Source organism: Actinia tenebrosa, unplaced genomic scaffold (assembly GCF_029948245.1).
Source record: "Actinia tenebrosa isolate PJP-AT-01 unplaced genomic scaffold, QUT_ActTen_1.0 PGA_scaffold3__52_contigs__length_22856419, whole genome shotgun sequence".
Taxonomy (NCBI): domain Eukaryota; kingdom Metazoa; phylum Cnidaria; class Anthozoa; order Actiniaria; family Actiniidae; genus Actinia; species Actinia tenebrosa.
In genome coordinates, this window is record NW_028292580.1 from 22,193,327 (window position 1) to 22,308,640 (window position 115,314).

General features: G+C 35.8%; 6 protein-coding genes and 1 long non-coding RNA gene across 14 annotated transcripts; 5 read left to right on the forward strand and 2 right to left on the reverse strand.

The window, feature by feature from the left end:
* Positions 1-1,001: 1,001 nt before the first annotated feature.
* Positions 1,002-50,349, forward strand: LOC116286540 (histamine H2 receptor-like). 4 transcript variants are annotated; one of them, XM_031693092.2, is made up of 4 exons: positions 1,002-1,177; positions 21,056-21,129; positions 37,404-37,466; positions 47,968-50,349. In XM_031693092.2, exon 4 carries the CDS (start codon positions 48,480-48,482, stop codon positions 49,479-49,481), a length of 1,002 nt encoding a protein of 333 aa, XP_031548952.1. In that variant the 5' UTR covers positions 1,002-1,177; positions 21,056-21,129; positions 37,404-37,466; positions 47,968-48,479; the 3' UTR covers positions 49,482-50,349. The 4 variants fall into 4 exon arrangements, with proteins under 4 accessions (XP_031548952.1, XP_031548953.1, XP_031548956.1 ...); XM_031693093.2 differs by lacking the exon at positions 1,002-1,177 and adding an exon at positions 14,873-14,993; XM_031693096.2 differs by lacking the exons at positions 1,002-1,177; positions 21,056-21,129 and adding an exon at positions 22,687-22,792.
* An 8,238-nt stretch (positions 50,350-58,587) lies between these two features.
* Positions 58,588-60,099, forward strand: LOC116286538 (uncharacterized). Its single transcript, XM_089035489.1, has 3 exons — positions 58,588-58,698; positions 59,169-59,385; positions 59,856-60,099. Exons 1-3 carry the CDS (start codon positions 58,612-58,614, stop codon positions 59,972-59,974), a joined length of 423 nt encoding a protein of 140 aa, XP_088891615.1. The 5' UTR covers positions 58,588-58,611; the 3' UTR covers positions 59,975-60,099.
* A 2,402-nt stretch (positions 60,100-62,501) lies between these two features.
* Positions 62,502-64,946, forward strand: LOC116286539 (uncharacterized). The gene is made up of 3 exons (XM_031693091.1): positions 62,502-62,676; positions 63,467-63,695; positions 64,167-64,946. Exons 2-3 carry the CDS (start codon positions 63,467-63,469, stop codon positions 64,289-64,291), a joined length of 354 nt encoding a protein of 117 aa, XP_031548951.1. The 5' UTR covers positions 62,502-62,676; the 3' UTR covers positions 64,292-64,946.
* Positions 64,947-66,196: 1,250 nt separating this feature from the next.
* LOC116286537 (uncharacterized) lies at positions 66,197-74,387 on the reverse strand. Its single transcript, XM_031693089.2, has 10 exons — positions 74,203-74,387; positions 72,270-72,379; positions 70,799-70,976; positions 70,043-70,227; positions 69,518-69,608; positions 69,046-69,091; positions 68,868-68,925; positions 68,253-68,396; positions 67,639-67,827; positions 66,197-66,895 (listed from the first exon to the last, which is right to left on the reverse strand). Exons 2-10 carry the CDS (start codon positions 72,340-72,342, stop codon positions 66,576-66,578), a joined length of 1,284 nt encoding a protein of 427 aa, XP_031548949.1. The 5' UTR covers positions 72,343-72,379; positions 74,203-74,387; the 3' UTR covers positions 66,197-66,575.
* Positions 74,388-75,337: 950 nt separating this feature from the next.
* Positions 75,338-83,290, forward strand: LOC116286528 (protein SHQ1 homolog). 2 transcript variants are annotated; one of them, XM_031693066.2, is made up of 17 exons: positions 75,338-75,601; positions 76,042-76,109; positions 76,426-76,490; positions 76,938-77,066; positions 77,194-77,279; positions 77,649-77,738; positions 78,019-78,131; positions 78,412-78,505; positions 79,072-79,118; positions 79,203-79,246; positions 79,346-79,399; positions 79,688-79,788; positions 80,116-80,169; positions 80,716-80,839; positions 81,469-81,589; positions 82,502-82,541; positions 82,832-83,290. In XM_031693066.2, exons 1-17 carry the CDS (start codon positions 75,527-75,529, stop codon positions 83,198-83,200), a joined length of 1,674 nt encoding a protein of 557 aa, XP_031548926.2. In that variant the 5' UTR covers positions 75,338-75,526; the 3' UTR covers positions 83,201-83,290. The 2 variants fall into 2 exon arrangements, with proteins under 2 accessions (XP_031548926.2, XP_088891111.1); XM_089034985.1 differs by lacking the exon at positions 82,502-82,541 and having other exon boundaries at positions 82,832-82,963.
* Positions 83,291-84,137: 847 nt separating this feature from the next.
* Positions 84,138-107,954, forward strand: LOC116286544 (fibronectin type III domain-containing protein). 4 transcript variants are annotated; one of them, XM_031693102.2, is made up of 20 exons: positions 84,138-84,218; positions 91,368-91,445; positions 92,134-92,439; positions 93,206-93,550; positions 93,640-93,745; positions 94,483-94,706; positions 95,363-95,510; positions 95,986-96,119; positions 96,597-96,866; positions 97,604-97,900; positions 98,195-98,500; positions 98,662-98,732; positions 99,679-100,029; positions 101,152-101,377; positions 101,919-102,224; positions 102,805-102,930; positions 103,363-103,536; positions 103,761-103,895; positions 104,391-104,463; positions 105,811-107,954. In XM_031693102.2, exons 2-20 carry the CDS (start codon positions 91,391-91,393, stop codon positions 106,007-106,009), a joined length of 3,852 nt encoding a protein of 1,283 aa, XP_031548962.2. In that variant the 5' UTR covers positions 84,138-84,218; positions 91,368-91,390; the 3' UTR covers positions 106,010-107,954. The 4 variants fall into 4 exon arrangements, with proteins under 4 accessions (XP_031548962.2, XP_088891110.1, XP_031548961.2 ...); XM_089034984.1 differs by lacking the exon at positions 84,138-84,218 and adding an exon at positions 86,625-86,732; XM_031693101.2 differs by lacking the exon at positions 84,138-84,218 and adding an exon at positions 88,408-88,541.
* LOC148908904 (uncharacterized) lies at positions 85,346-86,934 on the reverse strand. The gene is made up of 2 exons (XR_016120678.1): positions 86,688-86,934; positions 85,346-85,608 (listed from the first exon to the last, which is right to left on the reverse strand). It is a non-coding gene; the product is annotated as an uncharacterized LOC148908904 (long non-coding RNA).
* Positions 107,955-115,314: the final 7,360 nt, after the last annotated feature.

The window sequence follows — 115,314 nt, forward strand, 5'->3', positions numbered from 1 at the left end:
TCTGTAACTCTAATACTTTTCAGGCCTCATATTTTAATAGCATCGTTAAACTTTGGAATTCCATTTGTAAATCTTCTCCTTCTACATGTTTTTCTAGTATAGCTATTTTCAAAAACCACATTTCACTACGTTACTTTTCTTTACTTGATTCTGTTTTTGATATTGACAGGTCTTGTACCTGGTCTGCTTCTCGAGAATGTCCCTGTCATAGAGGTTAACCTCATAAAGTACACTAGGTTTATCTTAATGAAGTTATTTTTCCATTCTTATTTTTATTTTTACGTACAATGTTATATTTTTTGCATATATTTTTATGTTTAATTATTTCAACAATTCATGAGGTGGTCACCTTGCATGGGTCTCGTGTCCCGTTCGTGACTTTCCTTTTTGGGTAACTATTAGCTTTTTTTTCCTTCTATTCAATACATTGTAATATTAGTTTTCCCAAATCAAGCTGTGAAAACAAAACAAAAAAAAAAAAAAAAAAAAGAGAAAAAAAAAAATGCGAATGACGTCATCACGACGAGCTCGCGCACAAACAAACATGCGTAGAAAGGCTGCGTGCGAACTATGCCTGCGAACGTCCTTATTAATATTTTTCACGAATATTTCATATTTCCCAAAGGAAAAAAAAAAAATATTTCGCGTCACAACACGGCTGTACGTCATGAGACTCCTACATCACGTGATTGTTGCTAATTTTATCCCTTCAAGAATTTTTTAAAAAATAGATTATTTTCATAAACAGAATTCCTCGGCTCTCTGCGGATGTGCTTCTCACCACATTTTTCCCATCATATTATCTAAAATCTCACTCGTTAAGACTTGATGAATTAAAAATGCCCCGGGCGGAATGACAAGTTATTGCAGGTTACTATTCACAGTTGTTTTAAGCCCCCAGGGATCTGAGTTGAATTAAGTGTGCTATCTGGGCTTGCCTGTGGCTTGAAAAGGCTTCATTAGAGCTGTGAATTGGTGACTCACAGCTGCGTAGTTTGACTCAAGCTGGGGAGCAGTTGAAGTTAGATAAAACTATTGATATTTTACAATAGGAGGTCGAAATACACATTTTATAAAGTGGTTGCCATTTGAGGCACTATCAATCGAAACTATAGCTGTTAGAGCGCAGTGGAATCATTAAGACAAACTCTACGGATTTGGGAATATCTTACGAGAGGTAGGTTTTTTTCTTCTACGTGTATTGTAGATAGCTTAGTGCAAAGAAAACCATGCTGTCATCAAGGCTGTTTAAGTAAAAATTGTCGGTTATTTTGTTAAGTTGAATAGCGCGCTCTTTCGATAGAAGCAAGAGTAAAATCATATTTAACAGAAGTTCGTAGCTTGAGTACTTAAACAAGGATATTCGTTCGACCATAGAATTATTTGTCCGACCACAAAACCATAGTAACGTAACGTAAGATGCAGAGCTACATAGTTTTTATTACAAAATAATTAATAATCTTTATCGTTTATTTTATTTGGTTTCTTCGACGTTGAGTTTCATTGTAATCAAAAATAAAAATCATTGTTGCCCAAGAATTTAGCATTCATCCAGCTGTGAAAAACCTGGAATAATGCAGCTTACTATCTGTCACGTGACATTTTTGAGTTGATTAGGGGGTAATCAACATACAACTAAAAATAAGTTATCGAAGTATTCTATATGACTATCTATTCCTACGATATATTCTATATATAGCTTCCAAATTCTAATTCATAATTCCAACTCCCCTTAGTTACCGTTACTATGTCAGACAACTTCAACAAATTATTTGGAATACCTCAGAATTTGAAACTCTAATTGCGAAAAATTGATTATAAATTGTTTCTATTGTTTACTGTTCTGTGAGAATAAATGAAATTTGTCTCGTAATCCTTATAGTACTCTTCAAAACAGATATTGTGTAGTTGTTTGTGGGACAAGATTTTAATTCCAATCAGGAAAATAAATATTACTGCAACTAATTACTTTATTTCACACCAAGTTTGCTAGGTTACAAAATATTATGATATACATCAAGATACAGTGCAACGGTGCATGGTGATTGGCCTTGCTATTAGGGACTTTAAGATTTGCAAAATCTGTGACGGCGACGTCTACCGGAAGTGTAAACAACTTCACTTTGGAATTTCGCGCCTTCAAATTTTGTCTTTCCTGTGAATGAGTTGACCTTACTGACAACAATGTTTACAAAGGAAATCTCCAATGAAAAGATCCCCAAATAGAAAATATTTACACTTCCGGTTGACGTCGCCGTCGTAGATTTTGCAAATCTTAAAGTCCCTATTGCCTGAGTCGGAAACATGAATTTCCCTCATTCAAAACACAGATATTAGCCGTAGTAGTGACGTCTATTGATAGTAACCTTAAAGATTACATCTTCGAACAACGAAATCAGTCCTCAGAACGAGTTATATCATTAGAAAATTAAATAAAAGCTATATAAAATGTAAGAGATTTGAAAAGTAAAGCCAGAGAATGTCGTAAAATTACTGTACTGTAAATTTTATTGAATTGTTTTATGTAAACTAGCTCCATAGAACCCATAGGATATGAAATAAATATGACAATTCTCCAGTTTTCGAGTTATCTATGCAGACACGGGGTTGGCCTCCTTTTGGTATGGAAATACTTTGAATATTCAGTGTATTTCAGTGAAGGTCCGTGGAATTTCAAAGTGTTTGTATTGTTGAAGTTGTGCATTCTTTACTTTGCCGGTGATATTTGGGAATATTTAGACACTGAAATGAGGTGAACCCTTTTTAAACGAGTCCGTGATCGAGGTGCACAGCGGTATTTAAATGTTTCGAAAATTGTCTATTAAGGGTTGTATTACCAGAAGAAAAAAAATAAAAATAAAAGCGGAAAACATAAGTATATTCTTAAGACATGTATCTAGGGGTGACAAAAGGATTCACTGACTTTTTTCGAAGACTATTAGACGTTAATGGGTTTTTATAATGCCACTAAAGAACAGGTTAAACTCCTTTTAAGCCTACAGTTAATCCATGTATAATTTAGCAAAATCATCTAAGGCTAATTTTAGAATTTCGTGAGCACTGCAAAACGACACACAAGACAAGACAAGTCGATCGTTTGTTGTGTGAGATCGCGGTGATTGTTTGTTTTTGTTCGTTTTATTAGTTTACACTTGCAGAAACATATACGCTAAAAGTAGATGCACTATAACTAGACCTTCATGAGTCAAACCCTTCCTAAATAGGTTTTTTTTTAAATTTTCTATATAGCACTTCACAGTCGAATCAAAATAAATGATATGCGGGTTTTTGCCGTAATTTGAATTTCGCCACAGCGCAGGTGTCAAATACTGATAACTACCTGTAAAAAGCCCCGAAGGATTATAAACAAGTGTTTGTACTCTGATATTGAATATCAAAAAGTAGACGTCGGTTTATCAGAGAAAGAGTGCAAAACATAAGATATCAAGAGGATATAAATAGCGCTTTAAAAGGGATATTGTACGTTTTTGTGCTGCGTCACCATTACCACAAACTAGTTAACCATGAAAGTGGAACTTGTTTCATGAAGAGGCATGTTCAAAGCGAGATCAAATACGACTTCGACTTTGAGTTCAATTACTTGGTCACATAAATAATGTTCTATTATTACCAGCTTTATTGTTGTTTCTCTTCTCTTCTCTTCTCTTCTCTTCTCTTCTCTTCTCTTCTCTTCTCTTCTCTTCTCTTCTCTTCTCTTCTCTTCTCTTCTCTAATACTACTACGACTGCGATATGCTACGACAACAACAAACATGCGCACGCTCTATACACAACACACACGTACAGTTGAATCGAATTATCATCCAGTAGCTAGTTCACCCTTAAACACACTAGGAATTTCTGCGCCCACACAGCCACGTAGTGTGCTACGGTAATGCTGACAGAAACTTGAGAAGACAAGTATTAGAAAAGTGTAGCAGATTTCCCGACTTCACAGGGGAAGCCTCTTTTATGGTATATTTAAATATATCTATTTTTATAGAACGTTAATCTGGCATTGTGCTCGTAAACATCTTACCACAAGATGTGACATTAAACCTGTGTTCTAGATAAGTGGCCCTTATCAAAATCTGTCGTATTCTTGGACGGGTTTCTTTGTAATGCGGAATATCGTATAGCTTCAGCTGTTGTTTTTATTGAACTACGTCGTCGTCTGTGCTCTGTCACATGAAATGAGAGCCACATGAGTCCGCAATCAAAATACACAGCGGTATTTCTCAAAGTTGCATGTATCATATTCACCATTATGAGATTTGTTGATTTCGGCAATTGCCTCGAAGTTCTGAATTACTCAAGCCGCTCGTGCACTAGAAACTCGTTTCTAAAGTAACCATTTTATATCATTATTATTATTAATATTAATATTATTATTATTATTATTTATTTCTAATAATATTGATAATTATTTATTTCTTATTGTGTCTGTTCCTTAAAATGATTACAAGCGCATTGCAATATTTGAAAAATATATATAAATGAATAGAATAAAATAAAATCCAGTAAGTACTACTTTTAAAAATTATTAATATATAACTATTTTAAAGATTATGAAATTAAGCACGTTATTTTTTTTCCGAGTCTTTATTCCTTACATTTTCTTAAGCCACAAATAAGAAGTTGGTAAGCTTATTTATTTAATTCTGGACCCCTTTCTAATAGAGAGAGTAGGGAAGGTAAAGAAAGAAGGAGGGAAGGAAAGGAGGAGGGTGGATGTGTGACTGATCGAGAGAGACTTGGAAATCGCAACCTCGCTTCATTTATGAAAACCTATTCATGGACCTCCCCACTCCCCCTCTTTTTCCCCTTGTCAATTGCATGGTGTTGATTTTTGTTTCCCCCCCCCTCCCCTCCCCCATTGATTAAAAGGACGGTGCTTCAAATCATGACAAAGCCTTGTTTATCAATTGAGCTCAAGAGGTATATCAAGACTATGTGTCAAGAGGAAGAGGGGGAGGATGTGATCGACGTATGCATTCGTTGTCCAGTGAATCACAGCACGAAAACTTGAATGTTTTTCAATGTTTTCACTCTATTCCCTGACCGCTTGTTTACAGAACCTAAAACGATCGTAATTACGTGTTCATGATAGTCTATGAACTCGATCACTTCTGATTCTGTTGCAGCGAAAATAAAGTAAAAAAAAAAAAAAGATACAAGAAAATACAACTGTAAAATAATACAAAAAATAAAGTACACTATAAAAAACAAAAAACAAAAAATGAATAGTACAACAACGATTTTCTTTGGTTCTCCCTCTCTCATTTCTTTTTTTTAAATCCTCTTTTTTGGTTTCCTCAGCTATAACTGCGTATTATTTGAAGGGGGAAAATAGGAACGAAGATCAAAAATTTAAAAAGGACCGAAAAAGAACGTTTCAAAAAGCAGGGAAAATAGAAATTTTATGAAAATGATCGAAATAAAAGAAAAATTGAAGTAGAACAGTTTTTTTTAAAAAAAACGTCTGGGGATAATGGCGCATCACTTGGCCTAAGGGAAAATTTTACAAACGGAAATTTTTATCAAGGCTTCAAGAAATTTAGGCCTCAATCTCACATGCATTTTGCATTTTCAAGAAAGAACGAAGTATTCAATAGATAAAGTGAACTATACATCGAAATAGTAATTGCCCCTTAGGAAAAACATCGAGATTGAATTCGTAGCCGTCTCAGTACGTGCGCTAACCTAAACATTAAGACTAAGGATGGCCTGAATTGTATCGAAATAGATAAATATCGGGATGTCAAATTTAATTAAATTGATTTACTTTGTAAATAAACTATAAATAACCTGTGTTTTAGAATCGAGAGAAATAGTATGAAAACTGGATTGAACTGAATTGTTGTATAGAGTGCAAAGCATATATCCGTAAAAAAGTTAAACTAACAAAATTGTAAAATATAGTGCTAAGGTTTGTAGGCATACGGTTTACTGAGGTCTACTGAACTTACTAATTTGTGCAATTTCTTACAAGGCTTTTCACAGATTTATGGTATGCAGTCTACCAGAACAGACCATCATGGAATTGTGCTAATAATGTAACTGTATTTCATTTCAATATAACGTCATGATGTACTTTTTCTACCACAAATATGAAAACTACTGCAAAAGTCTCATTTATTTTTTATGTTTCTATAATAATAATAATATTATTAAAAATGAATGATAATGCTAATGATAATGATAATGATGATGATGATGATGACGATGTTGACGACGATGTTGACGACGATGATGAAGGTGGTGGAGGTGGTGATGATGGTGAGAATGATGATGATGATGATGATTATGACGATGGTGATATATGGTCATAGTACCATAGTAGTCATTTACTTGAAATGTAACAATAATGATAATAATAAATAATAACTGAGCAATAATAATAATAATAATGGCAAATTAATTATAACTGAACAATGATAAAATAAACAATAATTATCATAATTATCATAATTGATTATATTCACCTCGAGACTTCGGCTCATTGCACATATCGAGTAGAAATCGTAATTACAAATATGCATCAGTCTAAGAAATGAGGGGAAAGCAGCTTAAAGTAGCCTCAAATCACGTGCACGCAACGTGTACTAGACTCAATGAAAGTTATCACTTGTTGGTTATACCCTGTTAATTTATTCAGCATCCAAAAAAACTTCAACTGATAACTGAACTTGCCTTGGGGTACTGAGTGAGTGAAAGGATTTCAAACATGTTTTCAGTGGTTTTGAAATAAATTTGATTATTTAATGCCGAAAACAAAGGCTCAAGTAACAAATGCTGATGAGATATGGAAAAAACATTCATCTAAACAGTTCTTTTTTAATTTCTTCTTGTTTATTTCTCTCTCTCTCTCTCGATTGCTCGCGTCCCAAATACCGAGTTCTATAAAGCGTCATTTTTATATGTAGGTGCGAAAAAATGGAAGTCCCTACCTCATAATTTAAAGTCATCAACCTCAAAAAAGATTTTTAAAAAGTTATTATTAGGAAAGCCGACTGTTAAATAAGTAGCTTCTTTAGCTTTCTTAATTTTAATTTCTTATATCGTATTTTGATTATATTTATTGTATATGTTATATATATTCTTTCCACGCGGCTTCCATGCAAAAAAGTGTTTATGAGAGGAACCACCGTCTGTATAAATAAAATCTCATATACTTGGTGTCTCATATACTTTACTCGTCTTCGTTCTTCTCCTTCTTACTTTACCATTTTCTCTTTCTTTCTTCCTTTCTCTTTTTTGAATTGGCATTTAGTATTCGCATATTATAAGCGCTTTGAGCATAGGATAAGTGCGCTATAGAAATAAGCACTCTCTCATTCACTCTAATAAGCACTCTCTCATTCACTCTAGTAGAATGCAAACAGAGAATCCCCATGGTAATAATACGAAATACATTCAGCATCATTAGAAACTTTGTTGACTCACGAGAAAAATTCCACGTTGAATTTCTCGACAAAGTAAAACGATATCGCACGAATCGCAAAGCGATGCCGATTTTTAAGACTTACGTTCGCAACAGAATAACAAACAACCAGGTAATACCCCATTCACAAAGGCTTAAACATGTTTTAAAGTGGTTTAACTAAACAGGTTTGGAAAACTATCTACAAACACTGCACAATTTTTGGTGAAATAATGCATGTAAACTATCCTTTGTCTTGCTCTGATAATATTTTAGAAAGTTTTATTATATTGTAGGTTTCTAGTTTCTCAATTTTTTTCCTAATGAAAACATAGCTTAACTAAACACGTTTAGGTGTGAATGGGGTATAAGACTTCTTTTATTTCATGCGATTCAAGCTTTTGATCAAGTCGCATCGATTCTATATCTTTTTCTGCACACATGTATGTCCCATATTTTAGTAAGTAGATTTTCTTTTTACTTTCCTTCTTTCTTTTTAAGCAATGGTTTCGTGTGTATCTGGTGATTCGATGGAAGAGAATGAAAAACTATTAATATCTAAATAATACAAAATTAAACGCGGGTTGTCTTTTTTATACACGATTCTATAATTTTAAAAAACTGTTAACTAATTTTAAAATGGCGTCGTTCAAAACTGACCCTATTTTATAAATTAGGGAGTTTTTATAATCGAAAACTAAACCAACCGGAAGGAAGAGCGTTTCAAATGAAGTAATAATAACGATGATTTCAATTCAATTTTCCAAATGTTTTCAGATAGCAACTCTTTGATAGATAACATAATGAAATATTTCAAATAGTATCTCTTTGTTGGTATAAAGTTTATTTTTAATTGAGATGTTTTGGTTTGTTTCTCTTTTAGTTAATTAAATTTTTTTTTTTTCGTTTTGTTTGGTTTCTTTCTTAGTAATTATATTGCAGTATTTTTGTCGAGCAGCGAATGCGTACGTGTCTGGAAACCTGTTGTCTGTATCCCTCAGCTTATGTTTTCTCTAGTTTGTGATGCAATTTGTTTCCTAATTTTAAGTTTAATATAAATTGTGTAACCATCCCTCCTGTGTTAGTTTTGTCCCATTCACAACCCATGCCATAGTTTATTATAAATACTGTCTTTTGAGTCATTGAATTGTATTTTGACCATGCTAGATATCTAAGAATGCGTCTTAAAAATAGCCTACACTAAAAAAGACTACACTACAAAAGCCTTTCATCGCTCGCAGTAGTGTTTTACTTTGTCTTTAAAGCAGGGCCTAGAATATGCTTAATTCAAATATTCAAATCGTTTCCATTAAGCTAAGTTACATATCTCAAACGAACCAACGAATGTCCTGAGGTAGTTACAATCAGATCAGTAAAAAGTCTTCCGTCCTTGTCCCAAAGTTTCACGCCTAAAATTCCAAGCTTTCGAACATATTTGCAATTTGGTCATACGAATGATAAATATGGTTTACTAAAAATCAGTTTCCTTAGCAATATATATCTCAAAGGCACTCCTTGCCACATACTCTTGTTTGTCTCTGCATGAACTGACATAAAAACTCAGTCGGAATTCACTACACGCGTCAAATATAATGACGTCATTATCAAGCTCGAAGTAGTATATATAGTCGATGACCACGCTATCCATCATTTAGATGAAAAAGGACACGAGCAAAAGCTTCCGGAGAGCAAGAGAAGAAAGCTCAAAGATTTATTATTATGTAAGTAGACAACTATTTAAAATAGACCGAGTGGTGTTCATGTTGCTGGAAATGAGGTAATCAAATGTTCAAAGCGATTTACTGCAAAACGATTTCTACTTTCGTACGATTTTTCTTCGTTCGTTTTTGATTGTTTTGATCGAAACTTAGCAGCCCGTGTTAATCTAATGCATTTTCAATTTTCTCTTTTAAGCCGGAAGCCCAGGGCGAAATGAATAGCATTTTGGGGTCATTATCAAATGAAAGCTCTAACTAAGTTTTAGTCAGAAAGCATCGAACAGAATTGATTCTGCCGCCTAAAAAAGATAAGAGAAAATAGAAAAAGTCAAGAACAAAAAGAAAACGATTGGCGAAGGAAAAATTAAAGCGTCCCGAAAAATCTTGCAAATCCAATTTTTCTCTTCCTTTGAAAGATTTTTTTAGCGATAAAAGATAAGCTTCGGTTACTAAGCCGATAAGATTGCAGTTCCAAAAAATTTATCGACTCTTTATGGTACAAATTGACAGATTTATCTCTTAATATCGCTTTTACTTCACTGAAGCGTAACAAAACATTCTTCCCAGACATAATGAACTTAATTACTGCAAGCTATCATCATATGATTATTGATTATTACCGATGATAATTATTCATAGATATTTACTGTCCATCTAACACGCAACTTTTCAATATTCTCATAATTTTTTCACACATCGAAATAAAGTTAAGGCTATTAGAAACTAAAGTGATTGTGAAACAAGATTTTAAGTTACATTAATTTAAGGTGTCTTGTTCTTCCTATATCTTAGTGTTAAACACAGAGCCCTTGCAATAACTCCAGAGTCATTGTCAGATCGAGATATCGATGCCACTACAGCCTCTAATATCATTTTTGATCAAGTAAACAAAATGTAAAAAGTATAAATACTAAGGCGTGATTTTTTCCTCGTAATAAATTAATATTATTACTAGTTCTTTTTTGCATAATAACTTTTATTTGTCAATGGCAGCACAAATTTAAATTTTTTGTTTGGTTTTTATTTTTGTCTGTTTGATTTTTTGTTTGTTTGTTTGTTGTTGTTGTTGTTGTTTATCCTTGCATTTTCTTTATTCTTCATTTTTTTCCTTCACTATAAGTGTGCGGCTTATTTCAATCAGTTTGTTAAAACTTACTAACTTATTAACTTATATTCTTAATATATTTTACCTGCGAAATAACCTTCCTTTTTTGATTTTGTTTTAGATAACTCTTTCTTGTCCTTTTTTATTTTATTCCATCTGTTTTCTTTGTTTTGAATCCCGTCTGTATTCCTATCACTTTAATTTACTTCCGAAATCGTCTTACTACCTTTCGTTTGTTTGTCTTTCTTTTTTCTTTCTTTCTTCCTTTTTTTTTTTCCTCTCTCTTTCTTATCTTCCATTCCTTCCTCCTTAAGAAATTATTTCTACTCAGAACATTCAATATCGAAAAAAAAAAAAAAAAGTTTTCTCTTAACACACCATGCTATTTCCTCTAACTGGTTTATTTACTCAATTTTCAAGGCCGCGCCGACAAAATCTTATTCCGCTCCTTATTAATTTTAGTATTTTGTTGTTGTTGTTGTTATTCCTCTTATAATCATGCTATTCTATTCACTACTGACCACGCATGAGGGTCTGGAATTCGAATAAGTGACGTCCTTATTAGTCAAACTGATCTTTTCAATCTTTTTCCATTTTTCGATATTATTTACAATTAAGCACCAAAATGAGCTGGTGAGATGTATGGTAAATTAAGCGCCCCTTGGAGTCAATTCCCGGTCTTTTCAGTACGTTTTCTATAGCACTTAAAATATATGAACTGTCTTGATATCTTGCTCATAGGTTCAGATAATAAAAATATTTACTGAGGAAGACGGGATTGCTGAATAAGGAATGTTCTAACCTTCAATAACCAAAAACAACAAAAGCAACCAAAGAAAATTGGAGACTTTCATCTCGCAGTTGGAGAGTTTGTTTTCTTTTTTCGGCCGTTTTTCTCAGCTTCGTTGATGAATTTTTTATTACTGTAGACTTTCACGCTATGTTGGGACTGATTAATTTACTATTAAATTAAACCGAAAGATTCGGTGAGTCATGCTATGAATTATTCAATAAAAATTTCTTGATATGAAGTTAACAAGAGGCACGTACTTGATCGTGGCTAGTGTGAAGAAAAGCACCTGATTGCTAAAAGAGCCGTCGGGTTACTCCCATTAAGTTTTCCGGTTCCATGCTGTGGGAAATGGACTTTGTACATATTCACACTCAAGTAGGTTATAAGAGCAATATTTTAAAAAACTGCATCTTATGAACGCGCACAGCAGCATTGAAAAATCTAGCCATTAAAAAGGCTTTCTTTGGATTGCATTACCGTAAAAGCAAACGCCGCGAGACTCTCATTTTCAATATCTATTTTGGGATAGTTTAGCCAAAACATTGTGGATTCTTTTTTTTTCTGGTGTTGTTTCATCAGTACAGCCTGGAGTGATTTGCAGTAAAGGAAAATTGTTTTTCTTTTCTTTCTTTTTCTTTATTGTCTTTCTAATTTCTTTGTCTCTTATTCCTTTTATATTCTTTCATTTTGCTTTGCTTTGCTTTGCTTTGCTTTGCTTTGCTTTGCTTTGCTTTGCTTTGCTTTGCTTTGCTTTGCTTTGCTTTGCTTTGCTTTGCTTTGCTTTGCTTTGCTTTGCTTTGCTTTGCTTTGCTTTGCTTTGCTTTGCTTTGCTTTGCTTTGCTTTGCTTTGCTTTGCTTTGCTTTGCTTTGCTTTGCTTTGCTTTGCTTTGCTTTGCTTTGCTTTTATTCATTCCATTCCCTTCTCTAGCATATTATCTCCAAATAAGGTTATTCAATAATGACGTAGTATCATGATACAAGATATTGTTTTTTTATAACAATTCATATATTTAAAAAATATTTTTGTTCTACATTAGAGACTATTACTGTAATTTATACTGTGACACCTCGTTGTATCAAAGAATAATTGCAGTATTTTTCAAAACAAACTCTTTATTGTGGCAATATTCAAATACATCTATTAGTTAAATGTACTTTTTAAAACGATTTTTTTTTTTCTGTAGTGCATTTACGTCTACGTATTCTATTTTTGTTACTTTTTGTGGTCTGTCACGTGAACAATGCCAGCAAACTCGACTCGTATATCCAGCAGGCTTAAATTGGTGGGCGTTTATATGAATGTAGTTCATCATGTCGAGGTAAACAAAATGTTCGTGTATTTGATCAGTTTATGTACTGAATGTGTGGTCCTATAGATCACCTGACAGGTACTGTACTATCTCATACTTTCTAACTAAACAAAGCTACATGCAATAAGACTACACAGTATCCAAACTAGACGCTTATTAAGACATAGCACAGATTTAGCTTCTCGCACATCAGGGACTTAATTCTTGATGCAGCAAAGTAATCAAAGCTAGAACGTTAAATATTCGTTCGTCAACATATCTGGTGTCGCCATTTTTCGTCAGCTTTTTACTCTTTAATATCAATACACATAACCAAAAAAATATTCTCCTTGGCTGCCAATTGCTCTTCCAACAGTCTCTAGATTCAAAAGTGTTTTCCAAGATCTATTATTCAATGTTTGATAAATGTAGCTGACGGATTATAATAAGTGGAAGCCATTACGAACACGCGCATATACGAGCGGAAGCTCTCAGCTTGGGTCAACACATTATAGCACTTTGTACCGGACCGACAATCAAAAACAAAAGGAAAAATGAATCTGAATACGTTTTTCATTCTAAGTTAATGACGTAAGATAGGAAAGAATTTCAGTAAATTTATTTTTTTGCAACTTATTTGTCGACAACGACAACGACGACGACGACGTGGAAGACGACGATTTCAGTAAATTTATTTTTTTGCAACTTATTTGTCGACAACGACAACGACGACGACGACGTGGAAGACGACGATGACGATGACGACGATGATGATGATGATGATGATGATCCGTCATAGGAAAGCATAAGACGAATATTGAGACAAAAATTATGAAGTCTAGATGGCGATTTTTGAGTAATAACAATCTGGTAAAAAACACCTCAAAACTTAAAAACTCTAGGTCTTTGATGTGTCTATCGTCAAAGTGCCGGGCGGCCATCTTGGATGTTAACAGTACCGGTAACATAAAAGATCCATAGTTTTCCTTTTTGGTTGCCGATTCGTACTTTATTCTCCATTAACCTAAATAGCTTCATTCAGCTTTTTTTTTTTTTTTTTGATATGATCAGTTTTTAACCCATGAAATCGTTCTATATCCATGGCGGAAGGGTATCCACGGACTGACTATGTGCTTAAGTTAGAATTACGTAGGATTCTAAAAAGGTCTTTATAAAAAGGGCTTTACATACACCTACTTGCAAGAACATTGTCATACGAAAATAGAACATTAGTGATGTAGTGGGATAGGAATTATATTAAAAAACAAAAGAAGATCACTGAAGCTGAACTTTTTCTTTTGTCTTTTAATGTATTCCTTTTTCTCACTAAATTACTAATGTTCTAATATCGCAAGACAACGTGCTTTCAAGTAGGTGTTTATATTTGCTTTTACTTTTGCTTGTTTGGTAGTTTTATTTCTCTATTTGATTAATGGATTTTTTTTTTTTTTTTTTTTTTTTTTTTTTTTTTTTTTTTTTTTTTTTTTTTTTTTTTTTTCATAGAAGGTTTTTCTGTTCTAGATTTTCTTGTTTCTTTATCGTTATTTTCTGTGTCTTGTTTTCATTGTTTTATTTTTTTGTTTTTTAATTATTGTTTTTCCCTCTTAGTTTTGATATGGTATATCTAGATAGTTCAAGCGTTTCGCGCTATAGGTCATTTTATCATATGTTAATTTTCAGTAATTCAATTCTCTACTTTCACATCCCCATAATGGTTTGCGTCTTTGGGAGGTAACCAATCAAAAAACTGTCCCAAATTGAAAGGTTTCTTAATTTAATTTATACTATACCTGCTTTTATCTGTACAATAATGATTATCAGTTTATTCCAAGTTATTTTTGCGTGTACAGATCATCAAGAGTTTTGGTCTTACAGAAAATGTATTGACTTACGAAAAAATGTTTAAAATTTACCTTAAACGTCTTAAGGCTTCTATCTTTTTCTGTTTTTTTACTTCTTCATTTTATTTTTGGATACCAAACAAGGTATTGTCAACATTGTCTAATCAGCCTTCAGCAAAATAAGTGGGTTTTTACCCTCTGATTACCCCTCAAAGACGCAAAGTATTATGGGGATGTGAAAGTGAAGAATGAGCCAAATCTACGAAGGCATAAAATTTTCCTATTTCAGACCACATATCATTCCCTAGAGTATCATTTCTTTGTTTAACTGCTGCGCATGAGAAGACACATGAAGATATTTACAGCTCAGTCAAAGAAAGAATCTTATTCTTGAGAGAATGGGAAAACAGTACGTCAAAGTGGATTCGGTCCATGCTATATCCAATATAAAACTCGCCTCCCTACAGTCAGCTTCCATAATTAGTTACCAAAATGTTTAGGTTAATTCTAGGCTAAATTTAGGTAATTTTTTTATTGATCCAATACTATGTCTTATTTAGCTAAACTCCCTACGGCATCCTTCGTTTAGGCATGTAAAGTACAGGCCAATATATCTCGAGGGCTTTGCCACTGGGCTGACCTCCGGCACTTAGCGTGATACACATGATTGTAATTTTGTGTTGTGGTCGATATGATAAGAAACCGCCGAAAAACCATTAAGAATCAGTCCATCGACAATTAACACATTCAATGGAGTTCATCCATCCTTTATCCTCCTTTGAAGACGACAACAGTGATGTTCAGTGATGGTGGTGGTACATGGAGGTATTGGCATTAGAATATTGAGATCGTAGTGCCTAGGATAAAATATTTAACAATACTAAAATAACAAACTACGCTGCGTGAATTATACACCGTGAAAAGATGAAAAAACTTACTGACGTTTCGGACGCTAGTCCTTCGTCGGAGTGAACGAGAAAGAGGTGGTAGAAAGGAGTGTTTATATAATAGAATAAGACAAAAGAAACCAATGAGAAAAAGGTAATGATAAAAAGGTAAATTATACACCATCTTTTCACGGTGTATGATTTACCTTTTTATCATTACTGTTTCATTAGAAACACTGACGCAGCTCACACTAGTTTTTAGCTAGTTATCTCTTCTTACGCTTCCTAAACTGAGGTTTATACTAAACATGTTCCGGCAAAACGTTTGCCATCTTCAGAAGTGCTAAGAGACTTGAATAACGACATTTTATAGTAACTGTTATATTTGAAAGAGAAGCTCAACAGCCATTTCTAATTTTTTTTTTCAAATTCATGTGTGCAACCAAATTAAGCGAATATCTCGTCCAGATCTGCAGACTTCAAGAAATCTCAAGTCCCTAAATAACTATTGTCATCAATATACAAGGCCAAACAACAAACTGCGCTCTTGAAAACGCGCGCCCATCTGGCGATAATGGATTTTGGCTGGCCGCAAATACGTTTGCAGGTCGCCAAAGATTCAACTCCAAAAACCTCGTACGGCAACTTTGAAACATTTGCTTAATTTGGCCAAGTACATTGATGATAATGATAAAAACATGACTTTGGTTGAGCATATTGTTCATTTGTGGCCCTTGCAGCAACACTTGCATTCTCGCTACGCTCAGCCGCAAATGATTCGACTCGGGCCACAAATATAAATAAACAATATGATCTCCAAAAGTCATGTTATTGTCCTAATACGAAGCACTTTAAGAGAGTCGTCAGCGTTATGGTGGACATACAGATTTAATTGCCTCTTACCTACCAGAGTGAAGCTAGCGTCGGATTGGCAGCGTCGGATTGATATTCATTGAGATTCAGAATCATTTCCGGGGGAGGTCAAACAGGTCATTCTACTAAAATCCTCTTTTTCCCCTAACGGTGGCAAAATCACAAACGAATTCCGATTAAACTTTCTTCTCTGATTTCTATTCATGATATTCTACGCTCTTAGTAGAACACACTGCCTATTCTCGACGAATTTACTGATTTTACTCTCAGCCTCGGATTGGACTCGTATTACAAGTCACGTTCAAAACATTCAACTGACAACAACAGACTGACGATTTAATTTTTATCAAACATTCAATTTATTCACTTCTAACCTTCATATAGTGAACTCGATTTTACTTTTAACCTTCGTATCGGAATCTACATTTCATGATACTGATTTTGCTCTCAGCCTCGGCCTCGGATTGGACTCCTATTACATCTCAGCCTCGGATTGGGATCGTATTACATCTCAGCCTCAGATTGGGATCGTATTACATCTCAGCCTCGGATTGGGATCGTATTACATATCTCAGCCTCGGATTGGGATCGTATTACATATCTCAGCCTCGGATTGGGATCGTATTACATATCTCAGCCTCGGATTGGGATCGTATTACATATCTCAGCCTCGGATTGGGATCGTATTACATCTCAGCCTCGGATTGGGATCGTATTACATCTCAGCCTCGGATTGATCATGTTTTTATATTAAATTTAAAAAATATGATTCAACATTTTAAAGACCTTTTCCCTTCCCCGCGGGTTACATTGTTCCATGCAATGGAACTGAATTTAGATGTGAAACACGAGCCGTGTGGATTGATAAAGATCACTGGCATTAAGGTATCTTTCTTGACAAGATATGGAGAAACACATTTAACTGAATAAACAATGCAGACATGAAATCAAGGTGGTGTGAGGCTCATAGAATTATACTTCATAACACCTTGCCATTTGTTGAAACTATTTAATCAAGAAGTTTTAATATTCAAGCTCGAGGAAATTAGCTAAAAATTTGTATACGTGGGTGCAAATTAGTAAGTACTTGTACAAATTAGTAAGTTTGCATTATCGCCGCCTGCAGTTGTCATCGCGATGGCATTAGATATGGCAAATTTGTTGATTCGTGGTTAATTTGATTGATAAAAGTATTTAAAAAAATATTTAAATAGCAGTTGTAAACATCTCTTTAAATCGAAGTTCAAAACTTATTAAGCTTCGTATTATTGGACACGGATTCTAAAGCTATAGTTTCTTGCCGGGCTATTGATTACCCTGACTATCACGCTTTCCAAGAACAAGTTTATAAAGTTAACATTCCTTATATATCAGTTAATAAAACAACTTTGAATCGAAAACGATCCCAATCCGAGGCTGAGATGTAATACGATCCCAATCTGAGGCTGAGATGTAATACGATCCCAATCCGAGGCTGAGATGTAATAGGAGTCCAATCCGAGGCCGAGGCTGAGAGCAAAATCAGTATCATGAAATGTAGATTCCGATACGAAGGTTAAAAGTAAAATCGAGTTCACTATATGAAGGTTAGAAGTGAATAAATTGAATGTTTGATAAAAATTAAATCGTCAGTCTGTTGTTGTCAGTTGAATGTTTTGAACGTGACTTGTAATACGAGTCCAATCCGAGGCTGAGAGTAAAATCAGTAAATTCGTCGAGAATAGGCAGTGTGTTCTACTAAGAGCGTAGAATATCATGAATAGAAATCAGAGAAGAAAGTTTAATCGGAATTCGTTTGTGATTTTGCCACCGTTAGGGGAAAAAGAGGATTTTAGTAGAATGACCTGTTTGACCTCCCCCGGAAATGATTCTGAATCTCAATGAATATCAATCCGACGCTGCCAATCCGACGCTAGCTTCACTTTGGTAAAATTCTTGATATCTAAAAACATCCGGAAACGGACAAAGAACTAAGTGCTTTGGCATGCTCGTATTTTGTAAGCAAAACAACAATTTCTTGAAGCTATGATCGTAAAAAATTCGAAATTTCGTGATTTCAAACTTTCCGAACTGAAACTCAAGAAGCCAAACGGTCAGTTTTTGAAACTTAAGAGAAATTCTTTTTTATAGTTATTATACTATTATTATAGTATAGTAGTAATAAATTATACGTTCGGTGTGTATATAATGAAGTAGAGAGCATAAGAGAAAAATATCAAATGCCCTTGGCAGGATTTGAACCCACGTCTTCGGTATTCTAGTCCGATGTGTTAACCACTACACTACAAGGACCAACCACGCTGGTAACGCAGCCAGAATATGAAATGTAGGGTATTCGTGAGGATCCCAGAGCGATATTTTTTCTCTATAGATAAGTTGAACACCGTAAATATGTACGCAAAGAAAGGGCATAGTGGGTTCAAATCCTGCCAAGGGCATTTGATATTTTTCTCTTATGCTCTCTACTATTATTATAGTATTATTATAGTTATCTCGGTCTCGCAAAGATTTATATAGCTCCAAAAAGATTCCGTAGAGTCTTTACTTGGAGAAAATGAAATTTTTCGTTAAACGTGCTAAAATGCACGCATGCGTATACGTGACTATGCCTCAAATAGAACACAATTATATTCCATAATATGCTTAAAATGTCGGCAGTTTCATTGAAGCAGTAAAAGGAATTAATATCGGGAATAAAAGAACCGAAGTAATGTTGTCTCTAACTTAATGAAACGCATCTGTAGGAAAATAATCACGTCTGTTCAAGTCATAATAAAGAGTTAATTGCTAGCCTTTTTGGTGCGTAAAATGTATTTTTGAAAACCTACTAGTCTCAGTACGTGTCTTGGATCAAAGAATATAAACATAAGTAAAATGCATACAGGATTCAGGAGAGCGCTCGCCTCTCGTTAATGCAACCATGCGTGTTAGTTCGATTTATACCGGACTCTATGTTTTATATAAATAGAGTTTAAAGTAGTTCTATCCTCTGCTGCAGGGTTTTTTTTCCCGGGTTTTTTGGTCATCCGGTTTTCCTCCTTGCACAAAAATCATGCTATTAAGTGCTACCCTCGTAAAGCAAGGACTATTTATTTCATTTAACGCACTGATACAAGTCTCTTGTTGAAACGATTAAATTCCTTTAATTCAAAAGTCGTAAGTCAAAGGCTTACATTTCTAAGTGTAGTAGTATATTTCTAGGACGATAAATGAATGAATTTTCCTCAAGAATGCGGTTTCTAGATAAATTACTGATCTAAAAATGTTACCTAGCATCGTCAATAACTGATCATTTCTAGCTGCTTTTCCTAAAGCGCAAATAAAAAAATGGGATGACTCGAAGAAAGGTGTGGAAATGCCACGTTCTAAACAAAAAAATAAATACACAATAGAAATGCACTGTTTTTGCCAGTTTAAATCTGCGCTAAGAAGCTACGAATAATATTTTCTTGCGTCAAAGTTAAAAGAATATTCTTCAAGTTGGATTACGACCAGCAGCATTATTTTGTTAGAGGTAAATATATATTCGTTTTTTCTGAATGCTTTCTTGATGTTAAATGCGTATTTTTGGAGATTTTGAAGGTTTCTAAAAATGTAGAAAAAAAGAACTATATGTCTCTATCGGTCTTAATGGCTATTATTTTGCTCGCTTGTTTCGAGACATCGTCTGATTACGAATTGAATAGGTATACACAGTCTAACAGCCGACTGTTAAAGTGCACTTAGCTCATAAATTAGTGTTGCAGTTATTTTGGTGGATTTAAACGAAGTTTGTAGTCGAAATGGTTAAATAATGCTGCCCTTTTCAGCTGCGCCTTTGAATTCCATTCTTTAATTCCAAAATTTATTTTATTTTATTTTTTTTTTTTTTCTTCTTTTCTTTTCTTTTTCTTTTTCTTTTTTTCATTTTATTTTATTTTATTTAAATCGATATTTATATAGGCACATCTAGTTTAGCAAGGCTAGTTTAGATATCCTGATATTTCGTCCTGATAGTCTTTAAATATTTAAATCTAGCACAAAAGGTGGTTTTCCTAACATTCTGAGAGGTCTGCCTACAATCAACTATTAGAAACCACCATAAAATACAAACATTACTTTATAAAGTTTTATTTGTCCTTGAAATATTTTGGCGATATTTCGACAAGCCAAGAAAAAAACTATTGGCAATCAACCTTAATCTTAAACTTGTCTGAATTGGGTCGAAGGAAGTTTATTGTTCGTCGGCTCAAGTGCTATCAAGTGCTAATGAATTTTTGGCCCTCCATGCCATTTTGTTGTGACGAATTCCTTATCTAGATTGAAGATGCTTTTTCTCAATATCTCCGAGTAAAGACGTAATTTCATTTAGATGTTGCGCCAGGTCTAATGCATTTCTTTTTTCTTTCTTCCTTTTTTTCTTTTCTTTTTCTTAATGCGTTCTCCATCAAAAGTTAAACCGAGAACAAGACCGCCAATAAACATACTTTAGCGATCTGAAAGATTCTTCGAGCAAAAACATTAATTTCCGTGGTCTTTATTACATTATTAAGGACTTTATACCTAACTGTAAAGAAAGCTATTCACAAAGCACTTTCTAGGAATGCTTAGATGACGTATTTATCGATAGTTGTAAGAAAGGGCAAGTGTTGTGCGTTCCTCAGTAGCGCCGCCACTAACCCATGCGCCTAGGGTTCGATTCTTATGCTTGGTGTCGTATGTGAGTAGACTTGCTATCTCCTGAACTTCGAGGGTTTCTCTCCGAGTTCTCTGGTATTTCCATCCTCCTTTACAAATCAACTACAGCTAAATTTGATATATTGGCTGCCTTCAGGTAAAACCATGCCTCAGTTACGCTTTACGCCGTCCACCCTGGTAAATCCCCGGCTCTAGATTTTAGAATAGTTGGAATTTCGAAGTAGTATAAGATATACAATGTAGTATACCAGTGCATGGAGCCAACTTCTTTTGCCTTCTTGTTCTGTTCTCCCTCCCGATTCCAACTCCAAATTCCTTCTAGACGTGGCTTACCGTTAAGTTTGTACTGTGGTATTCTACACGGACTGGTGTTTGGCCCCCTTTCAAATTCGGGTACTATAATCTTTAGCGATTTTTATTTCTTATTTTTCCTTTTCTTTGTCATTTTAGTTAAATTACTAGAAGAACTGCAACCATTGACTGACCGACTGACTAGCTGAGCAAGAAGATTTCCGCTACTTAAGGTAAGAATTACGAATATATATATTGCACTCTTATTTAGCAATTGACTTTATTTATGATGATGACAGCTTTGCTCATTTCAGAAATTGCTCAGTAAATCGAGCCCTGCACAACGAGTGAATCGTTCTCGATTAATTTCAGAATCAAAGTTTTAATCAATTATTTCCGTGCTCTACGTAAACGTTGTCTGTATTGTTGGTCGAAATTGTGCATTTTTTTACTTTAACGACTTTAGTATTCAGTAAATATTTTGACGCTGATATGGCGCTAGCTAACCTAGCATGAATGTAATCAAGGAACACATCACATCAGTACGTATTTGACTATTCGAAAACGATCTTTTGCACTGCTTCGTTTTGCGTTACTTTGACTATTATACACTGGTTTCAAGGCCAAGTGACACTCGTGAGCTAATTTCAATATTTTACTACCGATTACATATGACAAGATAGGCAATCTTATCTCATAGTGTTGTGTAGATAATATTATCAAATATTAGGTAATGATGCTAAAGTTTATCAATGGTACCACTGAGGACCAGCAATATTCTAATCATAGGTTAATACATCAAAGTTTACTGTGCTACTCGCCGTACCGTGAACACTTCCACAAGTTTTTGATTTCTTTTTGACATCTTTTTGACATTTTTTATATGTCCACTTTAACGCTAAACAATAGAGCTGTTGAGTGTGTCGTAATAACGTAATATTTATTCATTCATTCATTCATTCATTCATTCATTCATTCATTCATTCATCCATCCATCCATCCATCCATCAATCCATTCATTCATTCATTCATTCATTCATTCATTTATTCATTTATTCATCCATTCATTAATTCATTCATTCATTCATTCATTTATTCATTTATTTATTCATTTATTTTTTAATTAATTAATTAATTAATTTTTTAATTTCTTAATAGAAAATTTTTTTTCCATATATTCATTTGTTGAAGGTAGAGAATAAAGCCTGGGAATAAGTTGTGGCAAGATTTTAGCGATCTTTTTGTGTGATTGGACCCGGAAACACGTCACAACTTAAAAGTCTATATAGACCCCTTGCATGTGACGTCAAAGCAACTTAATTTGGAGGACAAAACAAAGTTAAATCTCATGAGAATTGAAAACCTTTTGCGAAGTCCTTCATATTGAGCTGCATTCCGAAGTGCAGCAAGGGCTTTATTTAACAATTCGCTCATAGATTTCCGTTGACTGACCTCTCATTGATCATAGATGACGTCTTAAATGTTCAAAACTCAAGTGGAACCGAGCGCAGCTATGTTTCTGTCCACTTATTGATCATAGTTGTTAGCCAATTAGATTCTGAGAATGCCCTCTGTTATTATGAAAAGGTACTTGGTGCTTCACTTTGATATCTTTAAATCGATGTACGAACTCCGCCTTTTTGAAACATCAAAGTCAAGCGCCGATACATAATTGGTTAGCAGTAAAGAGCACAATTAAAATTGTCAAATAGCTATCAAAAAATTGCAGAAGTGTTCACGGTACGGCGGGTAGCACACTTGAATACCAATGGATATACGGAATCTTCAGTGATAACCACGCCAAAGACTCGAAATATGCTAGGTTACTCATTAGCAAGGATTTGTATAATCTACTCTTACAATATTTGGAGAAGCAAATCTGGTCGTCTCTGTGTGGTGGGTAGTAATCTTATTAGTATCCTATTACGACCACTTATTTTATAATGTATGAAGTTGTCAGTGTGTAATCAGTCGAATAGGCAGAAATAATGAGTATAGGTTAATATCTATTAATCTCTGTTTGTCTAGCACTATTACGCAGGTTGTTAAGTAAAATTACTTAACAATCCAACACTTCGCTTCTAGTATTAGTTTTCTTAAAGGGCTGAAGTGAAAGAATCTTTAAATTTATTACATTAGTTTAATGGATGAATGATTTGGGTTGGCTGAACTACATTGTACTAGTTAACATGTACGTATACATTGTTGGAGATACAAAATTTCAAGTCACGAACGTGATACATCCGAATAAGTGATGTCATATCTGACTGGAAAGCCCACACAATTTCTTTTATGTTTCAATGCTTCGTCACAAACTAAGTATACGCTATTAACCTCTGTCAAAACGGACTTTCTTCCAGATTTGGAGATTTGGAATTTTCTACCTTGATCAGTTCCGTATTATCGTGGTTTTTTTTTTTTTTTTTTTTTTTCCCAGCAACTTCTTTAGCTTGCTATTCTGGTTTATCGTGAGAGGTATCAGGTGTCGATATCAATAATGCTGATATCCAAGTGCCTGGGAATTAATACTATGCAGATATCAAAAGACACGCAGGCTCCTAACCCTCCTTCTAGAAAGATCACATATTACACTATAAATTGGATATTGTCGTACCTTTACAGTGGCGGATCCAGGGGGGTCGAAAGGGTCCACGGAACCCCCCTTGAAGGTTTGATCTGTTAAGTAATAGAACTATGTCTTATATAAATTTTGCTTAAAAGTATCCACAAAGATAATGTTGAACACGAAATGATAGATATTTGTTGTTATAATGTTTAATTTACCTTTAAGTTCCGTTACTAGATAGTAAATTAGGTGATTAGAGCCAATTTTTTTGTCAAACATCGACTAAACAAAAGAGAATTATACACAGTTTAAGAAACGGAACCCCCCTTTGAAAAATCCTGGATCCGCCACTGCTTTATAACACGACATTCCATCCGCTCAGCTCTATAGGCCTTCAGTTGCCTTGCCATGAGATTAAAGCAAAGGTACGCGACGTAACTGTAGTACGCTCGCCTCTGACCTGAGTGGGGTCTCAGGTACGACTCCTAATCACATGTGCGAGGTCACCTCCTTAATTCAAGGTTTTTTTCTTCGGCATGTTCGGTTTCCTCCCTCTGCAAAACCTTTTAACAAGCTAATTTTCAATTCCATCTGTGAGGTAGACTACGTACGCGTCCTGAATTACAAAATGTTTCCGGCAGCCGAAATGAATAACATTTGAAGTTTAAGGGTTTTTTACTGTGCCGAAATAGATTTTAAAAATGCAAGAATTTTGAAAAGGATTTCAAGTGTCTAGATCACTGACCGCATCGAGTACTGACATTGGTTAAGGGCTTAATTAATCGTCGGCAACAACTTTTTAAAGCTTTATTTTACCTTGTTTCGATAGTTAGTTTGCGTCATTCTAGAAGTCTCGCTCTTCGTCGCGTGTCGAAAAGTATACCTTGTGTTTTGCCACTTTCAGCTCGAATATTAAGTAACTGCGACAATCTGATTTACAATTCTCCAAGAGGCCAATGGAGGACAGAAAGGGACGCTTATAGTATTAGGGGTCGTTGCTGATAAATTACGATTAATTGGAAATGAAAATTTTCCTCTGAATTGAATTCCAGCCCTGCAAGTGACAACACGATTGAAAACCAACTTGTGTTGGGTAAAGGAAAAAATTAGCCGTAGATACAAAGCTATCTTCGTTTTTGGTTTTGTTCCAGCCAAGGCTTCCGTCGTCCATCGTTTTTACTTATGTCAAATTCACCTTTTTTTTAAATCAGAAGAGATAACAAGCCAAAACTTAGTGTCAGCTGCGTCGGTGTTTCTAATGAAACAGTAGTGATAAAAGGGTAAATTTTATACCATGAAAAGATGAAAAAATGAAAAAAATTATTGATGTTTCGGACGCTAGTCCTTCGTCGGAGTAAAAGACTACTCCGACGAAGGACTATAGCGTCCGAAAAGTTCGTAATTTTTTTCGTTTTTTCATCTTTTCACGGTATAAAATTTACCCTTTTATCACTACTGTTTTTTAAAAAATCAGACAATCAGTTAATGTAACTAGTGCTTTATTTAATGCTTTACTAGTCTCTTCTTACCTCTAGCTCTGTATATCAGCTTTCGATCGGAAACGGAAGAGTACTCCTAAGGGGTACGCAAAATCTAAAAAAAAAAACGTCCGAGGAATATCCAAGGATAGTGCAAGTAGTCTCTCTCAGCTCTGTCCTTCATGTTTTATTGATTTTGCATTACTTTCTTATCAAAGCATTCGTAGCACCACCACTACTGGTATCCCACAGAGGGCAGTATCCGGGCCCCTGATAAAAAGCTGAAAAAGTCCTCACTTTCATGGTTCTTTGATTCTATTTTCCTGGGTCATCCCAGGCTTCATGAACATACTATTGATTTAACAGACAAAAAACAGTTTTCCGTGTTTGATACTCTGATCAAAACACACGGGATGTTGAGAGAACACGAGAGGAGCGTAGGAAACCACGACACGTAGCGGAGTGGTTTCCAGCTTCTCGAGTGTTCTCTCTACATCCCAAGTGTTTTGATCAGAATATCACATACGGGAAACTGTTTTTTGATCTGTTTTATAAAATAACAAACACGCCAAAAAAAAAAAAAAAAAAAAAAAAAAATCGTATTATTATTCTGATGTATTTTCAAATATGACGCGAGCGGTTTTGATACCCTCCTCAAACATGGTTTTCGACCAATCGTAGCGCGTGTACTATCCCAATTATTTTATAAATAAACCTTAATAACTTCAAGACGCAAAATTCAATCGAAGAAATATTTCACCATTCAACTATTCACTATATGTAGAACCAATACTGAAAGTATTGTATCAGGGGCTACTAGTTGCACTCTTAGGAATAGGGAACGGAAATTTTTGTGCCAATAACAAATTTACCTATTCATATACTCATTTCTGATTGGCTGGTTGGTGATGATTTTTCCTAATTCACAACCCCGAACTTTATACCTTGTGTTTTGGTTACAAATGAAAAGTTGGAACTTGGTTTTTACTAAATCAGAAGCTCTTATTTCATGTAGATGCATTATTAAAAGGAAATACCAACTTCGTTCTCGGAGAGACTTGCATTTGATGAAAGAGGATCATTACCTGCTCCACTCGTGCTACGCATTCGCGGTGTTAAGCCCCTTTTATCAAATGCGCTCGGTATTTTTCATTTTAATCATTCTTGAACCTATACTAATTAGTGCTATTTATCTTTAATTTATTTTTTACGGGTTTAATTGTGCACGTTCGCAATAACAAATAGTCATAGCTATTCAGTCTTCCCAGGGATAACATTTATACATCTAAAAAGAGCACTATTGCGATTTTGTGGGTCTAGTAATATTCTGGTCAGCCGGCAATACCTTAAATGGTATCTAGATATTCGAAAGTAATTGGTATTGGCGTCGGTTATTGGCGCTAAAACTTGCCCACAGATCCATCTCATGCACCACAAATCTGTCTTTTGTCCCAAAAAATCTGTGCTTTAGATTAGATCACGGATTATTTCAGGATGTGGAACCGCAAACTAAAACGCTTTTATTTTGTAATATAGCTCGATTTAATATGCTTATATTTGAAAGAAAACTTAATCTTATTCTTCGTGCGTTCGTTGAGGCTCCGATGCCAATCATCATGGCAGATCTGACAGTTAAAACCACTAGACTTTCTAACCAAAAAATTTTCAATGATAGTCAGTCTACTTTACTGACCCAAAGCAGCTGGATTCGCTAAAACATCGAATTACGTGGTTCACATAACCGTGTTAGATCAGACTGTTTATTTTAAGCAAATCCTTTATAATCCCTGATTTTTCCAATCTGGTTGGATTTGTCAGATAGGTGCGGCTAGCTAGGTAATCAGTTTTAGACGTTAAATAATTCGTATTTTTTCCATTGACTCTACTTTTTCTGGATTTTTTTCCTTTTTCTTTCTTTCTTTTTCTTTTATTTATTTACTTTTCTTTTTAATTTTTCATACGTGAATTGATTACACTTTTTCCATATTGGATCATTTCATCTCAATCCATCATTCTTAATTACTTCTATCTATTTTGATTTTATTTATTTTTCTAATCATTATTTGCTTATTTCATCATCGTTTATTTCATGTTATTTTGCAATATTTCTTTTCGTGTCAATCCATTTTTTCCCAATTATTTTCATATTGTTTTGTTTTATTCCTTTTTTTTATTTTCTTAATTGCATTCTGATTTAAACGTAATTTTTTTAGACTAAATAAATGATTCTAGCCTCAATCCAAAGGCAGATAAATTTCTTAATTAATTTTTAAGAATACTTTATCCATTATGATGATAATCTATGAACTCTCACTTTGTTCGGTGAGAAGCAGTAACATCGATTCTAAAGAAACTCCTTCACATCAAGACAAAACCCTAGAACTACCATGTAACTCAAATAACAAAAAAAAAAAAAGCATTCAACTTTTTCCAAGTGCCTTGTCAAGACTTCTGATGTTTATCTAGATAAAGCCTCTTATCAGTATTTTGTAGAGAAGCCTTAGCTTTGTCGTAAATGATGATAAAAACTAACAGCCGTCCCTCAACCACAAACTCAAAGTACACTGATAATTGTTTACTGTTGATCGCACGGCATGGAACAGTAATCCATTTAAGTAAAGAAAAATGAAACAAGCCCAGAACACGTACGTTACTTTATTTGCAGCAAAATAAGAACGTGTCCATGACAATGCCAATTAGGAATTTAATTAGCAAAGATCCAATATTTCTAGACAACCTAGTCAGTCGACAACTCAACATAATCAGAGACACACTAAACACCTCAAGCGTAGGAGCAATTTTACTCAATATCAAGGTATTCTAATTTTTTTTTAATACTACGTTTTTTCACTTCGAAAACATGTTTGTAGTTGGGAATCTAAGCTGGCGTAGCTCTAGTGCACTCGCCTCTCACCTGTTGGGTCTCTGCCTCGATTCCTGGAGTCAGCATTAAATGTGCGAAGGTTTTTTACCCTCCCTTTGTAAAAACCTACGCTAAATTCTAATTCGACCTGTGATTTATCATTGCCTTGACTTGTATCAGCCCAGAAGCTCTCTTTCAGGGTATCGATAAAAGGTTTCGAAGGTAAATGTGAAGGTTGAATATGGGCATTTGCAGGAATTACTTTTCGTGTTTAGGGGATGTCCATGCATCTTGAAAACCCGACGACAAATGAATCCATAAAACAGAAAAAAATACACAGTTCAAAATTGGATCCCTTCATGATTTTGAATTGAAATGGTCGCGCGACCGATAACCTAAAGGCAAGTTATTAACTCGTAAGCTGATGTTTGAATAAGATGAAGGGATGGGAATAGAATTACCAACATGGCGTCGCTTCGAAAGCTTGAAAATGTCTTCTTAACGCCATCCTGAAGGCCGGTGCACTTTTTCCGCATCCATCCATGTTGAAATAAAAGTTTAAAATAGCATGGTTAGAGACAGGTCCGGATGTAATAAGACCTTGTGATATGAAACGAAACTCCAATATCGGTTACTATGACATTTAATTCTCTGTTCTTATGTAAACATAAGGTTTATTTGCTCAGGGAAATATTTCTTTAAAATATTAGAAGTTTTCTGGTTGGAGTTGTTACTATGCATTTCTTTTTTTATCTATTTTTTTCTTCTCGTATTTTAATCTTTAACATTTTAAAAACGTGTTACACTTAACACTTTAAGAGAGAATTCTTTTCGTATTCAAGCAGTGAGCGCCAAAAACTATTTTCTTGAAGAAAGGCTGTTGTACGAGGCTAAAATCTTGTTATTCGGAAAGTTTAACTTGTTTGGAAGTGGAGATGACCGATGAAAGTGGAATCAAAGTGTTAACCCAAAGCAAAAAAATTATTCGAAAATGAGGTTTAGGCCTTCATTTGCTTATTTTCTATACATTTTCTATTAAAAAGTCTGACAAAGCTACATTCTAACACAAATGCAACAAAACATGTACAATTTGTACAATTGAAATTTTCTTTTGAGTATTAACCCAAAACGAAAATTGGGATTAAAACTCATACGAAGGTCTAGTTTTTGGCGCTTTGTGTCATTATTGCTCGTTATTGAAAAAAATTCCTCTTAATAGCACTTTCATTTTTTATTCCATTGGATGCTCACCATCACCGCCGCATTGTCATTATCACCATTCCCACCATCGTCTTCATCATCCGACAATCAATCATCCTCACCACCCAAGATTATCATCATATTAACATAATTATCTGTATAATTATTATGGTAACTTATTCTTATTTCGCAAACAATCGAGGAGGAAAATACCAAAACCATATCCTTCCAATCTGTTCTTTTTGCTTTTAAACTTCAATTAGAATACAAAAACATTTCTCATCCGCTCCTTGCCAAAGAAAATATCATTGATTGTTTATCAGAATCAATAATATTAATCGTAACAATAATAACTAATGGATATTACCACCATTAGAACATCGGTTCACTGGTTAAAGGTCGTTAAACACAAAGCATTGAATCGAGGCTGTGAGGTTTTTTAAAGGAATTATTCAAATTTGAACCTTGCAGCCTCGGTTGAACGCTTTGACCAGTGAACCGACATGAAAAGTGGTGATTTTTGAATGATAATTTATCGAAAGGAAAAAAATATCAATTTCACGTTTTTTTTAGATTCGTCTAACAATTATTTTATTACATGTTTTCTTTGATTCTAGCGGCAGAAGCACTTGTACCTCATAACCACTATCCGTACTAGAACATAAATAACATAAACCTTTGACCAAACCAAACAAAATAGTCACCACAATCGAAACCGCGTACTGAAAATTTCGTTCACAAATACGTCTTTGTGGTGGAGTGGCTCTGAAAAAAACTAGGATTGATTGTGATTGCCATGTACATGTCTATTGTATTGTTCTTTCGTTTGTTCGTCGTCTTCGTTTTTTTCTTCTTTCTTTCTTTTTTTTTTTTTTTTTCTTCTTCTTCTTTCTTTCTTTTTCTTCCTTTTCTTTTCTTCTTTCTTTCTTTCTTTCTTTCTTTTTCTTCTTTTCTTAATTTTTTCATCCTTATTAACATCAATGCTAGGGCTAAAGCCGAGCCTATACATATCATTGCCTGTCTGTCTGTCCGGCTGTGTACCAAACATGACCCCCCCCCCCCCCCTTTCCCCACTCCTTCCCTCCCCTCCCAAAATAGCTCTACCTTATTATCTCGTGAGTGCTCCATTTGATCACAACTAGCTTTACTGGCCTTTAAACGACACTTTAACTCAGTATTAACTCGACAGTTCAGATTGTTAATACAGAGGTCTATTTCCCTAGTCTTTATATTGCTTGTCAACGATTTTTTTATCCTCTGGCGGTACTTTATATTTACTTCCATTACTTGCAATTAAAGCACAAAACCTCCATTTTCACCTTTATGCGCACCCAAAAAAGCCAAGGTCACACTCGGCAACGCAGTCTCTAGCCACAATAACTAGTTTTATGAACAGCTATTTTCCCACCATCTCATCGGAAATTTTCTTTGGCAATGACCTCGACGTATGAATTCACCAAAACACTTGTTTGTTTTTTTTTATTTGGCTTCAGTGTCAATATAAACGTTACCTAAGGGTAATCACTAATACAGCATTACCTCCTTTGTGATTACGTTTCTAAAGAATGGACTGCACGTTAATAATTTACATTATATGCATTTCAATTAAGTATCAAACGCATCAATTGGATATTTTTTAAATATCAATTAAAGATCGCTTCTAAACGAATTTTAAAATATTTCCACACACACCGTTGTTTTAAAGACAATAGATGACTAAAATTAAAGCGAGTTCTTTTTGCTTGCTGTTTATTAATTCCTCTTTAGAAACATCTAGCTTCCCTAATGACCGAATGGGAAATATCCCTTAGCAGCGATACATATGAAACCCCTCAGGCATTTTTTTAGATAATCTGTTTTTCATTCGGATTCATTCATTTAGCTTTAAAGAAAAACGTAAATTATTAAAAGGAATTTAAAAAACGATACCCGAACGAGTATCTCTGTACATATACATTAATAGTTCATTCTCTGAATCACATCGAGGGGAAGAATAGGATCAAAAGTGGACCGTTCTTTAGGTAAAAATTGCAAAGGAGATCTCTTCTGGAGGTAGAACGTGAGTAAAATCACTAGAACCTGCAGGTAGCAACACTAACGATGTTTTTTCTTTGCTGAAATTTCGTCTTCATTTCCAGATATGAAAGTTAAATTCGAGTTAAAATCGGCACTTTTCTCAATGCGAAATTTGAGAGAATGCGGTCCTAAATGTTGGCCGGTGTTTGAGTTCATCCAAATTAAAGAATAGAGTACTGAAAATGTTTCAAAAACTGAACCATTGTAGGAACGAATTTTTCTTGCTCTTTATTCTGATTCCTAGTATTGGAGACGCCATGAGTTATGACGGTATACGTTGAGGTTACTCCTTTTTTACCCTTTCGAACTGTGCGAAGTCTTTTTACTTTGCCTTTCAAGTATTTTAATGCAACAATTTCATCAAAAAGGGACACTACTTAAAGCCTAATTTGAGTCAGGCTAGGCCTCGTATTCAGTTTGGTTTAGAGCACAATATTTTATCACTAACCTATTATATTATATCACAAAACTTCCATATCGATGACAACATAACGGAAACGCTTTCCACTTATTTCTTTAGACTTATTTCTTTATCTTATATTTTTTTCCTGATGCCAGATATATATCATAGTTAGTTTTAGTTTACAAAAGTCGTACGAATAAGCCTTTGTTTGTGGCTTTCTGTCTCGGATTTCTGTAAAGATTTCCTTTGGTAGTACGTAATCCGACTACAGTCTGAGCTTGTGCTATAATCTTCATTGAACATTGAGACAGCTATTGGTAGCTTTAAAATCCTTCTTTCCGTGTTATGTGAGCCTGATATAATTAAGTAAGACAGCTTTTGTAATCACAAGCGGCTCTACAGCGACCAGCAGCTTGGTTTAGTCTGTGGGAAATTAGAGCGAAAATTTAAAGAAAAAAAAATGGTCGAGATGTTGGTGTAGCGACGAACGGTCTCTAACAAGAAGTTTAATTTCAATATTGTTTGAGCGTACTACCTCAAATGATGGAATGCAATCAATTTGAGTGTATGCCAAGAACATTACAATGCTCTAAAAGTTATGATAAAAATAGTACAAACTAACAACATCATTTATTCTGAGATCTTAATGTAATCTTTTATTCATAACATCCCTTAATTAAAATAATGTATAACATGACAAAAATATGTTAGTTTACATAATTATTAAGTTTTTATACTCGTTTTCAACGAAAATAATGGAAAATCATGGTTCCCTGACCGGCTGATTCTATTCCTCTTGGCGCATGCGCAATTCGGTTTTCCGCGCACCTTTTTGAGTTTCATATCAATCGAGGATCAGTTAAGCGTGATACTGAAAATAGTTAGTCTAGACTGAGATAATAAAGGGACACAATCCTTTATCTTTGCATCCCTTGACACAGTATTACAGTGAAATCAAAACTTCGTCGACATATAATATATTTAAGCATCATAGCAAACTCAAGACAAGGCTAACAAAACACAGACCCGAAATCGATTTATCTGCTAATATATATAAATATGAAGCCGTTTATTTTTAACGAGTTGGCGGTTTTAGCTGCAACAGACAAGGCCGACGAGGTTAGCTATAATTGAAAAAGTTGAAGACCGTGCGGTTTTTGTTTTATCTTTCTGTTTGTTTTTATTGTAAAATGAAATGAATAGATTTGGTGATATCTTTTTCGCGTTCGAATTCATTCTGCGTAAATAGGAAACTTAGACGAAGCTGTCCGCTTCCGCTCTGATCTCCGAAATGGAGATTATTTTAACATTAGATTCGTTTTTTAATGCCCTTTTATCTTTAGCTTTTTTTTTTTTTTTCGGTTTGAGTCGCCGGTTTATGTTTTAGAGTATTTTGCGTTAAATCAGGAAAAATATACTACCGAACTTGCTAGTTAGCTAATTCTTCTACCATTTCTCATGCATTCTGTTTATCATTCATCTTTACTTATCTTCGATATTTTGCTGATATTGTGAATTCAAAATATTAAGTAATACAATACTAATACTAAATATAATACTAAACACCAGAAATATTTTGCCGGCAGGTCAAAGACGGTGGTTGTTTTGGTTGTTTGAGAATAAAAAAAGTTAATTTTTATAAAAAGTGAGAAAAAATTAATGTAGCTTCTCTGCCTATTGTTTCCTAAGGGCCATATGTAAATCGCAGCATTGGGAAATCATTCTTTAATTTCCAGACATTTTCAGTTTTATTTAGCCACGTAAAATAGTCAAAATAGTTATTGTCACAATCACAGAAAATGGTCAAAAAAGGTTTCTGGACTTTGGGGAAATTTCGGTCCCAATGATGAACCTTGGAGAAACTCATATTGATGATTCAATTTTCCATTCCTAATGACTTAAATCCAGAGCCTGTTTTTGAACCTTGAGGTAAATAATCACGTTGGTGGTTCTATTTACCATTACCAGTGACCTATATTTTCCGGTCCTAGTGATCAACCTTGGGGAACCCCAAGTTGATTATTCTACTTTCCATTCCCAGTGACCGAAACTCCCGGTCCTAGTGATAAACCTTGGGTAACCCCTTTTTTTGGTCCTATTACCAATTCAATTCCCAGCGACCTAAATCCCGGTCCTAGTGAAGAACCCTCAGTTGGTGGTTCTATTTACCATTACCAGCGACCTATATTTTCCGGTCCTAGTGATGAACCTTGGGTAACCCCTTTTTTTTGGTCCTATTACCAATTCAATTCCCAGCAACCTAAATCCCGGTCCTAGTGAAGAACCCTCAGTTGGTGGTTCTATTTACCATTACCAGCGACCTATATTTTCCGGTCCTAGTGATGAACCTTGGGTAACCCCATTTTTTTGGTCCTATTACCAATTCAATTCCCAGCGACCTAAATCCCGGTCCTAGTGAAGAGCCCTCAGTTGGTGGTTCTATTTACCATTACCAGCGAACTATATTTTCCGGTCCTAGTGATGAACCTTGGGTAACCCCATTTTTTTGGTCCTATTACCAATTCCCAGCAACCTAAATCCCGGTCCTAGTGAAGAACTCTCAGTTGGTGTTCTATTTACTATTCCGAGTGACCTAAATCTCTGTCCTAGTAATGAACCTTGGGAAACCCCATGTTGGCTATTCTATTTTCCATTGCAAGTGACCTAAAACCCGGCCCTAGTAATGAACTTTGGGGAATCCCAATTTGGTGATTCTCTTTTGAACTGTCGAATCTCTTATCTTAGTGACTTACGCTTACGGGACAACAGAGGTGAGAGGCGGCGAATTAGCAACGCATGTGTTATTGTACTAATGAGCATGTGCGATTAGATCAAGACCGACAATATGAAGTTCAGGTTCAATATGTCAAATAGCCAAAGTTTCTCAGACCCTGCGGAATTAACTCAAGGTGTCAATCAAACATTACGAAATCTAAACCGAAATCAACACGTCACTGACTATATCAGATTTATTCCATTATTAACCTCTGTACAAGTAATTTGCGCTATTTATTCTGTTAGTTCGATTAACAATACGTACTAGATATTTTCACGAAAACCGACCATCAAAAAGTCCGCCATCCCTTAATCAGTGTCAAAACAAAAAATATTATTAACTCTATAGTCCTATCATTTTAGGTTCTTATGTGCCATCCTATTTCCACCAATTACTGTAAAACATACTGTATTTCCTGATTCTAGCTTCATCTTATTAAATAGATCGGGCTGTTTTTTTGATGTCTTGGTTCAGAGATTTATCTCCCGCACACTATAGAAAACAAGTAATATGTATTGCAAATTAATAGCTTTGAGATTCACGTATTATCTTTTAATAATTCGCTTTCTCATGTCTTTCTTTTCTCTTCGTTTTTTTTTTTTTTTTTTTTTTTTTTTTTTTTTTTTTTTTTCCTCTATATTTTCAACTTAATCTACAAATAAGCTAAATTTCTTCGTCTTTGATTTCTTGTCTAAATGTAAGACTTTTTGGTAACTCAGTGTTGTCTCTACGTATTTTGACTGATGAGCCATGCCATTAAGCGAGCCACTTTTTACAGCCCCGATAAGTCCTTGTTTTCTGCCTTCAAACTACTGTTCATACATCCCGAAAAGCTATATAGTGTTTGACCATAGTTAGAAAGCCGAAAAAAATACTTTGTGTATCAAAGATATCTATCAAAATGCAGTGAACTCTCGAAGATTTGTAGTAAATTTCTTAGCAAATTATCGGAAGCTCGACCCGATAGTCTCGTTTTGATGCTACGTTCATGACAATACCGCTGGTTTGTTGGGGTGGCGTGCTCAACTACGATAACAACTATTAGATCTCCAGCATTCCCACGGTGATCAGGACTAAGAAGTTTTAATTAGAATATGTTAAGAGGAAATTTTTTCCCAATAATGAGCAATAATGGCAAAAAGCGCCAAAAACTAGGCTTTCGTATGAGTTTTGATCCCAATTTTCGTTTTGGGTTAACACTCAAACTTTTTTTAAACAATTATATAAAACTGATGTACTATGATGAAATGCCTGTTTGAAGTATTTTCAATTGTACTAAGATGTTTTATTGCATATGTGTTAGGATGTTGCTTTGTTAGGCTTTTTTATAGAAAATATATGGGAAATAAGTTAATAAAGGCCTAAACCTCATTTTCGATTTTGCTTTGGGTTAACACTTTGATTCCACTTTATTTCATCGGTCATCTCCAGTTCCAAACAAATTAAACTTTCTAAATAACAAGATTTTAGCCTTGTTCAACAGCCTTTCTTCAAGAAAATAGTTTTTGGCGCTCACTGCTTGAATGCGAAAAAAATTCTGTCTTAATAAATTTAGTCAAGCAATCTTGAAACAAGATTAAGCTTTTAAGAGTAAAGCTAATCAATCTAGGCCTATCAAGTAGATAAATAAATAAAGTAAAATGATAAAATGAAATAAAGTAAGATAACATAAATAATGAATAACGTGTCAAAATGTGTCTAGAAATATTTGGCTATTTTATTTCTGATTGTATGTATCCTGCCAAGAATTATTGATATGATTAGTAGGGATAAGAAAATGTATAGATGAATCCATTTAAGGTCTTCCGCAATTACAATAGACACTGAAAACTACTAAGTAGATGTATTTTAATCTTAGGACAAAAAATGAAAACATTAGAAACAAAGAATTGTAAGGCTGCGTTCATAATGTATGGCAGAGGTGGGGGCAGGTGAAATTTAGGGGGGATCGGAAAATTTTTACCAGTAAAACGGGGGGGGGGGGGGGGGGGGGGGGTTGTAAATGTTTTCAGAGAATTGTGGGGCTTCAAAATTTTTAGAAGAAGCTACGAGAGATAGCCCAGGGGGAATAGTTATTTTTTGGGCGACTTCAAGGGGAGGTCTTAAGAATTTTTTTGTCATCTAAAGATTTCACCTGACCCCCACTTCCTCTCTGCCATACATTATGAACGCAGCCTAATAGTGTTAGGAATTAAGAATTAAGGAATTTGAACAATCTTTTGAAACCCTTCACCATGAAACTACAATTGCATGCATTGTGTTTAGCCGATGTGTAGACTTTATTTGCTTTCTGATTATCACTCTAGTCTTTGAACCAAAATATTCTCTTTTCTACATTTTCCTTTCGTGTCAGCCTTTATCTTTCCCTTTTTGGTTCTTCTTTTTCTTTCTCTCTCTCTTTCCGTATTTCATTTCATTTTGCTTATTTTCTTCTTTCCAAAGATCATTGTAGACTTTTTAATAATATCAACACTGCTGTTACTATTGAATCAACTGTACTGCAAAAGCAATGAGGAGCTACGAAAATTTTTATCGAAATCAAATCGTCAATTATTTTTTTGAAGATGTCATCATTTTCTTCACCGGACACCAACCGCCACTGCTATACCCCTTTACCAACCAATTTATTTGCTTTGCCTTCTTATCCCTTCTCCCCAGCCTCCGCTATTCCAACTCATATGGCGCGAAACACTTCCTTTATCATTTGTTATGATAAAAAGATATTAGTATTACAATCGAAATTCCCTTCCTCGAAATATCAGCTGTATTATCAATTGATGCCCTATTCAAAACACAGCGGGCAATACTGTCTGCTACATGAAGCCTACATCTAATCCCAGTAATACTTTCTTAATCTAAGAAACAAAAACAAAAAAAACAAAAAAAAAAACACACACAGACTTTAATAATCATTTCAATCATTTTTTTTACTGGGAAAAAAGGTGTCAAGCATTGTGTTTTCAATGGAGCAGTCGGTGTTCCCCATGCTAACACACTTAAGATCATTCAGTTGCTATGACAATGAACAATAACTAGCATTTGATTGGCTAGTTTGTTTTATTCAAGAAGTCGAGTTTTCAGCTCAGGACATTCACTCAACATCTGACGACGTTTGGCAAATTGAACTGTTGTTTTGATCTTTTAGAGCGAGATCTACTGTTCTAGCACAAGTTGAAGGTCGACGGGATTAGCCAGACTACAGCGTCAGGTAAGTACACAGTAAAGACAATGTAAACCTTGAAACTCAGTTTCAATCGTATATCTAAAACTTTGGATTTTATTCGATGTTTTAATTTTGTCGGAAATTATTTTTTGGAATTCTGGCCTATTGCTTGACTGAGATAAGTTAACGTTATAAATATAGTTATTCTCCAGTATATATCCAGTTCATATTATTCACATAAATAATTCAAAGAATAGTAATGGAAATATAAGCATAAGAAAATGTGAACAGAGAGAGAGAAAAGGAAGAAGAAAGAAAAGAGAAAAAATTACTTATTACAAGTATATAAATCCACTTTAAAACAAGGAATTTTTTTTTTCTTCCTCTATAAACGTTGCTTATTTATGACAGGAAATAATTCTAAATTAAGGATTTGAATTTCAGAGTGAATATCTGCTCATTTATTTTCATCGTCTAAGTATTTTTTAAAGTGGAAAGAACTGATAAATAATATAAATAATATCTACTAACTTTGGCGCCTTTTTAATATAACGTTACCAAATTGAAAGCCACTTTTGTTCATTATTGATGGGACATTTATTCCATATTCCGCCAAAAATACTGTGTCGCTTCTTGTATCATGGTCTTCCATCGGCTCATTATTTTCCTTTCCAACTTAATATTTGATAAAGATCCAAAGTTTAGAGTTGAAAAAAAGGCAGTTTTGGCAGGTAATAAATTTTGTATTCTTAGACATCGTCATCTTTTTTTTTTTTTTTTTTTTTTTTTTTTTTTTTTTTTTTTTTTTTTGAGAGGAAGAGAGAGTATAATTGTTATATAAAGTGCGACTTCCCATGAAACACAGTTGTAGCGCAATTTTCTCAAAACATTAATTTTGATTCCTAATTTCAATTACCATCACTGTTTATCTGTTTGTCGCACGTATTGCACTTGACCAGGTAAATAAAATTTTGAATGGCATCAAAATTACTGCGGCTTTTTTAGATAAGATTTCTGCATCTCAGTAATGTCCGTATCATAGAGTGGGGTAGACATTTTGAAAAAGCAGCTAAATCGGCAATTAACACCGGCTGCTCACTAGGGTTCAAGACAAGTCGTCGTCTTTGCCTAGTTTATAATTGCTCTTCTCGATTAAACCATTCAATTCAATGATATAAAAAGTCAAGAGTGGTCACATTGGCTGTAATTTTTGGTTTTTTTTTTTTTTTTTTTTTTTTTTTTGATCCTTAATTTGCTTCCTCTCGAAAATCAAATTAGCCGACAAGCGCGAGGATATTGAAGACTAGACTGAAAATACGGATTTCGTGGTTTTTTTTTATGGGAAGGCATTTAATACTTCTGTGAACGGTATCCTGGTTCCAATGACCGACAGGAGCGAAGATAAAAAAGAATGATTTGAAAAAAGGCTTTGTATTCGAACAATTACTTCTGGAAGTCTGTTAAGATTCGTTAAGATATCAAGAGTAAACACTGCTACGTGATATAAAAATCTTAAAACAAGAAAAAAATATTTGACCTATTTTTCCTTTCCTTTCCTTTCCTTTCCTTTCCTTACCTTATCTTTCCTTTTGTTTTTTTTGTTTTTTTTTTTTGTTTTTGTTTGTTTCCTTTCCTCTCCTCTCCTCTCCTCTCCTCTCCTCTCCTCTCCTCTCCTCTCCTCTCCTCTCCTCTCCTCTCCTCTCCTCTCCTCTCCTCTCCTCTCCTCCTTTAAATCTTTCTCATAATTACTTTCTCTCCACGGCAAGAAATGAGTATGTAACACTAGGGAAAGCAAGTGGAGCGTGGGAATACCCAAAACGTCCTTCAATCCAAACTTCTAAGATGGCACCGATATGACATCGTGAACGCCACTACGAAGTTAAGCGAAAGCTAAGCGAAAGTGTATAGAATGAAACGATAGTAAAAGCAAAACTAATAGATTTGAATTTACTCGTTAAACCCCTGTTCCTTGCGTGGGAATAATGTATACTTTTTACTGGCTTGCTATTTGTTCATCGTCTCACACAGTCATTATATCACAGCTGTCCTTAGGTGCTCGTCGATTTGTCGTTGTAGTTTCAATGGCCCGCGATCCTCTCCCTACTCAGTGAGTGGGGTATGGCTTGGCAAAAACACCAACCTCGCGGCTTTCCTTTGCAACTGATTTGCCGTTCTCACTTATTTTCTCGTCATTATTCGGGAATACTGCTCGACACCTCAACTTACTGCACGTTTAAAATCTTAGGATTAAAGTAGATTATTTTGCAAAGCTCTCAATCTCCCTCATTTAATTAAAACATCGGATATCCTTCCTTTCTTTGACATTTGAGTTCTCTTCACTTGACTCTCAAGTGATTCTCTGATGTGATGGAAATGCGTTTTCGTGAAAATTGACTGCAATGAATCATTATGGAAAGTTCTTATAATCCCCCTATATAGGTTCCCTTCCATTCTATTAATTACATTGGAGTTCTTTTCCCTTGATTCACAATGATAAGCCGATGCGATGGGTTCAAAAGTCTGTCATTTTCATAACGCTTAATGATTATATAAGTAAACCAGTGGATATGGTAATCATAACTAGTTTTTCTTGTTTGGAAAAAGGAAATCGTTTGGCAGCCAGATTTTCCCCTGACCCAGATTTTCCCCTGACCTCAGTGTCCCCTCTCTTCCGCAAACAAAGGTTAATCCTTTTTTTTTTTTTTTTTTTTTTTTAATATCATTTTAAAGTTAATTTGAATGATGTTACTTCCAAAGGTCAATCAACATTTCATTCAGTACAGATCGGCCCACACACACTTAAAAACTCTCTCAATAAGTCTCAGAAAGATTCACGGCATCCTTTTTCCCCCTTTTTTGTTTTAGTTATGTGTAGGCCGATCTGCTGCAACGAATGAAAGGTTGATTGATTTACACACACTTAGAACTTCTCTCAAGCAGTCTCAGTAAGATTTTCAAACTACTTTTACAAGATTTGGATGGTTTCTATTTAAGTGCAAAGTACCTTTTTATTACCCACATTTTGAGTAATGGTCGAAATTCGTAAGTCGCTTGATGCATGCACTTGAATCAAATGTCATTAATCCTACTACGCCGGAAATAAGAAGGAAACGGGCTTCAATTAAAACGATGGTGAATTATATATCGTTGTTGTTGTATCATTGGTTCCTTTATTGTCTTTTTCGGTGTCGTTGTTGTTTTATAGCTTTGTTTGTTGTTTTTTGTGTTTTTTAGTTTTTGGGGCTTGTTTCGTTGTTTTTCGTAGTGGTTGTCTTTTGATCATGTTGTTATAGTTTAATAATTTTTGCTTTTTTGCTTACTTTTATTTCCCCTATTTTGTTTTGTTTAATTTTTGTTGTTGTAGTTGTTGTTGTCGTTATTGCTTCTTGTTTTTTGCTGTTTTTTTAGACTCCAGGCTTTAAATTTAATAATCTAAATTATTCATTTGCTACAATCTTTTTTATGTTTTCTGGGGAAAAATCTGTAGTTTTCGAGCAAACAAACTCGTATCTTTATATATATATTTTTTATTTATATTTATATATATTCATATTTATTTTATTGATTTATATATATTTATATTTTTGCGAAATCATATCTTCAAGGTATGTATTCTCCAAATTATGTGTTCAAATTCATTCAAAAATACCTCAAGACCGCTTCCGTAATTTTGGAAGTTCAATTTTTGTTTCTCGTAAACCCTTTTTTAATTTGCTCCCATTATCAACTCTTTTCCCCGGTACATAATCAATTTTAGTTCATGGTCAGATATTTTTTTCAGCAATTTTCCCGCCAACGTCCAACCACGTGACAAAAACTTGTTGACGGCCTCTATTATTTTTCTTAAAGCACAACTCCAAATATCAGCATTTTGAAAATAATATTCATTTCAATATCTATGCTTGCGATAATCTTAAAGAAAAGACGAATCAGGAGCTACAACATAGGTACGCCTATCGCCGCGGGATATGACAATCACCATTAGACTACTAAGAGCGAAAGCAAACGCACGCAGAAGATGATATCAAAAGATGCTATATCTTTATTCGCGAAATCTTCTCAGCTCCTAGACTCGACACAAGTGAGTATATATTCCTGGGTCTTCGTATTCGAAGGTTTTCTACTTGTTCTCTTGCTTTTTTCCCTCTGCAAAAAAAATAACACGCTAAATTGACTTCGTATTCAAACAGAGAGCCCCTGACGTGCCCTGACTTTGACCAGCCCTGAGGTTGTTTTAGGGTTTGTGATAAAATCGTTGTTTGAAATCTTTGAAGTAATCAACGTGATTCTACTCGATAAACGCCGAGGATTCATATCTATTAATGTTTTGATATCAGGTATTCCATATTATTCCTAATTGTCATAGCTGTATTTGTATCTTGGTTGCTTAGGTTTTATATCATTAGCGCATTGTGGTATGAACATTACTAATCTAAGTTCTTAAGTGTTTTTGAATTCATTGCCAGGAATAGCTTTAATTTACCATCGTCCACGAAGTCCAATTTACCGTAAATACCTGTTTTGAACGTTTATCCCGCAAAAAATCTATCTTATAATTTATGATATAAATAACTTCATTTTACACATCCCATTTACCTGCATGGTATTGCCAGTGGTACTTTACGTACCTTCGATAATGCATGTCAAAGTACTTATCTTCCCGTCATCGCTGTCCGTAACATAAAAACTCAGATCATTTGGAATAGAAAATTCCACTTAGCCGGATTTTGAAAATTTTTAGCTAAAAATAAAAACGACAATAACAGCTGACACTTTTTAAGTCGCAAATTTAAAAATTACATAACAACAGTATTTTGTGGACGTTTTTTTAACTTGCAGTGCTTTTGTATTCGTGTAATATATTGCCTTCATACTCGTAACACTCAAAAACAATTCTACAGCATTTTAAAGATCTCAATTCATTTGGAAATTCAGATTCTTCTTTTTTGATTTATTCATCAAATCGTTTCGTTTTTAGCATGAAGTTCTCAGTTAGTTTGTTATGCATGAAAACTTCATCTACACAGACTTGACTATTCAAACCAAAACACTTTCATATATCATATTTTATATTTTAAATACTACTGGAATTATTGATGTACTGTTTTATGTCATTTAAGGGATGTTTGGGATTTTTATGTTATCGTGATTACAGATGATCTTAGAGATATACATTAGAGTGATTGATCTGATGTAGCCTATAAACTTCCTCTCTCTTTGCAAAAAATACTACCGTATTTTATTTATTTTCCCTTTAATTTTCCCATTTAAAAATCTTTCTTTTTCGTTTTATTCTTATCTATGCTTTTCTCTTTTCTTTCCTTTCCCTTCTCTTTCCTTTTCCCTCCCTTCCCTTCCCTTCCATTTTTCTTTTTTCTTTTTCTTTAAATTTCATTTATTTGTTGTTGTTGTTGATGATTTGTTCGTTCCCTTTTTTGTTTTTCGTTTTAAGAGGTTTGATATTTATGGACTTACGACTCAGATCTAATTCAATGTAGAGGCATATTTAGTTCGCAGCTCAAAAAAATCTTTCATCGATGCCTGGGGTTCTCTCAAAATCCTCTTATTTTTCTCATGACAGCATTCAAACAAAATCTTTTACATGAATAGCTTCTATATCCTGTTCTTTCACAAGTTAAGTGTCGTCCAGATTTTCGAGTGTCGCGAGTGTCAATGTTAAGAACTGAGCTCGTGAAAACGCATCGTTGTTGTTGTTTTCTTCTTCTTCTTCTTCTTTTTTTTTTTTTTTTTTTTTTTTTTTTTTTTCTCCAGGCTGGTCGTTGGTGTTCATTAGAAGACTTATCTTCAATATTTTCCGTAGCTTACGAACCCATTACCGGAAACTAAACCAAACAAGCTAAAAAAAACATCAGTAGACCTCGTCGCAAATTAGTATTTTATTTTGGCTGATGTTCATTTCATTGATTTTCATTTGAGTCGATCTTTTTCCCAGTACGTTTGTCCTAATTGCGTAGAGGTTTTTCTTTAACTTTATGCAGACATTTCCCCCTTTTTACATCTTCCTTTCTCTTTTTTTCTATTTACCATTTTTCATTTTCTGTTTTCTTTCTTCTTATTTTCTTTTTTTACACAGAAAATTCCAAACTCCATAAGAAATATACCGTCACTTAATTTCAACTTAGAAAACAATCATCTAAAGAATATGGTTTTATGTGTGTGTGTTATTCAAGCAAAACCTTTCATCGCTTTAGTTTTCTTTAGTTCTTTAATTTGCTCTGAAGAAATTCGGTCTAGGATCTTAAGCTCTAGTCTATTTATCTTGGCTGTAATGTTTCTCCATTTCATATGTGTAATGTTTCTCCATTTCATATGTGTAATGTTTCTCCATTTCATATGTGTAATGTTTCTCCATTTCATATGTGTAATGTTTCTCCATTTCATATGTGTAATGTTTCTCCATTTCATATGTGTAATGTTTCTCCATTTCATATGTGTAATGTTTCTCTATTTCATATGTGTAATGTTTCTCCATTTCATATGTGTAATGTTTCTCCATTTCATATGTGTAATGTTTCTCCATTTCATATGTGTAATGTTTCTCCATTTCATATGTGTAATGTTTCTCCATTTCATATGTGTAATGTTTCTCCATTTCATATGTGTAATGTTTCTCCATTTCATATGTGTAATGTTTCTCCATTTCATATGTGTAATGTTTCTCCATTTCATATGTGTAATGTTTCTCCATTTCATATGTGTAATGTTTCTCCATTTCATATGTGTAATGTTTCTCCATTTCATATGTGTAATGTTTCTCCATTTCATATGTGTAATGTTTCTCCATTTCATATGTGTAATGTTTCCCCATTTCATATGTGTAATGTTTCTTCATTTCATATGTGTAATGTTTCTCCATTTCATATGTGTAATGTTTCTCCATTTCATATGTGTAATGTTTCTCCATTTCATATGTGTAATGTTTCTCCATTTCATATGTGTAATGTTTCTCCATTTCATATGTTTAATGTTTCTCTATTTCATATGTGTAATGTTTCTCTATTTCATATGTGTAATGTTTCTCCATTTCATATGTTTAATGTTTCTCCATTTCATATGTTTAATGTTTCTCCATTTCATATGTTTTCAGAATCAAAAAAATTGTGGGGCTATAGAATTCATTTTCATCCGTTTTATTAATAGATAAAGAAATAATGCTCACGGGAATGGCATATGCTCTATACAACTGTTGATATTTAATTAGCTAGTACAATTCTTATTGTTTGTATTCCATAGCTCGAGCTCAAGTCCTTTAAAAAAAATAACTGTTAAAATTTGATTCTACTAACAAAAAAAAAATAGATAAAAAATAATGCTCAAGGGAATTACATATGCACTATACAGCAGTTGTTATTCGGTTCGGCAGCTATTTTATTAGTGTTTACGAGTCATTCCAAAAATAACCAAGACTCAGCGACCAAGTCATTATCCTTGTTTATGTGTATCAAAAAGCTATTCGTTTTAAGGACTCTAAGATATAATTGACTGTATTGATTTCATATTGTGCGATTCTTAATATGTTTTGTGTGGGTGTTGGTGTTGATATGACTTCGAGTTTACTTCGTATTTGGATGACGGATGTTTATTGACCGACAGAACTGTTCCAAAACCAGGATCTTCAATGACTTATTCATTAATCAATGGTCCCTCTATTTTATAGTAATACATGTGATATTAAGCTTGATATTGCCATATACGTTTTTCTGTTTTTCCACGTTTAAAAAAACCTCTATTTTTATGCTTTTCTTAAGGCTTTGACTTTATCCACGGGTCCATTTATCTTTCTTAGATTTAACTGCCTTTGTCATGCTTTAAAAGTGTTTTTACTGAGCGACGTTTTCGGCTATGAAGAATTACAATTAAAGCTCCTATCCAAACGAGGTATTATTCTCAGCTGTTGTTAATGTTGTATAATATTGAAGTTACGAAAGTATAGAGAAATCCAGATGAAGAATTGCTAGCTCTTCTATAGTCTTCTCCGATTCATAAATTCAGATCAAAACAACTATTTTCCCTGTGACGTATTTCCAAAGTACGCGGAACCTAGGAACCTTGAAAAAACAAGTTTTCTTTATATATAATATATATTATATTTTTATTTTACTATTTTGCTGAAATTTCAAAAATAATAAAATCTATGGTAACTACTCTTTCTTCTGTTGCTATAATGCTGTTCTAATGAAAATAAATTGCTATATTGAGACATAGTAATATTCGAGTGGCCGTTGCTACCTATTTATTAGGAATGTCCAGATACACTATGACCTTCAAAACACATGGTCAATACTGTACATCGCCATGGCAATGGCGCCGTCCTTGCAAAGAATGCCTCGAAATATGATCATAATTTGAAAGAATATATAATGCGTGCGTTCAAATAAACACTTTATGACTATGATTAAACTGTATTATACCTATCAGTGGCATCAAAAAGAAATCATAGCTTTTTTTTTTTTTTTTTTTTTTTGACAACAATAAACTTATTTTTGTACGTTACAGTGAGCTAATGACCCTTTTTGAAGTGTCGATAGATTAATACGACATATTTCATAAGCACAAGATTTTAATCAAGGATACTACCATCAAGGAGTTGCACTAATGCAAAGCACTATTTAAGAATTTAAAGACTGCTAATGAGACTCCAAGTATATTCAATATACCGTCGATGTATATAAAAGGTATGACATTAAAACTGATCATTATGTTTGGGCAATACTGGCCACGCTTGTGCTTAGTGATAAATAACTCTTCTTCTTGAGGCTAGTGGCTGTGATAAAAGAGTTGATTATAAAAGGTTCAACAGCTGTTTTGTTTTGTTGTTGTTGTTGTTGTTGTTTTTGTTTGTTTGCTGTTTTTTGTTTGTTTTTTGTTTGTTTGTTTTTTGTTTGTTTGTTTGTTTTTTGTTTGTTTGTTTGTTTTTTGTTTGTTTGTTTGTTTTTCCTAGTTTTTTTGTTTGTTTTGTTTTGTTGGTGGTGTTTTTTTGTTTTTGTTTTTTTGTTTCTTTGCTTGTTTTTTGGTGTTTTTTCTTTTTGTTTTTTGTTTTTTGTTTGTCTGTTGTTTTTTTGTCCTTCCCTTTCATTTCTTTGCTATCCCTTTCCTTCAAATTTCCTCTAATTTTCTCTCCTCTTCTCTCCTAGCCTTGCATTTTCTCTCAATAACTTCCTTAATTAATTCCTCTCCTCTTGGATTTTATCTTTCTTTCTTTATTCTTTCTTTCTTTTTCTTCTTTCCTTCAGTATATTTCCTATTCTTCGTAATTATTTCTCAAGATACTTAAAACCTATTGAAACCTTCTTTAAAATCTCACGGATATGGTTTCATATTTTCACAATATTATTGAGTATATCAAGAACCACTTGTTTGGTAAGACAATATCCATCTTATCAAATCAAACCGCACACTTCTTTAATAACAATGTCTTTGCCGTTAAATTTTCCTTTCAGATATATGTTGAATATTGAATTCGAATTGTCAAAGTGAAACAAAATAGCCGGAGAAAATGCTGTTTTGTAAACTGTAGCAAGGGTTTATATATTCTATGTATAGAACATCATGTCATGATTTGTATAAAATAAACAAAAGCTTTTCAACAACAGTATTTACATTTCTTACGGGATTTCAATTTAATCTTGCCTAATTATATTTCTTTCGCGAGAAAGGGTCTACCGTCTAACCTACAAAAAGCGAAATGCTTTTAATAATCTATAATGAAAAGCATTATTTTTTAAAGTTTCAAAGTTTCAAAATCTCTAATACGAATGAAAAAAGTAATTGTCAAAAGTATTTAATCACGGGAAATCTCACGATTGAAATAACTCACGGTTTGTATTCGCTTTTAATGCGCAAAAGTATGGTTTGTGGATATAGATTTTTTTTTAATTAAAAAAGGAGAACAGAGGCGAATAAAGTCAAACAGAGGCCGAGTTGAGAAAGAAAACAACCCGCACAAGGAAATAAAAAAATCAAAAAGGTCTCCAAATAATATATGTTGAAAGAGTAGCAATTGTAATGTTTGCATATCAGCCATGGATTTACAGCTAAGATATTAATGGATTTTGCTGACAAAATAACCCTTGTTTCATAAATTTTGCTTTAAGGAACTTGCTTTGCATATCAGCCATGGATTTACAGCTAAGATATTAATGGATTTTGCTGACAAAATAACCCTTGTTTCATAAATTTTGCTTTAAGGAACTTGCTTTGCATATTAGCCATGGATTTACAGCTAAGATATTAATGGATTTGCTGACAAAATAACCCTTGTTTCATTAATTTTGCTTTAAGGAACTTGCTTTCTCAAGCATGTATGCTTCATCAATACTTCTAAATTGCACCATTATATATTGGTTCTGATAATTTCTGCAGAACTTTTAAACATCATTCATGACATCTTGTGCAAATGTACCTATTTTTAGCAGCTTTTTGATTTCAAATTGGTAACAATGTTGCAAACGTGTTCATTAAGTGTTTTGCTTTCATTTCCTACTTCAAGTGACAAATGTGTTTTGATTTTTTTTCTATTTTTCAGATCTCACTGCAATAGGACCACAGACGACAAGGAAATTAAAGGAATCTCTGTAAACCGTCAAACCTATTCATTACGTCAATTTTAAGGCAATATAATCTGCCAAAACGGCGAGAAATACAAGAATGTAACAGGAAAAAAGACATTTTAGATCGAAAAATTCATTCAATACTTCATCGCTAATCAATCGAGGGAAATTGATAAGAACAAAGACACGAAATCGTGATTACTTTAATATCAGAATACAGCAATCTCACCAGCATTAGCAGGATCCTTGATCATTACGGTCATTACCCCTTAATGATCCGGCTCAATTAACATCAAAAGTTCAAGACAGAATACGTCATAAGAGAATAAGTAACAGCGTCGCCACAGGACAAAAAGGAAAGAAACTGAAGTAATCGATGAATATATCTAAGGATGTCAAAAATCACATCAAAATAGTTCCTGATTTCAAAAGCAGTATAAATACGAGGTTGTGAAGAAGTTGAAAACAGTGCATTACTGTTGATATCATGGCGAACAACAGCACCAACTCCCAGGTTTCCAGTCTTCAAACGAACGATTCCATCCATTATGCGTATTTTAGCGCCGAATCAGATATTTTCCCTTTATTAGTTGCGTTTCTAATCGTCATTATAAACGCGTGGGTCATCATTCTCATATTGAAGAATAAGCTTCTAAGAACCGTTACAAACTTCATTCTGTCGAGTCTTGCCTTTTCTGATCTATTGACAGGCCTGCTGAGTATTCCAATGTTCGTCGCGTGCAACGTAGTGCGAACCTTGCCACTTTGCATCACATCTGACGTTTTCCTGAGATTCACTTCGATTTCTACAGTCGCTCATCTTCTGGCCGTTACCTTTGATCGTTACCTTGCTATAATGCACTCTCTTAGGTACGCTACACTCATGACCAAAAGTCGTGCACTTTTTGGCCTTATCTTCATCTGGGTCACCTCCGTTGCAATGTCCCTGATACACTTCAGTTGGTCCACTCTAATAACTGACGAGGATGTGAACGGGAAAATGCCCCAGTCCGAGAAAGAAAACGAGATTCGTTATGATATTTTTTGCCTTATCACCTACTTCTTTCTTCCCCTGATATTCATGATGTACGCTTATGGACGGATCTTTTATCAAGTTGTGCGTCAGAGACGCATCATGACACGCAACAACCTACCCGGCTTCCAACCTCACAATCGCCTCTCGATCGAAAGCCACAAATGGAAGGCAGCAATCATTTTTTTGGTTATGCTTCTGGTTTACACAATATGCTGGCTGCCTTATTTCGCTTACAGATTGCAATACAACTTTGAAGATGGCGAGAAAAACATCCTTCCTATAGCAATGCAGTATCTTATAATCTATCAAAGATTCTGCACCTCTTTATTCAATCCTTTGTTGTACATACTAGGAAAGCAAGACTTTAGAAAGACAATACTAACGAGGTTTGAGAGAAGGCCCACTCGCTCATATACAGGATCGACTAGTTTGTTACGGTCAACTTACGTATAAGAAATCTGCTCAAAGTGTTAGAGATGAAGGCAGGAAAATTTGTAACAATGTATCAACAAGACTTTAATTTTCAATGCAACATGATATTTCGGGCAAGAAATTATTTCCATAACGTGAACACTCGCTAAGCAAAACCTTGGGGAAAAAACCCCTGACATTTGCCCTTTGAATGACCGTGTAACAATCTGCAACAGACTAGCTTCTGTTATAATATGGCGGGAAACATCATCACGTGACACTGGTTAAAAACAGCCGTCTACGAGGATGAATGGTGCACTTTGACATTCTACATGCGAAGGGAAGCCTACCAAATATTTGGAGAGATTGCACAACAGCAAATTGAAGCACGCTTGGCTTGGTTAATGGCAGTAGAAGTTCTCGTGTGCACTAGGGAAGACGGCGCTTCAAGGTCCAGATAAAAAACGGGTGTTCGATTAACATTGTCGTTACTTGCAGTCTGTCATATTTATGACTTCAAATGACATCTATGATCTATGTTAGGTTGATCTTGCTTCCAGTATTTACAAAGTCACGTGATACATGTAACTAACCAATCAGAGTTCACAAAAGGTCGACGCGGTTTGACGTATACTAATATCAGCTGTTGGGTTGAAAAAGGCGGAATTAATGGCAACACAGAAACACAAAGATAACAAGACAGACAAAACATGGATTCAAAGTTATAATTGTGTTGCTTTGTCCTGAGGTGCTTTTTGTCTTCCGACCGGCGATGTAAACAAGATGGTGTTGATATTACTGACCTGATTCATTGACAAATAGATATTTTGATAAGATTTTTGGAGCTGATCATCTAGAGATTCCAAAGCATGATGGAGTAAACTCGCGACAATCGACCGACTCATCTAATGTAAGATATAAAGTTTAATTTACTTTGCAAATCTTTTATGTCGCTTTGATTTCACGGCAGTCATGATGGTTGAGGAATAAGTTTTTGCCTCATAGCCTCGCCTCGATGCGTTTCAGAACGAGGTTTACCGAGGGTATAAACAAGGTTTGTATTCTCAACCACATTGTTGCTGTGTGATAAAGGACCGTGGAAGGTTCTCATAAGATATGAAAAGAACTGTTTTATAACGACAGTGATAACGATAGCCTGAAGGACTGTTTTCTCATCCTGTGACGGCAGCCGGGATGTCGAAATAAATAACGATTTTAAATATAAAAACTCGAAAACTGACTGACATTTTAAGAGTTTAAGGGGGTCAAGACCCCCTGGTTCCTTCAAATAACGTATTGAACAGAGAGTCTAACAATCTTGACTGACCTAATGCCGCCATGCTTCAAATATAGCTCGTTAGAGTACTTTTAAGGGAAACGGTAAGGTCACGGCACGGGATTGGCAACATCATTTGAACCAATCACAGCATGCAAAATTACCTCACATCCAATCAGAACACAGCAAATTACCTCACATCCAAGGCACTGCACGCACTTTTTACCGAGAGGCTTTCGCCGTGGTACAAAATGTTCTTATACTCCTCCACTCCTTGATCGTGACTAAAATGTGCGTTGAGACAAGATAGATCCTAAACACATCAGATATCGATATTCTCTTGGATGGTTAACCAGAGTCAATACAAACTAAATAATATTGCTGTCGTTATAAAATATAGTTCTATATTTCTGAATAACCAAACAATTATATTTAAGCATGTATATAAAAGCTATCAAACTTGTACATCTAGTGTTTCAACCATGCTGTTGATTGAAATAGCAATGCCTTATCCCGATAAAATGATGCATTTTGGGATATCTAGGGTATAAACTATACCATATAAGGCATATTGAACAAAAGTGGAAATTTTATACCCAAGCTAGACCAGAATGCACCATGTTCGCTATCTAACAAAGGTCTATGTATTTTATAAGGTTACATGTGCCTGACCGGGTTACTTGACTGTAAAATCATTGAAAGAACCCATCGACAACACTGTCATGCGAGCGAATTTATTATTGGAATAAGAATACTGACAAGTGGATACTTTTTATTTTACCTCCCTTTGTTTTTCTAGTTTATCTTTTACCCTAGGCGCTTGTTCCCCCGCTTGTATTAACAATACGATACAATACAATATAATAAACTTCATTTAAGGAGAGTGACACAACCCAGAGAGTTATCTAACACGTGGCCCCCAAAATAGAATGCCATATTAGAAAGCTTTCTGTTAAATACCACCAACATGGTAATGCTCTAACAACGTGCGAGAGAAGAACCAGCCATTCATCCAGTTTGAATCCGATCAAAGAAATCACAAAATTAAGTTTGTTTTCGAATGGCATTTGGTCCACAAAAAGAACAACGACGGCTGGAACCGTTCGCCACTTGCCTCGAATACTTGGTTAATACTGAGTAATGATTTAATACTTATATGGCGCAAATTCGCATGTGAATACAATCAAATGCGCCTAAACTTGGTTAAAGATTATTTCCAAGAGAAAATGAACTAAGAAAAGGAATCCCCGTGCCCCATTATGTGCACACTTTGATGCTATTTTTAGAATCATTGATGCTATTTTTAACTCGTTACCATGCCCGCGCGATAATCATGCTTCCCTTTAATGCCTCGTTTTAGGACACGAAAAGCGCCATATTTCGCTACGTCCACGACAAAAACACAGGCTTTGTTTACTGCAACACTGGAAGCCGCCTATCCTCAAGAAATCAACCAATTAGGTTCATCGCGCAAAATAAGCTAAGAATAGCATATAGGTAGGATTCCTTCTCTTAGCTCATATTCTCTTGTTATTTCCCTTGGGCGATTTCCAATTAAGTCGAACCAATCGGTCTGAGCGGTAAGTCGTCAAACCAGTGTTTCGAGTCAGTTCTTAGAACTTATACCTGAAGAACTGTCACGCGTTCCTTGCGAGAACTGGCCGTTGGACTTAATGGAAAGCACCCTTAGTATCATTAACGAACAACCTTTAATTTATCTAACGTTATAGAAAATATTAGAAACTTAATCAGATCAGTTAGTAATGATCTGAATCAGGGGGGTGATACACCTCCCTACATATAAACTAAGAAGAGATAACTAGCTAAAAACTAGTGTTTAGTGTCTACAATAATTAGAATAGCTGTTCGTAGTTTAATATAAAATCTAAGACATGGAAGAAATGAATGAGTCATTTCTCTCCCTACTTAACTTGGAAACCTATTAAAAATAGCAGATCATTGAGGTCTTCTGCGTTCCATAAACAAGATGCATTGTGGTCTAGCTTGGGTACAATCAACGCCATATAAGGCATGATGAATAACAGATGTTTGTACCCAAGATGAACCACAATGCACCATGTTTATCGAACCCAGAAAAGGTCTAGCAAGGTGGTTTCATTGTTATACTTGGTTAACTACTGAGTGGATTCTGTCCTTGTGAACCATTTTGATTGGATATCTCACATTTACTCCGACGAAGGACTAACGTCCGAAACGTCAGTTTCTAAACATCACAAACCATACGGTGTATTAAGTTAAATCAATTCTCCTACTGATTGGATATCTAACGAGTAATTTCACTTTGTTTCTTGAAGAGAAAAAGGAAAGCCTAAAGGCCTATTTACACGGCACGATTTCCCGCACGAGACTAGACGGCTCAAAATCGGATCGTGTAAGTGGTCCTACGACAGAAGTACGCGGCCTCAAGACTTATCGTAGCATTTTAAACTTTGGCTTGACATGCCGTAGGAAAATGACGTAAATATGACGATTTTGACCGAGATTGGGACTGGAACTAGTTGATTCCAAAACAAAATGGCGGATTTCCATGAAAACGTCTTTACCGGTAATTAAACACGAAGTGCAAACATTCTGAATGATCTCATCAAATAACAAGGTAGACATGATTATTTACTGCACTTCTCAACTGTGTATGGTGGCATTTTACAAGAAACATTTGCTGTAATGACGAGTAAATTGCTCGCGTTTTTTTCGTGCCGCGTGCGACAAGTTGTGCTCGTGTAAATGGTACCAAAATTTGCAGTATACGTCAAGTCGCGCGCGGCAAATCGTGCCGTGTAAATAGGCCTTAACAGAATCCGATCGTGGTAACGGACGTTTACCACTCCTATGAAACCTACCTTTTGAGCAAGAAATATTTTCGCATGCATGCGTAGTTGAATGAAATATTGTTGCTCCATAGCTGTGGAAAACTAGTGAATTTGTGTTTTGATAAAATGGTTTTCAAGGCTAGCTAGATTACAATGATAAAAACCGATGAAAGTCGAAATACAAATATGTTCTCTGATCTACTTATTTCCATTGGCAGACCACCAATGCTATATCCTCTAGCTCTTGTAGTCGCTTTGTAAAGGGACTATTGCATACTGCGTATCAATGTTAATATTGAGCAGGAGACAGCTTACATTGAAAGTCTTTGCTTCTTTATTGTTAGAACAAAGACATTGTATATATATTGTAACATGAAGAAAATGACGTATTACCGGGTTATAATGGTTCAATAAAGAAAAGTAATAATAGAAGAAATGTCACGTGAAAAATGCCTGAGTGCGAGCTGACAGACAACAAATCATATGTTCATTTTTTATATTTACAACAAAACCCTCAAAGTCATTTTACTAGTACTATGTTAACTTTTGTTCTTTTTATTTCATAATTAGGTGCCACGTGATACTGCCACGCCCTATTACTAACCCCTTGATAAAACTACTTAGTACTGAAGGAAATGACACAATAGAGCTCTTTACATTGGGCGAAAGTTTCCCCATTTCAGGCCATGTGTCATTCTCTTGAGAATAAGATTATTCGTTCATGTGGTATCCAAGTTCTTATGTATTCTCGTGGGCAACCGTTTAACAAAGAAATGATGGATACTAAATTGCTAAAGCATTGCACCTAACGTAAAGAGGTCTATTCTCAGTCCGGCCTATCACCGCGTGTTGTTGCGTGGCAACTTTACCTTACTAATTAAGTTCCCGCGAATCGTTTTACTACAGTTTTAAAGAATATTTTCTTTCACAGTTTCTTGCGCCATCTTTAAAGGTAGCCGTGCCCATGCATTGAAGTGAAACGAACGGTGAGCTTGCAATGATAGATACATAAGTGAATAATTGTTCAAGGTGTTAAAAAAGGTCTCTATCATTGCAAGCTCACCGTTGGCTTAATCTGCAAGGCTTAATCATCAATTGTAGCTGCATTTCGATTGTTTTGTTAGCGAATAAACACATTACCGTGTGGTTTTGCCACACCCTTCAACTGGGTCTGTTTACAGTTCCCACAGGAATCATGAACCGGCCATCCTTGTGTATCTCCATTGAAATCAATGTAAGCTTTATGGCATCCGTGGAATGGAGGTCGTCCGGCTTGACGAGCACCAACAAGTTTAGGACCACATGCAGGTCGTCTGTTCACGAGCATGATCGGAACTATATCGCCACACTTTCCAATCACGTTTCGAACTACTCGACACTTAATCGGTCCGTGCTTGTATTTAACAAGGCTTCCCCAGGCAGGCTTACAGGATATCCAGTTCATGATATTTGATTTGATCAAGAACTCTTCTCCAATATTCGACCACAGAGAAAACAACATGGCGCCTGTTTGTTCTTCGTTCAGTGGGGTTGTTTCTGATCCCGGTTGGCAGACCCTGCCAGGTGGGTGGAATTTCCGGTTCCATTTAGGCAACGGCGTGATAGCGTTACTAACACTATCAAAATTATTATAATCAGTGAAGGTGTATGTCCAAACTAGTGTCCAGCCCCCTCCCGACGTTTCTTGGTCGCAGTAGGTCTGGAATGGTTGGTTTATCTTTGAACTGACTGGTTTGATCCAGTAGACACCAGAACGAGCGTTAGGGTGAAGGGACTTCAGTTCTTTGCAGTTCTTAAATATCTTGTCTTTATAGGGCACTAAAAAGAAATGACTTTTTTTTTTCAATGTATTGTAAAAATATAGATCATTAAGGTCACTGGTAATGGGGAATAGAATGTCCAGCATAGGATTTCCCCAAGGTTCATCACTAGGACCACAGGGTTTATCAGTTAACTGGGAATAGGAACTTAGTTGATGAACAGGGAAAGTTTATTGCTAAAATGATATTGTTCCTGCCATCCAAGATGGTTGTTGTCAATCTATAGAGCGTTTTCACTCACGTGACAAGGCAGCCATATTGGTGTTCCAAACAATGGAAACGTTCTGCACAGTTTTTGCATAAATATAGAGTTCAATTCCCCTAGGATAGAAAATGTATTGTTTTGATACACCAACATGGCCGCTTTGAAAACGATCTATAGTATATTCCACGTACCATATTCCTTTCCTACTTCCGGTCCGAGCTGCAAAAGTAACATACGGAATGACATGATTGTGTGAAAAATAATGAATTACCAAACTGTTACTAAATAAATTTTTGAACCATATGGAGGTTTTGCACCATTACGTGCCCATCCCATTTGGGCAGCCTGTGGTTAGATGGCAGAACAATAAAATCCCTTTGCTCTTTATTGGGAATTGAGTTCTTTCTCGTGTAAGACGATTGTCGTGTTCCTGCCATCTAACATGGCTGCCGTCACGTGGTGGTGCAAGACCTCTATTTGATATTGGGGCAATGAGGCTACAAAAGTGTGGGTTCTATGTAGAGCAGTGTAGGTCCCAGTTGATATGACATTACAATGACCAACCCTGGTGCTAAGTGTTTTCCCAGGGAATCCCAAAAAGGGTTAGCTCTAGCAGTAGGTTAACCCTTCCTTCGCCCAACGTTAGGATAATTCACTGAACTACTTTATCTTTTTGCTCCCATCCCAGGTTTAGTGATTTTATTTGGCCCGTGAAATAATGTTTAATACATATAAGTTTAATATTGACTAACAGTGAAAGTAAAACAAAAGAAAGCAATGGAATTAGTATCTTCTTCTATGTATTATGCCTACTATTTCATCACTGAACAAGTAAAATCACTCGAGCCAAAATGTGTAGCTGTCCTAGTTGTGGAAATGTTTTAAAATATGCATAGTCTCGTTGGCTTCTGAATGTTATATCTTTCTACCACATTTTAGCACCAAAAAACAAGGGGGAAATCCAACATCATATATACATAAAAAATATCATAACCAAAATAGCTCACCATTTGTATGTGAAAAAATCTGCCATTAGTTTGAGAAAAGAACGAAGCACTTTTCTCGATTTCTTCGTTTTCAATTTTGTTCATTTCACTCAAAAAGCAGACGTTTTTTTCCTCGTCAATGATTGCAGTCGTGCAAAATGACTTCCGAAGACACTTCAAAGCACAGCTCATCTTACTTTGAGGAGCTCTTAAAGTCTCCAGTACTTTACCATGTTTGACATCTGATTTGAAGCTATCAGTGTATGATGTAATAGCTTCTTTATTCTTCTGTGACCAACAAGTACCGTGACTCAAAATAACGAGCAAAGTTATCCAGAAAAAAATCATTCTTCAAGCTAAAAAATATAATGTTCCCAAAATCTTCAGAAGGTTTAAACAGTGCCATTATTTACAAAGATAGTACAGCTATTTACACAGATTTTCTTTCAAGTTTACATTTGTCTTATTCATTTTCCTGTGAGTTCATTTGCAACTAGTATTGTGTTTGATCTGGACTTTATTTCCATATCAATAAACAGTTGAAACTGTAATTGAAAAATGCTAAAGTTTTTTCTAACTTTACTTTGATGATTATTTGACGTGCAAGAACAATGCAATGTTCTTTTGTTGTACAGTTTTCAGAATAAAATAAGGGTTGAGAAAATAACACAAACTAGAGAAATTTAATAACTTATGTACATAAAAGGATGTATAACAAAGTTTATTCCTTGACGTTTGAAATCACTTTTGTTTACCTCTTTTCTTTTAGTTCCTTTTCCTTTCTTTTCTTTTCTTTTCTTTTCTTTTCTTTTTTCTTTTTTCTTTCTCTCTCTCTCTCTCTCTCTCTCTCTCTCTCTCTCTCTCTTAATTTTTCTTTCTCGTTTTCCTCTTTCTTTAGTTTAATGTTATATAATGTTTTATTCATTTTAGTCTTTTTTATCTAATGAACATGTACACAAAAGAGAGAGCTACTTTTTTCCCTTTCTTTCTTCTTTTTATCAGGTGGAAAATTTGTCTTGATTTTGGTGCACGACATATCAGATATTTGCTCAAAGATGTAGTTACTAGGATCTTTAATCATTCCATGTAGTGCCATGTCTGATTTGCTTGTTTTTATCTGTATATTGCCCGGGCAGGCGAAAAATCACGATATTTAGGTGATGCAATGCCCCCAGCACTTCTTTTGCTTGTTGACTTTTTAGGATAATATTCTTATCAACTATTTATAACCAGCAACTGAATTGTTCTAGAAATCTTGACTTTTCGTTTTTGTTATGTAATTTTGAAATTGTCTTATTTTTCTATTTATTTTACAGTAGATTTTATCTATTTATCAATTATCGATAATCATGTATTTATATATAGCTAAAATAAAATTCACTTTGGTTGCTCGAACAAAAACAAAAACAAAAGCAAAAAAAATAAAAACAAATAATGTAATTTTATTTCCAAGTGTTTTTATCTAAACTTTCGACTTTGTTTGCTTTTTGTTGTTGTTTTGGGTTTTTGCTAGATTGTTACGTTTTATCCTTTTGTTACTTATAATGTGTGTAAAATCTTATTTTTACGATTCAGTTTGGCCACTACTGCCAATATCATACATTAATTGATTAGCACTAATATTTATTATCTATATTTTTGGAAATTACAACTTTAGAAGAAAAAAAAATTGTCCTAGCAACAAGAATGCTGACTCATTGAAAAAGGTTCACGGAATTTATAAAAATAGATTTTTAAATTGTATTATATTAATGACGTAAAATCCAAATTTCTACCTTGCCCAAGCGAGCAAAATCAAATGCGCACAAACTAAACATGTGATTAGAATTTTTTTTAAAAACATGGATTTAATTTAAGTCTCTAGGTGCGAAGCTGAAAAATTATGATGAAATTTCTGAAAGATTTTCAAACGCTGTTGATGTTGGTCAAGCTCGTTAATGATATAAATTGATAGCATTTCTATAGAAACTAGTTTCTCTCGTTTAAACACGTATTAAACAATCTGAAAATAGCCTGTTGCTAAGCTGGACGGTATATAAGGGAGTTGGTTTAGCATGTTTTATTCACTCTACAACTCTGGAAACTCATTGCTCGACAAAGAATTTTGGCTTCAAGATTGTCAACTGATCTACCCAGTCAAGGTGAATATACTATCGTTTCATTATATATTATGGGTGTAGAGTTAGAGAGGGGAACGATGGATTAGAGTCGATCAGTATGAAATAATAGATAATGAATTATTGTAGATTGGCACACGAACTTTGTATAATGGCAAATTATAGTGATTATTCTTGGAGGGAGGAAGGAAGGAAGGAAGGGAGGAAGGGAGGAAGGAGAGAGGGAGGGAGATAAAGAAGGAGGGAGGGAGAGAGGAAAGGAGGGAGGGAGGAGAGGAGGGAGGGAGGAGAGGAGGGAGGGAGAGAGGGATGGAGGGAGGAAGGGAGGGAGGGAGGGAGGAAGGGAGGGAGGGAGGGATAGCAGCCGAAAGAGAGGAAAATATGACCTATTAGTATAAATGAAATTACAATACAATATACTTTATAAGTTGCTCCCGAACGCGGGAAATTTCAGACTGAATTTACACATTTCAACTTTTCTATTTGTTCAACAGATGAAGAGTCTTGTAGTTTCGCTGTTGTTTCTGAGCTGTGCGCTCGTCGTCTTCGCCAGTGACTCGAACGATGAAGAAGCATCCAAAATACTTATCCCTCGGCCTCCTCCGCCTCCAAAGCCATCACCTAACATCTATCTCCCAGGGATCGTCATCAGTTCCAATTCATCCCCCTTGGGTGTACGATACTGTTACTGCTTTGCCTTCAAGTGTCACGGTAATGTCTGATGATGAAATGTTTCAACACTGAATAACCCATAATCATTCAATTAAACGCTTGGTTCTTCATTTATAAACCCTCCCAGTGTGCTATTAGTCTCCCTATATTCATCCAGCTATCCGTCGTATTACCATCCTATCCATCCATCTTTCCATTTCTACATCCTTCTCTTCCTTCCTTCCTTTCTTCCTTCCTTCCTTCCTTCCTTCCTTCCTTCCTTCCTTCCTTCCTTCCTTGCATCCTTCATTTATTTATTCTTTAATTTATTCGATTCATTCCATTTTCCTTCTTTACATCCGTTTGTCCTTCCTTTTTTATTTCCTTCATTCCTTTAGCCCTTCCATTCATGTCTAATCCACCAACTAGCCATTATTTTTCATGCATTCTTCTTATCTTACTCCTATTTCCCTTTTCTTATCGGATCTTACTAGATGCATACCTTACAAGGTGTCGTGTTTTCATTTCAGTGCCTGGAATGTACAATGGCTTCAAAGGCTGGATCATTAACAATCAGAAGGGCTACATCGCAATCAGTGGCAAGCTTTACATCATTTACCGATGTGACATTAAGGGTTACAAGGCCTAGTACTTTAGTATTGATTCAAGTTTTTTGAGAATATATCGAACAATGTATTGAAATATTTAATATTGAAACGGTAGATGGTTTATATCTGCGATAAGGTGTAATTGAGATTAAAAAAGTAAAAATTCGTTAACGTGTGTACTATTATTCATTTTTTCATCCATCGATCCTTTACTCCCTCCCTCCCTCCTTCCCTCCTTCCCTCCTTCCCCCCTTCCCTCCTTCCCTCCTTCCCTCCTTCCCTCCTTCCCTCCTTCCCTCCTTCCCTCCCACCCTCCCTCTCTTCCTCCCTCCCTCCCTCACTCCCTCCCTTTCTTCCCTCCCTCCCTCCGTCTTTCCATGATCCATCCAAGAACACTAAAATTGAAATAGAAAGTTTTAAGACATGGAGAATCCGGTTAAAAATTATTTTCGAGCCATGCCAAAGCTTTATTTCGATTCGAGTACATCCATGTAATAAAGAAATGAAAAGGCGCTTTTTAAGAAAACAAAATCCAGCGATGTTATAAAACTACGTGATGCTGCTATGTTGGGATATTTTTATCAACATTTTGCCGTTTATTCTATTATTTGCAATTTTTGGACTTCCAACTCATCCATTATAGTATTGATCTTAAGGTGACTGCCTACCTTTGAACGTTCGATTTGAGCTCACAGATACACAGTCAGTAATTAATAACCTCAAAAGAAAAAAAATTAGAACTCTTAATTTTAAAATCATTGTCAGTTCAAAAAATAGAATATAGAACCAGAGATCTAAATGGTGCATGGTGGGAAGTACGTTAATTAGATGTTTCTAGTGATACAACCCCTGGAATGTTCGCTATATTCAGAGCAATAGTTAATAATAATATTCAAATTGTCGCCATAATATCCAGCAACTTTAGAGCTTCGAAGTCATCCCAGCATTGTAGAAATCAAGAACGCTGTAAAAAAATACGATTAGTTATAGTAAGGTTAAGGTGCCTGTGACCTAATTCAAAATCTTCAGCATCAATTCGAAATGAAGTGAAAAGTTGAATAGTAAAATATTTTCATATGGTTTGAGTGATGCATCTTAGAGATATCAAGGTTTATACTCCCAATATGTTAGTGACGTGACTTCAAAGGAGGCATTTCAGTTTATCTGCCATCACATGGAATTCGAAACACTGATTGCTATGAGATTTCTTTTGCTAGAACCTTTCTTTGCCTTAGTAAGAAAATGATGTTTTATAGCCCCAGAAGAGTTTTGTATATTTAATAATGTCTCCTTTGACGTCACACTCATTAACTTATTGGAAGTATAAACCTTGATATCTCTAAGATGCATCACTCAGACCATATGAAAATACTTTTCTATTCAACTTTTCACTTCATTTATCATCAATACTGAAAATTTTGAGCTAGGTGTCATAGGCACTTCGGAACAGTATCCGGAGCTATACGCATGAAGTAAGAATCTGCTTGCCTTCTGCCCGGCCCCGCATCAGTGCATGAATAAGAATGTTGGTTAACGTCTATTAGACGTAGCAAAGCCGCAATTTTTTTTTAAAAAAAAACTTAATTTCTGACTGCGCATGCGCAGAATCATAGGCAAAGGTCCTGACAACGTCAGTTAAGTAAGCATCTCTTTCCTGTAGGGTTTTCAACATTCATTTATTATTTTCATAAGCGCGCTTTCTTTACATCGATGAAGTCGATATAATATTGAATATTTTAGTTTTGTGATGAGCGTTACTCATTCATCTGAACTGTAGCACTTCGAGATAAGTTAACGTTAAACAAGTTTCTCTCTCATTTGTTTACCAGTCGGTAGCTAAAACGTAAATAGTAATACGCTATTTACAGATAAATAAGAATCTGGACTTGAGAGACCTATTATATAGAAGCCATATTTAATTCTAGTTCGTAACTCATTGACCATGGAAAAAAAATGCAAAAAGCAGTAATTCAAAATTACAACTTTCAACACTTCATCCAAGGTTATATACGTAGAGTAGCCTGCATAACGGCCCTCGCCTTTGCTTGGGCTGCGAGTATATAGAAAATGCTTCGGGCCTCGCCAGTGGTAGCTTTGATCTGTCATCATTAATTGCTTAAAATTTAAATGAATTTATGAGTGAGACTTTTTCCGCATTTTAGATTTTAAAATGTTATCCAAGCTTAGATTGGTATTTCAAAAAAGATGTTGTAAGTGGTAGCTTTGCTTGGCTTTAATTTAAGCTATAAAACTAAAAAGCTAAAAAACACTATATTTAAAGAAAAACAGTGTGAAACTTTCAAAACTTTGAAAATTTTCATTCCAGCTTTTAAAATGTTATCTAAGATTATTAGAATATTTGTGCTTATATTTGCACAGTGATAATTGATATTGTGGACTCCTTTACAAAGAATATTGCCAGTCATAACTATGCTTCGCGGTTCATTACCATTGACGTAAAATCAATAAATGAAACCTTGTCTCAATATCACAAAGATTACGTCCGAAGTCCTATTTCGAGCTCCACTGAAGTATTCAATTCATTATGATTGCATAGGACTACCTAAAATGACTTAATTGATTTATCATGATATTTTTTTAAAAGTATAAAAAAGCTTCTGTTTAAGCGGATTCTTAGCTCGAATCTGGATTCGTGGTCGTCAAGAGTTCGAGCCCGTACAAGAGCCGTACAAGAGCAGCAAAGCAATAGAAGAACCGACAAATAAAATCCTGCAAATACGAGGTAAATATGGACATTGTTTATTTGATTATCTTGTCATTTAGTAATCTATTATTTTCAAGATGGAGACAACTATTGAAACTGACGAAATTGGCTTTGAGCTACATACCCCATATTGAAGAATGTAGAGTGTAACTGATACAGAGCGCGCCATGGGAAATCCAGCTACATTTTTATGGAATCAGTTTTGTGAGATCCTGTGATTTTGATCATGTTCTTAATACACTCAGTGTAGAAGCCAATCTTACCAGCTTTTTCTGCGCGGTGACCATTTTGGAACTCCTCATTTTAAAATCCTGGACTGATTCTCCACTTCTAATGAATAACTAAATGCAATTAAGCCATTCAGCTTTATTTAAGAAGAATTTTTTTAAGAAGACGTTTGTATGAGTTTTGATCCCAATTTTCGTTTTGGGTTAACACTCAAAACCTTTTTTAACAGTTAGGAACTGATGTACTATGATAAAATGCCTGTTTGAAGCGGTATTTTCAATTGTACAAAGATGTTTTGTTGCATTTGTGTTAGATTGTAGCTTTGTCAGGCTTTTTTATAGAAAATGTATCGGAAATAAGCAAATGAAGGCCTAAACCTCATTTTTGATTCAAATTTATGCTTTGGGTTAACAATTTGATTCCACTTTCATCGGTCATCTCCACTTCCAAACAAGTTAAACTTTCTGAATAAAAAGATTTTAGCTTCGTACAACAGCCTTTCTTCAAGAAAATAGTTTTTGGCGCTCACGGCTTGAATACGAAAAGAATTCTCTCTTAATTTATTTAACTCTTTTCTCAGATGAAATATCTTGCAGTTCTCGTTCTTTTCTTACTGAGTTGTGGACCTCTAGTGCGAGGTGAAGCTGAGAAACCAGACGATGAAGAAATTATTGACGATGAAGCTGTTGTGAACAACAAAAGGCTTGTCAGCCCCATAACAAAGATCTCCATTCCATTGATCATCGATTCAAATGATCCTGTCAACTTACGTAGCCGTTACTGCTACTGCTTCCAACTCCGATGCAAAGGTAAGAATTTTCTTTTGCTTGTCATACAATCTTTCATTATCATATCAAACCTTCCTTCTTCTCTTTCATTTGCCCTAAATATTCTTTATTCTTTCTTCCACCCTTTGGGCTTTTGTTCTATTCCTTTTTACGTCTCCTTCCTTCTATACGTTTAGCTACGTTTTGCCTTTTCGCTTTCTTTCCTCAATCGTTTTTCTCTCCCTCCTCCTCTTTGAACATTTCTTCTCATTATCCTTCCTTGTTTTCAATATTGAACTTTTAAAACTACTTAGATGTTTAATTTACTCGGATTTCCAAACTTTTCAGACGCATGTCCTTTTGTGTTGTAGGCTTTCTAAGTGGAAAAAATATCGTAAAAATAACCTTGGTTATAAGCCCTCTAGTCTCCGAACACTATGTTATAAATACATACAATATATTCATTCACTTTAATAAATCTATTCATGCATTTTTTTATTTATTCTATATCAGTTCCTGGAATGGAGAATGGAGTAAAGGGATGGTCAGTCGAGGACAAACAAGGATATGTAGTGGTCTCCGGGAAGCTTTACCGCTTTACTCGATGTGATGTTTCTCGATATAGAAAAGGCCGCTAAGTATGGCCGTAGATAATGAAAGTACATGCAACCGGTACATCTTCAGACCTCTACTCTCTAGAATTTCGATACTTTAGTCATCAAAAAAATTATAAATAACAATAGGGAATTGACCACTTTAGAAACGAGCATGAGACTGGGGCGAGTTTTGAATTTTGATATATTATTAGAATTTTTTTTGTCATTTGATAAAGCATCTCCACATTAGTACGTCTGGCAAATTTGAACATGATTGGATGAAAAGAACCAGAATTATTGGCTTTGAAAAGTGTTGAAAATTTACAAAGAATGTATGGTTAGGGGACAACATACCTTCTTTGTAAATTTTTCCGAGATTTTTGAAGGCTTGTAACTAGCTGGTTCTCTTTATCCAATCGTGTTCAACTTTCACAGACTTACTAATATTGAGATGCTATATCAAATGAGATTAAAATTCAAAACTCGTCCCAGTCTTTTGCTCCTTTCTAAAGTGGCCAATTGATTGTTTTTTCAATCATTCCCAATAGATTAAAGAGACAAAGAGCTGGCGGCCATGTTGGGGGTATGTGATAAATATGTTGTTAGGTACCGCCAACATGGCGGCCATGACATAACTTGCGAAGGAAGAATAGTTAAATGCTAAGTAATGTAGTCAATAAAATGCAACTTATTTTTAGCTTTACCGCGTACGTACGTACGTGTTTTGTAGGGTCAGATATCTTGTGTGCAACATGGTTCAGTGTGTTGTAGGGTAAGATATCTTGTGTGCAATATGGTTCAGTGTGTTGTAGGGTCAGATATCTTGTGTGCAATATGGTTCAGTGTGTTGTAGGGTCAGATATCTTGTGTACAATATGGTTCAGTGTGTTGTAGGGTCAGATATCTTGTGTGCAATGGTTCAGTGTGTTGTAGGGTCAGATATCTTGTGTGCAATGGTTCAGTGTTGTAGGGTCAGATATCTTGTGTGCAATGGTTCAGTGTGATGTAGGGACAGATATCTTGTGTACAATGGTTCAGTGTGTTGTAGTGTCAGATATCTTGTGTGCAATGGTTCAGTGTGTTGTAGTGTCAGATATCTTGTGTGCAATATGGTTCAGTGTGCTGTAGGGTCAGATATCTTGTGTGCAATGGTTCAGTGTGTTGTAGGGTCAGATATCTTGTGTGCAATATGGTTCAGTGTGTTGTAGGGTCAGATATCTTGTGTACAATGGTTCAGTGTGTTGTAGGGTCAGATATCTTGTGTGCAATATGGTTCAGTGTGATGTAGGGTAAGATATCTTGTGTGCAATATGGTTCAGTGTGTTGTAGGGTCAGATATCTTGTGTGCAATATGGTTCAGTGTGTTGTAGGGTCAGATATCTTGCGTACAATGGTTCAGTGTGTTGTAGGGTCAGATATCTTGTGTGCAATATGGTTCAGTGTGATGTAGGGTAAGATATCTTGTGTGCAATATGGTTCAGTGTGTTGTAGGGTCAGATATCTTGTGTGCAATATGGTTCAGTGTGTTGTAGGGTCAGATATCTTGTGTGCAATATGGTTCAGTGTGCTGTAGGGTCAGATATCTTGTGTGTAGTGGTTTAGTGTGTTGTAGTGTCAGATATCTTGTGTGCAATATGGTTCGGTGTGTTGTAGGGTCAGATATCTTGTGTGCAGTGGTTCAGTGTGTTGTACGGTCAGATATCTTGTGTGCAATATGGTTCAGTGTGCTGTAGGGTCAGATATCTTGTGTACAATGGTTCAGTGTGTTGTAGGGTCAGATATCTTGTGTGCAATATGGTTCAATATGTTGTAGGGTAAGATATCTTGTGTGCAATATGGTTCAGTGTGTTGTAGGGTCAGATATCTTGTGTGCAATGGTTCAGTGTGTTGTAGGGTCAGATATCTAGTTTACTATACGAATAAGCTACAGGTTACATCTTACAACGCTTTTCAACGGTAAAAGTATCATTTTTATTTGCTTTGGAATATGTCAAAAAGTCAATTATAATCATTGTAGTATCACGTGCACATTATGGGGTAACATTAACACATTGTGGACTATTTCCATCAAGACAAGAAGATATCTAACCATGAGCTATTGCGCAGATAAACATGCAAGGAGAAATTCGGTACAAATTGCATTCAAATTCATGCAGAAAAAGATCTACGCATTTCAAAATATCACGAAAGTACAAATCGTTTGTGGCTGCATTCAAAAGGGTTAAGGGTTCAAGATTCAAGTGATTTACCATTCTATAGTGTATCGAGCATATAACTAGATGCCCTTTATAATTCAAACTTGGTACTTTGTTGAAACTTCTATTATTTAACAGTCATCAATAACATTTCCATCATCATCAACAAATTCCGCAAAACAACCCCCACACGACCTGGTTCTGCATCTTGCTCGGGGATGCGAATGACATCGAGATGATTGACAGGGATCAACCACGCATTGCGGGATTGCAAGTTGTCCATCAGGGCACGAGCAGTGAGTCGTAATACTATTGTTGTACTGGTCATAGAATTCAGCGTTACAGCCTCCGCAGTAATTTGACTGGCACCTGTTGTTGGGATAGGCTGGGCAGGACATTACCTCACATGGATTCGCAAAACACTTGAACAAAGGCGAACCATCGGGACATTCTAAAATAATTTTAAAAAATTTGATTGATTCACGTTAGGCTTTAAAGCTCGAAGCTTGTGTGCCCGTGTTTTCTACGTACGCACTACCACTACATTCGAATATTCTATACTGACGACTCTTAACTCACAGTTGATTTTTATGGAAGGAAAACCGGAGGACCCGGAGAAAAACCCTGGTGGCAAAGGGACGAAAAAACACATCAAACAAACTCAATTCAGATGTGGTGACCGCAGGGCTTCTTGAAGTAAAAACAGGGTCATGGAAAATATCTCCAATATAGGGTGGAAGAGATGTTATGATATGCATTTGAATGCAACGATTCCCAAAGTTATTTAAACGCAAATCCGCAGTTTTCACAATCTAAATCCAATGCATTAACCACTCATGGGTGGACGGCTTAATGCCTAACAGGTTTTGCAACCCAATTGATAAGACAGCCAATGGATCGAATTGGAATTTAGAAGTCGATTTTTGTGAAGGGAGGAAAAACCGGAGAATCCGGAGAAAAACCCTTGAAGCACAGGAGAGAACCAACAAACAACTCTACTCACATACGACACCGAGACCGGCAGGACGCGTACCCGGGTCGTATTGGTTAGAGGTGGTACATTAGCAGCACACGTCACTCGTCCTTCCCAATTATAATGCGTACGCATAGACAGTAACGTCGCACTAGTCTATACTACACAAAGTATTTTTGAGTGATCACAATTATTTGCTATCTTGGATTGGAATTTTTTACCTGGCTTCTTGTGTCCACAAAGACTTTCGCAACTTTGTTTTTTCAAGAAATTGTTTCCATTGGGCTGGCAGCCACCGTAAATGAAAGGGCGACACCTATTCTTAGAGCTGTCGAAATACCAACGTCTAAAGGCAGCACGACAAGGACCAACCTTCTTTCGTAGGAAACAAGCTGACGGTGATAGTCGAACTGTGGATAAAGTAGCGATAAATGAGGATTAAACGTATATGACAAAGTTGAGTCTAAAAATGCCCACGTGCGTCACGTGTGTCCAACGTTGAGACTGACCGTGGCGCGCGTCGCGGCTATCATTGTTGAGGATTTGTTTTCCTTTTTCTGCACTGATGCGCTATTTAAAATACTGGAGACGACCATTAAACGTGGTGCTTTTTGCGGGCAAAATATATGATATTTTGGGAGGTCTCACAGGGATGTTAAGATGGAGATCAACACCCCTTCCCCTCCAACAGTACAATCATTAACTTTAGTAAATTGGATTTACGCAAGCTTTAACGCGCGTGCGGGCGATTTAATGTAATATAAGCTCGTTAACCAACCAATCATTCTGCACGTCATATCTCAAGCATTACCAGGTGAAACAAATAGTTCCTTACTTGAGAGTTTTTTAATAGCTTTCTTGGACGCGGTATTCAGGTGTTTCAGCACCATATTAAGTTGTTCTTCCTCGAAGTGTGTAAGTGCTGAAGAAGAGACACTTCTAAGAGACTTCATTGACTGTATGGCCTGGTAAAGGTCACCTTCAACACACACAAACAAAAAATGAAAAAATTATAATGACTTCGAAAAGATGATATTAAAAACATTTGCAAACCAAGCTTTACTTGATCAAGCAAAATACACCAGAAACCACCAAGGGTCACATTTGAAAGTCAAATAATATTATGCTTTTACTATTGTTTAAATCATTTAAAAGCGCAGATGTTTTTGAGTGTCTACGATATTCTACGAGCGTACTGTGCCTTGACCTTGACCGTGTAGCTTCAGAAAATGCGATTAGAAAGTCGACATTGAGTTATCACGCGAGTGTGACTTGATTGATAGAAACCATCTTTTATTGTGTGCGCAAATTCAAATTCAGTTCTAAATTGACCATTACACTTTGTTTACACTGCGCTTTTATTAGGTATGAACTATAAAGCACGACCAAAAATATTAACAATAAGATTAATATTTATTTATAAGGTTAATGAAATATATAAGTAGCTTACTTTTAAAAGCAAGAATATTATCTTTGTCAGTAGAACCTCCTCCCAATTTGGATGAAGCCTGTAAAAGATTGCAAGTCCAAAAAATATATATTAAAGATGCTTCGACCTTTCTTGCCGTCAGGTCTGAAGTCCATACGGCGCCTCAGCTCGTTCTTTACAGTATAAGACCAATACTTACAGACTGTATAATTCTCGACAAAGCACTGGTCATTTTCAAGAATGCCCTGCAAATGGAAATTGTTTCGTGTGAATATGTTATCCAACTATAATCTACTAATTTTCTCTTTCATTCCGCTTGCATATGAGAAAGGACTAATTTATTTACGCAGTGTTTGAGTTTCCTAATTCTTATTCACTTCTTATTCACATGTCGTATTCAACACACTAACGCAGTTAGACTTGCCACAAGTCGACAACGCCGAAAATATTAAAAGCCGAAAAAAATGACCTCTGTCTAAGCGAGCGACGAAGTCGCAAGTAGTATTACGAAAGATACCCAGAGAAAAAAAAGGGCTATGAGAAATTTTACAACGCAGTCTCCAACTAGAAACCACTGGTCATTATCATTTTGCAAGATCTAGATATGGAGAAATCCTAAGGGAGCCCAAGATCTAGACAAAATCAATTCAGTACTAAGAATGAATACTTACTCCATCAACGAATCTCCAACGCCTTGTGTGACGTGTGGAGCCTTGGTAGGCAGTATTGTGGCAGGTGGTGTTGATGGTGATGCGGTAGGAGCTAAAATATTTTGAAGAAAAAATCGTGTCATTCTATTCTCTTATGCAGCCGGTATGCACCGCAAATATTGCAAAACAGGGAGGGTAAATATTACGGAAGAAACCAAAGGAATATTGAATAGTACTGACCTATACGGCTTTATGCACCTTTTGGTATGAAGAGTGATGATGATGATGATGAAATATCTTACATATAATAACATATTATTCAACTACAGATGAATGCGCGTCCAATCAATACGCTGAACATATGGCATCGACAGGGTCGCGGAACGGCACGGGTTCGTTCGTTCGTTGTTGTTGTTGTTGTTTTTTTGTTTTTTTTTGCGCATGTATGATGAAGTAAGTTGGCATAATAATATATCTAAATCTCATAAGTTAAATCCATCATGGCGACCATGACGTCAGATGTACCAGACAATACACATCTCTTACCAAGTTTGCCATACACGTGATAGTTGGCATGGAAACCAGTTCTGTAAACTGATTCGTCAGACTTGAAGATGATATCAACCCTTTTGGTTTCGCTACTCTTGACGGTTACTTTAAAGGGAAAACGCGGTCCGCTGTATTGACCAATCATGAAGCCGCTATCAGTGAGAATCTTCACGTGATCACAGCTATATAGTGAATAGTGAAAACAACATTGGTTACGTGTCAATTTCTGATATGATGAAAAATATAAAATAATTGAGTCATATTAATGTATTTCCCCAAGTATTACAAGGTAGAGAGAAATAATACTCAAGAGAATGATTAGTACTGTGAAACCGAAAAAATGCAGTTGACTTGGTTTATAAAAGTCGACAAAATTCTCCAAAATCCATCACGATCTCCATTAATAAACCTCAACTTATTGACGAGTTTTAATGGATTAATTTGTTTTTGATTGCTATTTTTAAGGGGAGAGGGCGTTGCGTGACAGACACTAAGAACGTCTGCGTAGAAGGCTAAGTAGATTGTATTGGATTCATTATATAACAATCATTATTGAGGTCCACAAGTTCATCAGTTAACAAAATTACTGTTACGTGTCACCCTCATTAAATAAAGTCTTCAATCAATCAATCAAAAACTATTATTACTATGATTACGATTACGTCATGCTAACGTCATGTTTTTTCAATTACGTATCTGACTTCACCCCTTCTGTGCCCTCGTAAAACTCCGTATCGCGCCACTCTTGCTTACCAAGCTTCGGTGTTAAACTTTGTGAAGGAGATGGTAACATTTCCGTCTTTTGGAACATTAATGCTCCATTTGCATTGCGTGTTGTCGGGGTAGAATTTAGGTTCACTGATGATTACAGGGCTACTGAATGATCCACTAGTGTTGGTCAAAGATTCTGAACATCCGCTGGAATAACTCTCTGTGGTAAATCAACACGAATATAATTATGTCAGTCGGTCAGTCGGTCTCTTGACGGTTGGTTGTTCAGCTGGTCCACTCCGTCCATCTCACCGTGAGTCGTTTAATTTTGTTAAAGTGGGAAAGGTCGAGACAAGAGACGCTTCGTTGCCATAGGAACACACTAAGGCAACCCTAAGGCCATTAGCAATGGCGCAACGTAATAGGGATACTTTAAACTGCGCTTTGAACAAAACAAACTCAACAATTATTAAAAACAAGACGTTAACGGTACAAACAGCAAGTTTAAAAACAGCTCAATTTTGTCAAAGTAAGAAGTAAGAAGACACAGCTAACTCCCAGATCGAATAGGAATTTAGCGTGTTTTAAAAGTACTGCGGGTGGAGGAAGAAAGACCATAGTATACCCAGAGAAAAACTCTTGAATCAAGGGACAGACCTAACAAACTCTACTCACATGTGATGCTGAGTCCAGGAATCAAACCCAATATTTAGACCCAGGAGAAAACTCTTGAATCAAGGGAGAGACCTAACAAACTCTACTCACATGTGATGCTGAGTCCAGGAATCAAACCCAATATTTAGACCCAGGAGAAAACTCTTGAATCAAGGGAGAGACCTAACAAACTCTACTCACATGTGATGCTGAGTCCAGGAATCAAACCAAATATTTAGACCCAGCAGAAAACTCTTGAATCAAGGGAGAGACCTAACAAACTCTACTCACATGTGATGCTGAGTCCAGGAATCAAACCACATTTAGACCCAGGAGAAAACCCTCGAATCAAGGGAGAGACCCAACAAACTCTACTCACATGTGATGCTGAGTCCAGGAATCAAACCCAATTTAGACCCAGGAGAAAACCCTCGAATCAAGGGAGAGACCCAACAAACTCTACTCACATGTGATGCTGAGTCCAGGAATCAAACCCAATTTAGACCCAGGAGAAAACCCTCGAATCAAGGGAGAGACCTAACAAACTCTACTCACAAGTGATGCTGAGTCCAGGAATCAAACCCAATTTAGACCCAGGAGAAAACCCTCGAATCAAGGGAGAGACCCAACAAACTCTACTCACATGTGATACCAAGTCCAGGAATCCAACCCAATATTTAGACCCAGGAGAAAACCCTCGAATCAAGGGACAGACCTAACAGACTCTACTCACATGTGATGCTGAGTCCAGGAATCAAACCCAATTTAGACCCAGGAGAAAACCCTCGAATCAAGGGACAGACCTAACAAACTCTACTCACATGTGATACTGAGTCCAGGAATCAAACACGATGCTTACCTTGCAAAGTTGGTTTACCAGCTGTTAATGATAATGCAACGCAAATACACAATATTGCAGCAAAGTACCACATCTTTTAGAGACAAGTGAGCTTGACTTGCTTGAAATATCTTACCAATGAAAAGATGACGTCATTAGTCCCAGAATCAATTTCATACCTTGGTTTGATAATGTTGATTAATCATGTTTAATGAGTTTACTTGTTAAGAGCATTACGAACACGCGGGCAATATCCACATAAACAAGTGAAATGAATGATTAATGTAATTTTGTTTGTTCGTTTTAATTCTATTTTCTCTAATTTTTATCTATGAAAAAATTAATGCAATTGGAATAAAAAACGTGGCACGAAAGAAAGAAAGTGAGATTAGAGCAGCAGCAGGCACAATCAACGCTATGACAAAAACAGCAACAGCAACAGCAACAGCAACAGCAACAGCAACAGCAACAGCAACAGCAATACAACAAATCACAAATGAATTAGCAGCAGCAACAGCAACAGCAACAGCAACGGCAACGGCAACGGCAACGGCAACGGCAACGGCAACGGCAACGGCAACGGCAACGGCAACGGCAACGGCAACGGCAACGGCAACGGCAACGGCAACGGCAACGGCAACGGCAACGGCAACGGCAACGGCAACGGCAACGGCAACGGCAACAGCAGCAGCAGCAGCAACAGCAACAGCAGCAGCAGCAGCAACAGCAACAGCAACAGCAACAGCAGCAGCAACAGCAACAGCAACAGCAACAGCAACAGCAACAGTAGCAGCAACAGCAACAGCAACAGCAACAGCAATACAACAAATCACAAATGAGCCACAACGAGCCACAGTCTCAAGCAATGGACTCTATTACAGCACGTGCACCAGCAAAAATATAACAATAAGCAAGATAATAACCGGGCAGGAAACGAAATTGTCTCCACATGAGATCACATAACTTAATCGTTAGTGAACTTCCACTATATTCAAGGTCATCTTGTTTGTTACGTAGTCTTGGTTGCTATGGTAATCAGAAAAGACGAAAGCAAGTTTCTTCTCCCATTACTATACCTAGTAGTAGTATTTAGATTGTCGATTATAGCATTTAGATTTAGAAATCGAAATTTGTATACTATTTTTCAACCTTCTCTTTTTTCTTAGGGTTAGTTGTCGGTTTTAGCTAGGAATACCTTGGGATCCCAGGCCAAATAGTTTTTAAAATAGCTGATAAAATAGTTTTAGGGATAATAAGGAATGAATAAATCAGTCTAAGAGAAAATCGAAAATACGCTTTAATTTAGGGAAAACTGACTTTATAATTGATATTTTTGGGAATAGGTCGACTGAACGTTAGAGTTTTCCCTTCATCCCCTCCCCCCCCCCCCAAAAAAAATTCCGTTCTCGCTCTTTCCAAAAACACGCTAGCATTGAATTTCTGTCGTCCATGAAAAGTTACACGAAAACAAAAAAAAGTACGTTGATGACTAAATCAATGGCGTATTTTTCACTTAGAACTCATGGAATATGTTGAAGTAGAGGTCACTAGTGTAGACATGCGTGCTCAAAAAGAGTCGTGTTCAAAGGAGTGTCACATACGAACGTACTCCAGAAGTTTCTTCGTATAATCTCGTGCACACACCGAGAGAGCTAAACTAACAATAACGATAGCTTTGGAGACTCATAAATATTTTAAAATTGAATGCCAGAATTTATAATAGTGGATATTGATTATGGAAATATCTCAGTAACGAAAAACACTGGCGTTTTCACCATCAATAAACTCTTATAGCGCAATCTCTTTGGGATACTCGAAAAATCAGACGACAAAAATATCATTGACCCAAGCAAGAAGCATCAGTCATATTACTTTAACTTTCTTTCTTTCGTAACCTTTATATTTCAAGATTCAGCTAGGGCTGGTATAGGGGTTTAATGAATATTGATCTTACCTTAAAGATGACGAGAAATCTCCAAACGTTTGAGACACTTATGTGTTTACGAACTAGAACACTTCCACTTACGTCTGTTCACTGTTTTCATTTGATATGCCAAGAGAGTATTGTGTTACAAGGCGCTGAAATACTGATAAAGCTAGCGAAACAGGAAGTGAGCAACTCAGTACCTTGAACAAGAATTTAGTTCATGTAATAAAATAATACTTCAGTGCTGCTACAATTCCATGTCATTTATCACCATTATTCAGTTGTAATATTTGAACAGAAACGGTCCCACACAAGGCAATTATGTTCGTGATAAAACTTCTGCTGACAGAAGCGAACGGTTTCTAACGAGGTTGCGTCGTAACGGAACAATTACATGGGATCATCACTTTTCTGTGGTTATTTTTGTCGAATGACCTTTCTAGTTTACATCTTTTTTTTAATTTTTTTTTTTTTCAAAGAAAAAATAATGCTGAACTGAATTGAGGTGCTTTTTTCACTGTAGTCTTCTTCTGCATGACCACACCTGTGATTTGAAGTGGGGGAAATATTTGCTCATCAGGATCTATCAGATTCTCGTACTAGATGTTGGACTGGGAGCTGTTTGCAATGATGTAAGTTTTAGCGGAATCGGCGTTACCATAGTGACAAAAACAAGCATCTATGAAATCGTTTTTTTCAAGTGCGCTAAACTAGTGAATATAGTTAATGCAAATCTACACCGTGTGACATCATTGACTATGATTTAATCACTGAAAATGACATCCCACATGGAAAGGAGTGACTATGGATCTTAATTCATCAGCAACAAAATCGATTATTTAGGTCTGCTGGTCATAGCAAGGGGTTAATCATCTATGGTCTAGGGGCCGACTAACCTCTCCCTTAGGCTTTTGCCGGGCTTCCTGATCAGTCTGTAATTCCTCCCGGGATAGCGGTGTCGGGGTCGAAATCTCTGGCGTAGCCGTAAATGCTTCGCGCTACCATACAACGCTTCAGCATTTGGGTCTGGGAGTATGGTCTCCGGTTATTTTTGATAAATCAAAAAAAAAAAAAAAAAAAAAGAAAAGAAAAAATCGCAAAAATCAGTGTTTCTAAGCAGATGGAATTGGAGTGGCAATCTGGATATCCTAACCAGGGAGTGTGCACCGGTTATCGCTTGAACTGTTCGTTTTGGGTATCCTGTGGTTACAAAGCCCGATGTGACCTGGGAACGATAACACTTCAAAATGGTGGCCAAGAAGATATTCTGTTTTCAAAGTGACTTTATTTGCTAAACATTTCACTCAAATGATCCCAAGTATAAGTATTGTAGATACTTTCTGAAATCATTATGTTAACTCCAGCGTTTGACTTAAGTCAAGACGAGAATTTCGTCATCGTTACCATCAAAACACCATACGTCAAGGTAAGCACGTGGTCTAGAAAGAAGTTAGAAATTTATTTTTACTACGATCTTTTTTTTTCTTTCATCGCAATTTAAGTTTCCCTGCTAGCAGAGTCTCTCTTCTCTTTCTCTCCCTTCGACCAAAGGAAAATAGGCTCTGCTAGCAGGGAAAATTTAAGTTAACTGATCACCAACATTAATGTAAAATATCCAATATCTAAAGTAACTACTGTATCAAAAATCATTATATCTTACGATATTTATTGTACACATTTTCATATTTTCCAGTTATGATAAGTAAAGTGAAGTACCCAGAATTAAAGCCTTGTCAAATTTTACTATCAAATATTTGATTATTGTAGACTCTTTGAAGTTGACACATTTTCTTACTCACTTACAGAAAATAATTTCGTGTTTTGAGTTGAAAGCAATCAAGATTTAACAATTTATATTCTTTCTAGATATCTGATGTTGATTTCTTCATTGATGGAAATGAGTTTAAATTTTATGTCAAACCTTACTTCTTAAGGTAAAGTACACATATGCATTTATTACTATATTTCTAATCTAATCTAATGCGTTTACCACTCCTGGGTGGACGGCTTGATGCCTAACAGGCCTTGCGACCCAATTGATAAGGCAGCCGGTTAGCACGGGCACTGAAAATGGTCATCACCAGCGTCTTCAGTGGATATCTTTTACGTCCGCCTTATACAGGGTTATATAGTGAAGACAGACAGTTTTAAGTCCTTTAGTCCTTGTTATACATATTTAAGTATATCATAGCCATTGAACGAGAATAGCATTTTGTGAATGTTGATCAACTGTTAAATATTATTTTGCAGGCTTAATCTTCCTGGTAAGATCGTTGAGGATGGCCAAGAGGGTGCAACATATGATGTCGAGAAAGGTACATCAAAACTACATATTGTATGAGTTTAGTGTTGTCTGTTGTAATGGATCTAGCGGTAGTGCATGAGGGACAATAGCTTATGGAAGAGCTAGCCCCTTGTGGGGAGCGATGGTTGTAAAATATACGCTCTATCTACAGTACATGTATATTGTGGAATACATTATGGAATGCATTACCAGACTTGGTCATGTGTGATATGTGATATGATCAAATGTTGGCATAAGCTAAAAAAAGCTTGAATCAATAGGGCAGGCGAGACCTAATGAACTCTACTCACATTTGATGCTGAGTCCAGGAATCAAACCTGAGACCCCAGAGGCGAGAGGTGAGTGCACTGCTGCCTAACCACTATCTACAGCTGTAAGACCCTGTTTCCTTAATGCAAAAGTGATGTTTCTTCATTATTGTCTTTTTTTTTTTTTTTTTTTTTTTAACTTCTTTTAGGAACATTCATTGTAAAACTCCCCAAGCTTCACCAAGGTGAGCACTTTGAGGGGCTGGACATGCTGACTTCCTTGCTTTCTCCAAGGAAAAAAACCAAGATGAATCAACCCTTGATTGAAGTTATTAATGGTTAGTATGGGATGGAGAGTTTTCTTATTTTATTCCTTTATTTTATAATAACCTGGCTGATTTAGAGTTTTTATTTTTTATTTTATTTTCATTTCTGGTTTCCATAAGATTTCTGTTTTTCTTTCAGATGATTCCAAACCATCAGAAATAAATGATGATTCCAGTGATGAAAACAGTGATTTTGATTGGGAAATTGAGCAAGTTCTTTGTGAGGTACATACAGGGTAACACATGACATCTCTTTCTATTCTTCCAGTCCCGTTCCTTCCCTCCTTATTTTTCCCAACCATTCATTTCTCATTTCTCCACTTCCTTTACACCACATATACAAGTGTATCTGTGAATATTTAGCTAGAACTATATTATTATTATTATCATCATCATCATCATCATTATTATTATTATTATATTAATTATTTCCATCATCTCCCCCAACCTCCCCCTCAATCTATTTTCTTCATTTTCCTTCATTTCCCTTTCCTTCCTTTCACTTCCTTTCTCTTCCCTTTGCTTCTCTTCTCCACTGTTTTCTATGTAAAATATCTAGTATTTAAATGTTTATGCACTATTATTCTTTTATAGGATGATGTTTCACTGGATTTAGATTGTAAAAGTGAAGAAGGAAAATATGGATTTGCAAACAAAAAGAAGGGGATTTTTGATAAGCGCCAGGTACGACATAGTACGACTAATCAGCCTTAGAGGTCACTGGATTTGTACAGCACTCGGTCTATCATTATAACTGCCACTGCCAGATCTACTTTAATTTTATCTATTTATTATTTATCTTTTTTTTTTTTTTACTTTTTCCAGCTGAAAATACGTTTTAGTATCATTCAATTTCCTTACTCCTCTCTTTTTACATGTTTCCTTATCTACTGATCTTCATATCTTACTGAATGGCTTTCAAAGATTTTTAATTTTAAAATTTGTTCTTAAATATTTATTAAAGGAAGAACTATATGAAATATCTGATGTGCCTGATCCAGAATCCATTAGCTTCCATGAAAGAAGACTTGCTCGTCTAGCAGCTGAAGACCTCAATTTTGACCCTGGACATTATTTGTAAGTATCAGTCATTAAATTCATTTATTCTTATCTTTTCATTGACGGGAGCAGATTCAGGGTTTCAATATGGGATGGGTACCCTATGCCAATACCACAGGAAACCCATAGAGGGTAGAAATTAATGAAAAATGGTGTCTCTTTTGGTTTGAAGTAAACCTATTGAAAGTTTATCTGGATAAGTGTATTCTTCCTTGATCAACCCCTGAAGGACTTAGCTGAGAGAATTGGATGAATGGCTTATATTTGTAATAGTAATGACTTGTTTATTTAATGACAGTGCAGACTTCTTTGATGAAGAAACTATACAACCATTTCTAGAGTACAGTCCACCATGGGATGAGGAATACAAAGAATATCAGGAAAAACTGAAGGTAAAATTATCTAATGGATCAACTTAAGTTTATCATAATAATTTATATAGTATATCATAATATGTGAATCAGGAAGGTTCTTAATATGTTGAGGGAAAGGAGGATGTTGGCTGGCGATGACAATGAAAATTATGATAATGTAAGAGGAGGTAGTGTTGATGGTTGCCATGATGTTGACGTGAGTGATAATGGTAGTAGGGGAAGTGGTTTTGGTGGTGATAGTGGTAATTGATGTAGGGGTAATGGTGGTGGGGCTGGTGATGGTGATGGTTGTGGTTGTGGTTGAGATAGTGGTGAAGGATTTGGTATATTGATGGTGATAGTGGTTATGGTTGTGGTGGAGACAGTGGTGAAGGATTTGGTATATTGATGGTGATAGTGGTTATGGTTGTGGTGGAGACAGTGGTGAAGGATTTGGTATATTGATGGTTATAGTGGTTATGGTTGTGGTGGAGACAGTGGTGGAGGCTTTGGTATATTGATGGTGATAGTATAGTGATAGTGGCAAAGATAGTGCTGGTTTTGGTAATTTTAACTTTGTTTCACTTAAATTATTATATTTTCAGAGTATATCAGCAGACAATTTGCTTAGTGCAGAAGAAGAACAACTTAAGTATGTTAGCATTAAATACATGCATTGAGAAATAATTAAAAAATACAATCCGTCATTAATTCATTTTTTGTTTTCAATTTCAAGAAACCTTTCAAAATCTAAATTTACTCCAGCAGATGAGACAAAAGGTACTTGATGACAACTTAACTCATGACAGGGAAAAAACTAAACCCAACTGTATTACAATATTTGTTTCACAATTGTAATAATTCATATGTATTTTACAGTTCTATTTACTGAAGAAGAAAAAGATAACCTGAGACATTTGCCAAACAAGGAATGTATCCTTTTTTATCCTCTGTTCCTCTATCAAGACCTTGTTTGAATTTCCACTTCTTCTACATCTGTCAAATAAAAAACACTCTTTCACACCCACACCCACACACACACGTTTTACAAGAATAACAACTTATTTATCCTCATTTGAGTTCCTTTATGAAGAAGACCAGAGATTCGCCCCCACTTTTAAAAAAATATATCGTTTCACCACTGCCGGTGTACTGTGCTTCAATTAAAAATTCTCACTGCTTATTTGATTATTTGTTTTTAACTGCACTAATATTACACAGATATATTGGATGAACCAGTACAGCTAAGCTTGTTGCTAGGTCTGGTTGATATTATCTTTGCTTATGCTTACAATCATCGCACAACTGAAGGGGAGAACACGGTATGTATTATCCACGAAAACGTTAGTCACGTCTTCTCACTTGTTGTGTCCGAGTATTTGATTGGATGAGCAGTCTTTGCACGTGTTGTCTTCTCGCGTGTTGTGTCACGTGCCATATCCGCGTATTTGATTGGATGAGCAGTCTTCACGTGTCTGTGTGACGTGCCATATCCGAGTATTTAATTGGATGAGCAGTCTTCTCACGTGTCATTGTGTCACGTGCCATGTCCGAGTATTTGATTGGATAAGCAGTCTTCTCACGTGTTGATGTGGCAGTTTAAAAGATGTCAGTATAATCTTGAAAATCTTGTTTGATTTGTGCTTTAGGTTGAATCTGGATGGACCATCAACAAAATAAGTTCAACACTTTGTTATTTTGAGGTGAGTAATAAGTGTTAGTGCTGTAGTTCACAACAAGGTTTCTTCCCCTCTAAGTTGTTGTGAGAATTTCTGTACAGGCAAGAAAATATGGAGCCATAACTTGTCGATCCTCATAAGTAATGACTGAAACGATGATTGATAAAATAGGGTGACATGACTTCAACTGTCTTTGAGGTCTCTACAGTTAACCCGACTTCTTGCTAATTTTCAAGAAATCAAAAATATGCAACTATTGCGCGCCGGCAGCAAAAGCCGCTGCAGCAATTTCAAATCGCTACAAGCTCGCACTTCTCTCAAACTAACCCTAACTAATTCAAACTAGTTAGAGCTGTGCTCTGGGGTCATACATGGACTATATAGCAGCTGCAAGAGGGGTGCCTAGTTACATTGTTTACAGTTTGACCCTGTTGAGCTGCATCACTGCTGTACTTGCGTTGGTGATTAGCTATGAACTCAGTATTGTGTATAAACCAATCAGCAGTGCGCAAATTGTGTGGTGGGTTTTCAGTTAAACATTAACCGGCTCTCTAACATTACTTCCCATAGACGTTTACCAACATAAATGACGTAGTTACATCCTGTTATCGTCGTTGTTTATGCTACCCTCTTCACCGTAACTGGAATCTTGTTCAGCTTGTACTAGAGGACACTAAAAAGATATTTGCTTTAGGTAAAACCTTTTTTTATATTTCACGTTGACACGCATATTCTTACAATGAAGTAATTTCTACTCATCTTATTCGTTTTTCTTTTCTTCTTACTCTGACGAAAGACTGTAACGTTCAAAACATGAGCAATATTTCAAACTCTTTTACGCTGTCTTCTTTAAGTGTCCTTATGGCAGATATCAAAGTTGCACTAACTTTCGGTCTTCAGATCAAACAAAAAACTATTTTCGAATTCCAAATTACTTCTTTGTTCTGTATTTCTTGATTACAGACTCATTTACTCAGGGTTAACCTCGAATCAGTGTCTAAATATTCACAAATTCCAACGGTGAAATATTTACGACTCCCACAATACAACTCTTTGAACCGAGTTCGAGGCTAAGCCTGAGCAACAGAGAACTCGAAACTGGAGAATATTGTTTCAAGTCATTTAGGTCAGTTCATATACATTTACTGTAATGTTGACCCAAATTCTTCGACTTGATACAATTGCTTGAAGCCAACAGAGTGTAAGGTTATAACTGCTATTCACTCATTTATCTCGCTACAATTTCCAATAGTCACCTTTTGTTCCTTCGGTCTCGTTTCCATTCATTTATAATGTAAAATTATTTTTCGACTCTTTCTCTAGGCAAAAGAAGATTACTCAAATGTTTACTTGAAATCCATGGATTGTTTAATGAAGACGATCCTCGCTACATATTAAATGATCTGTATATCACTGATTATTGTGTGTGGATCCAAACCATCAGGTATTTTGCACATTCAAGGCTCCTGCTACTCATGCTACTTCTGCAAATCCTGGAAAAAATTCCTGGAATTTGTAAAGGAAGGTTCTTACATGCAGGCCCAACTTTTCCACATATCCATATTATTTTATTTTTATTGAAGTTCATAGCTTCGCCAACTAAATTTACTCCTGTAACTGTTATTCAGAGACGCATTAGGTGAATGAGAATGAGGAAACATTTGATTTAGTAACATTTACCACCGATAAATAAATAATAAATAGTTAAAGAAATGAATGCGTTTGTTTTTCACTCGCACTAAAGTGGATTGCGCAGAAAGCCAATAAAATGCCAGAAAAAAATCACTTCGTCGAATCACGTGATTCACTGAATTCCGTTCTTATGAATGAGATTTACTTTAAGGGACACGAGTGAAAATCGTCTGCGCATGCTCTGAATCCGAATGCAAATTAGTCGAAACATAAGTAAATTTGACTTTCAAACATGCCTGATAATTGGACTTCACAAAATGCCAAAACTTAGTGTCCATGCTTGAAACTTAAGGCTAATTCTTTCATATTGTGTTTGTTAATACAGCATCTTGGTCTGACAAAAGTATACCAGCGAACTTATTTGTATACTTGGAGAAAACAAACATTTATTTTCTCACTAAAACTCTCAAATCCTGAAATTCACGCATGCGCGAACGTTTTTCTCTAGTATCACTGTAAGGATTATGATTTTGAATGATGTGCGTTTTGATTGATCGAAATGTCGGTCATTTTAGTAGAGAGTTTTCGCATTGTGGTTTTACAGCTTGTGTCGTATTCTCTCAGCATCTCATGTGTTTAAATCAGGGTATCTTAAACGAAAGCCCTAGCTTTAGTATTTCTTAAATCTACAGCATAAACAGATGCATTTTTGTACTTTTAACAGCAAAAAGAAACTGAAGTCCCTTGCGCAGAATTTACAAAAGGTACGAAGATCGAAATTATGGGAATTTCTCCAGGAAACATGAGCATTTGCTCGCTACATAATGCAAAGCTCGATAAATGCAAGTTTAACAACTACATACATACAGATGAATAGAGTAAGGAATAGATAGGGTAAAGCCTCTCTAACATTGCTGCCATGAACTCGCCCAACATGTAAAGGTTTTCATGAGTAGGGATAAAACTACGAATACTTTCCATAAGTATTTTATTTTCCATAGTTGCGTGAATGAATGTTAAGGGTTAATCATTGTTCGTTTATGTTTTGGGACAGATGAATCTTACTAAAAAGGACCTTGGATGGCAGTTAGAGGAGCTGGAAAAAGCTGGCTTGTTAGTGAACGAAGAGAATGAAAATAATGACGAAAACAGCGAAGAAGAACAAGAACAAGGACAAGAAGACGCCAAAGAGTGTAGTGAAGTTAGCGACGAAGAAACAGAATCTTCTGAAACCAGCTCAGCCACGAGTGACTCTACGTCAGAGGACTCCCAAGATGAACACTTAGAAATACAAATTGGAAATTTAAAATTGTCATCCACTGAAGAAGAAATGGATAAAACAGGGAACCAAGACAATACTGCTAAAGATTCTAAAGTAAATGAAAAAATTGTTGTGTTAAGTTCGGAAACTTTTGATCCTTAATGCACCAGCCCAGGATAAAAAAATATCGTAAATACTATAAATGATTGATTACTGAATACTTATTGCTTTATTATAGTCGCTTATTATTTACTTTCTGTTTATCGTTATTAATTCTTTGACGACTCAATGCTACAGTGCGCACTTAAGCATGGGTTGGTATTAGCTCGTCGTTTATTCAGGATAACAGCAGCAACTGCAACAAGAACAGCAATAACAGCATGAAACAAAAACTGCAGCAAATAACAGCAAAAGTAACAACAGCAGCAAAACAACGTCAACAATAGCAGCAACAGCGACAACAGCAACTCAAGCCGCCTACTATGGATTTCTTACCCGGTTTTTCTTTGATATCATATCAATGGCATAAAGCCAGTTTGTCTCAACAAGAGTGCCTCCAAATTTGACAGCTTTGTAATTGATGTTTTTTCCGAGACAAAACATTGGCCTCGCCTCAATAATTCAGTGGGCCATGTCACACCCTGTTACATGAATTACGTATGTTGAAGGTCATTAATTTCTGCTACATCTCGCAAAACATTCCCAGATATTTGCATCTGATCGACCCCCTGTACGAATTGGCTTGCAGACTGCATGAGTTAGTTAACTATGCTAATTTCTTGTTAAACCCTACAATCACGGATCGAGAATTTTTTGACTCTGACGGATTCAGATCGATATTGGTCGTGACTAAATTAAATTCAAAGATGAGAATATATGGACCGCGTAGCACTTATGAAATACATGAAGATATAGAATCTTCTCCGACTTCACTTATAGCACGTGATCTATATCCTTTGGTATATTTTCACAGGTACTCACTTCAGAATAATGATCAGTTTAAGACTAATTACTGTTTAGCTACCAACACAATGTGTGCGCGCTGATTGGCTGTCTAACGCTTGTTTGATATATCCGCTCGGCGGCAAACAAGCTTATATCTTATGTGTTACCAACTGTAGTCAGTAGAGCTAATCTGTGTTTACCACCAGGAAAGGCTTCGACAAACAAGCTCACTAAAGTAAGTGAAACCATTCCTGGTAATATTGTTTATCGCAAAATCTTCCATTTTTGAAAAATCTTTTTAAAAAGTAATTAATATAAAAGGGCTACTTATTTCTCTATAGAGTACTCGAAAAGCAAGATAAACGTTTGGCTACACCTTTGTTTCTAAGCTTGCTTCTTTCGTGCTCTACAGGTACTTGGCTTTTTTATATCGCAGTACAGACACAAGCGCTTAAAAGATATGACGCGCGCGCTTATTAGCTGGCTATCAGATGCACGCTCGCTCAAAATCAAAAATATAATTTAACAGATCAAAAAACAGTTTTCCGTGTTTGATACTCTGATCAAAACACGCGGGATGTTGAGAGAACACGAGAGGAGCGTAGGAAACCACGACGCGTAGCAGAGTGGTTTCCAGCTTCTCAAGTGTTCTGCCAACATCCCAAGTGTTTTGATCAGAGTATCAAACACGGAAAACTGTTTTTTGATCTGTTTTATAAAATAACAAACGCCAAAAAACGAACAAAAATATCGTATCATTCTGATGTATTTGTAAAGGATGACGCAAGCGTGTTTTGATACCCTCATCAAACGTGGTTTTCGACCAATTGTAGCGCGCGTACTATCCCAATTATTTTATTATAATAAGGAATATAAAACGGCTGATTATGTCTCTGTAAACTGAATATATAACACTCTGGGAGCTGTAGAGCACGTGAAAAGTGAGAGAAACACTCGGCTAGGCTTCGTTTTCCTAAGCTTGCTTCTCTCGTCCAGACTACAGTTCCTAGCGTGTTTATATCACAGTACAGACACATGCGCGCGATTTCTAGACCTTCAATAACATAGTAGGTTATTAATTATAGTGTCGGACGATTGCCATGGGCGACCTACTTCGAGTCAAAATATTGTTCCCATCTGCTTCATAAGCGGATGTTTTGTCTTGCGCATAGCCATTATACTCCATCACTTATAATATATGTGTAACTTATAATATCTGTCATATCTGTGTTTTGACTGTGGAGCAATTAAAATTTATAAGCTTGGGGGATTATGGAGGTTTCATGTATATTTTGATTCCTGGTTTCAGGACACTCATTAGACATGTTTTGAGTTAACAGGCTCCAACAAATTAAAGTCGCGCGATATTTTATTAACCATCGTAGATCCTGAAAGCTTGGATTTCAAGCAGGAAGGTACGGTATGATACAATGTGGTACAATTTGTGCTCAGATCTAATTCAACCTAGAAAGTTGCATTTCAAGCTACGGTATGATACAATGGTACAATTTGTGCTCAGATCTAATTCAACCTAGAAAGTTGCATTTCAAGGCACGGTATGATGAACGGTACGATTCGTGCTCAGATCTTCAACCTTTGTTTCTTCCTATCGGCTTGGTCAGTTTCTAAATAGCAAAACAAGTTAAAACAATGTAATTGTGCTCGATTATTCTTCTATTTTTCCATTATAAGAAAAAAGCTAGAGATAGACTACCGGACTTTGCTTCAGTGTTGCACTCAGATCAAATGGGATTTGAAGCCATGGAAAGTGGGATTTAATTAAATGGGAATGGGAAACCGATAAGCAGGAAACGGCATCCATTTTTCCTTGCATAAGCAGTCACTTTACATACTCAAAACAATAACAAACTATGTAATTTTGGAAACGAAGTCTAAATACAACATTTAATTAAGAAGACTGTTGCGTTACAGTTGCGAGAGAATTGTACGAAAACTAAAACTATTTGTGTCATTTCATCCTGAAGTGGTGCTTCCGTTTTCAAATTTGTAGTTTTGTTTTTCATGTTTACGAGCTTTCTCGCAACGGAAGGGCAAGTCTTGGAGTGCTATAGTAATTTAGATTAAGGCTGGGGTTTTTTTGTAACATTTTAGGAAAGAATTGTATGTTATAGCTGATCAACTGATGACTGACATTTCCGTTGCGAGAGAGAGCTCGAAAACAATGAAACGCAAAACTACTAGTATGCCGATACTGTTGTTACGGAAAGTAAGAGTAAGGTTTTAAGATTTTGTTTTCAGCCTTCAAGAAAACAAAAACGCTTTGGTTTTCACACTACTACATCAATTATCTGTGAGCACTGGAGCTAAGCAGAATTCGGCGCTTTCATATTTCTTCGCAATTGATAACTGAAAAACTGCCTTGAGCGGTAAGACTTTTTTTTCTTCCTTTCATCCATTTATCCATAATTTATTTAAGTAGCCAAGGCCAAACTCAGGTATTATTATCCTTGATTCTGCTATGAATACAATTGATATATATTTTAAGTTTTGAAAGATAATATATTTATTTGTAATAGCTATTTATAACAGACTTATCTTGATCTAAAATCAAATTATTTCTTGGCTCCTTTTCAAGGCAACGATAACAGTGTCATTTCTGTTGATCCCTAGTCTGTACCTATTGTTTTCGTGATTTTCGAAGGCTAATTGAGGCTACTAAACGGCGCGGTACGTACTTCGTTACCTTGGCTACGATCGATAGCTCCAAGCTGGTCAATGTTAAATCGTGGTGAGTACCAAGGTCTTCCAAAGCCACGCAAAGTACAATCCAGAACTTTATCGATCTTCAGTTGCTGTAGTGACAAGCCTAGAGTCATGCAGTGGGCGCAATATCAGTATAGACTGTTATGCCCCATGCAGCGCGCACATCGGGGAACCAATACTGTAGGCCGAATCGTAGCGCTTCTCTGAAGGCACGAAGCAGAGGTAAAGGTGATACTGTATGATTGAGAATGATCAAATGATCGATAGAAAAATATTCGCTGTCGATTTATATTAACGGTTAACATCCCTACGTAAAGTATTAATTACATTTGCAATTTACTTATAACATCTACCACACCCAGCCACCGGTCTTTCTGCATGAGCGCTCGACTCTGACTAAGGCATCTTTTGAAAAACGTTAAGTCTAAGAAGACTGTAACCACAATATTGTCTAGCATAATGGGCTTCCTGTGGTTTTCAGTGCTTCGATGTCGGAGACGGAAGGAACATTTTAGTTTACGCGCCATCATTTTAGCATGTTTAGGAGGGTAAAAAATTTCAGCAAATAATCTCTTTGTCTCTTGACTATAAAATGTTCGTGTTGAATAATATTGTCAAAACGTTAGGGGATCATCGATGACGCCAATCTACGATTGACGGATTTGTCAAACAAACAAAAAGAGTTTACTACTGTACCGATTCTGGTGAGTTCAGGCGGGTAGCGGACGCTATTTTTGGTAGCACCTCCATAGAATAGAGAGTAAACGAGTCTAAACAAACCAAGATAAACCAAAAATATGCTGAACGATATTCCAGATTTACTCTACTGAGGTCAGAGATTAGGTTAATCTTTATAATTAGAATTAACCAGATCCTCTAACATCAACAGATGTATCGGAAAAAAAGGAATGTTATCAACCACTAAGTCAAACTCTGGAGAGCGATACTCTTCATGCATTTGCGTGACATGTACATGATTGAATATTGACATTTGAAAGAGACCGATCGAACAGCTAGTGCTGAACAAAATATTCAGTAAGTAAGCTGAGTTTTTAGACAGGTTTAGTGTAAATTATTACCACTTTGGATAAAATGTAAATTGGATGTTTTTTCTTGGTAATTTTTGACAGTAGGAAACTTAAAAATAAACCGAAAAATGAAAGAGAAAGAATGTAACAATTAACTTAATCCAAGCTTTCTTTACGGTATTAGGAAATGTCTGTTGTTATAATTGCGTTTTCTGTATTTTGTTTCGAGTTTCATTTGCCAGTTCAAAGTTCTTTCCGAATTTGACTTGCTCATGTACGTATTCTGATCTTATATAGTGAAGTGAAAGGAAACTAGAAATACTATATTGTATTTTCGAATCTTATTTTCAGGTAAGCAGCTTTTGGGACGTTTCATCTGTTTAGAGAAAAAAAATGTAATTTCCCGAAAACTTTAGTTACAATGTGGAAAAAATAAATATATCACTTCTCAAAAAAATATGTGCATGACTTCAAAAATAAATGCCCAAAGATGACTCACTTTAATCATCATGACGAATACTATCATACCAATGTGTTGAGAAAATCTCATGGCCTAGCCCACCTCAAAACCGGTACTAAATCTAAAATTAGAAAGTGAAAAGCTCTTGAAATATGAATAATTATTCTGGTTTCCATATATGACGTCATTTCTTGTCACGTGGTCCAGGATACCGCCCAAAATTCCCTTGTCTTATAACTGACTTCCAAATGACCGACGGTTGCACGAAGCTAGAGAAAAAATTCTAAGCACTTTACGTCTAGTGTTTTAGTATTTTCTGCGATCTCAGGAGCATCTAACTTTACAGGTACGTCGATCTGGAAGATAGAATATTTTTTAGCGAGGGGATAATTTTTAATTCGGCTGCGGTCTGAAGACAAAGGCCAAGTTGGTATGGCGTTTGTTTCTACTAACAGCCGTATTCAGCTTGTTGTTTTCAATAGCGTCTTGTCCTTTTAAAAACACAAAGCTCCTAGGCTTTCGGTTTTGTATAAGCAGTACACTGATTCACTTATTAATAGTTTGGCATTTGGAGAAAGATGTGTACGTTGTTTTGAAAGAGTATCCCTCTACTGTTAGCTTGACTTGGCGTGACTTGACTGGGAGCGTTCACTCTGAAATCATTTACTGCTAAAACATCAATTTATGCGGTCAAAACGAATGTCTAAAGAACTTGAGAGGACATCTAAGGTTTATGTGAGGTCCTGACAAGTGGTATTGGGTGGAATTTTTAGAGTGGCTGCTCTCGAGGTAAAACAAAGTCTTTACCGTCGAATCTGTTGTTCATGAACCTCATTATGCCTGACCTTTTACGAGATAAAGCTCCAGGAAACGCAAAAATTATCCAAAAAAATGTGCATTCGTCTATCCTATAATCTTTACTAAAGTTTGTTATGAGGATAAAAGTCACAGAAAGGAAGGATGTATATTATTTTTCGAGATATTCAGCCTCAAATCAGGTTGGTTGTATGATAATTGTACAGCCACTGTACAGCCTTCAGTGCACATGTTTGTCCTACCTTACTTAGTAACATACTGTATTTTTCACTGCCAGACATTGTGATCGTTTCCTATTGATTCCTAATATTTTGTGCCTAATTTTCAGGCGCCAACCCATTTATTCGATGCACTTTGAATAGCTGAACGACATGGAACCCCTCCGTTTAAATATTATTATTTTTTAGTCCAAACGCTTTTCTTCTCAATAAATACTCGATTGGTCACAGCTTATTCTTTGGTCCAAAAACTACGCCTAAAAAACTGTCGCTTCAAACAAATCTTGAGAGCTAAGCTTATTTAATAAAGATTCAAAACTGTATTCTGAATAGATGAAAAATCACGCTGCAAGAATGATTTTGAGATATTTGGAGTGAAAATGTGTACAGTTTATAGAAGAGTTTCCGGGTTTTATTTTCGAGCTATCAACATTGTGATTTTAATATTTACAGAAGCAAAGCTCTTTCAAAGCTAAGGTTGCAGACACTCCTGGACACGGATGATTGCTTTTCAATCTTGCCTAGATAAATTCCTAGCTTCCCTTCGAGCTTTACAAGCTTTATTATGCTTTGTTTATCATTATTGCTATCATTACAATTACAATTTTCGCGACTTTAAAATCATTATTTATAGATGCAGTTTTATAATATTTCTAAAATTTCATCTTTACCATAACATATTTTCGTGACTTTAAAATTATTCATAATGCAATTTGAATAGTTTTTTTAATGAACTCTCTTCTATTGTAAACAATGTCCCCAAACATATTCAATTTGTTTATGTCTGCGATGTACAATTTCTGTAAAATTGTATATTCCTAATCTAGAAAGTGCTAAGAAACTGAATGTATTATTTTGCTCAGTGGGGGTGCTAGTCAAACCTAATTTTGGGTCTCCTAGATTCAAATTGGTGCACATTAGAATTAGCTTTCTAAAGTCCATCATTTTAACACGTTAGTGAGACATTCTTAAACTGTTATGCTATCAGACACACTGTCTAAATAATAAGTTTTATGACCGAAAAACTGTTGATGAATATTAATCATTTGATCATAATTTTTGTTATTAAGGTGGCTGGAAAGTGTTTTGTGCCTTAACATACACTCAAGTTTATGAACTAAAAAAAATGATATGTCTATGATATGGCAGCCAGTATAAACCAGGAAAGCCAAAGACCATAAACCAAAGATCACAATGAACATGAAAAAATGGCGTAAACCACAGGAAATTTTTTATGATTCCAATTCTGGCAAATTTTTGGGTAATTTCTGGGACTTTTATGGGAAATTCACATAAATTCCCATGATTGGGAAAATGCAACAAAATCCAAGATTGTGAAAAAATTGTATTCCTTTCTGAAATCCCCAAGATTTTTCCAAATTTGGGTCGTGATTTCCCAATAATTTCCCAAAGTTCCAAATTTGGGAAATTGAAAAAGTTTCCTGTGAACGTTACTATGATAACATCAGAATCCTTCTTTTGTCATCAAAACTGTTCATTTAAAAAATCGCAACTTGGGCACCAAATGGTGAATTGTTTTAAAAACTTGAATATTTAAACATTGTATTGTAATTTTCTATTTGGGGGACAAAAAAGAAAAAATTCTTAAAGAGGGAATTCATAAAAATCAATAACATTTGTTTCGAATAGTTCCATCTCACAGAATTTTTTTGATCTTTCCTTAAGTTTTTAAAAACATCGACCAAAGCCATATGCAAAATTTGAAGGAAATTTTTGAGTTTTTTCAGTTTCAATATTATAACAATTTTTGAGGACAAAAATGTCCTTTTGCAAGTTCATTTTGCAATGCCTACCTCATCGGCCCTGGAGCTCATGCACGCTCAAGAAAGAGCATTTTGAGCCCCCTTTTATAATTGACATAACTGTTACGTTAAGCTGTATAACGAGTAAACACTATTTGGGCCTCTAAACGGGTGTTTAATCTTAGATAACTACAAACATGGTGGACTACACAAAGGCACCCAATTCCTACAGGGATCCCATCTCTAACACAGGAATCCCACTACCGTTACAATAACGATCATCATAATTGAGAAATGCTGCAGTTGTACACCTCCAGAAATGTACAGCTATATGATGCTAGCATGTTTTGAGGTGTATTTTTCATCTTTGTTTAGTGCTCCAAGGGCTTTGATTGAAAATGGGGTTCTACCTCTCAGCATTATTTGTCATTGTCTGCTCATGGACATTAACAGGTAAGCGTAACCAACTTTAATTACTCAAAGGCTTGTGAATTATTAGTATATTTTGTGGTGAGGGGGACGGTGCAGTGAGTTGGGGGAAAAAAACATTAGTAAAGGTTCGTAAGTAAACAGGGTTTTCAATAAGTACTGAAATGATTATAAAAAGATTATGAGTTGTCGAAGAGTCTTGAGAACTCAAGGCGCTTTTACAGTTGAAACGTTTTGCTGGATCTTGTGTGCAACAGTGTTGAAAGACAATTTTCACAGAGTTGTTGTACATGGTGCAAATTATGCTTTGTAAAAATTTTGTTGCAAGAAAGTTTCAAAAAGTAGAACTACTTTCTACTGGTGGAACTAAAACTTGTGTTGCAAACAGGTTTCAAGACGAAATTGCCCCATGTAGCACTCCAGTAAAACTTGTATTGCAACCCCATTGCACACAAGTTTCAGCTAAAAGTTTCAACGTGTAACAGGGCCTTCAATGTGGTACTTGAAGTTGCTTGTTGACTCTCTCCCGTGCTTCAAGGCTCTTTTCATGTTTTCCAGATTTCTTCCGTCTGCAGAAAATACTCTTCTAAAATTAAAGTATATTTTAAAGATGAATAGACACTTTGTAGAGATGTCACTGTTAAATCCCATTATTCATATTTATTTATATTTATCGATATTTATTTATCTTATTTGGTATCTCTTATTTCAGCTGGCCTCATCCCACCCACAATCATCTTTCCAACCAATGACTTTGACGACCCAGATAAAGCTCTGGCTGGCCAAACATTTACCATTACTTGCGAAGCGAAGGGTTCATTGAACATGACCTTTAAGTGGAAACAAAATGACAAAGATTTCATAAATTTTCCTCCCTATCAAACAGTAAAATCTGAAGGTCATTTTTCTAATCTCACTATTCAAACACTTTCACCTACTTCTGATGGGAAGTATCAATGTTTAGTCAACAATCCTGCTGGAGGTACATTCTCAAGGAAGCTTCGTTTGAAAGTAACAGGTAATATAACCAATATAATACATGTGTTGTTCTGTTTACCAAAGACTGTTTTTAATGCAATGTAATGACCATTTAATCAATGCAATGAACACAGTTTAGCGAAAGTAATACTAAAACTTTTCTTATTCTGAATTTTTTGTCCTTTCTCTGATATTCAAAATCTAAAACTATGCTAAAACAATTATTCACTTCGGGTCCAGTGATTATCCTGGACAACCAATAATCACTTCACCTTTGGCAAATAATATAATAGAGTACAATAGAAGTTTGACAGTCATCAAATTTTGCAATTCAGTTTTGAAATGTTCATATTTGAAGAGAACACACCATTGCCTACATTTCTGGCAGCTTTAAGGCTGTTATGAGCTTTAGAAATGGAGATATTGGGTGTTTAAGCTCCAAAAAGCCCTATGCTCATTATTTTGGACTGGATCCAATTACTGCTAGATTCAGCCTCAAATGAGAGAAAATGTATGGGGATATTTTCATATTAACTGTATCTCAGTCGTTTTTCACTCTCTCAGTCTGAAATTTTGCACCATATCATATTTTTACATGCAGTTTCTTAATGTCTTTAAAAACAATTTTGTGATGTCATCACGTTGGTACTCTATTTCCATTATGATAATGTTTAAATATGAAGTTGTAAAAACTTTTTAGTAGGATTATCAGACTATTAGGGCTTGCTTGATCCTTGTAGTTTGAACTTGCTGTTCAACATGATAGTGTAAACGTATTGGACGGATTGCATGTTTTTATGTTCCAGCAACGTCACCTTTCGTGGAAGACAAGAGTGTACAAAAGAATATAAATGTCACTATTGGTCGTCCATTGACTCTCGTATGTCCAAAGCATACCACTGGTGTAGGTCATAGTGACTTTGGAGCGATTCATTCTTGGGGAATAAAGCGGCCAACAGCAGGAATGCAGCTTCAAATGAAAGATAACATAGCTATGCTACCCAATGGGGATTTATTCTTCACATATGTGGATCAAGAAGATATTAAAAAGCTTAGTGAATATCCCTACAACTTACAACTGCAGTGCTTTGTAGAGGCCGGTAACACCATCTACCATTCTCATGTATATAACCTTCAGGTTGTTGGAACTGGTACGTAATATCTTAAGCACTTTTTTCTCTCTCTTTCTTTCTCTTGCTTTCTCTATATAATTAATATATAATCTCTTTTCTTTCGTTAGATAACTCTGTCTTTGCTCCCAAATTTGCTACTGGTGGAGAACCGATGCAAATGGAAACAGCTGTCCAAGGAAAAGAGAAGTTTCTTCACTGTGTGGCAAGTGGAAAGTAAGTCACCTTCCGTTGGTACAAAACTTGTTAACTTCACAATGTGAACTTGGTTTAATGAACAATGTCCAATGTTCAGACAACATATCTAGAGTTTAATTTCTTTCGTTTTGAATAAAACTCACTTTGAAATTTGACTTTGAACAGTAGATTTTAACAAACCAAACAACAAACCTTCTTACCAACTGAGCCTAACAACCACACGGTTAGCTCAGTTGGTAAGAGCGTCTGTTGTGTGGAAAATCGCGTCGTGGTTCAAGCCTCGGCCGTTTTAACGCTTGGGGTTTTTAAATATCTGAAAATAAGGTGCTGCCTTTGTAATTACATCTACAAATGGTTACACCTCCAAGTCTTCTCGGACAAGGACATAAAACCGTAGGTCCCATCTGTACTATATATTGTAACCCTGTGTAAGGTGGACGTGAAAGACCTACTGAAGACTGTCGGTGACTACCATCCTCAATGAGCATGCTAATACTACCGTTAGCTAAGCATCTGATACGACTTTGTATTTTAATAAGTCATGGAGCATCTTAGCCAAAATAGAAGTGACGAGGAAAATGCACAGCCGTATCAGATACTTAGCAGACTGATAAGTTTATCTTCTAATTTTGCAAAGAAAATGCTCAAACTCTCTCTAAACTCTACGGTCTAATATCAGCCATGGTCTTTTCCTGTATCATGCACCTTCTTTGCAGAATTGAATGATAAAGATTATAATCATTCATTTTCATTAGGCCTGCTCCTGAAGCTAAATGGTATAGGGTCTTCGACAATAAAGAGACCAAAGAAATTATCAATCAGAAAGATGGATTTCTTATCTCAAGTGCCAATCATGGAAGGGTTTTGCATATCCCTAAGGTATCTAAGGAACAGCATGAACCTGGCAACTACAAATGTGTGGTTTCAAATAATCAAGGAAATCCATTGGTCTCCAAACTTATCAAGATAACTGTATATGGTAAGTCAACTTTCTTTTCACCTGTAATGTTTGTGCTGAGCCTCCTCGGGCACACCAAAACCACCACAGTTTCTGTATTTATACTGGTTTAGGCGCCACTTCTGATTAAACAACGCCTTCAAATAAGCGCTGCACCTAAGACTAAAATTTTAATGAGCGCCACCCTTGAATAAATGCAGGCCCTGAATAAGCACTGATTATATCCATACAAAAAGAAAAAACCATTGCTATTTCGTAATTTGTAAAAGTTTGTATCCCTTTCACGAATTAAAGTCATTTTCACGATGATGAATCTAAAATATCACCATCTTGACAAGTTTTGGGAGGGGGAGGGGGGGATGGCAGAAACCAAGCTTTGCTCAAAAATAATATCAGTTATTATGGATGAATGCAAATGAGACAACAAGCATTGTATCGACGCGATAACCTCACTTGTATGATTCTTGAAACAAAAGAATTTCTTATTGCAGGCTCGACTGTAGAACATCTACTTTAAACATTATTTTTGATTATAACAAACTCAAAAGAGATATAAATAATATGGTTATGGAGTACTCCCACACAGTGTTTATCAACTGCTAGAAAAGTCTACTTCAAAGCGATTTGAGTATGTTGTCAGTTTTAATTGTCCTATTTCTTTCTGCACTATATTAAAGTTCCACCTGAGTGGCTTGTCAAACCTCCTGAAATGAAGGCAGTTCCTGTTCTTGGTGATGCTAGCTTACTCTGTGAAGCCTATGGCAACCCTGTACCAAAGTACAAGTGGTATCATGATGGCACAGAATTCACATCCGACACGGAATTGTAAGTTTTTTTGATTCTTGGAGAAAAGGTTTAGAACCCTTGTCAGTATATAACGTTTGTTATTACAGTAGCTGCAATAATGATCACTAGTTACTTTGAAATTTTTGCTAGTGGGAACAAAAGTTACTAAAAGGATTTTGCTTGTGGGTTCAAAACCTAATTTCATCCCCAGCTCTGGGGAAAAAACATGAAAGAAATATTTTTTAGAACCGTAAGTTGTAAAATAAAAGCGTTGTGCACTAACCCGTGTTAGCTTGTGTACAGTTATGAAGCTTGCAGGGGCTGGTCTTTCTTTGACCCCCTACCACTCAGAAATCCCAAATTCCTCTGGAGGGGGGGGGGGGTATAGGGTCTGAACTTAGACAATCATGTATAGTTATAATGGCAAAATGCAAGATCATAAATAGGTAGAGTTGCCATCACACCAAATGAAACAATTCCTTTCCAACTTTGTTTCTTGCTTATCTTCCTTTAGGTCTCCACACATCATAGTCGATGGGAATCAACTGTTGATCAAGAAAATAGAGAGAAAACATGAAGGTGTATTCCAATGTGCTGTTGAAAATGACTGGGGTATGGTTGTGTCTTCCACTTGGCTCAGAGTTGAAGGTTAGTTTTGAAATCATTTGAAAAGCTTCATTAGCTAATGTAAATACCATAATATTATATCTGTGAAAAAGTTAACTAAATTAATTGTACAAGTTTGTTTAAAGTTCTGTAGGTCTTTTGTCTACTGAACTTATTAATGTGCAAATTTATGAAATTATTCTTATAAAGGTTTTCATGTATATATGGTTCAATATCTTTAAGCAGCCAATCAGATAACTCTTCAATATGATAAGAGTGTAAGAACCTGATAATCTGATTGGCTAACACTGTTATCAGTTCAATCTCTGTCTAGTTTACTGTTATCTGATTGGTCCAATAAATTTATTCAAGTGGTCCTGGTTAGTGTGTCCGCACAGTGATATTTATCAACGTTAATGATAAAAATATTTGACAAATAGCTTCATAGTTTGAGTGTCCTCACTGTAAATGGTTTAATTAAATCGTGTGTTGAAGATTCACTATACTCTTTCTTTCCAGCACGGCCTCCCAACATCCAGAACTTTGGTCCTTTCTACCTATTCAGGGATACAGATGCAGTATTGCAGTGCAATTCAAATGCCGCACCTGTTGCTCAACATGACTGGCTCAAGGATGATCAACTCCTTACCATTAGTGAACGTTATTCAAGTGATGCTCAAAATTCCCTTGTAATTTCCAAAGTTAACAGTGCCGATGAAGGGAAGTACACTTGTAAGGCCAAGAATGATTTGGGCGAAAGTATCGCTTCCAATACTGCTACTGTGTATGGTGAGTAACTTACCTAGGATATGCTAAAGAGATGAGGTGGTAACCCCTCATTGGATGGGCTCGGAAATCATGTAAGAGCATGCGTAATTAGGTAAATTATGAGCCTTGTATGAAACGACTGAAGAAGAGGGCCAATGGACCTTTTGCAACTTCAAGTTTCTCATAGATGAGATAACTAGCTAAAAACTATAGATGCTGGAGGTGAAAACTGCCCTAGCAGTTGCAGGCCAATACAAAAAAATCTAGACAACCCAGCATTGGGCATTACAGTAGTTCACCAAGAGTCTCCTGTAGCTTAGCGGTGAGCATCAGGGCTTAAAATAATGCCAAGATATCAGACAATTTTCTCCTTGCCGGTCATTTTGACCAGTAACGCTACTTAAGACAGAATCAAGGTTATGACTGAGCTAAAACTAATTTGGCTGGTCATCATGACCAGGTGACTTACAGGCCGTTATTTTAAGCCCTGAGCATCGGACTACAGTATAATGCAGATTGAGACCATGGGTTCAATTCCCATAAGGGAGTCATTTCCTCTCAAGTTCCCTTACTTTTTCTGTGACCTGTCTTTCAGGAATTCATTACAAGTCGTCCTCTGTGCTTTGATCCGCATGTGCTCAGTTGTTTGATCGTTTGACGACCATTTGAATTCGATAATGGGATTTAAAGACTTTTATCAGCTGATTGAAACCCAGCAATTGCTTACTAATTTGTTTCTCCTATCTTAACTAAAACAGACAGAACAGAAATCTTTAAACCACCCAAGAAAAACTTGTTCATTTCACTCAAGAAAGCCTTGGACTTGCACTGTGAAGCAAGAACAGATGAGAGACTCAAGCAGTTCTTGACGTACAAGTGGCTCAAGGATGGCAGGCAAATTCAATACAATTCTCGGGTTCAATGGAAAGAAAACCAGAACATTCTGAAGATTGAAGATGCGAATGTCAATGATGGAGCCATGTATACCTGTATTGCATTTACTGATGCTCCTCAGAGGTCGGAGGATAGAGCAATAGCCATTGCAGATGTAAAAGGTGCTGTCCAACATTAATTTTTTAGGCCTTTTTTTAAGTTTTTTATCACCACATTCAATTATTCACATACTTCAATGAAATCATGACAGGCACATTGTGGGCTTAAAGTGGATGTTTCAAAGTAGGCAGTCACCTTAACATACAGAAGCCAGTGCATAAAAGTACTGTATGTGTGTTGAACTGTAATATCTTATTAACCTCCAGGTGTCTTACTTTTGGCTTACACAACCAAAAATTACAAAGGTGATACCTTCTTTTCAGGGATGATTCATTTTTTATTTGTGTATATTTCAGGTGTTCCATTCCCACCATCAGACCTCACGATTACAGGTTGTTACAACCGAACTACCACCATTACATGGAAAAAGGGACAAGATAATGATGCACCCATCACCCACTTTGTCGTTGAACAAGAATCCACCTACTTTCCAGAGGAATGGCATGTCATTGTCAATATCACCGACCCCACAAAAACATCTTATACTCTGCAACTGACAGCTTGGGCAAACTTGACGTTTAGAATGCGAGCTATCAATAAGATTGGGCCCAGTCGAGCAAGCATGCCGACACCAAAAGGACAGTGTGTTACTAGCGTGTTCAGTAAGTTTAAATGATAGCTTTTTGCTTGTGGTGTTTCATTGAAAACATAAAAAAATAATAAATATAAATATAATAAATTGATAAATGAAATAAAGTTATTTAGATTAAGGTTCAATTGCAATTTTACTTTAAACCTGAGAACTGTGGTTTTACTCCAACAGGGCCACTTATGTTTCCCAAAAACTTCAGAGGAGTGCCAGGAAAAGCAAATGAGCTTGATATTGCATGGACGGTAAGAGTTGTATTCTTTAATTCTTTCAAAGGGATTAACAACTCCTTAGTGGATGATGTAATGCCTTTGAACTGGTTTTGTAACCCAATCAATAAGGCAGCTAATAGCAGTGTTCTTACCAGGCCGCACCATTGCGGGAATCGCACATAAAAAACAGAAATGGCGCACAAATTTCAACTCTATGAATTTTCCAAAGAATACTTCCTGATAAAATAAATAATAAAATAATAATAATAATAAAATAAGTAATAAAAGTCGCATTATATTGTCAATAAACAAGGTGAAAGTCCACATGAAACGACAGGAATCGAACATAACCGCCATCTTGTATTTAACTTGCCAAGAGGTCTGGGACAAGTCTGTATTAACTGCCCTTGTTTATTTGAGGCTCAAATATGGCTGCCCAGTGCAAGTTTATTAAGTTGTCATTACTAATAAAACTGTCTTACATGGTTGTTGATTTGCAACAGAGTTACTGGCAAAAAAACATTATCTTTAACTTTGTTTTAAGATTTTGGAAATGGCCCATCCAGTTTTCTAAATGGCCCCTAAATTTTGGATTGGTGGGCCCTTCGACCCCCTGAAAGAAATTCCTGGTCAGAACACTGTAATAGATTGAATTATAATTTAGATTTTTTTTTTTTTTTTTTGTGGTGGGAGAAAAAAAACCCAGAGATCCCAGAGGAAACAAAGCACAGTAGAGAACCAACAAACAACTCTACTCACATATGTAATTTATAGTAATCGTTTACATAGGATGCAAATTTAAATGCATATTCTGGGTTACTTTATTGCTGATCTTTCACTCTTGTTCTGTCTTTTCTTATTGTTTCCTTCCACAAAAGGCAAACATTTTCCAGGGGGGAGGGCACTCTACTGGAAAACTGGCAACTGTTTACTTGAAATTGCTAACTAAAGATTGATTACAAATTCTCTATCTATATAGCCCATGACCAAGCTTGAAGCCAATGGCCCAGGATTGCATTACATCCTCAAGTACTATAAGATTCTAGATAACGGTCTGAAAGGAAAAGAACAGAAAGCAGTTATCATGGATCCAACTGTTGATCATTACTCAATTCCCAATGCTGGCTACTACCAATTGTGGGAGTTCCAGATTACGGCAAAGAATGACGTTGGTGAAGGACCAGTCAGTGATATCGTTAAATCATTCTCAGGTCAAGATGCACCAACATCTAAACCAGAAAATGTGAAATTGGGGAAAATATCTGCTCGTTCTATTGAGTTAATATGGAATCGAGTTATCGTGACGAGGGGGAGTGTTGATGGATACAATGTAAGTTATTTTAACAGTTCACATCATACAGTATTTACTAAATATTTATTCATTGTCGCTGTTCAACCCCATCTTATTTACAGTGAAACTATTCCAACCAAGGCCAGCCAAACAAAGTTTCTACAAATTAGCCAATCAAAAGTTGGAATTTGAATAATAGAATCGCTACAAACCAGACAAATATCCATGAGTTTACATGGTTTAGAAGACTACTGACACCTTCATTGTTGAATAGAAATGTGCTGTCGCATAGTAACACGGTGATAAAATGTAACAGTGTCAGCCTGATAATATTGTTGTCTAGAAGAAACAAACTGTTTTCAAGAACTCTGTGTTTTCTACAGTTTCTAATTTGCTTTCCTCTTATATTTGAAGACATACTTTACTATTTTTCTATATTTTTGGTGATATAAATCATTATATTTGTAAAAAAAAACATATTACAAGCTCTTATTATTATCATTTGGTTTTGCCAATCTGAACTGTGGAAGAAAATCTAAATTTGAAATATTCTGCTAATCTATTGTCTAAATACTCAATCACTATTGGATAATTTGTAGAAAATTTGTTGAGGTGGCCTTGGTTGGAGTAGTCGCACTGTAAAGAATAGTCACGCTTGTGCACTTTCAGTTGCCTAATTCCTATCCAAAATAATGGTTATAGTAATTTGTATTTCATAAAAGAAATAGAAAACGCACACGCGTGATAGGGTGCAGTTATGAATCATGCACTAAGCGTTGTGCTTCTCCTAACACTTTATCGTGTTCTGCCAACCCCCACGCGCTTTATAACTGCACACAGCTAGTGCGCACTTTTTCTGTTTTTTCATCGGGTGGGAGATATGATTGTTTATATTTGGTCAGAAGCATTTAATGGTACGACAAGGAAATAACTCAACTGCAACAGGGGAGGTGCAAGGAGTGTCACTATAGTCACCCCCTCCCTTATTGTATATGTACATATAACAGCATCTCCAATTAACACCAAGAACAATATATTATAATAACATTGTCCTGCAACCCATCCACCCTCTCCATCCCTGGGGTCTTTTCTTTTCATTCACCTAGCAATCCATTCATTCATTCATTCATTTACTAATTTTATTACATGGTTCGTCTTAAGATTTATCATTGGGGTCAAAGCAAGTTAGTAGAAGCTCGCCGTCGAAAAAGAGAGATCCCAGTAGGTGCTAAAGTGTTCAAGACCATTTCAACTCCTGAAGATATTCAGAAGCAAAACGTCACTGGACTAATCCCCTACACCAGCTATACTCTGGCACTCAAAGCCTTTAACAGTGGAGGAGAGGGGCCACCGAGCGAGGAGGTCAAGTTTGATACTCTTCAAGATGGTGAGTATTTTGCCATAGAGTCATAATTGAACTTTGTTCATGTAATTGCATGTTATGACCAGATGACAGCCACAGTATTGTTGATGAGGTGTTGAACAACAACCTTTGTTTGTCCAAGAGCTGTCATCACAACATTAAAACACACAATTTCTGGCAATACCAGCATTATATTTTGAAGTTCTTTCAGGGCTTAAAATAATAGCCAACCATTTGCGATCATGCTCACAGGCCAAATTAGTTTTAGCTTAGTCATAACTCCTTTCTGACTCGAGGCTCGAAATGACTGGCAAGGCAAAGATTTGACCAGACAAGTCCCAGTTCTGGCTGGACATTGTCCAATGTCTGGTTGTTATTTTAAGCCCTGTTCTTTTCTGAATGGCAATGCAGTTTTTTAATTGCATTGCAAAACAAAGTTACCATGTGTTGCACCTATTGATGAATAATGCTTATGCAAAAAGGAAACAAATATAAAAGCTAAATAAGGTTCCAAAGGAGGAATTCTCTTTATCCATAATATTAATATTGAATTAATGAATTTTAGTACCTGGCCCAGTGTCTGACTTCGAGGCTCAAGCTTTCTCCAGCTACATCTTTGCAAACTGGGGTGAACCTGCCAATAAGAATGGAATTCTCTTAGGATATTTGATTGGTGCACTTAAACATGAAGATAAAGAGCCAATTAAACCTATCAGCCAAGTGCAGTTTGTTGACTTGCCAATAGACAAGTTTGAGCACCTTTTCAAAGATATGGAACCAGAGACTCGTTATGTTATATATCTCCAAGCCAAGACAGTCATTGGACCTGGACCAGTGATGAAAGCAGACGTGAAGACTATTGCACCAACAAGTAAGTACTTGTTTGATCTTGTTACGAATTACCACTGTGTTCATTGATTACAAACTAATTTACTCAGGCCTAGCCTCGAATCAGTGACTGAAATATATTCACAAATACCAATGGTAAAATAAAGAATGCACAACTTCGACAATACAAACACTTTGAAATTCCACAGACTTTCACTGGAAATTATGAATATTCTGCACAAAGTCCAGGCTAACCTTGGGCAACAGAAAACTTGAAACTGGAGTATTGAGTGTTGTACACAAATATACAGTACTAACTCTCACTGACATGGTTTTGGGTTCGACATGTTGACCTGCCGTAGATCACATGTAATGTTAATTATTAATACAGTATATGGGTTGTAGTTTTAAAAAAAATATGTTCCTACCTTCTATTCTTCCTTCCTCTCGTTTCTTTTTCTACTATTCCTTGTTTCATTTCCTTTCTTTTACTAATCCCTTTTTTACTCAGTTGTACTTGAATCCTCAGTCTTAAAAACATGGCCTCCAGTTTTGAAAGGTCATTCATACAGAGGTTTTCTACATGTAGATGCTGATCACTTATTTTTTCTTTTTGTTTCTAGAGCCAACTAAATCAAGAGCTCCTTTAGCAGATGCTCACTCCACTACAGCGGTCAACATTACTTTCCTGTTTGGAAAAACACCTGGCGGATATCCCTTGGAGTTCATGGTCAAATACAGGGAAAAGGGTGAGATATTACTACATACTACCAACTTACTAACACACTGCAGCCAACTCAATGAGACACTACTAGAAACCTACTAATACCATATAGCCAATCGACTGACACCTTACCTCCAACCAACACCCTACCATCAACCTGCTGACTACCTAGACCACCTACCATCAACCTACTGACCCTTTCACCAACCTAACACCACCCTATCATCTACTCACACCCTACCACCAACCTACTGACACCCTACCATCAACCTACTGACACCCTACCACCAACCTACTGACACCCTACCACCAACTTACTGACACCCTACCACCAACCTACTGACACCCTACCACCAACTTACTGACACCCTACCACCAACCTACTGACACCATACCACCAACTTACTGGCACCCTACCACCAACTTACTGACACCCTACCCTATGTTATTATTGCAGCCACCAATGAAAGCTTCAAGGAGACAGGCTGGTTTGACCATATGAAGAAGAGATGGGCTGTGGTAGATAATTTGGCTGAAAATCGTCTTTATCAGTTTGTTACTGTGGGTAGAAATAAGTTTGGAAGCAGTCCTGATAGTCCCCCCACAGATGCTCGTCCTGTGCCGTCAGTGGGTGAGATGAACATTCTAAATTATCAAAATATGCTGATAGATAAACAGATTGATGGACCACATTTATTGTGCTTTCATAATTCTATGCACGAGCTTTTGACAGTTTAACATACAAAGCCTGTGTATAAAAGTATGAGAATAACTTCTCACCTGTCATACTTGTGCATGTTGCTCTGTGATACTATTTACCATAGTAAAGCAATTGTTTTTTGTTTTCCATCGTAGCATCTGGCAAGAGAGAGGCTACTCCATTCTTCAAAGCACCATGGTTTATCATCCTAATCGTTCTCATTATTCTTCTCTTATTGGTCGTTCTGATTGCTCTTCTGTATCGAAGACGCCGTGGGGCTAAGTATCCTGGTAGGTCCTTCACACAATGTTCAATCTTCACAAAGGTTGTCACACAAAATGTTCAGTTTTATACAACCTTGAAATTACCTCGATGGTGATCAGAATTAGGGCACATAACCAATAAATTGTGAAGCTCAAGAGAATGTCTATACCTTCTCTTAGAAGAACAGTAATGTTATAACTCCTTCCCTCACCCCCATTCCACCCTGGAAGATCCTTCAAGAAAGTTCTGAAATGAAGTACTCCAGTGGTAACCATTTTCTGGACCTCCTCCACAGGAGAAAGAATTGGTTGGGGAGGTGGAATGAAATGGATGGGAGGGATGGATAGGATGGAATGGGTGGGGAAGGATGGGAGGGATGGAATGGATGGGGAAAGATGGGATGGATGGAATAGATGGGGAAGGATAGGAGGGATGGAATGCATGGGGAAGGATGAAACATAGAGGGAGTAAAAATTCAGGCAGTTGAATTATGAATTTAATTTGCCATCTTTTTTCCTTAGTTGGTAAACGAGAAAAAGAAAGAGCAGCTATTCTGGATCAGCCTGATGAAGAGGAAGGGATGGATATGTCCAAGTAAGTTGATACACACACACGCACACAGGGAACAACACACTTGAAACACTGAACTTATTATTACACTAATGTAAACCATATAATTTCCGAGAACCTTCCTCATGCCCTTCCGTGCTATCTAATGAGATATATTTGCTTGAATTTTTGTTTGTTGTGAGTTAGTTTACCACACATCATTCTCCTGATCAAAACTCGGTCGCTTTAAGGTTATCATAGGCAGATAAGGGAATACCTTTATAATATTTCATAAACGGATTAAAAAATCTGGTTTGTTCAATAGCATTGTTTCAATTTTTCGTACCCTGTAACCCAAAATCTTCTATTCACCTACTGTATTAATATACTTGGTGTTGTATGTGAGTAGAGTTGTTTGTTGGTTCTCTCCTGTTCTTCAAGGGTTTTTCTAATGGTTTTCTGGTTTTCCTCCCTCCACAAAAATCAAATTCTATTTCAATCCATATTGGTTGCCTTGTAATGGGTTTTAGACCTGTTGGCTATGTAAGACCTGTTGGCTATGTAAGACCTGTTGGCTATGTAAGACCTGTTGGCTATGTAAGACCTGTTGGCTATGTAAGACTTGTTGGCTATGTAAGACCTGTTGGCTATGTAAGACTTGTTGGCTACGGAAAACTTGTTGGCTATGTAAGACCTGTTGGCCATGTAAGACCTGTTGGCTATGTAAGACCTGTTGGCTATGTAAGACTTGTTGGCTGTGTAAGACCTGTTGGCTATGTAAGACCTGTTGGCTATGTAAGACCTGTTGGCTATGTAAGACTTGTTGGCTACGTAAGACTTCTTGGCTATGTAAGACCTGTTGGCTATGTAAGACCTGTTGGCTATGTAAGACTTGTTGGCTATGTAAGACCTGTTGGCTATGTAAGACCTGTTGGCTATGTAAGACTTGTTGGCTATGTAAGACTTGTTGGCTATGTAAGACCTGTTGGCTATGTAAGACCTGTTGGCTATGTAAGACTTATTGGCTATGTAAGACCTGTTGGCTATGTAAGACTTGTTGGCTATGTAAGACCTGTTGGCTATGTAAGACTTGTTGGCTATGTAAGACCTGTTGGCTATGTAAGACCTGTTGGCTATGTAAGACTTGTTGGCTATGTAAGACCTGTTGGCTATGTAAGACTTGTTGGCTATGTAAGACCTGTTGGCTATGTAAGACCTGTTGGCTATGTAAGACTTGTTGGCTATGTAAGACCTGTTGGCTATGTAAGACCTGTTGGCTATGTAAGACTTGTTGGCTATGTAAGACCTGTAATGCTTTCCATCCACCTCAGAGTGGTAAAGATTTTTTTTAAATTATTCATTCATTTATTTCATTTTCATTTCCTATTCCAGGATGGATGACAACCCCCCACCCTATCCTAGCGAAGGCTCTCTTGACAAGGATAAAATGTCGGATGATAATGACAGTCTAGATGGCTACGGCGAAGGACCAGAATTCAAAGAAGATGGTTCGTTTATTGAAGAATATGGAGACGACAAGAAGAAACTATCTGATGACAAAAACAAGTCTGCCTCTGCAACATTTGTCTGATCATGTGACTGACCTGAAAACAAGGTGACGTGTAATTAGTCTAGACAATTGCCAAATATACAATCAGTGGCATGACCAGCATTGTTTAACAGTGTTTGCTTGGGGTTACTTGTATGGCAAGAATGGTACAACATGTTATCATTACTATTCATAAGCCATTTTGTTTCCGAGAACAATATGCATCTGCCCCATTGATAACTGTCACCTGTGTCGTCCACGTAGCAAAGATTCGAGTTAAGAACATATAGCTTGCTTTCCATCAGTGTCTTTAAGTGTACATTGATTTGAATATAATATCTTTACTAAGTAGTCATAGATTGTTTTACCGTAACAATATAACAAAAAAATAGATAACTTCAAAGTTCAATGCTTTCCACTTCATTGCTTTTACAACCACTATGCTCATATAAAAGCAGAAAACCACACATTTTTTTCGGTCAAATTGAATTTTTTCTTGAAGATGTGTGCTACATACAGTATAGCTTAAAGCTACTTTAAAATAATGTTCTTCAGTTGTGCAGTAAAAAAAAACAAGCAAAGGATTGCTGATCATACCGTAGTGAAATATTTATATTCAGTAGATCGAGAGCCTTTCTATGCAAATGCCACTGCTAAAGCTTCTTGAATAGTCCCTTTACAGTTCCCGACATTCTCACTTCGATGCATAGGCATGGTCACCTTTTAAGATGAAATTGGGAACTGTGAAGGAGATTATTCTGATTGATTTGATGTTATTTTTTAACTCATTGTGGAAGCCATGACAGAAGGCAGAATTCAGTTTCCCAGGAGAAAGATTTGTGCCTCCTGTCATGGCTGCCACCACGTGATGGTGCAAAGCCTCACATCAACGTTGCTTAAAAAGTTAAAAAACTAAGTTACCTATATTTAAGATATTCATTGTTTTTATAATTGTGCATAAAATAGTATGTTTTTGAATAAAATTAATTTGAAATGTTATGGTTATTAGACGTCCAAAGAGTAGTAAAACGTAAACAATGGATGCATCTTGAGAAAATAATGTTATATATAAGTGTGCGCAGTGTTTATAGGAAAGTGTTAAATCCTCCCTAGGAAGTGTAGGCATTCTAACTATGCTAGATATAAAGTATACATCCATTGTTGTCCAAGTGCAACGGGGTGGATTTTTAAATCCAACAGTATAGGATTCCTTCATCTCAGAAGAAACCATTGCACATGCTGGATGGGCATGTTTTGGGGGGAGGGGGGATCCAAAACTTTCAAATTTGAAATAGCGAGAGATGGGTTTTCCTTAGTCTTAATTAAAGGCATTTTACAGAACAGGAAGGGAATACTTCATAGGAATATGTAAACCCATCCTAGATCTGCAGCTGTGTTGGCTATGACAGGTAGTCAGTGATATTCAATTGGTATTTATTACCAAATAGATAGCCTTCTTCATACTAGTGGTACCAATGTCTCTCCCCCTTCAACATACTGGCTAAGGTACTCAACCACATCCTGAATTGCCTTCCACTTGGACAATGGACTACCTTCATGATACAGTGACCATCTTGGATCACAATGCATTATGTGGTGTCCAGGGGTCAAATAAAGCATTGTTATATAGTAATGACGTTGATTGATATTAACAGCGCACCACAAGAGAATACAACAAAAGATGAATTGAGATCGTACATCGATCACCTTTACCCATAGATGTAAAGACCGTCACAAAACTCTATATATTTTCTGTCATCTTTGTTTTGTTTTGCCCCCTGGCAAGATGGCCGCCGTATCTTTAAAGTTGTCCAATCCTGTTATCGTTTTGAGATTTCTGTTATCCTAAACAAAGATTCATCTAATGTGTCTAGGGATATCCTTGACGCTGCTTTTGAATGTAAATATGTTTCAAAGCTAAAAATCTGTATTGGTAACGTTAACTTGTTACAGTGTTAATTATTGTTAATAAAATAATCAAATACTACATGCGATGTAAATTCATTCTCTATGGTTAATACTAGAGAATATAAACACCTTTTTTGTCTGGGTAACAAATTTATCCCTTCTAAAAGATGGTTCATTTCAGGTGATTTTTCACCAAAATCTACGCACTATGCATAGCCCATGGTTTTGATCGATTTTGGCCCATTTTCACACCTTTTCAAAAAATATGTGATATTCATAAAATATGCAAATTAGGTCATTTTTGGGCAAAAAGCATGGACTATAGCCCATGGTTTTGATGAATTTTGGCCCATTTTCACACCTTTTGAAAAAATATGCGTTTTCCCTATTCCCTACTGTATCCCTGGACCATCAAACACTCAAACAACTTTATTCTGATACATTGGAAGCTGACTGCTGGCATGCAATTAGAAAGCTGGACAGTCGGCACACATTGTTCCGATATATTGCCCCGCCAACAAAGGCATACTGCAGGCTCCGTTTATTAAATCATTTTGTTGTTGTGTACAAGACCCGTTTGAGGGATTATCTTTGGTAGAAGCTCGCCTACTGCCCGCCAGGCAAAACCCCCTTTTTAGGAGGAAACCTGGTCCCTCCCGAATGCAGTGTTAGGCGAAAAAAGACCTTGAGGGAGAAAGGTCCTAAGATGTTTACAACGATTCTTAAAAGTAATAAAAGCAAGACAAAATTAGTGTGCCGTGCTTAACCTTGCAGTCAGGCTAGAATGAAACCCTTCGCCTGCGAAAGCCCGCCTTTTGCCGTTCGTTGCATCATTATCTCCATGGCAACCACTCTCCATATTAGGCGAACCGTGAAAACAATATTTTGCTTCTATTCTTCGAACCGAAGCAAAAAGCAAATTATTTATCAAGGACGCAAAAAAGGTCATTTTTGGGCAACAAGCATGGACTATAGCCCATGGTTTTCATGAATTTTGGCCCATTTTCACACCTTTTGAAAACATATGCTTTATTTATGAAGAATGCAAAATAGGTCATTTTTGGCCATTTTCGAGCAAAAAGCACGGACTATGGCCCATAGTTTTGATCGATTTTGGCCAATTTTCACACCTTTTCAAAAAATATGCATTATTTATGAAGGATGCAAAATAGGTCATTTTTGGCCATTTCCGAGTAAAAAGCATGGACTATAGCCCATGGTTTTCATCGATTTTGGCCCATTTTAACACCTTTTCAAAAAATATGCATTATTTATGAAGAATGCAAAATAAGTCATTTTTGGCCATTTTCGAGCAAAAAGCATAGACTATAGCCCATGGTTTTGATCGATTTTGGCCCACTTTAACACCTTTTCAAAAAATATGCATTATTTATGAAGAATGCAAAATAGGTCTTTTTTGGCCATTTCCGGGCAAAAAGCATGGACTATAGCCCATGGTTTTGATCGATTTTGGCCCATTTTAACACCTTTTAAAAAAATATGCATTATTTATGAAGAATGCAAAAGAGGTCATTTTTGGCCATTTTCGAGCAAAAAGCATGGACTATAGGCCATGGTTTTGATCGATTTTGGCCCACTTTAACACCTTTTCAAAAAATATGCATTATTTATGAAGAATGCAAAATAGGTCATTTTAGGCCATTTCCGATCAAAAAGCATGGACTATAGCCCATGGTTTTGATCGATTTTGGCCCATTTTAAAACCTTTTCAAAAAATATGCATTATTTTTGAAGAATGCAAAATAGGTCATTTTTGGGCAAAAAGCATGGACTATAGCCCATGGTTTTGATCGATTTTGGAGAATTCTCACAACTTTTGGAAAAATATGCATTATTTATGAGGAATGCATTTTTGGCCATTTCCGAGCAAAAAGCATGGACTATAGCCCATTGTTTTGATCGATTCTGGCCCATTTTTACACCTTTTAAAAAAATATGCATTATTTATGAGGGATGCAAAATAGGTCATTTTTGGCCATTTTCTAGTAAAAAGCATGGACTATAGCACATGGTTTTGATCGATTTTGGCCCATTTTAACACCTTTTCAAAAAATATGCATGATTTATGAAGAATGCAAAATAGGTCATTTTTTTTACCATTTTCGAGCAAAAAGCATGGACTATAGCCCATGGTTTTGATCGATTTTGGCCTATTTTACCACCTTTTCAAAAAATATGCATTATTTATGAAGAATGCAAAATAGGTCATTTTTGGGCAAAAAGCATGGACTATAGCCCATGGTTTTGATCGATTTTGGTCAATTTTCACACACTTTGAAAAAATATTCATTATTTATGAAGGATGCAAACTAGTTCATTTTTGGCCATTTTCGAGCAAAAACCATGGACTATAGCCCTTGGTTTTGATCGATTTTCGCCCATTTTAACAACTTTTCAAAAAATATGCATTATTTATGAAGAATGCAAAATAGGTCATTTTTGGGCAAAAAGCATGGACTATAGCCCATGGTTTTGATCGATTTTGGCCCACTTTCACACCTTTTGAAAAGATATGCATTATTTATGAAGAATGGAAAATAGGTCATTTTTGGGCATTTTCGATCAAAAAGCATGGACTATAGGCCATGGTTTTGATCGATTTTGGCCCACTTTAACACCTTTTCAAAAAATATGCATTATTTATGAAAATGCAAAATAGGTCATTTTTGGGCAAAAAGCATGGACTATAGCACATGGTTTTGATCGATTTTGGAGAATTTTCACACCTTTAGAAAAAATATGCATTATTTATGAGGAATGTAAAATAGGTCATTTTTGGCCATTTTCAAGCAAAAAGCATAGACTATAGCCCATGGTTTTCATCGACGTTGGCGCATTTTTACACCTTTTCAAAAAATATCCATTATTTATGAAGAATGCAAAATAGGTCATTTTTGGCCATTTTCGAGCAAAAAGCATGGACTATAGCCCATGGTTTTCATCGATTTTGGCCCATTTTAACATCGTTTAAAAAATATGCATTATTAATGATGAGTTCAAAATAGGTCATTTCTGGCCATTTTCGAGTAAAAGGCCAGGACTATAGCCCATGGTTTTCATCGATTTCGGCCCATTTTCACACCTTTTGAAAAAATATGCATTATTTTTGAAGAATGCAAAATAGGTCATTTTTGGGCAAAAAGCATGGACTATAGCCCATGGTTTTGATCGATTTTGGAGAATTTTCACACCTTTTGAAAAAATATGCATTATTTATGAAGAATGCAAAATTCGTCATTTTTGGCCATTTTCAAGCAAAAAGCATAGACTATAGCCCATGGTTTTGATCGATTCTGGCCCATTTTAACACCTTTTCAAAAAATATACATTATTTATGAAGAATGAAAAATAGGTCATTTTTGGCCATTTCCGATCAAAAAGCATAGACTATAGCCCATGGTTTCGATCGATTTTGTCCCATTTTAACACCTTTTCAAAAAATATGCATTATTTATGAAGAATGCAAAATAGGTCATTTTTGGGCAAAAAGCATGGACTATAGCCCATGGTTTTCATCGATTTTGGCCCATTTTAACACCTTTTCAAAAATTATGCATTATTTATGAAGAATGTAAAATAGGTCATTTTTGGCCATTTTCGAGCAAAAAGCATGGACTATATATAGCCTATGGTTTTGAGCGATTTTGGCCCATTTTAACACCTTTTCAAGAAATATGCATTATTTATGAAGAATGCAAAATAGGTCATTTTTGGCCATTTCCGATCAAAAAGCATAGACTAAAGCCCATGGTTTTGATCGATTTTGGCCCATTTTAACACCTTTTCAAAAAATGTGCATTATTTATGAAGAATGCAAAATTCGTCATTTTTGGCCATTTCCGATCAAAAACCATAGACTATAGCCCATGGTTTTGATCGATTTTGGCCCATTTTAACACCTTTTCAAAAAATATGTAATATTCATAAAATATGCAAATTAAGTCATTTTTGGGCATAAAGCATGGACTATAGCCCATGGTTTTCATCGATTTTGGCCCATTTTAACACCTTTTCAAAAAATATGCATTATTTATGAAGAATGCAAAATAGGTCATTTTTGGCCATTTCCGATCAAAAACCATAGACTATAACCCATGGTTTCGATCGATTTTGGCCCATTTTAACACCTTTTCAAAAAATATGCATTATTTATGAAGATTGCAAAATAGGTCATTTTTGGGCAAAAAGCATGGACTATAGCCCATGGTTTTCATCGATTTTGGCACATTTTAAAACCTTTTCAAAAATTATGCATTATTTATGAGGAATGCAAAATAGGTTATTTTTGGCCATTTTCAAGCAAAAAGCATAGACTATAGCCCATGGTTTTGATCGATTTTGGCCCATTTTAACACCTTTTTAAAAAATATGCTATATTTATGAAGAATGCAAAATTGGTCATTTTTGGCCATTTCCGAGCAAGAAGCATGGACTATAGCCCATGGTTTTTATCGATTTTGGCCCATTTTAACACCTTTTCAAAAATTATGCATTATTTATGAAGAATGTAAAATAGGTCATTTTTGGCCATTTTCGAGCAAAAAGCATGGACTATAGCCTATGGTTTTGAGCGATTTTGGCCCATTTTAACTCCTTTTCAAGAAATATGCATTATTTATGAAGAATGTAAAATAGGTCATTTTTGGCCATTTTCGAGCAAAAAGCATGGACTATAGCCCATGGTTTTGAGCGATTTTGGCCCATTTTCACACCTTTACAAAAAATATGTAATATTCATAAAATAGGCAAATTAAGTCATTTTTGGGCATAAAGCATGGACTATAGCCCATGGTTTTCATCGATTTTGGACCATTTTAACACCTTTTCAAAAAATATGCATTATTTATGAAGAATGCAAAATAGGTCATTTTTGGCCATTTCCGATCAAAAAGCATAGACTATAGCCCATGGTTTTGATCGATTTTGGCCCATTTTAACACCTCTTCAAAAAATATGCATTATTAATGAAGATTGCAAAATAGGTCATTTTTGGGCAAAAAGCATGGACTATAGCACATGGTTTTGAGCGATTTTGGCCCATTTTAACACCTTTTCAAAAAATATGCATAATTCTTATGAACAATGCCAAATAGGTCATTTTTGGCCATTTTCGAGCAAAAAGCATGGACTATAGCCCATGGTTTTGAGCGATTTTGGCCCATTTTCACGCCTTTTCAAAAAATATGTAATATTCATAAAATATGCAAATTAAGTCATTTTTGGGCATAAAGCATGGACTATAGCCCATGGTTTTCATCGATTTTGGCCCATTTTAACACCTTTTCAAAAAATATGCATTAATTATGAAGAATGCAAAATACGTCATTTTTGGCCATTTCCGATCAAAAACCATAGACTATAGCCCATGGTTTTGATCGATTTTGGCCCATTTTAACACCTTTTCAAAAAATATGCATTATTTATGAAGATTGCAAAATAGGTCATTTTTGGGCAAAAAGCATGGACTATAGCCCATGGTTTTCATCGATTTTGGCACATTTTAAAACCTTTTCAAAAATTATGCATTATTTATGAGGAATGCAAAATAGGTTATTTTTGGCCATTTTCAAGCGAAAAGCATAGACTATAGCCCATGGTTTTGATCGATGTTGGCCCATTTTAACACCTTTTCAAAAATTATGCATTATTTATGAAGAATGTAAAATAGGTCATTTTTGGCCATTTTTGGGCATAAAGCATGGACTATAGCCCATGGTTTTCATCGATTTTGGCACATTTTAACACCTTTTCAAAAAATATGCATTATTTATGAAGAATGCAAAATTCGTCATTTTTGGCCATTTCCGATCAAAAAGCATAGACTAAAGCCCATGGTTTTGATCGATTTTGGCCCATTTTAACACCTTTTCAAAAAATGTGCATTATTTATGAAGAATGCAAAATTCGTCATTTTTGGCCATTTCCGAGCAAAAAGCATAGACTATAGCCCATGGTTTCGATCGATTTTGGCCCATTTTAACACCTTTTCAAAAAATATGCATCATTTATGAAGATTGCAAAATAGGTCATTTTTGGCCATTTTCGAGCAAAAAGCATGGACTATAGCCCATGGTTTTAATCGATTTTGGACCATTTTAACACCTTTTTTAAAAATATGCATTAATTTTGAAGAATGCAAAATAGGTCATTTTTGGGCAAAAAGCATGGACTATAGCACATGGTTTTGATCGATTTTGGCCCATTTTAACACCTTTTCAAAAAATATGCATAATTTTTATGAACAATGCCAAATAGGTCATTTTTTGCCATTTTCGAGCAAAAAGCATGGACTATAGCCCATGGTTTTGAGCGATTTTGGCCCATTTTCACGCCTTTTCAAAAAATATGTAATATTCATAAAATATGCAAATTAAGTCATTTTTGGGCATAAAGCATGGACTATAGCCCATGGTTTTCATCGATTTTGGCCCATTTTAACACCTTTTCAAAAAATATGCATTATTTATGAAGAATGCAAAATACGTCATTTTTGGCCATTTCCGATCAAAAACCATAGACTATAGCCCATGGTTTTGATCGATTTTGGCCCATTTTAACACCTTTTCAAAAAATATGCATTATTTATGAAGATTGCAAAATAGGTCATTTTTGGGCAAAAAGCATGGACTATAGCCCATGGTTTTCATCGATTTTGGCACATTTTAAAACCTTTTCAAAAATTATGCATTATTTATGAGGAATGCAAAATAGGTTATTTTTGGCCATTTTCAAGCGAAAAGCATAGACTATAGCCCATGGTTTTGATCGATGTTGGCCCATTTTAACACCTTTTCAAAAATTATGCATTATTTATGAAGAATGTAAAATAGGTCATTTTTGGCCATTTTCGAGCAAAAAGCATTGACTATAGCCCATGGTTTTGAGCGATTTTGGCCCATTTTAACCCCTTTTCAAAAGATATGCATTTTTTATGAAGAATGCAAAATAGGTCATTTTTGGCCATTTTCGAGCAAAAAGCATGGACTATATATAGCCCATGGTTTTGAGCGATTTTGGCCCATTTTAACACCTTTTCAAAAAATATGTAATATTCATAAAAGATGCAAATTAAGTCATTTTTGGGCATAAAGCATGGACTATAGCCCATGGTTTTCATCGATTTTGGCACATTTTAACACCTTTTCAAAAAATATGCATTATTTATGAAGAATGCAAAATTCGTCATTTTTGGCCATTTCCGATCAAAAAGCATAGACTAAAGCCCATGGTTTTGATCGATTTTGGCCCATTTTAACACCTTTTCAAAAAATGTGCATTATTTATGAAGAATGCAAAATTCGTCATTTTTGGCCATTTCCGAGCAAAAAGCATGGACTATAGCCCATGGTTTTTATCGATGTTGCCCCATTTTAACACCTTTTCAAAAATTATGCATTATTTATGAAGAATGTAAAATA

Bases quoted from the DNA above. Each gene is read 5' to 3' on its own strand.
- LOC116286540 (XM_031693092.2), top strand. From the start codon at position 48,480: ATGGCGAACAACAGCACCAACTCCCAGGTTTCCAGTCTTCAAACGAAC.
- LOC116286538 (XM_089035489.1), top strand. From the start codon at position 58,612: ATGTTTTATTCACTCTACAACTCTGGAAACTCATTGCTCGACAAAGAA. The intron at 58,699-59,168 runs GTGAATATACTA...TTTGTTCAACAG, and splicing joins AACTGATCTACCCAGTCAAG to ATGAAGAGTCTTGTAGTTTC. The intron at 59,386-59,855 runs GTAATGTCTGAT...TTTTCATTTCAG, and splicing joins CTTTGCCTTCAAGTGTCACG to TGCCTGGAATGTACAATGGC.
- LOC116286539 (XM_031693091.1), top strand. From the start codon at position 63,467: ATGAAATATCTTGCAGTTCTCGTTCTTTTCTTACTGAGTTGTGGACCT. The intron at 63,696-64,166 runs GTAAGAATTTTC...ATTCTATATCAG, and splicing joins CTTCCAACTCCGATGCAAAG to TTCCTGGAATGGAGAATGGA.
- LOC116286537 (XM_031693089.2), bottom strand. From the start codon at position 72,342: ATGTGGTACTTTGCTGCAATATTGTGTATTTGCGTTGCATTATCATTA. The intron at 70,228-70,798 runs GTAAGCAAGAGT...TTCACTATATAG, and splicing joins AAGTTTAACACCGAAGCTTG to CTGTGATCACGTGAAGATTC. The intron at 69,609-70,042 runs GTAAGAGATGTG...AAAATATTTTAG, and splicing joins TCACGTGTATGGCAAACTTG to CTCCTACCGCATCACCATCA.
- LOC116286528 (XM_031693066.2), top strand. From the start codon at position 75,527: ATGTTAACTCCAGCGTTTGACTTAAGTCAAGACGAGAATTTCGTCATC. The intron at 77,067-77,193 runs GTTAGTATGGGA...TTTTTCTTTCAG, and splicing joins CTTGATTGAAGTTATTAATG to ATGATTCCAAACCATCAGAA. The intron at 78,506-79,071 runs GTAAAATTATCT...TTATATTTTCAG, and splicing joins AATATCAGGAAAAACTGAAG to AGTATATCAGCAGACAATTT.
- LOC116286544 (XM_031693102.2), top strand. From the start codon at position 91,391: ATGGGGTTCTACCTCTCAGCATTATTTGTCATTGTCTGCTCATGGACA. The intron at 96,120-96,596 runs GTTAGTTTTGAA...CTTTCTTTCCAG, and splicing joins CACTTGGCTCAGAGTTGAAG to CACGGCCTCCCAACATCCAG. The intron at 98,733-99,678 runs GTAAGAGTTGTA...CTATCTATATAG, and splicing joins AGCTTGATATTGCATGGACG to CCCATGACCAAGCTTGAAGC.